The sequence below is a fragment of the Pyxicephalus adspersus genome, chromosome 9 (genome assembly GCF_032062135.1).
Source record: "Pyxicephalus adspersus chromosome 9, UCB_Pads_2.0, whole genome shotgun sequence".
NCBI lineage: Eukaryota > Metazoa > Chordata > Amphibia > Anura > Pyxicephalidae > Pyxicephalus > Pyxicephalus adspersus.
In genome coordinates this window covers 5,843,388-5,987,566 of record NC_092866.1, presented here as the reverse complement: position 1 = coordinate 5,987,566, position 144,179 = coordinate 5,843,388, and the positions used below count along the sequence as shown (strand labels likewise).

The following is a 144,179-nucleotide window of genomic DNA, read 5'->3' as shown; positions in this document are numbered from 1 at the left end:
AAAATGTCCTGGCCCAGATACGAACCTGCAACCTAGCGCTACAAAGGCCAGAGCTAACCAGAGCTAAGCTAACCTCTGAGCCACCATGCTTTCCTTATTATCTGTCCCCAAGGCACATCAATTAGGTAGCTCGAAGGTCCACCTAATATTTACCTCTCATTAACCCTCAAACCCATGCCTGATCACCATAAATGAGACAGAAAACAAATTCATAGGTCCCATGTGCAAATCAGGGCCAGGACACTATTCGCAAGGTGTTTGTTCTTCTTATGTTTGCTTGGTTTCCTTTGGGTACTCCGGTTTTCTTCCACATCCCAAACACATGCAGTTAGGTTATTTGGCTTCCCCTCAAACTGACCTTAGACTGTGGTAATGACCTATGACTATCATAGGGACATTAGATTGTGAGCACCATTGAGGGACAGTTAATGAAAGGACTATGGACTTTGTATAGCACTGTGTAATATGTTGGCACTATATAAATACAAATAAATAAACCAATCATACCTTAATACCATTCTTTCATCAGGCTTACTAACTATGAATAAGTAACACCAATATCAAAACATAACTCTACCAATCATAACACCTTAGCCCAGGGGTGTCAAACTCAAATACACAGTGGGCCAAAATTAAAAATTTAGACAAAATCTTGGGCCAACGTTGAAATTTATTAAAAAAATTGAGGCGGGCTAAATCTTATGAGTGGCCCACTGCTGGAACTCCCTTTTCACCTAAATAACACTGCTACTACATTTCCTGGCTTTTTTTGCGTCTATAAAATAGTCCAATATGGGGCAACACATAGACAGAGAGCTCGCTGGTCTTTAGGGAGTAATGCTGGGAATTGTAGTAGTGGCAGTATTTCAATGCAGCGGCGGGCCAGCTGCAGTTCATACTGAGGATTCCTTTGGGGGCCAAAAAAAAGGACATTGAGGGCCAGATTTGGCCCTCGAGCCAGAGTTGGCATCCCTGCCTTAGTCTGAAACTGTCCTCCTCTAGGTAACCTCTTCCAAGGCTTCCCATTGGGCTACATCAGCACTGCCCCACCATAAATCTTTGCCCTCAGCCGCATGCTAAAGGCTCGACAATGAAATAATACTTGCAGCCCTCTGACACCACAATGACACCACAAAAGTCGCTCTGACCACAAGAACCTCTTAAAGGACTCCTTTTTACGCCATCATCTAGGAGACAACACACTGAAGATGGGTTTCCTCCTCTGACCAATGATATTACTAATATTTCCCTTGAGGACCTCAACCACCAAGTCTTCCAAACCTTTTGCCATCTGCTATCAACCCATAAGCTCCAGTTGAGTGGGCTAGATGGAAAAGCGTGCTCCTCCTACATGAACATCAAAATGACCTCACTTCCTCTCTCTCCTCCTATTTAACCCCACTCCCCTTCTCTCCACCAATTACCTGTCCCACCTTCTCCCCCACTTTACTTAACCTGTCCCCTACTACTCTTCTTTGCACCTGATCATGCCGACTCTCCCCTACTCCATTCAATCAGCTCCAGGCCTTACTATATGGAATGTGAAAATAGGATACATTAGAAAATGTGAGAAATCACTGTAAGGTAAGGGTTAGTTGTCACCAATACATGTGACTACACCAAAAATTTACCCTCACCTCCCATGCCCTCAACAACTAACATTTTTTGTTTCCTATCATTTGCTGTTTCAGTAACAATAGCCACCAAGATGAATCTCCCCATTGAAACACCAATGGTATGAACAAGTAAATGAGATACATTCACCCATTTCATTACACTTTCCCTCATTTGCACACTTAATGTGGTTCATATTTACCCAACATCTGTGGTTTCTATGTATAATATAAATAAGTCTGATGTCTGGCAATGTTTACCAATTTCAGATCCATCATAAATTGATAGAAGTCATGAAAAGTATAAAAAGTAAAAGTGTGCTGCATGTGCAAGTTAAAAGGCACCTCTGCAGAAATTCCACATTCGTAGAATCAAACATTCCTCACTGAGAGTGATCACATGGAAATGGCATACCAATCCTTATTCCTATCCCCAGTCTTTAAACACTTGAACATGGAACCTGGTATTGGGTCATATGACCAGTGTCTTGGCATTAGTTGGTATGCTGCTGGGGTTTGCTCTATCACTTACCCATTATTTTTGAGCATGCTGTGTCCTTGCAATGGGATTCTTCAAAGGTGAGGTTGGGTAAGGAACAGTGTTGCAAAGTTGAGCCAATTATACAGAACCGAACAACCTGGTGCACAAGCTATCCATTGGCTTGCAGTTGATAAGGTTGACCCCTCCCCCCCCCCCAGAACAACCACATATTTAGCTTGTCAATGTGCTTTTATAAGCCCTGTATTTACAGCCTGGGTGATGTTCCTATGGACCTATTATTGTACACCGTGGGCAGCTTATACCTGCTCTATAAACCTGGCCCACAGTCTCACAGGTTTTCCAAAGCTGAAGTTTTCCCTCTGTTTTGCTGATCAATTTTTGGACCAAACAAAAGTTTTCTTGGAAGTTTTAAGGTCACTAGTGACTGAGGTTCTTTGTCACTTTTTAAAATGTGAAACTCTTTGTATAGGTTAAGGTTGCTCATGAAAGGAAGCCTTCTACTCTAAAGGTCCTTCTATTACTTGAAATTGTATTTGGTGTACAGGATCCTGTGGGAATAAATAGTTAGAAATGAAAAAGTGAAAATATAATCTTTTATTGCTAAAAAAATTATGAAAACAGGCCAACATGTTTGAGGTCGTAGATGCCTCCTTCTTCAGGGCCATAGAATGAAATATTTGACTATAGCACATAAATGTAAACCAATCACAAAGTTGTTGTCTTTCAAGTGTGACGTGTGACTATTTTTACATTTTAAACCATGCATGGATAGTACAAGTTGGTTCTTGAACCATAGAGCACAATGAGGTCAGGGTGCGAACAATTGAAAGTTACGGTGTACAGAAATTATAGAATGTATATGTTACTTTGTTAGATATGAATTGTGAAAAAGAATATGCATTTTTTTATTTAGGAGGAAAAGACAAAAACACCAAAAGGGATCTAGCGGATTGTCTGGTGGATCTGCTGATCATAAACTGTCCAAATCTGGATCAGAGCTCCACCATAAGAAAGGTCAGATCTCCTTCAGCAGCTAAACAAGATGAATATTACTGAAAATAAGAGCCAAGCAGGTAGGCCATGTCCTCTAACTAAGCATAAATGTAAAAATTTCATGTTAGCCTGGATAGTACCTTTAGGGGTCATCTGTCATGACGTGACACCACCGCCACATTCACGACACTAATCTAAAATCCTAATACACCATCAAGAGCAGGAACCGGCCTCCTAAATAGGCCTCTACTGCAAAATCCATTACGCCTCGCTATCTGCGTTATTAAACTTTTATTTTAAGTTGAAATCCTCCTTCTGATAGCCCAGCCTGCCCGTTGCATTTCTGAGTGGTTAAATCACTTCTCTCCCAATCTGCTCAAGGTACTTTCTTATTTATAAAGTGGGGAATGAGCATCTTTGCGCCCAGAGGCAACTGCACAAAACAATCACGATAAATGGATTATTAATTTTAATTTGCGCTTCTTATTACTGATCCGGGAACATTATATTACTTCTCCAGCATTTCAATATAATTTATATCTTTTAAAAAAAAGTGTCGAGTTATAATTAACATTTATTTGAATTTAACGGGTCATGTTTCAATATCTTTTAGCAAGCCTAATAATCTGGCGCCGGGGAAAAAATGGCATTCCGACATATGTCCAGCCAAAATAGAATCGCAGAAATGTGTCAATCTGTAAAAAACGGAGAGAGAGAGAGCCAGACTGGTCAGACCAGGGCGAGGAGGAAAAGAGGGAATAAAAAGAGTCAGTTGGCAGAGCTCAGTGGAGAGATAAAGTGATATGATAGACATATGACATGAATGCCACCACGTCAAGGACAGGCAATGTCAAGCGGAGAGACTGGAGAACAAGCCGCAGATGGCAAAGCCATCCGAACAGGCTATGGCCTTATTTTGGGACTGGTGTGTGGGTGAGTACTTCGAAAGTCTTTCTCCGAATTACAAGGCAATTATTTTTTAAGTGAAACCAATGAAGAAACGTTGAGATCCAAATTTTACCTCCTAGGCTGTCCAAACGTCTCTAAGGACAAGAAATGGAAAGCAACACTAACAATATATATCATGATGGCCCAGATATTAAATCTCAACCCCAGGCCAAACTAACCCCCATCGTTAACCCCTCATGCACTCTTGTGAAGGAAGAGATTCCTGCCGAAACACCTCATTTAGGACTTGGTCCTTTGATGGTGCTGGGTCTAGGTGTTAGCCATTCGTCTTCCCAAGAAACCCCCCGCACTGTTTAGTATTCTAAGGATCCAGAAGAAGAACTTCTGCAGTGACCTCCGCGGGAATGGCTGACACCTAGAAACAGCACCATCAAGTCTAGTCTAGATGGCGTGTTTTGGTGAATTTCTCTTCAATAGGAAAGGTCCCATCAGTGACTTGACTTGGCAGTTACTTGGACACCTGAAGAATGTGGACAAAGTCCTGAACTCCTAAGGTTTGTTTTAGAAAACAGATCTTGGATATAAAAAAGCAAAGATTTAGACCTATAACATTGGTCTTTATGTAGAGACCCAACAAAGGCACTTTCCTGCAGAATGCTGACAAACGGCAGACTTTGGCTATGTCATAGATCCCAGCAGGACCAGGGAATCTGTGCCCTCTTCTGTTTAACCCAACTCTTCAGCCAGCAGCAGTAGCTCTGCCCAGGAATCCTATCCACTGGCTACATCCTCTGATCTGAATGTGACTCCCTGGGAGCTGCCCTTTTACCCCAAAGGCGCTCCATCTGCTGGCCAAGGTGTTACCACTGATCTGCCTCTGCTCTCGCACTCCCTCTTGTGGTGGGTTCTGTTACCTGCTGGTCACATGACCTCTCCTATATAGGAAAGTGACTGGCAACAGGATGTTCCCTGCTTGCATCTCCTGATCTTGACACCTTGGTATATCAACCTTGGCTCTGACCTGACTACACTTGCTTGTCACCTGCCCTGACCTTGGCTTTTCTGACTATGCTTTTCGCTTTTGTACTGCGCTTTGGTCCCACTCAGTCACCAGCCCCTGCGTGTACGGGGGTCAAAATCTGGGCACTGCCTCCTAAAGTCCATAATGTGCCTGTCAAGGAGGTGGTGACTTAGAGGGTCCACCACCCCACCTGTGAGCATCTGACACGGTGACAGGCTTCTTTCTAAAGATGACTAAAGTGAATACTTTGTACACCTTTTGTCTTCTACACCTGGAATGTGTGTAACTGATTTAAACTGAAAGTTTTATTGTGCCTTAATGGAACATTAAGTTTTTTTAGTTTTTAGGCAAATGTCGTCATGTGATCATGTTAGGGAGGAGTATGATATCAATGGCAAGTGTGGAACGGCCCTTACTCTCTGCTATTGCAGAATTCCTGCACATACTTTGGTTTACACCTTCATTCCACAATGAATAATGGGTTGGCATGTTACAGTCAAAATGAAGAAGAGGGAAGAGGATGGGTTTGCTTGATCATATTCTATCCCACCATGCAACTTTAGTGGATGTCTTCTTAATTTTGCAGCAACAAATATGGGGAAGGCAACACGGAGCGGGAAGGGGTAAATTAAATGTTATGATTGTTGTAATGTTAAAAATACCTTTATTTTGTTATAGTTAAATGTAATTTAGCTAATTAGTACAACACTCCTGTTTTAACACTGAACTCTGTGCAAGCCTAAAACCAGCTCCATACCTTTTTCTTTCTACGCTGAGCTCATCTACCAAACAGTTTTACTCTAACAGTCATTATTAGTTGTCCTCAATACATCACCAAAATCAACTCCTTTGTATTGTATCTGTGTTTGTGCAGGCACAATGTTAGTACAGGTGGTACAACCCTGTATTACTATGACTCACTGAACTGCTTTGTGACTAAGTGAAAAATTAGCAGAAATTGGTATGAAATAAATAAAATAACAGCATAAAAGTACATATCAGCAACAACAGGTGATTTCAGGGGATCATTGCACTTCTTTTCACACGTTTTATTAGCACATAGACATTTGTGTGTAGACTGCACTAGGAAACGCCAACAAATAAAGCTAAGAAATTGCCAGGACTGAAAGAAAATAGCTGAAAGGAAAGAACAAGAATAGCACAGATGGAGAGGAGAGGGCTAGATGATCCTTGTAGTCCATCTGAAGGAAAAGTTGTAAATTACCTGCTACAACTTCTAATGCTTGTTGTGCAGAGATCACAGAGTGCAGGGAAGTGGGTGGACTATCTAAAAGAGAGCAAAAGAAATAAATCTGGGGATCAGCTTGAACCTTCTTGGAAAGAAAAATCTTGGCCATACACCATTATACCCTCCCAAGCTTCTATATTGGTCACAGTGCCCATCACTTTAGTAACTTTGTAAGTGGGAGTGACAAGGGTCAAACTTTTCATCATGAGGTTATCAAATTTAAAAGCATATTATTATTATTATTATTATTATTAAACGGGATTTATATAGTGCCAACAAATTATGCAGCGCTGTACATTAAATAGGGATTGCAAATGACAGACTAATGCAGACAGTGATACAGGAGGAGAAGACCCTGCCCAGAAGAGCTTACAATCTAGTAGGTGGGGGAACTGACATTTACCAGCCGTAAGAGTTCTTTCCCAAATCTCTAATATCAACAGCAATAGTCCTGAATATTTCACACAAAATACAGAATAATGTCAATTATTTGCTTTTTTTTACAAAAAGATCTTAAACATACCGTACAGTAAAATCCACATAATCCTTGGAATTTTACATGACATATTTTGGAGGACGGTGCTTTCTTTATACATTTATTGCCTAATCCTTTCCTTGTATGTAAAATACAAAAGATGAACTTTGCCAAAAACACAAGCTCCTTTTTTACCTGACAAAATATGACTTATCATCATATATCCATTTTATTGTTTGAACCAAGTTATTGATAACAGTGACCTGACATTCACCAAACTTTATCTGCTGGATAATCTTCCAGGTCTACTGTATGAGTTGCTGAGATATGAATGAGAATTTTTGGTGAAATCCAATCCACTGCTTTATAAATAGACAACTATTGAGTTCTTGTTTAAGGGGAACTAAACCCATTTTAAACACACGGGTTCCCATTCCATCAGCACCTTGATTGGTCAGGCCAGGGTGATGTGACTGCCATCAGGCTCATGGAGGTTCATTCGGTCTGGCCAATCACAGGGGAAGCAGGGATCTGGCAGATATCCCCACATCCAACTCGATATCTCGAGCAAAGAGGTAAGGTAATGGGACGGGCAGGTAAGCGAATGGGACAGGTGCAATAAAGCCCTAACTGATTGCAAATTTTAGTTTTGCTTTAAATTTACCAAAATTCTGACTGCAAAATTTGTCCTCCGCATCAGTGAATTTTCTAGCTAACCAAATGATAATATACATTTTTTTGGTCTTCCCCTTACTGACACCTCTCTATATTGTTTTAATTATTCAACATGGCGCATTATTTATGTTGATTTTATATCGACATGAAATTTATCATTTAATAAACACAACTGTGATTGGTGGTCTTTAACCAAATCCACCCAAGATTGAGCCTTACTCCCCCCCACCTATAATTCTGTTTACACAGCTCGGTCTAAGCTCTAAACATCTGCGTGTCTCCCCCCTTCTGCTTTATTACATGCCATTTGTGCTGCGCTATAAACACATTTCCATATCCAACATCAAACAATACCTGCGACCTTTCCCGCCGTTGCTGGGGAGATAATTCAGCCTCTTTGTTGTGACAAAGTAATATCCCTGGTGCCGGGTCAGCGGGACCTGCTCATCAGCGCCTGGCTTCCTACATAATTATTAAAATGACTAAGATGCTTTCTGTAACAGCTGATAAACATAACATAAAGAGTCCTATAAACAGGCCCCGGAATCAACGTGCTTTTTTATCATTACACAAATAAGATTTATTATGGTGTTATCCCTTTCCGATGTGTTCAAATGTATCAAGCCATCTGCTGAAGGTGAAAGGATCACCTATACAAAATTACCAGGTTTTGTGGTTGGGTAATACAGCCGGTTAGTTTGTATTGATTTAAATGGAAATGAATTTAAAGAGATGCGATATTCGTTTTATTGTATCGTTTTCTTAAAGCAAGGAAGAGGTGTGCAAACTGCACACCTGTGCAAGGGCCTTCTGGGGGTTAGGGGCAAATGTATGGTATACATGGGCCAGGTGCCCTTACTTTTTTCGTGAATTGGCATGTATTGGCCCACTCTTATTTTGCAAAGAATTCTTTGGTGGTCCGCGGGGGGGGGGGGGCCACCGGCCAGTGCCATGGACTATGTCTCCCATATAGAATTGCAGGCTCAGGGCAGTGGGTTGGTTGTCTTCCTGAACACAATCTGTCCACTCTCCCATTCTGGTATCATGATGTCACTCTGGGGAAAGTTTCTTCCCCTTTGATTGACACAGGGGTATAGTAGGGTGGGCATGTTTATATGGATAGTACCGTGCCCCCTCTTCTTTTTTTACAACTACACCCTGGAGGTGGAATCTGGGGGGTGTTCAATGTCTGATCCCAGTTTTATTTTGGACCGTGAAAAAAAGGGTCTCTATCCATCTCTATTCATCCGTCTGCCTATCTATCTATCTATCTATCTATCCATCTATTATCTCAGCCTTTCTTGAACTTAACATGTGGTAACTCCACTACTTGAGAATCTTTACCCTTGGGATTTGCTACAAGAATCATATGTCTGATTTTGTTTTTTAGCACAGCAACTGGACGCTATAGACAGAATGAACCATTGACTCGAACCCTTTTGGGTCATTCCTTTGTGAGGATACATGCATATGTTGGATCAAGACTTAAACTGGTCATGCACCTGCCTATTTCTAAAGCGTAGTCCCAGGGTTTTAATTCATTTCCCCAAAATAGGATTTTGCAGGTTATAAGGGTCCGTCTCTTATAATTGTGATATACTCCCTGAAGAAGCGGGTTCTTCCTGCAAAACGTGTTGGGAATTTAATCTATATTATCTATTCTATCTTTGGAAAGTGGACCATATCCTTGAAATCATGTACTTTACTTTTTGTTCTATGTTGAAGAATTAATGATTGATGGAAATTGTTTGGGTTTTAATGTAGTGCTAATAAACTTTCTGTATTTTTATTTACAAATCCTACGTGACACTGAACTTTGTGCCACTGCCTACTATAGGTTTAACCTCATAGATAAATAACCATTGGCCCTCAGTCTGTGCTATCATGATACCTATGGAGGTGGCAAGTCCATATTGGGGATTTTTCACATTTTATTTAACATGGGGGTATCCCTTGAAATAACATTTAGGTATTTAGACAACTCCTTCCATAATTACTATATCTACATCTCACAGTACATTAGTGTGATGGTCAGTAGGAAGAATGTCTTTTACATTGCTGGCCATTGGGAAGAGCATCACCCTTACATGTATCCAAAAAGATCTCTTTTTTTTTTTAGAGCTGCCCACTCCACTGAAACAGCCCTTACTAAAGTGACCAATGACCTCATCAGAGCTAAGTCTCAAGGCAACTTTTCCCTGCTCCTTCTCCTTGATCTTTCCGGTCTTCCTCGCCCTATTCGGCTTGCTCCTACTTTCTGCTCATTTAAAAGAGCGCTCAAAACCCATTTTTTCAAACTTGCCTACCCGTCTTCTTCTGTCAATTGAAACTACCACTACTTCCCACCACTGCATATCTCACATCCTCTGTGTGTGAAATTCCCCCACCTACTAGATTGTAAGCTCTTTGGGGCAGGGTCCTCTCCTCCTGTATCACTGTCTGTATTAGTCTGTCATTTGCAATCCCTACTTATTGTACAGCGCTGCGTAATATGTTGGTGCTATATAAATCCTGTTTATTAATAATAATAATAATAATCATTGGTGCTCATTGCTCATAGAACCTATACCTATAGAGGAACCCTAGTGTTCTACAAAACCCTGGTTCAGAAACACTGATCTATCTAAAGTATTTTTTTTGCCGGTATTAGATGACCATAATGAAAGAATGAAATGTAAACCCAATCATTAAAATCTAATGTGAGCTGTAATATGTTTCAAATTTATGTTCAAGCATTTTAAATCTGCAGCTTTCATTGCAAAATTGCTTGGCTATGGAGATCCCTGCTTAGGCACTTCTTGTTAAAGGGTGGCAATGTTCTGCCCGTCTCCAAGTTGCGCTCTTGCCGCACAGACTTCTGATGTCTACAAATGCCCCTTTTAATAGACATTACATAGGCATGGTTCACTGTTGTCACCTTTGCAATACAGGCTGGGAGAAGAGCCATGCATTGCTGAATGCGTATAGATAGAAAGCAGCTGCAAAGAGGTTGCATGAGGTCAGCCTCACTGAAACGAAACAAAAGATGAGAAAAAGGTGACATCAAATATTTTATTTAAAGTATGGCAATCATTTGTAACACAAAGTGTTTTTGCAAATTGAATAATATCCAGGTATAGTTTAGTTCTACATTCAGTTTTGGCAAACATAGCGGAAGCTGGGAGTTCACCGAAGCAATCAGGTAGGTAAGAATGATTACACTGCATCACAAAAATAAAAATATTGTCTGCTACTTGGTCTAATCCATGTGTCCTATACTAAATCAAGTGCACTGAATCCAAATCTGAAGTCCTATTCTGCCTAGGACGTTAGGTTCTTAACTTAATTACGTATATAGAGGTGATTAGCTACATTCTTTTGTTCCGGAGTTACTATGTAATCTCTATAGTTCGATGACATTACAAAAATGTAGTTTTATGTTGCAACAACATATACAATTACACATAATTCACCTTGTGAGTTCACTGTGTGAGTTCCTTGTTCACTTGCACACAAGTACATTTCTGAAGTTTTTTAGGCACTTGCTCCTGTCTCCCGTTGCAGAAACCAGCAGACGCCTATCATGTTAGGGTTGCACCGGCCTTGATATCTTTTTTCCATAACAGAAATGTCCTGGTGGAACCTCTCCCCTTGTTCATCACTCACATCACCCAAACTTTGTGGGAAGAAGTCCAGATGGGAAAGTAAGAAATGAATTTTATGTGACATTCGGCAGTTGATAGTGTGCTGTTAGCATGTTGTTCACGAGTTCAGCATGGTTTTCAGCTCGCTGGTTGCACAGAAAGTTTTGTGTAACTAGCACAAATGAATCCCAAGCAGCAAGTTCAAGTGGGTTGAGTCTGTCTCTGAATGTGGCATCACGTAATTAATTGCGGATCTTGGGACAAACAAAAATTCCTGCTTTCAGTTTAGCATCTGTTATACCTTTTCCAAACTGTCCTTCAGATACTGAAAACTCATACCATCACGATCCGATGCAACAACAACGTTTTTCATTAATCCAAGTTTAGTATGAAGTGGCGGAATGTAAACTTTCTGTGGATCAATGAGTGATTTATGCTTTACGTTGTACAGTGTGTTCAGGTCTGGGTGGCCATTCTTTCACTTTGTAATGGTTCCTGTCATCACAACTGTTCCACAGGCACAGAAAGAACATATATTTTGTATTGCAGGCCAAGAAGGAGTGCCACCACCTTCAGGTCACCACAAACGTTCCACTTGTGTTCTGAATAGTTATTCAATTTCAAAATGACTTCCATGCATTCATATGTCTCTTTCATTCCCTCATTCCATATTCGGCATAAGCAAGAGGAAGAGAAGTTTTTTCGTTACCTTTATGCAGCAATACAGCTTTCAAACTTCCTTTGCTCGAGTCTATGAACAATCTCCACTGCTCTTGTATGGCAACCTACCTTCATCAGACCACTCACATCGGTACAGAAGCAAATGTCGTTTTCCAGCTTGTAATAACCTGCAAACTTTGTGTGATGATCACGAAAATGTGAAGTTGTCGTTCCTTTTTGTAGCAAATTCCAATCCTTTAATCTGGAGGCTAACAGTTCAGATTTCGCTTTTGACAAAGACAGGGCCCTTACTAGATCATCTAAATATGATTGGCTTAAAAAATCTGACTTACACTCTTCAAATTGGGGTTGATAATATTCATTAACATCAACATCACCCTCCTGTTCCCAATCCAACACGTCACTGTCAGTAACAACAGATGTAGAAGGGACTGGCACTGGCTTGAGAGCAGATTCACAATCAGGATAGACGATTTTTGTCTTCCTTGAAAACCCAGTAATTTTACTCATACAGAAGTAGCAGTCCGAGTGATGTCTTTTGGCTTACGCCAAACCATAGGCACAGCAAAAGGCATTTTATTGCTTTTCCCATTCAACCATTGTGTTAGGCAACGTAACACACCTGACAGCAGATATGAGGTGCCCAGCTTTTATCCTGATCTCCAATGTCACATCCAAAGTAATACTTGTAAGCAAATCTCACCCTCTTGGTTAGGGTCTTGCGTTGATCACACGGGGTATATTTGCCACAAATGTAGCATAAATTGTCCGGTTTATTAACACAACTGCCCCTACTCATCTTTAGCTCAAAACAGACTCACTATGGCCTAGCTGTACTATCCAATAAGAAGAGACAAGCCCATGGTCTTTCCCAGACATACCCAGCTGCTGCTGGAACATGCATGCCACCAGGGGGCGTGATTCAGCTGAGGTGGCAGCAGGCAAAGTGGTAGCTGCTACTGGTATAATGTTCCCATGTAAAAATACATTACCCAATTACTGACCATTTGAACAGCTATAGCATGCCTATAAACTAAAAATCTGTACGTGATAGACAAATTGTGAGTTCAGATTTGGAATCAGCACACTCGATATCATGTAAATCACGTGTAATTCCCGATAGCAAAATCGTTGTTGTGCAGGGACATCACCTGTGTTTTAGGCTTCTACTGACTACCCAAAACAGAAGTTATCTTTGGGTGGTGTCACCCTTTAGGCAGCTTTCACTAAAAGTGAAAAAAACAACTTTAGACCAACGAACCCCAATGTCATCAGCGGTCATCCGGCGGTGTTTCCGTCTCAGCTCCCAACGCGCCCTCGTACTGGAGTGGAATTAAAACACCTGGGCTTATTAGATGACTAAACATCCACTCTAATTACTGAGCCGTGATGACCTCATCGAGATGTGGTCACCTGGGGATAATTAAGGATACACTTAGTAACGTGGCAATGAGGTACTTCCTTCTTACGGCAGGAATAGAAGGAAAGCTTCACATCAAGGACTTTCATCGAGTCCTTGGAGCAGCAAAAAGGTGGCGTATGATAACGCCCTGGTCTGCTCTTAAAGAGAACTGCTCAGGTTGGAATCTATGGAGGCGGCCATTGCTGTGCAATGCAACTGATGTCATTATTACTGTACAGACAGGGCCGGTTTTAGGGTGGGGCAAACTGGGAAATTGCCCTGAACCCCTACCAGCTCCATGCCCCCAATTGGCTTAATTGCCGAAGGTGCAGGGAGCTAGAATGTTGTACATTTGGGACCCCTTTTTCATATCTCCCTGGTTATATACAAAATTTGTCCAATTTTTTGAGAATCCCTCGGGGTCAGCCGCACACATTAGTCGCAATGTTGAGCACATTTTGGTGAATCTGATTTTGCCCCAAATTGGCCCATTTCATTTTCAACGTTTTTAGCCCTCAAAGGGTGCATTTTGATTCATGTGCCATGATTTATTAAAGCTCCCCAAGGCTGGAGATAATACATATCAGTGAAGTTGGGTGATCCAGCAAACCTGGGATGGATCTGGTGCAGAATTAAAAACATTTGCTAACAAATACCGTGTTTCCCCGAAAATAAGACACTGTCTTATATTTTTTTGGGCTTCCAAAAACACACTAGGTCTTATTTTCAGGGTAGGTCTTATATACTTTTTTTAATGAAAAAAAACACTTACCATATTCCCAAATTCCCCTTACAAATTCCCCTTCTGATCACTCTGTGCTTTTTTTCCACTGTTCGGCAGTTAGGACATGGAACAGCAGGTGGCGCTGTGCCGGCTTCTTTCGCTTTGCTTTACAGACAGGAGAAAACACGATGCTGGCAGAGGAGAGAAGAGAGACATGCTGCAGCCAGAGACACACGCAGGATCGCGTATCAGGTGAGTATATTATTTTAATTTTTTTTTTTTAACACATTTTTAAGGGCTCACTAGAACTAGCCTGGTTACATGCACTTCAGCTTCTGACAGGCGAAGTGCATGTAATATCACTCCGCCTGTGACAGGAGCCGGAACTACAAGGAAAGCATCGGCTTGTGCGGCTGTGTGTTAGCCTGCTGTGTGTACGCCCGCTGTCTCCCGCTTGGTGAGTACTGTTTTAATTTATGTTTGCTTTTATTTATTTATTTATTTATTTTTTTCTACTAGGTCTTATTTTCGGGGTAGGTCTTATATTAGGGCAGGTTGGGGGAAAAGTGCTAGGTCTTATTTTCGGGGTAGGTCTTATTTTCGGGGAAACACGGTAGTTAATGACTTTTAAGAAATTCATTCCAGGTTTGCTGGATCACCCAGCTTTACTGATGAAAGTGTATCTTCTCCAGCCATGGAGAGCTTTATTAAATCAGAGCCATTATTTAATTTTTGTATTTTAGTATTGTGTAATTAATTGTTATCTGTATGTAAAATTTAAATTGATGAGGTTTATGAGGGCAGTTTTTATTTTTTTATTTTTTTGGATGAAGAACAGGTCAACAATAATTGATAGGAGCCTCTGTAACCCAGAGGAGCCATTAGGGGCCCCATTCACACACATTGCAGTAACATGCATTGCATGCCAATCACAATCACAAGGGAACACAATGCACGGTTATCCCTAACTTGCCTTGTGGTGTGTTGCAGTGCAAACAGGTGTATGTATTCGGACATTTCGATGCATTAGGAGGCCATTTATATAACTGGGCTGCCTAATTGGAATGACTGTTAATATAAAAAAACAAGTAAAATAGTAATAGTAAAAGTAATTTGTGTCATGTGTTAAAAATGATAGCACATGTGCATAGATATACATGGGCATGTAGAAGAGGCATTGGACCAATCCAAAAAAGTACTGCATGTGCAACGGCAGGCTTGACAATTACTTGGTAAATCCAAACATGATTGTACAGAGATTGTACAGTCAGATCGTAATGTGTATGGTAAGCTCCAGGCAGAAGGCACTTGCTACCTGTGCATCCAATTCCTCGGCTTTCCCAGAGCTTTGCCGCTATAAATCAAGCGTGACCGGCTGCCCTGTTAGCTCCTCGCAGTTCAGAATGCCAATGTCTGGCCTCCTTCACATCACTATCCGCTGCCTGGTATTAGTCTGCTCCTGCATAATCTTTATTGACTTTGGTGCAGCAGTCTATTGATTTTAAAATTCTTTTACTGCCTTATGACTGAGCGGCTGGCAAGGCTCCCAGCTACCTTTAAACAGAGCAATCTATCTGCCCAATCAGCATCCCCCGTCCGCCGGTGGAAGAATTGCAGACAATCCCGGCTCTCGAGGCGAGGGCAAAACGTTTTTCTTTGAAAGCAAAACTCTCTTTTTGAATCATGATGTCACTTCAGCGAGACTTTTGTGCTGCCGATTTCCTTCATGTAGGATCGAAATGGGTTATGAATCATTCCAGAGGCCTGTTTCACATGGAAAGGTGAATGTCGCTGAGAGGCCCACCAATTAGCAGATATTGAAGGGTTCAGAAAGCCGAATGGCTCATTGGTTGATTGCTGCCACAAGAACCCCCCTCCCACCATGCCAACTAGCAGGGCATGTTTGCACCCTGACCTCATACAAGCACATTTGATCTTGTTTTTTGGTCATGCCAATCCTTGGATTTCAATATCTTCTAAACATTAAACTCTATGTAACTCATGACCCGCCAGTCCTCTACTTCTAGGGATGAGGTTCAGGTTAACTACGACTATGCGTTCAAGGTGAATCCTGCAGGCTCAAGATTTGCTGTACCAGTACCCACAATGCTCTGCATGATCTGTGAACTATGGCCAGAACGCTAAAGCTACAGATACATGATGAATGATTCCCACCCCAGCTGAATAGTCAGGCTTGTCTAGTTAAAATCTGGCTTCTGGACAGTGGTCTCTCAATGTCATTCATCAATCCACCACCCTTTTCCACACAGCAGTAACAGACATGAGCCAATGCGTTTCAGAAGCCCAGTGGCCCATCTTCATTTTGTTTTTTGGTAATTGGACAGAATACAAAATATAGTACACAAGCAAGTTCACTGCTCCTGTTGCAAAAAATGAACATTGATTTGTCCAGCATATTATAAACTTTCTTATCTACTAGCTGTGTTTGCATAGGTGTGGTGCTCTCCTCCCTCAATCTTCTCGTACATATTAAATAAAGGGTGCCTAAAGTAGAGCATTCATGTGTTATTGTTCATGGAGCTACTTTTAGATAACATTTTTGATAAAATGAAAAAAGTTATATGTATATATGTTTGGCCTAAAATCCCCGAAAAAAACTGTTCCGCCACTGGCCAGTTTTATACTATTGTATCCTCTGCAATATCTATATTCTGCCGGAGAACCCCATCTTGTGTTGTTCATCCCAAGTAAATTTGGGCTTAGCCTTACAATTTAAAACTATCTTGCTGCTGACAGACACTGCTGTACTTTTTTTTTTTTGTTTCTAGGAAATTTGGGCCTAGCAATGCAATTTAAAATGATCCCATGCTGGCCAATTTTACACTGCGGTATCATCCATGGTCTCTAAACTTACCTGTACAACATGATACTGCAAAGTCTTGTGTCACTCCTAATACATTTTTTTAAAACTAACCTATGGTATTGCCTGGCTTCTTTTTTGTTTACAGTAGTCTGTATATTAGTCCTTGGGTAGAAATTACTGATTGGGATTTATCACCAGTTTCGGGTTTTTCAAACGTTCGCCATTTAAAATAAACCTGAGCAGATTTGCCTACCTCTATTTTTCATATCCCACAGACCCCTGATCTTCAATCCCTTTGTAAATTGACCTTGATATCAGCTCAACTTTGGTTCTCTGCTTTAATTTGTTTTGTTAGAACAAAGAAAGTTTGTGTGAGTTGTAGTATTCTGCAGGCTGGAAATGGAAGTTTTTGGAGGAATGTTGTTTTGACAACTCATTTGATGTTTCTCCTAAAACCAAAGTACCCACAATCATTTAGCTGTGCCTTACCTAAATATTTACCTTGACCCTAGGATGATATCATAAAGTAGAAGAAAACAGAAAGTGGAGGTACCAAATAAAATGTCCCAAATAAAAAGTTTGCTGAAGCACTTCCATGCACTCCATCGATGGCCACATGCTATTTCTGTGGACTGGATTCCTGAAGGGGACAACAGTGGACAATACTTGGGCAATAAATGTTCAATCAGCCAGTTGTAGTCCCTGTCAGAAAATCATGTGACAGTGTGACAATGGAGGAGCACAGTTGACAAATGGGGATAATTGACTACAAACTGCGATAGCATATCTGAATAGCTATTTGGATAGCCAAAACTTCTTACAATAAACTAGTCCATGATACTAAAGTAACCCTTTCCTCTGTATGCTTACCATAACCTGGGCAGGAAGCAGCCACTAGACCAAAACCTAAGAGCACTGATCAATGACGCCTGCGTATATCCTTAGCTCTTGAACTTATTTTCTGTTTGATTCATTTTGTATATCTAGAACAGCTCTAAAAAGCAAATATAAACCGGGACCTTCTGTCTCTTGTGTCTTCATATTAGACAGAAGCCTAACTGGCCAACAGAAAGGTACGAAGTGAGATGAGGAAGACTATATATTGACCATAAATGTTGACTATAGTGACACTATTGTCCATAGTGTAAGTTGTGGTTGATATAAAAAATGTTTCTGACTCCCTAAAAAATATAGTGCATGGTATTCAATTTGGACCAATTTCCATGAATGGCCAAACCTGGATTTCAGTGCAATTTTTTTTGCAGTTTGGATTTCCAAAAGGCTTTTGGGAGAAATGGACCAAAGATTGTTTCAAAGCTCCATATCTCCTGTTATCCAAACACTAAGTTTCACCATATTAATGTTAGAATTTGGAACTGGCTCAGCTCCCTTAATCTCATCAGGCAAGGCTACCAAGAGCTTCCCAGACCATTCTGCACAAATTTGCATCATTTGCTTCTCAATAATGCACATTTGCCTGGTTCTGATTTCTTTTGATTTCAGTAGGACTTCCAGTTCAGTTCTGAATTTCGGAGGTCCAAAAGTTTATGAAAAGTTTTGGCTAAATTACAACAGTTGGTAATTTTCAGAAGTTCTATCATTTCTAACAGAAAGCTGATCTATGGACTCGAGGCCACCTTGGGTATCAGGTCCCCAACTCCAGTGCTTAGCTTTTAGATTCCCACTTAACACTTCAGATGAGGACCAGTGATCTCAGAGCTGAGATTGAAACAAGAAAAAGGAGAGCTATAAGCTAGCAACAAGCAGATAACACAGATAATAAAAAAATTGGAATTTCTGTTTATTTCTCGGGATGAAGCTTTCTAACAAGTGGCTTTGTGTTTATCCCATGGGAGCCAACTCTCCGATTGCAAGAGCTAAAAAGGAAAAATGCTTTTGAAGCAAAGGACTGAACACCAAAAATGGATGAATATATCAGACGTCTACAGAAAACAGGTATGTATGAGCTCACACTGAATCCACAGTGTTTTATGTGAGAGAAATGATATTTGTTTATCAATAAAATATGAATATAGATATTAGCCTATTTCAAAAGTTATTTAGTTCTGGTATAAGGTAAATGGTAAAGTGCACCAAACTCGAAGGTCCACATACAAATCTCCTAATATATAGGTAAATGTTGTACCTGTAAGGCCATTTAAAGCCTGTGTTAAGACCCAGAGTTCTGACGCAGGCTCAACAATTCCTGTCTGCCTGAATCAAACCATTGTATGCTGAATATCATGGTGCGGTGCCCAAAAATGATACTTTGTTTTCGTTTCGCTATTTTAAGATTTGTGTCACAGTGGTGTGCAAATCGGGTTACCCTCAGTGCAGTTTGCCCCTACCAGGTGCACAGCACCACCCACGGAGTGGCCAACCCCACGGTCTTACGCCATGGATATGAAAGAACAAATTTACAATTATACTTACCTTACCCCCATCACTGCATCAGTGGGCATGATGTCAAAAGGTTGAGCCTCCTGAAACCCAGTGCAACCAAATCTAGCAAAAATACATTCCAGCCCATTGCAAAAATCTCTTCCTACAAAGTTTCTCATGCTCATGATAGGGGTAAGGTTAGTATAATTGTAACTTTTTTTTACAGGTACTATTTTCATATAGTAGGTGATTGATTATCGGCCAATATTTCAATCCACATGGACCAAAAAGCCAATGTCCATACAGGTGTCGCATAATGTCATGGAGCCATTTGCCATGCCAGATCCACCAACTGCTAAAGACGCCTATTGCTTAAACAACAGAGAAGTCACAGATGTCCCTCCTGCCCCCTCTCTGGATCAGAAAAGGCTACTCAGTACCTGAACAGTGAATTTTCATTCCAATGTCACCCAAAATGATGACAAAAATCATTTCCAGCTGACATTGATTGATCATCTGCACAGAGCTTTACACTTCCAGGTATGTATAACCACTTACTAAAAATAAAAAACTTCCCTGGCAATGCCAGTTTCTCCAGTTTTCCCCAATAGGTTGGAGCTCTTTTTGTTTAGGCATCATCCAGGGTCACCATTTACCTCCTGGACTGAGATGTCAGCTCAGAGATGACACCGTTGTGCAAATCTTGTCTGTGAATCTCCTGGCTAAATCCTGGCCCCTACCCAGCATTGTTTGAAATAGACAGGCTCCTGCAGCAAAATACTTGTTTTCATTAGGCATATGTTATATCTCAATGCTGCTGATTTTTTGCAGACTCTGAAGCCACCACACACACTTCAGCGATGGCTGCATGGCATTTCTCAGGGCTGGTTTATAATGGTGACAAGAGAGGACCATGACCCTATAATGTGTGTTGCAGTTGCATTGCAAATGGAAATGCCAGTATGACAAGGTGGCAATGGGGAAGCAGAATTAGGAGCGTGTTGCCACCCTATGGCAGGTAAAGTCCAAACCAGGACCTCAGGGTATTATTTTAATGAAAGCAAAAACATGGATTTCAAAATGGCATTATTACCTTTAAAGCTCACATGAGCCATTGGGTTTATATATATTTACTGATCATTTCTGACCCTTTTCTGATAATGTTATCATCCCTACCCTTGCATTCCTATATACCATGTCCCCCCCCCCCCAGATGCCCCTCACATAACTCACCTTACCGACCCTCCATTCTTTGCAGACAATTCCATTTCTAGCTCAATGCAGATTTAACAGCACTGCAGTAAAATTCTCCAGGATGTGCTATTTATTTTAATCAAAGATTGGGAATAGTTTGAAGGCAGCCACTTCTGAATAACCATTAAACGGCGAGGAATTCAAATCAATAATCTAATATTTTACTAAGAAGCAGAAGGCAGTGCCATTGATTTGCTAACCAAGGCAACTCGCATTACAAAATACACTATTGCAAAAGCAACCACAATATGACCTTATTTCTGTCTGTGCACGTCTTGCTAATAATTGGCTGTAAAGCAATGGCAATTCACATTTATCGGGTGGAGGGGGGGCTATTTGCTGCAATAGGAAGGGGCTAATTTAATACACGGGGGGGGGCTGGATAAAAAAATTTAGGCTCCCTAACCTGATCTAGGTCTATACAATAAAAATAGGGGTGTCACAGGGGTGTCATTGCATACATCATCCTGGAAATACCCGCCATCAAGGCCACCCTTTGCCTTCAATACCTTCCAAGTCACTGACCTGAAATAGGCATCAGAAAAGTTCAGAAATAGTCAGAGGTTCCAAAGTCAAAAAGTACTGAATCTGAATAGTACAGTACAAAAGTACTGAATCTACTTGATCTGCATGACTGCTAGACAACTAGCATTAGCAAACTGAAAACTCAAAAATTTTGGATTTCCTATCACTTTTTATTTAAAAGCCAATGGTCATTAGTGTCAGGCTTGCTTGGCCAACAGTGGGCCCCTGTGCAAAACTGACTTGGGGATCCCTGTTGAATTGACTTTGGCTCCCCCGGTTGGTTGAGGAGGGGCCACATGTTACACCTACCAATGCCCACGCCCCCCCCCCCCCCATTTGTGCCCCTGCCAAGTGTAGTTTGACCTGAAACTATGCTGGCACCTTTAGATGGGAGCACAGGCAGCCATAGCGCAAAGAAATCCTGGAAACCTCAGGAGTTATTCTTCTCACCAAAGCCTCTCAGTCCTCAATAAATAGAGATAGTGGGGTTAAAAGAGACAAAACCTCTGTGTTCCAATTCTTAGCTAAGAGTCAGCAAACTATTTTCCTCCAAAAATGATTAATCCTGCCAATGTTTGTAAAAACATTTCATAACTCTCATCCAAACCACAGATGTGACAGGTCCCCTTCAACCTGAAGCTCATTATCCTCACCCCTGCTTGTGCCTCTGCCAGGTATTGTTTGACCTGTAACTATCCTTGCACTGTTAGATGGGAGGACTGTCAGCCATGACATAAGAAACCTCTGGAGGAATGTGTCCCTTCTCTCAATAGAGAGTCAGCCAACTATCCCCCCAAAAAAATGTATCATTCTGGCAAGCAAAGTCCACATAAACATTTCATATCTCTCACCCAACCAACAAATGTTGGAGGTCCCCTTCAACCCAACACTTATCATTACCCCTGCTTGTGCCCCCACCAGGTGTCATTTGAGCTGGAACTATGGTGGCACCATTGGATGGGAGGACACTCTCCCATAGCTCAGTGAACCTCTAGAGGAACCATAGGGTTCCATGGAATGCTGCATGAGAACGGTTATTTCAAACTGACACATTCTTCTTCAGCAAAACCTCTTGGTACCAAGTAAATTGGAATAATAGGGACAAAACCTTTGTGTCCCTATGCTTGGCAGAGAATCAGCCAACTATTTCCCCCCTAAAAAGGGAATCATTCTGCTAATAAAGTCTAGAAGTCATATCTCTCAACCAACAGATACTGTAAGGCTTCTCAACAGGTCCCCTTAAACCCAACGCTCATTAAGCTCACCCCTGCTTGAGCCTCTGCCAAGTGTCATTTGACTTTCCCAGCACCATTGGCTGGGAGGACAGTTAGCCATATCTCATGGAAACCCTGTAAACCTCCTAAGAAACCCAAAGGGTTCCGTGTAACCACGAGTTAGAATAATTGCTCTAGACTGACACATCCTACTCAGCATCTTGGTTGCTACTAAATTGAGATAATTGGGACAAAACCATGTGTCCCTACTTTCAGTTGAGAGTCAGCTAACTATTTTCCCCCTCAAAAAATGACTCATTCTGCAAAAAAAAATTCTACAAGAACATTTCATAACTCTCACACAACCAACAAATACAACTTCTCAAAAGTGACAGGTCCCCTTTAACCTGACACTCTTTATCATCACCTCTGCTTGTGCCTCCAAGTGTCGATTGACCTGAAACTATGCCGGCACCATTAGTTGAAGGTCAGTTAGCCATAGCTCAAGGAACCCATGTAAACCTCAAGAGGAACCCTAGGTTTGAAAATGGTTTCTCCAACCTGGCACATCATTCTCAGCAAAACCTCTTGGTCCCTAATAAATAGAGATAATAGGGGTAAAACCTCTGTCTCCCTATTCTCAGCTGACAGTAGCCAACTATTTTCCCTAAAACAATTAATCATTCTGCCAAAGTCTGCAAGAATTTTTGATAAATTTTGACAGGTCATCTTCAACCCAACACTCATTACCATCACCCCTGCTCGTGCCTTCGCCACGTTTTATTTGACCTAGAACTATCCCAGCACCATTACATGGGAGGACAGTCAGCCATAGCTTAAGGAACCCCTGAAAACCTCTGGAGGAATCCTAGTGTTGCATGGATCCCTGGATGAGAATAGTTGCCCTAACCTGGCACATCCTTGTTCAGCAAAGCCTCTTGGTCTTAACTAGAGAAATTTGGGACAAAACCACTGTGACCCTACTCTCAAAAATGTAATCATTCGGCCAAACAAAGTCTACAAGAACTTTTTTGAACCCTCACGCAACCAACAAATGTGACAGGTTCCCTTCAACCCAACACCCAATATCATCACCCCTGATTGTGCCAGGTGTTAATTGACCTAGAACTATCCCAGGTCCATTAGATGGGAGGACAGTCAGTCATTGCTCAAGGAACCTCTTAAGGAACATTGGGTGAGAATGGTTTCTCCAACATGGCACATCCTTCTTGGTCCCTATCAGATAAAAACATTTATATCCCTACTCTCAGCTGAGAGTCAACCAACTATTTCCCAAAAAAAATCTTTCTGCAAAAGTCTACAAAAACATTTCATAACTCTCACCCAACCTATAATAATGACAGGTCCCCTTCAACCCCGACTCTCCATCTCATCTTTGTCATTCAGTCCGCCTCGTTCACCTATACAAACAGCTAAAGCAAGCCCTCAACGTTCCGAAGCCATAACCGTGATTGATGGCCGAGCTATTGCAATATATTTAAATCTATCTCCTCCATAGCACTCGGATACAAAGACGAGCTAGCCTACCCTTGCTCTAATTATAATTTAGTCTTTGAAACAAAAAAAAAATAGCTTTTTTTTCCCCCCCTTACTTTCCGAGTCTACATTATTAATTGGCTATTTAATTAGGAATTCACGGAGCTCCAGATATTGGGTATTAAAATAAAGAGAAAAAAAAAATCTGACAGCGCTTAAAGGAATGAAAAAAAATTCTATCTTCTCCCTCCTGTCTTTTTGTATCCTATGAAGGTCAGAATAAGATGTGGTTGTTTTGGCAGTGAAGTGTTGAATTATGCCACCCTAGACAAGCTTTTAACCTATTGCGCCTTCGTTTGACTCGCAAGCTCGACGCTTTTCTTTTTTTTTTTTCCTTTTTTTATAACAGATCTCTATTCAAGAAGATTCAATCACCGTAATGAATTTAAGGCCAGCAACAATCTTTTTCTGCAGTGAAAGAATTTCTAAAAGATTATAGAATTTGTAAAACGCACGGCGCTCCGACTTAAACGGCTGTGTGGGTGAATCAATTATTTCAGGGCTCAGACTAGTCATAATATTTAGTACATATCATAGTGTTTCAGGTACAATAAGAAAGTGCTGCTTTTTCTCTTTTTTTTTCTGTAAATGGTGCGGCACGATGTGAGCAGCTGCTTCAGTCAATCTGTAATATCTGGTTAGGAGGAGTATTAAGCCAATAAGAGAAAAATCTATGTGTAAGTCAAACTGGTAGGTCTCGGGATGAGACGTGCTGATGAAACGGATGGCAGCGTTTAAGGATGCTCATTTCGCGGCCTGTGGAGGTTCTTTAAAGGGTTCTGCTGTTTCACTTTCTGGAGGGATTTATGTTTTCGGGGCAAGCTGGGTTACCCTAATTTTAGCTCAGTATTAGTACATTTGCATAGTAGCTCCTCAGGCAATTGGTGTATTTAGGTCATATTAGTCGCACATGGACTTTAGCAAAAGCCCACCCCCGCGGAGTTAAGGCCTTCCCCTTTGAAGAAAAAGTAATATTATTTTGCAATTGTTTTTTTCAGGTCATATGAATTGTAGGGTCAGAAAAAACAACACTTCTGTGGAGTCAAGGCTGTTCACTTTGAAGAAAGAATACCATTTATTTGCAATAGGTGTATTCAGATTATATATAGGTTGTGGAGGGACTTTAGCAAAAAGCCACCTTCGTGGAGTTAAGGTCCCCCCTGTAAAGAAAAATTACTATTTGCATTTGGTGTATTCAGGTCACATGCTTTGCAGAGGATTTTTAGAAAAAAAAAAACACCCCCGCAGAGTCAAGGCCCTCCCCTTTGAAGAAAAAGTACCATTTATTTGCATTTGGTATATTCAGGTCACATGAGTTGCAGAGGGACTTTCGCAGGAACCCACCCCTGCGGAGTCAAGGCTATCTCTTTTGAAGGAAAAGTACAATTTATTTGCAATTGGTATATTCAGGTCATACAAGTTACAGAGGGAGTTAAGCAATAACCCACCCCTGCGGAGTCAAGGCCATCCTCTTTGAAGAAAAAGTACCAATTATTTGCATTTGGTATATTCAGGTCACATGAGTTGCAGAGGGACTTTCGCAAGAACCCACTCCTGTGGAGTCAAGGCCATCCCCTTTGAAGGGAAAGTACCATTTATTTGCATTTGGTGTTTTTAGGTCACATGAGTTGCAGAGGGACTTCAGATAAAACCCACCCCCACGGAGTCAAGGCCACCCCCTTTGGGAAAGTACCAATTATTTTAGGTTAATGCACAACAATTCTATGGTTTTGCAGGCCATTATTGTAATTTGCATTATGACGTTAACAGCAGATTTCAATTGTAAGGTTCTTACCTTCACAGCAACCCACCACCCATGCAGTAAAGTCCCCTTTTTAGCAAGTCTTTACTTTGTGTTATCACTATGTTAACCTTGAAGCTCAAATTCCACAATTTTTGTCACCTTGTATACAGTTGGGAAGACTTTTTTCTTGGACCCCATTAGAAAGCTTTTTCATCACTTCCTGTCCCTATTTAAAGGGGGGTGAGGTGGTCACAGGAAAGCTCAGACAGCAATAAAATGGCTTGATTTGCATTAGGTGCATTGAGTGTAGCAAACAAAAAACGTGCTGGGACTGCCATAATTTTTTTTAATTTAGTTTATTTTACTTTTATATTTATTTTATATTTTTAATACATTCCATCTATAGTAGAAGCCAGATTACTTTAATGTATTACATTGTAACGCATTTTGCTTCATTTAATTGCAGCACGACCACACCTGGTATTGCATTGGATCACATTGACTTGTTGCAACCTAACCCAGCTGGCATTAATATGCTCCTCCTCCTCCCCATCTCCCCGCCCCTGAGTATCCACAAGGAGAAAAGTTTAGTCTGGGGTTTTCTTTTAATCCAGCCACAAGCTGCCTCCATATTTTCTGGTTAAAGCTTGTTGTGAGTAATCTTATAGCAGAAGCTTAGTACAATAAAGTCTATTGATTGATAGATTGATTTTTAACAAGACGTCTCAAAGCCTAGTAATTCCTGCTGCCTTTTAATGCCCTTGAATTCTTGTGTAAAATCCTTTATGAATCAGACCTTTTGTTTTACTATATGAGATTTTTACACAAGCGTATGAAACTTTATATAAATGCTAATATGACTATTCATAATAATGCCTAACCATGGAAATTCCTCTCTTTTAATTACATGGGGGATATTTTGGATAATGTCAGCTGTTAAGGCCGTCCGTAACCCTTTCCCTGTCACTGAGAAGTAATTATTTTTTTCTTCCCTCCCTTTCAATATGTATTGCTTCAATGTGCATTCCTAGATAATACGGTGGGGGGGGAAGGAGTTGGATCGATAATTTTCTATCATGTCAAAATAGCGGCAGAACAGTAATGTTTTGATAAAAACACAGCTTTTTTTTTTCTCTGCTGCGTGATCATATTCTTTAAAGGTTATTCGGGCAGACGGGTGAATGAGGCAGCTGGCAGGGGCCTCCAATATTTTGGGGCTCTTTGGTACTATTCATCTTGGGTAAAAAGTTAAAGGTTGTGTCAGCAGTGCAAGATGTGGATCAGTGGACAAGAAGCATGCTCATAGGAGAAGAAAGCAGAGAGATGGAAAGATGGAGTCATCACTGTGCTGCTTCTTCATTCTCTGTCCAGTAACAGGCTGGGGATCCCTGGCTGACCTGGGTTCATAGGAGGTGGGTTGATTGGTGCTGGCTGCGGAAAATACCACAGGTTATAAATCCAGCCAAGTGTTATTTATGAATATGTTGATACTCCACATATTAAATGAATTGCCCTGTATATATTTTAGAGAAGCACAACTTTTGTTTCTCTCCTGATTTGTAAAAATTGTATGGTATTATCCTATTTATAAAGGGCGCACCTACATTGTCTGATATGTAGAGGGGCACACCTACACTACTTGATCTATAGAGCGTAACCCTACACTGCCCGATAAATAAAGGGGTGCACCTACACTACCTGACCTATAGAGGGCGAACCTACACTGCCTGGTATATAGAGGGGTACACCTACACTGCCTTACCAATAGAGGGGCACACCTACACTACCTGACCTATAGAGGGCGGGCCTTCACTGCCTGGTATTTAGAGAGCACACCTACACTGCCTTACCAATAGAGCGTGCACCTATACTGCCTGATATATAGAGCGTGAACCTACACTGCCTGATAAATAAAGCGGTGCACCTACACTACCTAACCTATAGAGGGCAAACCTTCACTGTCTGGTATTTAGAGAGCACACCTACATTGCCTTATGAATTGAGCGTGCACCTACACTGCCTGATATAAAGAAAGCACACTTACACTGCCTGATAAATAGAGGGGTGCACCTACACTACCTGATCTATAGAGGGTAAACCCACACTACCCGGTATATAGAGAGCACACCTACACTGCCTGATATATGGAGGGGTACACCTACACTACGTGACCTATAGAGGGCGAATCTACTCTACCTGGTATATAGAGAGCGCACTTACACTGCCTGATATATAGAGGGGTACACCTACACTACCTGACCTATAGAGGGCGAACCTACACTGCCTGGTATAAAGAGAGCACACCTACACTTCCTGATACATAGAGGGGCACACCTACACTACCTGACCTAAAGAGTGAGAACCCACGCTGCCTGATACATAGAGAGGTGCACCTACATACCTGATATATTTAGGGTTCACTTACACTGCCTTACCTGTAGTGGGTGCACCTACACTACCTGATATATAGAGGGTGTATCTTCACTGCCTGATGTATAGATGGCTCACCTATACTGTCTGGTTTGTAGGGGGTGCACCAAGATTATCTGATAAATAGAAGGTGGCCCAACACCGTCTAACTTGTAGGGGCGCACCTACACTGCCCAACACATAGAGGATGTAAAGTACACAAATGGTGCCGAGTACAAAGACAGCCAAGTAATTTTTTTTTAGGACTAACACATTAAAAGACCTGTATAATTGCTGCAGCCATATTTTTTTTATTATTTATTACAGTCATGACTAAAAAAATACCTTTTTCTACATTTTCAGGTAAATATAAAATATTAAATAATAAAATGATGCATTCTTCTATTCAACCAGTAGGTGGAGTTCCAGTCCCCCTTTTCACATATGATGCATTGTATTACTCTCAGCTGTGCTGAAGGAAGTCAGTTGATTACAGAACTGCAATGATGAACCACAAGAATGGCTCTTCCCTCATCACATGGCCAGAGTAGGAGGTGTCAAAGAGACAAAAGAAGCCTCAAAGTATCAGTGTTTGCACTAAACCTCTTCATAGCTGATCCTTAGTGCTCTGGGAATCCTTTGTTATGTAATACATGTCCATTTGTAAAACAAAGATGATATATTAGAACAAATAAAATATAAAACAGCCAGCCAGGTTATTAGGTTATACCATGAAAACTAAAATTATAAATGTGATAGTTGTTCATTCGTGCATATAGAGAAAGAGGAGCTGTGTAAGAAAGTAGAGAAAAGGTGGGGAGAGTGAAAACTCAGGAAAGACATAAAATGGTTTAAAGTGTATAAATTTAGGGAAAAAAATACCGTAATCCGAATTGACCTAAATCAATAAATTAAAAAAGGAGGGAGGGAGGGTGAAAAGGAGGAGAGGGAAAGATTGAGAGAGAAGAAGATAGGTGGGAGAAACACAAAATGTTATCTAGTATTTGTGTAATAGCCAAAAAAGCAACAAACACAAAATGTTTATGTATTTATATAAAAAAAAAGTTGTGTTACTATATTTAGAAAGAGAGATGAAGGGAGGAGGGAGAGATAGAGAGAGAAAAATAGGAAAGAGAGAGAAAATAAATAGAACGAGACAAAAGGATAAAAGAGAGAGAGAATGGATGGGGAGAGAAAAAGAATGGAGGATAGATGGAGAAAAAGAGAGAAATGTTGGGGGGGGGGGGGGGATAAGGGTAAAGAAGAAGTATAGGAGGGAAAACTGATAGAGAAAAAGAAAGGCCTGAAAAATAAAGAGGTAGAGAAATGTAAAAGAAGAAAGAGAAAGACAGAGAGAGAGAATGGAAAGAGAAACACGAAAAGGTAAGATATAAAATGAAAAAGGAGTAAGAGAGAGAATGAATAAATGAAGAAAAAGTTAGAGGGAGATAACGAGAGAGAAAGAGAGAGAGATGAAAAAGAAAAAGATGGAGGCAGCTAAAAGGAGAAAGAGAAGTCATTTCTTGATGTAAAAGGAGAGAAAAAGGTAAAGGGGGGAAGAAGGATAAAGAAGAGGAAAGAGAAAAAAAAGAAAGAAGTGGAAAAAAGAGAGAGGGAGATAGGCTAGAGAAAAAGAAGGAAATGAAAACTAAAAAGGTAGACGGAGATAAAAGGATAAAGGAGAAAGAGAGAGAAAGAATGGAGAAAAAGAAAGACAAAGGGACCATAAAAGATCAAGAAAGAGATGAAGAGAAAAAGATAGACTCAAACAAGAGAGAGAGGGTCTGATTTTTTAAAGCTCTCCAATGCTGGGGAGGATACACTTTCGGCATCGGTAAAACTGGGTGATCCAGCAAACCTGTAATGGATCTGGTCCATGATTCAAAACATTTGCTAACAAATAGTAAATGACTTAAGAAATCCATTTCAGGTTTGCTGGATCACCCAGTCTTACCAATGAAAATGTATCCTCCCCAGCACTGGAGAGCTTTAATAAATAAATATTGATATAAAATAAAAAAAAAAAAATAAAAATCACCCACACAGAGAATGAATGGATAGATGGGGGAAAAGAGAGAAAAAAGTAGGAGATAAAATAATAAAGGGGAGTAAGAGAGAGAACTCAAAACTCATATTCTAGATTACCTAAAAACAATGTATCAAATATTTATTTCTCCAACAAAGTTTGTTTATATAGAGAGAGAGAAGGGAGAGAGAAGGAGAGAGAGAGGAGAGAAGAGAGAGAGAGAGAGAGAGTGAGGAAGAGAGAGAGATAGGAGAGAAGAGGAGAGAGAGAGGAGAGAAGAGAGAGAGAGAGAGAGAGAGAGAGAGAGTGAGGAAGAGAGAGAGATAGGAGAGAAGAGGAGAGAGAGAGGAGAGAAGAGAGAGAGAGAGAGAGAGAGAGAGAGAGTGAGGAAGAGAGAGAGTGAGGAAGAGAGAGAGAGAGTGAGGAAGAGAGAGAGATAGGAGAGAAGAGGAGAGAGGGAGAGAGGGAGGGAGAGAGAGAGAGAGAGAGAGAGGGAGAGAAATAGAGAGGGAGAGAGAGTGAGGAAGAGAGAGAGAGAGGAGAGAAGAGAGAGAGAGACACACAGAGGGAGAGAGAGAGAAAGTAGGACAGGAAAACTAAAAAGGTAGAGAGAGAGAGAGATACAAAAGAAAAAGATGGACGCAGATAAAAGGATAAAGGAAAAGGATAAATTTAGAAGAAAAATAAATTAATTTATTCATGTAAAACGAGAGAAAAAAGTAAAGGGGGAAGAAGGATAAACAAGAAAAAAAGACAGATAAAAGGAGAAAGGAAAAAGAATAAAAAGAAATCCTATTCCAGGTTTGCTGGATCACCCAGGTTCACTGATGAAAGAGTATCCTCTCCAGCCTTGGAGAGCTTTAATAAATCAGAGCCAGACAGAGAATGAATAGATGGATGGAGAGAGAGAGAAAGAGAGAGAGAGGAGAGGAGAGAGAGAGAAAGAGAGAGAGAGAGAGAAAGAATGGAGAAAGGGAGAGAGGGGGGAGAGAGAGAGAGAGAGAGAGAGAGAGAGAGAAAGTAGGACAGGAAAACTAAAAAGGTAGACGGAGATAAAAGGATAAAGGAGAAAGAAAGATAAAGAATGATTAGAAAATCTATTCCAGGTTTGCTGGATCACCCAGGTTCACTGATGAAGGTGTATCTTCTCCAGCCTTGGAGAGCTTTGGAGAGTCGAAGAACTGATTTACTTGGAGAGAATCCCCAATCAAATCACAGAGCATTAGTCTGCAGACCCACAGGTATCAGAATTTCCAATTAGCAATATCCTCGGTTGGTTTCCCTTTAAGGCGGGCCTGTATTGGGGGGACTCAGGCTAATTGGGGTAGATCCTGTACCGTTGCGGGCGGGGGCAGCTGTCACCTGTGTAAGTGGCGATGATGCGGAGGTAATGCCGAGCGGAGCCGCAGCTGCTATCACAGCGTATTATCAGTGAGGCGGAGGCATCACGCTGGATGTACAGGGAGCGATCAGTGCCTGTAGTAGAGTGATGGACAGCTCCCGATAACCCCGGGGGCACAGGTGCCTCCTTATCACATTCACTTTAATCCACTTTGTCACTGAACACACGGCTAGAGAAGAATTTTAAAAAGTGCCGGCAGCCGGAACGTCGAGATATCTGATGGGATAAACTGTATTCCGCCTGTCTGAGGGAATGACAGCGGGGATGCTATGTTTTATTCACAGGAAACCGGTCATGAGAGAGACATGGATACTGACAATGACAACTTCTGAAAATGCTACTTGCCTGGCTGTACCATGCTGAGCCTCTGGCTTCATTTACTAGCTTGGAATCTGTGCAGATCGGGACTTCTAATTGTCTCTCACTTACCTGATTAAACCTTAAAAGAAATATTGTCTAAATACAAACAGCATGAGGATTGGTAATTGAATCTTGGTGTCCTTTGTGTATTCCCTCTCCTTATCTGGAATAACCCATCATCATGAATCTATAATTTGGCTCTGTGTAGGAGCTTCCTGTAATACAGACCAGACACTACTGCTTTCTCTCCTTGTGCAGGGTGACTGGTCCTGTCTCCGCCCCCTCCTGTAGTTTCCTGCAGGAAGCCTGTATTGGGTGGGGCTTTAAGGCTCCTCCCACAGCTCTGCTCTCTGCACAGGCTATGTACAGCACAGTGATGATGTCACTGCTACTTTTACAAGGTAATATTTGGATTTGCAAAAGTATTTGGTGCACACAAAATGTGTTTGCAACTTTTGAAGGATATAATTAAAAAGTGTGTTGAACTGGACTTTAGCTATCAACTAGAGGGAACAAAATGCAATTCAGCAACTGCAAAAGCAAGTGAACCTGTCATTTATAATGAATTATAAAATAAAAAGCTTTGCACACCATTATCGTGTTTCGGCAAAACATTATCTTCTGTGCTCCTCTCTGATCCAAGTTCACTAATAGACTTATGGGGAAAACCCTGCACCTGGAGGTATGCTGCTGGCTCCTCTAGGGCGGGGTCTTACTGGACACAGGGTGATAATGAATGTGCCTGGCTTAGTGGGTGGGGCTTAGCTGGGAAGACACGCCTTTAATAAGGGACACTAGGATCAGAGAGGCACGCAGAAGAAAGTTTTCTGGATAATAAAAGTAATCATCATGCACTGTCTACTTTTATAAAGAACTTTCCAAAGTTACAACTCAGCGACAGTTTCACTGGCAAGCAGAACTAACCCATGTGGTACTCTCCTGTCCCCGTTCTGTCTCATGCGCTGCCATCTTCCTCCTTCCTCTCCTTCCACATTCTGCCACTTTGATTGGCTGGGCCAAGATGGCATTACCCCCATATATGAGCATGGGAGTTTATTTAGCACACCTGGTCCAGGATTGAAACCCTTAATCAACTAATAACAAGTGAGTCATTCCAGGTTTGTTGGACCACCCAGGTTCTCCCATTACAGTCTGTCTTCTCTAGTCTTGGAAAGCATTAATAAATCAGCCTCAGCGTTGCAAAATGAGGGCCAGGATGGGTAAAAAGAGCCATAAAACCTGGAGAAAGCACCAAAACCACCTTAAAGAGGAATTAAACCCGAAGGTGCCTAAAACAAAAAAAAATCCACTTACCTTCAATACCGCAGGGCCAGTCCGATCCATCCGGAGGTCTCTACTGTTGGGTCCTGCGTCGTCCCGGCATCCGTCCGCGAGCCAGAGCGCCAGGTGGCGCTATATTCGTCTCGTCATCCTCCATATCCATATCCAGACCCATATTCGGGATCATCATGCTACATCACCCGACCCAGGCGCGAGATCGGGGGACGTAGGATAGTAAAAAACTTCCTTCTTTCTGCCCATGCCTGGTATGCTCGGAGCACCCAAGAGCCTCCCGAGATGCATGACGTAGGTATCCCAGGAGGCTTTGCGCTCCTATTCATTCTTGATCGCCGCCCTAGGCAGTCGAGAGTTAGGGGGCGGTAAAAAAAAATGAACAGAATTTTTACCTTACATAAAGAGGTTCTCTACACTTTCGGTAAGCTTTAAATTTCCCCATTGGCTACATATAATTTTGGCAGAACTGAAATTTTGGGGAATTGAACACTCTATCATCCCTATGATGGTCCATTCTTGGAATCTGTGGAATGCTGGAAAGGCGGTTCCGTGCCAGGATAATGCAACAGCTTTGCACATTCTATTGCGCATTATTGGCCGCCTAAATTGCCGATGAAAGAAGACGAAAAGAGAGAAGGATGGCAATGGTGGTGACCGAGTGTGCGCACATTGAAATAACTTTGCCATAACCTATAAGCATGCCGTGCCGATGTGTGTAATTTCCCAAAGCTTGTGCAATAATTCTCCGCCAAATTCCTTGTTTTACTTTCCAAGCTTTTCTTGAATCGTCTGACATTGTTTCATCGAGAGAGGTAAGGTCCAAATGTTGGTAACCTGTTCTCGAGGTACAATTCACAGCGGATTGGCACAGGGGAAACCATTCTCCATCTTCTCTAATAATTTCTAATAAATCAATCAGAGAGTGGCGGAAGCGGCGATAAGTGGTGTCCGTGTGTGGGCTGCGTGTTAAGCCCCAGTCAAGGCTATTATTAGTTTAAGCAGAGCATTCATTCCGAGCAGCCGTAATAACAGTATCGCTTCACATCTACAGAGAGGGAATAATGATATATTATGTCGTTTGTACAACATTACAATGGATACATCTAAAGGCAGCGTGACTCGGAGAGTTTAGTAAATGCACGCTAGATTGGGGGGAGGCAAAACATTGCGGTGAATAATACGGGAAGCTGGGATTACATTCGTAAGAAAACGCCGAAGACGAGCGCAATTCCAAAAATTCGACTTTGCAGTGTCTATGGTGATCTTGCCTGGTCAACCTGGTCAACCAGTGTGCACCAGTCACAATTTTTGAGCTGCGTTTGACCACAGTTGGGGTTTTGGGGGGGTTTCTGTGACTTTCCAAGAGTGGCCGGTCCTCTTCACTTACCCCGATCCGTCCACAAACCGACCCAGCTGGTCCTGCGGCTTCCTTCTCCTTTCCAGGGCTCGCCATTCCATTCAATGGTGCCATCTTTTTTCTCCGGGGTTCTTCCTGACATCTCCCGATCTCACGTTGGACAGGAGCAAGATCAAGTGACGTGTCTTCCTCTAAATGTGTTAATCACACTGCATATGCGTGACAACAAACACTTCCGCTTGCCCAATCTCAGAATGCCCAGGAATTCTGGATCACCCAGGTTTACCTATGATAGTCTATCTTCTCCAGGACTATCTCAAGCCCAATGGTTCTGATTTATTACAGACTGGAGAAGATAGCCTATGATGGGTGAAATCATTCGCTGTTAGCTGGCATATGTTTTCAATCCCGGACCATATCCATTCCAGGTTCACTGTATCAACCATGTTTGCCCATCATACTCTATCTTGGCCTGTCTGTAATAAATCAGACCCAATGGGCCTGATTTATTAAAATTATGTATAATAAAAATGGGTTAAACTGGGTGATTAAGCAAACCTGGACTGAATATGGTCTGGGATTTAAATAATTTGCCAGGTTTTTTTTTTTTAGGAAATCCATACCAGGTTGCTGGATCACCCAGGTTCACACATCATAGTCTATCTTTCCAGCCCATAATAAATCAGAACAATGGGTCTGATTTATTAAAGCTTTCCAAGACTGGAGAAGATAGAACATGGGTGAACCTGGGAAATCCTGCAACTGCTGTAGAAAAGAATCTGGTCCCCTACCCTGCCAGAAAGTGCTGTGTAAATCTTAGAAATGGATTAATCAAAGTAATATATAACAGCCTCCAATATTTTACCAATGGGCCTGATTTATTAAAGCTCTCCAAGGCTGTAGAAGATAGACTATCATGGGTGAACCAGGGAAATCCGGCAAACCTGGAATGGACCTGGTTTGGGATTTGCCAACTAATAGCAAATGGTTTTTAGAAAATCAATTCCAGGTATGCTGGATCACCCAGGTTCTCCTATGATATTCTATCTTCTCCAGTCTTGGAGAGCTTTATTAAATCTGGCCCGATGAATAAAAGATGGCAGGATTACCAATCTGGACCGGAACCGAAGAAAATGAAAAGAAAATGATAATTGTAACATTATAGAAGTTTGTATCTGATAGATTCATCATGTGGAATGTAAAAATTCTAATCCAAAGCCCCCCCCCCCCCCCCCCCCCCGTCTCCCCCACCCCTCCATTGAGTCCTTTGAGTGAATTTAAATCATTTTTTTTTTCATTGAAATTGTTGTATGGCTTCCATGGCGGTGATAGCGCGTTCAAGGACACCGAGGTCTCTGCATATAATTACCGACTAATAGAAGTGTATTAAAAAATGCACAGCAAATAATAATCACACCAGCACTTGGTACGTTCGGAAAGGGATTAGCAAACAATAGTGCGCGGATTAAACGGGCGGGAGGAAAAACATTTCAAACGTTTTTGTCTTCATTAACGTGTCCGAGAATCTGGGCTGAGAAACCAAAGATTTCCAATTCACCTGCAAAAAAAAAAAAAATAATAATAAAGTGCAAAAGTGCACAGAGATCACAATGCCATGTCCAGAAGGATGGGACCATATGTATTCAGGCATCACTCACCACATACTTCCTGGGGTGGGATAGTCATTTACAGATTCTGAAATCTTTACCGTTCTTGTCCCAGCTGCAGATTCCTATTTGGATAGAATGTTGCAATCTGATCATTAGAGACTAAGGAAGTGCTTCCATTGCTTGCAGCAGACTGATGACATCATCTCAGCCTAAACAAAGTCACCAAGTTGGAGAATAAAGATGGTTTACAATGATAAATTATTTTTTTTTTTTTGGAAAATGTTTTCTGTTGCTGTACTGTGGTGTTCACAGTGGGAGGAAGGGGCAGCTGTGTGAAAAAGTAAGTACACCCACCTGCTTACAGCAAACTGATGACATCATTGCAGCCAGTGCAAAGTCACTGGGGTATAAAATGGCTTATAAATGATACAATTAACAATATCTCTTATTATATTCTATCTTCCCCAGTCCTGGAGAGCTGAATTAAATCCTAAATAAAAAATAAATTAAGAAATAATAATATATCATAATATAATAATTTCTGTTGCTGCACCGCAGGGTTCACAAAGCGAAGAATGGGGAAATTGTGTGAAAAGTAAGTACACCCCATGGAATTTGCAAACGTCCTGCAACTCAAGGAATGATTTTGAATGAAGTGTAACCAAAATTTCTGAGACTGGTGGACAGTTAAGTGCAAGTCATTACCCCCTGAGGGGGCATTACCAGCTTCCAAAGCTAGGGGGCAGTAATACAAATGCTTGACCATGCAATTATGTTGAAGAATAGGGTGTACTTACTTTTGCACATGACACAATGTCACCCATCCCACGAGGATTTCTGAGTCACTTTTTTACTTGTTGGCTAATTTTTCTTTTTTTTAAAGATCTTCACTTTAAAGAGACCCTGTCACTGCATATAAAAGCACAAAACACTCAAATATTTGAAACAATTACTTGGAGCGTTTGTGTTTTAACCTGCTTGGGGGAATTCTGTAGTACAGCTTCATCCTCGTATGTCATTTGAAATCAGCATTCTGCTTCCACTGATTGGGCTGGTGATGCCCTTTAAATCTGCCCTTCTGCCTCACCTTCATTACATCTGCCCCCAACCTTCCCTGCATTAAATCTGCCCCCAGCCCCCTCTTCAGTAAATCTGCCCACCACCCTTTACATTCTTCCCTTCAATAAATGTGCCTTCCAGCTCATTGAATCTGCCTTCCAGCCTCCCATTTAATAAATCCGCCCTCCAGCATCCACTATAATAATTCTGCCCTCCAACCTTCTCTTCATTAAATCTGCCCTCCGGCCTTTTTTTAATTACATCTGCTCTCCTGCCCACCTTACAATAAATTTGCCCTCCAGCCTCCCTCCATTCTTGCCCCCAGACCCCTCTTTATTAGATCTGCCATTTAGTCTCCCCTTCATTAAATCTGCCCTCCAGCCTCCTCTTCAATAAATCTGCCCCCAGCCCCCCCTTCGTTAAATCTGCCCCCAACTTTCCCTACATGAAATCTGCCCTCCAGCCCCCTCTTTATTAAACCTGCCCACCACCCTTTACATTCTTCCCTTCAATAAATGTGCCTTCCAGCTCATTGAATCGGCCCTCCAGCCTTCCATTTATTATATCCGCCCTCCATCACCCACTTCAATAAATCTGCCCTCTAACCTTCTCTTCATTAAATCTGGCCACCCTTCGATAAGTTTGCCCTCCAGCCTCCCCTTCATTCTTGCACAGTTGTACCAGCTCCTCTCCTGAAATTGCCTACACTGATTTCACTGCACACTGTGAGCTTCTCACAATGTGCATTGGAAACTGCAGCAAGTCAGACAGACCCCGCCTCATTTTCTGGCTGCAGGACATCCAGCATCATCCCTCCCCACCCTGACTGTCCTTGTCCCACCCCTTCCATCCATTGGATTTTATTTCTTCCAATCACAGAAGCTCAGCATCACATGTGAGCATTTCCTCCTATCCAGATGGTTTGTACTGCCCCCTGTTGGCTTCTCCCACCACCTTTCACTGCATAGAGAAGCACAGAGACCTAGCGACGATATCTCCATAATTAGATAAGTGATAAAATCATTCGGATTCCAATGACGGAAGCAGCCTAAACTCCGGCATCTGTCAGTCTGGGTCTCGGTGATCCGCGGCTCAGAATACCAACCCAGACAAATCGGGCAGAAATCCAATAAAGGGCACTTAGTGGGTGGCGTGCAGAGAGAGCGACAAACACGAACACAACCAACTGTTTTATGACTCTGACACAGACTGTTAAGCGACAATGTTGAGTGAAAGCGATGAGACCGCCATCCACAGAGAAACCTTTAAGTTAATTCCGCTGTGAATTATGGGCCGTCTTCCACCGCGAGCCGTTCTGTTAAATCCGTTTAATTTATAGGTTGGGCCTCATGGCGGGAATCTATTAGCCGTTTATCTATGCGCCTCCTAATAGGAAACGCCGTACAATTGGTAGGGAGCCGGCGACAAATTGCTCTCTCACACCCGGCATCATTGAGTTAAGTACAGGAATAACTTTGGCTGTCATTCCGGCATTTTGTCGCCGGCGTCTCGGTCCTTTATCTGCCGCCATCGCGGGACGGTCCAATGAAAAAAAAGTTAGCCAGTTCTGTTACAAATGAGCCAATCGCTGACAGGTCAGACAATTTACCTTCGGACGCTCGGTGCTAATTGGTGCTATCATTTTTCCGGTTAATACCTGGTGGGAAATGGATTTCGCCGGCCGTAATGGAGTTGGGAGGCCGCCGTGAGCAAATCGATTCCGAAGAGTAGTGAATACACCGATGGTGGTGATATATTGGGGGCTGCTATAGATTATGTTTGTCCATCCAGTTCTAAGATTTAAAAAGGTTCTTCCCTACGGCAGTTACAGGTCTTGCTCCTCCCCCCCAGGTGCGGTGATTGGACAGTGAAAAGAGAAGCAGCTGACTAATGAGCTCATCTCTATGTCACTCTGCTTTCTCTTCACTGCAGCACACCTGATTGGCTTTTGTCTCGCCTGATCCTTCCTCCTTTTTAGCTCTGCTGTAATATAGGCTGTAGGATGATACATTGGGTCTGATTTATTAAAGCTCTCCAAGACCGGAGAACATAGACAATCAAGAGAGAACCTGGGGGATCCAGCAAACCTGGAATAGATTTCCTAAAGATAATTTGCTATTAGTTGGCAAATGCTTTCAATCCTGGAAAAGGGCCATTCCAGGTTTGCGGGATCACCCAGGTTCTCCCATGATAATGTCTTTTCTCCAAGATTGGATAACTTTAATAAATCAGGCTCAATGTATGAATGTGAATCAGGGCAGATTTGGTGGGAGAAGGGCAAACTAAATAATTGCCCCCTCTTTTCCCAATTGATGAATGGCAGGGGGTACAGGAAGCTGGGATGCTTTGCACTTGGGCCTCTGATTCTTTCTTTTTCTCCACCTAAGACTAAGGGCAGAGAAGCCTTCCTATTGGCTCTGTGGCATGATGATGTCACAGCAAGGCATGGCTACAATAGCAGCCAGCAGCAGCCCCTGAGTACAGAAGTGCCGGCCCCCACTTATGGAAGGGGCAGCTCTGAGGGTTACATTGTAAATAGATGGAAAGGAGCGAGACATGGCTGAGTGGGGATTTAAAGTCCTAATTCTAGTTCAGGCACTTCCTCTTATACAGTGACAACAATCTATCCCACTTTCCTAATTGCACTCCTGTGTAGTCACCCAAGCTTACAGTGAACACAACAACAACAAGTTTCCACTATTGCCACCATCAGCCATCTGTGCAATGAATGTGGGAAGAAGCTGCAAGAGATGCAGAAGCATTGAGATGCACAAAAGAAAACAGAAAAAAAGTAAAATATCTTGGAAAAAGTACAATTAGTGATCTTGTAAGGAAGCTTAAGTATGGCTGAAAAAAAAAAAGGTACTTTGTATATAAGACATGATTATAATAAAGGAGCCAATCACAGTGCCCGGTTTGTTAATGCAGAACGCAGGATCCAAGTGTTGTGATTGGCTCTTTTATATTATAACCCCTTCTTTTATACAAAGTAACTTTTTTTTTCTTCTTAGCCCTCCCAGAGCGTTTATAAGATCACAAGGCGATGTGTATTTTTTTTTTCTTGGTAATACCCACAGTGTCCATCTGCAAATCTTCTATTACCTCCTAAATTAATATAAATTCTATCAGCTGGCATTGTACCTGACTTAAATGGCACTGAAAGACATTACTATTCCCTAATCACAGGGGGCTATTAAATCTTCATCCGTTCCTCTCCCATCATTGTGAAAATAAAACAGGAATCGTTCAGGGTTTTTAATAACTGGGGCAGTGTATTATGATGGATATAATTATAGAGAAATCGATGCCAGGCAGATGTGGGCAAAGACGCCCTGGTATCACTTTCTCCATTGGCCAGGTGAATGGGACGATTCAATTTGAAATGGAATGTGTGAAATTGCCAAATATTTTTTTTTAGGTCTTTTTATCATTTTCAGGGAAACTTTATATCTGAAGCTATTTTTTTTTTTTTTCGTGTATGTATCTGCAGAAGCAGGTGTTTTCGGATTAAGGTTTAAAGTGAAACGCCAACGTTATTATAGCTATGGATAGAATGGGGGTAGAAGGAGAAGATTGGTTGGGCTTTGATTGTTGTAAGGTGCAGGGAGAATAGGAAGGTCATGCCCAATTTTTAGGTTTATTATAAGAGTCTAAGGGTGACTAGCCAACACGTTTTGGGGCAAGATGGTTTGACCTTCATCAGGGCTTCTTCTATTGGTTCGACTGATATATTGGACTTGTAGGGTGGATAAAAGGTTAATAAAAGGTAAAATAATAATAACATTCTCACCAAAAGAAGAGGCAATACTTTTTTTTTTATGGCCAGGGTGTGGAGTTTTCTGTTCTACAACTCACCAGATGTCAAATACAACCCTGCCACATGCCGTGGTTCCTTCTGCTGGCTGTTAAGACATGGTGCCTATGGAAGAGACCAAGCCATGCTGTGGGGGAGTTGTACATGGTTTCCACACACCTAGAATACATTGCAAAGCCAGGGGGCAGCAAATTGTTGGCTTTTCAACATCTGAGCCACCTGGTATAAGTTGCTCCACCTACTCTCTGCGATGACAGGGTCTCTTTCCTCTATAAAATCCTCTATAATGTCAAATATTCCTTTCAACAATAAGAAACTCTAAAGTTCCAAAACATGTTGGCTTGTTGTCCTTAGACTTCTGTGGCACGCTTGTTGTAGAGTTCCTGCACCTTCCATGCAGGGCTGACTTATAACTGAGCAACGTTCATGCTCCTTGCTAATTAAGAGTTTTAGCTTTGGCAGGAGATAAGACCTCTGCAGAGAGACTGCTGCTTTCACACAGGACTCAACAGCATGGCAGAGGACAGCCATTACTACTACTGTCTCTTTAAATATTGCATTCTCTTACCCCCTTCTTCTCCACCCCCCTTTCACGGTAACGACCTTGCCGTTCTGCTAGACTCTCCATTTATCGCTGTTTTACAGATGAGAGGTAAAATGATTGCTCTTCTGAAGATTATACATTGTTAAACATCTATTCAACTTTCTTTGCTAAGTTTCCACTACAATTTTCTTATAATAATTTATGACATCTTGCCAAAAAAGTCAATATTGCGAGTCAGGTAAAATCCATAAAACATTCTCACAGAGAGCGCTAATGTTACACTCCCAGCGCGGCGGTCTGAAGCCGCACTGCGTTTGTCTGACCCGCTGTAAAAGTCCTTGACTCCCCCGGGGCGCTCACACAGGAGATATTCAGGCCTCGTCTCCCTAGAAGTCCTATCGATCAACTCCTGCCCGGTTCTAGATCTTGTCGGTGAAACATTTGTAAATTGGCGGAGATAAGAAACATGACGGAACTAAGACACTGCATGCCGACTTTAAAAGACACTGGGGGGACACTATGTGACTGTTCTGAAAGAACTGAAGGGACATTTGACAAATATTCCAAAGGAACTGAAGGGACAGCACATTCCTGCTCTGAAAGGAACTAAAGGGACACTATGTGACTGTTCCGAAAGACATGAAGGGACACAATATGGCTGCTCTGGAGGAAATATAGGGCACTACATGGCTGTTCAGAAGGAACTCTAAAGGAAATACATGGCTGTTCCAAAAAAGAACTAAAAGAACACTACACAACTATTGTGAAGGAACCGAGGGATCACCAAATGTTTGCTCCGCTGGAACTGAAGGGACACTGTGTGCCTGCTCTGAAGGAACTGAAGGAAGTGTTCTCAAGGAACTGAAATGAGCTATATGGCTGTACCGAAAGAAATTATTGGGCTCTACACGATTCCGAAGGAATTGAAGGGACACTACATAGCTGTTCTGGAAAAAATCAAAGGACACTACATGCTTGTTGTGAAGGAGCTAAAGGGGCACTACATGACTATTCCAAAAGAAATGAAAGGAGACTGTATGGTTATTCTGAAGGTACTAAAGCGGCACCACATTGCTGTCCTGATGGGACCCTACATGGCTGTTTAGGCAAACTGAGGAGATACCACACAGCTGCTATGAAGGAACTGACGGGACACTACATGCCTGCTCCGAAAGAACTAAAGGGACTAATCTCAAGGAACTATAATGGAGCTACATGGCTGCTCCCAAAGAACTGAATGGGCACTACACAACTATTCTGAAGGGACTGTAGGGCCACTACAAGGCTGTTTTGGAGAGTGGCTATTTCAAAATATCTAAAGGGACACTCTATGGCTATTCTGAAGTACCTAAAAGGGCACTACATTGCTGTCTTGAAGGAACTAAGGGGACTCTGCAAGCTTGTTCTGAAGGAACTAAAGGGATGCTATATGGCTGTCCTGCAAAAGCCAAGGTTACATCACATGTGTTATCACTCCGCTCGCAGATCATCTGCTCATCATGCTTCAACATCACCTGCATCCCTGTAGCTGTGAATTTTACACCATTCTCGGCATCCCCTGCACAGAAACTGGCTGTGCACAGCTGAAGGGGATTCTGGAGTAGATGCTGCAGCCAGTCTACTGATTGTTCAGTCCTGTCCTGCCGATGGCTCTTGGGTCTGTTTAAACCTCTCCAGTTCCAGGTTGCAGGATCCTCAGTGCACTTCCTGCCTCTCTGCCAGCTAGTCGTTTGTTTGGATTCTCTGTGTTTGACCTCAGCCTGTTACCTGACTCTGCTTTGTCCACTGCCTGCCCTTACCTTAGCTTGTTACCTGACTTCACCTGGCCAGCCGCCTGCCCTGACCTCGGCCAGTCCAGCTACCTTGACTCTCTGTTTTTCGGCTTCATCACCATTCCCAAGTGGAAGTCTTCTGATCCCTGTCACCCCCTGATGTGGAGAGCCTGGGGTCTGCGATCTGGTGATCCTCTTGCAGCAAAGTAGTCCGGTGGCTACTAGGGTCACTGGCCCGTCACTCCCTTCGGGGTGTGCTGGTGAATTTCGGGCGTTACCTAGATTTTGCGCCCTAGGTAATCCCGTGTCACCTGCCGGGGGGAGGAAACCCGTAACAACATCCCTGCTCTCAAAGAATTCAAGGGACCCCATATATCAGCTACAAAGGAGCTAAGGAGACACTACATGGTTCTGAAGAAACAAAAGGGGCACTACATGACTATTGCCAAGGAACTGAAGGGGCACCACATACTGTAACTATTCTAAAAGAACCATAGGGATGCTGTATGGTTATTTTAATGGAACGTAAGGGACACCACATTTCACCACAATGGTTTTTCCAAAGGAACTATACCAGAACTATATGGCTGTCTCCAATAAAATGAATGGACACAACTATTATGAAGGCACCAAAGGGTCACCACATGCCCGCTATGGTGGAACTAAAAGGACACTACATGGCAGTTGCTAAGGAAATGAATGAGTACTTTGAAGAAACTAAAAAGGGCACCTCGTTGCCGTCCTGCAGGAACTGAGAGGATCCTACATGGCTGTTCTAAAGGAACTGAATGGAAACTATAGTATGTGAGGGACTGATGGAGTCACTCCGTGGTCTTTCTGAAAGAACTAAAGGGTCACCACATACCAACTGTTATAAAGGTACTAAAGAGACACCACATGGCTGTTCCAAAGAAATTGATGAGCACACTAAATGGAAATGTTAGGCTGACACAGTATGCACCTAACTTCATAAAGATATACTGTACATAGGTTCAAATATTTAAGGGATCTTGATAAGGACGAAATTGCCATGGCTAGATGATTGGGGCAGAGCGGCTCCAAAATGGCAGGTCTTTCGGTATGAAGTGTTTAGGACGTAACAAAAGTGGTGCAACACAGGACAACCGTTGAACCAGCAACAAGGTCTAGGTGTCCAAGGTTCATTGATGTTCATGAGGGTTTGAAGACTGGCCCATCTGTTCCAATGCCTTAGAAGAGCTATTGTAGCACAAAGTGATAAAAAACCTAACGCTGGCCATGCTGCATAGCTAGTGAAGGTGCCCATGCTGACCCTTCTCCACCTTCAAAAGTACATAGGTGAGAACCATAGAGCAACTGAACAAGAAGGTTGCCGGGTCTGATGATAATTTACTTTTGGATCATGTGGATGGTTGGATGCATGTGCACCTTCTTGGAGTATACGGTATATGGCAGCAGGATGCATTATGGGAAGAAGGCAGACCTGGGGGGAGCAGTGTGACTCTAATGCCAACGCCTTGGTGCCAAATACCATTCAACATCTTCAGAGGATTTGTGGTGTTCATGTCCTAAGTGATACCAGGGGATCTACACAATATTAGGCAGGTAGTTTAATGTTTTGGATCTATGGCTTACTTTAAAAAAAACAACTATTACTGTTATATATTTAAATATAAAAATTCACAGCTATATATTTTATCTGCCAAGCCTAAAAGTCATTATTTTGCAATTACAACCCTTGCTACATCCCTATGCCCCCAGCAATTCAGAGTACCCCTATACCCACCCCCTTTCATGACCCTGCCTAGCCGCTCTGCTTTATTTTAATGTTACTATTATTTTTTTTCTCAATAAATGCCTTTTGTCAGTCCTGGCAGACCAATCCATCCTATCCTAAGAGCTGTTTTTTTTTTTTTTATTAAATTTGCAAGGTACAAAACTGTGACTGACAAATATTCTCTCTATACTTATCCGAATGCATAAATAATAGATCTCTATCTGCTTCGCTAAAGATTAGACAAGAGGTCAGGTTTGAAATGCAAGTCATTTTCATAGCGCTTTTTGCTCCCAGATCTTTAGGAGAAACATTTAAATGTATTCAGAAAGCATTTTTTTTAAAGCTTCATTTAATAGGTACCTGGGATGTTAACATTATTTGTCAGGGGGAAGGCAGAATTCTCAGCGGGGAAATGGGTCTTATTAAACTTTGAAGCCAAATCTGTTACACTGTCATCTAGTGTGCTTGCTCCTTATTTATTTATTTTTTTGGTCAACTGCCTAACCTCAGCCTTCCAGCTCCCGATATGTTCATAACAGAATCAAACAACATATCTCAATCATATTTTAATTTGGTTAAAAATAACAATTCTTATACGATTGCCAAGAAGTTTTAGGAAACTGTGGTATATATTATTACCATATGAGCATTCACAGTGCTGTAAAAAAAAAAAAACAAATGAAAAGTAGCATGGTCTGCAATTTAGTCATATGGAAGCTTCAAAATAATTTTCAAAATTAAACATGCTACAGAGGAATCATACAAGGGGATCCGTGTCTTATATCTTATATCTGTTTGGGGTTTGCTTCTGTTTCAAACATACAGTTTTGGAATGTTTTTGTTAATGTGGAATTCTAATTCATTAAAAAAGGACCAGCTGGCTTTGTGCATACTTTTTTTTTTAATGGACAATATTTTAAAGCTGATAACCATTCATGAACTATAACTACCCCCAACTTCTTCTCCTTCTGTTTCTTCTTCTTTTTCTTCTTCTCCTCCTTCTTTCTCTTTTTCTTCTCTTTCCTTCCCTTTTTCCCCTCCTAGTTCCTCTTCCCCTTCTTCTTCTTCTTCTTCATCTCCTTCTTTTTCTCCTCCTTTTTCTTTGCCTTCTTTTTCTTCTCTTTTTTTTTCATGCTTCCCCCCCTTTTTTCTCCTCCTTTATCTTCTTTTTCTTACTCAACACCTTCTTCTTTATCTTGTTTTTCTTCTTTTTCATCTCCTTCTTCTTCTTGTCCTTCTTTTTCTCTTTCGTATCCTTCTCCTCCTCCCTCTACTCCTTCTTCATCTCCTTCTTCTTCATCTTCTTCTTGTTCTCCTCCTCCTTCTCCTCCTCCATCTTCTTTCTTCATCTCCTTCTTCTTCTTCTCCTCCTCCTTTTTCTTTGCCTTCTTTTTCTTCTTCTCTTTCTTCTCCTCCTTCATCTTCTTTTTCTCACTCAACACCTTCTTCTTTATCTTGTTTTTTTTTCTTTTTCATCTCCTTCTTCTTCTCACTCTTCTTTTTCTCTTTCTTATCCTTCTCCTTCTACTCCTTCTTCTTCTCCTTCCCCCTCTCCTCCTCCTTCTTCTTTGCATTATTTTCCTTCTTCTCTTTCTTCTCCTTCTTCCTCTTCGTCTACTTCATCTTGTTTTTCTTCTCCTTCATCTCCTGATTCCTCTCCTCCTTCTCCTTGTTCTTCTGCTTCTTATCCTTCTCCTCCTCCTTCTACTACTTCTTCATCTCCTTCTTCTTCTCCTCCTCCTGCATCTTCTCTTTCTTCATTACCTTCTCCTTCTCCTCCTCCTTCTTCTCCTTTGTCTTGTTTTTCTTCTTGTTCATCTCCTTCTTCTACTCCTCCTTCTCGTTGTTCTTCTGCTTCTCATCCTTCTACTACTTCTTCATCTTCTTCTTAGTCATCCCCTTCACCTTCTCCTTCTTCTTCATTTCCTTCTTCTTTGCCTTTCTTCTCTTTCTTCTCATTCTTCTTTTCCTTCTTTAGGTTCCCTTAGTGACATTGGTGTCGATGCCCAGTTTTGGATGGGTTGCTGGTCATTAGGCCTCATTCCACAAATGTGTAAAAACCCAATGCCAATCTTTCTATGCACATGTGTAAGATCAAGCACTGGGTCATTTACATTTCTGAAACGGCCCATGATGATATGGCGTCCAAGAATGGACACTGATCAGACCCTGCCACCAGCATCATGTGTAGAGCCCCACAACCTCCTGAGATGTCCCAATGTCTGATCCTGCACATGTGGATCAATCTGTCTCACTGTGACAAGAACATGGTAGTGACGAGGGAACCAAGATAAAAAATAAAAGCAAGTGCTTTTATCAATTTAAGGGCACAAACAACGTTATAACCCAAAATATATTTTTGATGATGGCTCAGCTTCTGTTATTTGAATCTAACCATTATTTACCTTGAAATATAACTTTTGGTGATCATTTTTTCTTTTTGTCTTTTGTTTAAAAATCCCAGATTGCCAAGGATATATGATTTTGTCTTCTTAAGCATTGGAACATATATGATTTTTATTATCTATGATACCATTTCCCCTCTCTTACACTTTTCTTTATGTATGATAAATAAAACAATAGAGTGATCACAGTCAGGTCTCTCATCAGCGTCTTGCATAGAAGGCTTCAGACAAATGAGCCCGGGAATCAAAGCAGGATTAGCTGTCTGGCCATGTATCACCCTGGATGTATTGAACAAAGATGGAAGCCCATAAAAGTGGCATTGTGCGCTCCACAAGGGCCGTGCGGGTCTGATCATGACTAATCGAGCTTTGTTTTTCATTTATTTTTATTCAATCTCACTTTCGACTTTAGGCGTGTGACATTTTTGCTACACTCAGGAAATTTGAATAAATGGGAAATTTTATAAAGAATCTCATTCTGTTTTTTTTTTTCCTCAGCATCTTTGTTCTTCAGAATATGGCTTTTGTCTGAGGTGTCATGGTAGTGCGTACACAGGAAAAATCTGCTTTATTTAATAAGAAAGGAGTAAAGTGGTCCACAGGAGCCAATAAGAATTTCAGATTGCACAATGTGCTGCACACAAATGCAGCATGACCTGGTAAATCATGCATTGAGTTGCATTGCAGCCCATCATTGAGTGGTAGGAGATCCCGGTGTAACTGGGCCAATTGGTAACAATCCTTAATTGGAACATTGCATTGGTGTGGTGAAGCTTGTCACAATGTTACATCATTCTATAAATGTAATTCTGGCATTTTATAACTGGCAGCTGCAGTTCATCAATGTTTTTTCCTAATAAACTGACCACCGTGTGGCGCTGTCCTATTGCTGTGCCGGCATCCCCATCCAGCCTGGGAAAATCAATGCAAAAATGCTTCCCAGGCGTAATCTATTCTGTGCAGGGAGAGAAAAAAAAGGGCCATATGTTTGACTAAATATTGATAGAAATTATCTGAAAACAAATATTGCTAATGAACGTGTTTATTTTTATGTTAATGGGGTTTTCATTCAAAATGAGGTACAGAATGATTTTAAAGCAAACTCGTGCTGAGGGAAAACACAGCTATCATGCTGATCCAATATCTTCAGTACTCTTTGAGTCAATGAAGCTGGACAAGTATACAGATTGGGGGGTTCTGAATTCTTCACTGGCTGCGTGCTTGTTCAGGGACAGTAAATGCGATGAGGAGTATTGGCAGAATAAAGGGGGTCGATTCCTAATTGTTAAAGTGCCCTAAGATCTAACTGCTGCAATACATATGCATGGATGGGTGTTCATATTGCACATTTGCATGCATTGCATTGGGGCAGCCCATTTGCTTATCCAGCACACTGGAAGAGTGCAAATATCAGACCTGTGCTACTTTCAGTGAGCACTGTAGTGCATTACCATGTGTTGCAGTGTAGGGTGCTGAAGAAGGTGTGTCGGGGTGCTATTAAGAATTTAGGTCCTTGACCCCATTCTGGAAACTTCCATGAATGTTTGCGAAGCCAGTTGCAGCCTCTTTCAGCATCCTATGTGATAAGATGGCCACATGTTATCAGAATTTGGAAACAACAAGTACCCATATTAATTCTTTTTTTTGGATCAGAGTTTTGAAAACGGTAAGGCTGGATGACCAGGAAAAAAAGGGCAGCGAGTATGTGACCTTCTTTCCTGTACCTTACCAACCACATGCCTCTCTTCAATACTGGGGTTCCAGTGTTGCGGGACAGATTACTATCCAGGCAGGTAGCCTGTGTGGTCGGAAAAAGGAAGGCAATGAGTGTGCTACCCCCTGTACCATACCAACCACATACCTTCCCTAAACATTGAGACTTCCCAAATGAAATCCCATTGAAAAGAGAATGACCAGACCAGGGGTCTGCTGTCTATGTACCATTGGAAACATTGTATTCACTTGTTGTCCCAGGGACCCAATGAAAGATAAATGGGAATTTCCCAAAGTTAAAGGAATTCCCCTTCTAGACAGTTGTCCTCGAAACAGGTTGAGGATGATCAAAATTGCTAAATTCCATTCAGCTGAAATTTAGTTTTGGTGTCTTGGTGTAATACTTGAGGGGTAATGGGCAAATAGACATTGGGGCCATGTACCGATGCAAAAAATAAAAAATACCATTCAACACAGGGAGGGGTTATTTCATGTGGCTTTGAGGGCCACACTTGGGGGATGCTTTACAGATATATGTGGCGATTCCCCCTGCGTGAGATCCCTCTTTCAATTTTAACAAGACCTTTATCCAGGCAAGAAGGTTGGGTGGCCAGAAAAAGGAAGGCAGCGAGTGTGTGACCCACCTTTTCCTGTACCATACCAACCACATACCTTCCCTCAACATTGGGGCTTTCCAGTGTTCAAGGTACAGGAACCATTCACCACATCCAATTCGAAGGTTTGTTGGGGAGGATAGGTTTATGGTAAATCAGGAAGCCCCCTTTAATAGGACAATGACCATTTCCCAGGAGTAAAATGTAGACAGGCAGAGGGGTTTTCCAGCAAACAGTATTGTATTATTAATGTTATCTCACAACACAATGCAAATCAAACAATAGGTCTTACATCAGAATAGAGGTCCGTATACTTTTGCGCCATGAAAATCACAGCTAGTGCGTAATGAGCGTAATATAATGCCCTAAGTATCAATCTGATAGGTGAACAGTTCGCATACGTGTGACCACAGTACTCGACGTGTTTCACCCGGTGAAGGCTTCCTCAGGGGTTGCAAATACAAGTAATGTAATATTCCATGCTACACTGGCTCATGTAAAAATTGATAATCCCCACCAGAGATATGACGAAGGGAATTTTTATGTAATGGCTGTGACCTGATGGAAAGGAAGTAGGAATGAGTAGACAGACGCCAGGAAGGAGAGAAATGCATCCGCAGCCTCTCCAGATTAGTATCATTTCCTAGGAGTATAAATTCAGTGGCACAGCAGTACCCCTTACCTATTCCAACAAATGTAGGAAATGGAAGCATAAACATACACAAACCCAAAAGTAGACCCAACATCAATTATGTCCAATGATGCCCATTGCCCATCAGGATAACCCTATGCCTGGCTATATACCCATGGAAGACCTATTGCTCCATTTCCATACAGGATGATGCCTACTTTATTTTAATATGCGTGCCCAGGATTTACCACCAAGCTGAAAGTCATCGGATGTCACGTTTAGCACCAACCACGACAGCCTCTCCTTTGCTGGCAGATCCGGATTATGGCGTTCGCCATATTGTCCTACAAAAAGGAGGTCCTAGGTGTTCCAGAATAAAAGTAAATTTTTTGCACACTTCCTCGATAGGCGCCTCCGCGCTCCTGAATTATCTTATAACAGATCAAACATCTCCATATCTTGCAGTTACCATAGAAACTTTAGAAGATTAAAATACATTTTAAGACACTTGGATGTGTTGGTGTTTTGTTTTGCCTTTAATAAAGTCATCAGTCATGTGGAATTAGCAGTTTTTTGACAGCCTGTGTTAAGTGAGGAAACACAGACATCCAATAACCGAGATCTTCTTCCTTATTATAATGGAGGCTGGCGGCAAACGGCTCGAATAGAAAATTAGCTTCAAGGGAACCTGAGGGAAGGGGAAGCCTAGGTTATCAGAGGGTCGGGGGCTGACATCTCCATGCTTACCCACCAGCATGCTTCAAAGTGAAGCTTCAAAAGTTTGACAACTTGGGTTCTTGTTTTGGGTCAGCTAGGTGAGCCAGGTTCAGAAGAACACCTTTGGATTTACCTTCAGGTCCCATTTAGATCTGTCTGTTCTTGTGCATCTCACCACAATGCATGGTAGTGCATTACAATGCCTTGAGTTGTGCTGCAACACACGTGTATTGCTTTAGTATTGCAATATGCTGATTCTTGTTGAGGACTGCACTGGAAAGGTCTGAATGAGCCCTTTCAGTGTTTTGTATATATTTTATTTTTTTTTATTATTCTCTTTTTCACCTTTTACATTTTTATGTAATTTATGTAATAACGCATATCAACTGTCATCCTTACTATTTCCACCAGATGGAGCTCCAGGCTCCTTTCAGATGTTTATCAGGCTGACCTTTACTGCTTTGTTGGGAAAATAAAAAGAAACTAAATATTTGAAGCTCAGATTACACGCACAGCTAAGTGAGTCACACAAATGATTTACAGAGTGTCTGAAAGCTAACAACCTCTTTTCTTCTTTCTCAATAGATACCCCATATTGCTGTGTGACACTGGTAGGTGTATACTGTGTTAAAGGCTTATATGTAAAGGAACAATTTTATTTATTGTAGAAACACTTGACAAAAACAATATCTGCATTTTCTGTCTTGAATGTCCCTTTTAAAACAATGTAATTCATATATCTTTAAGTCACTATAGTTCCATGTTTCCTTAAGCAACTGGGTTTCAACTGGAGCCCATAGAAGATTTCATTTCTGGAGGCCACAGACTGTTGGTGCTGGCATTTCCATGTTGACCATTGGGCTGGAAGTTAGCTCCTCCTACAAATCGTATGTCTTTATTGTGCGATGGCGCCACCACTGTTTGCACCTTGGAGAAACCTTTACCAACTCATGTTAAATTTTTATCTGAAGCAACCATATTTTTTGTGGTTGCATGGTGCAACATTTTTTACTATTGGCAATTTTTTCCCAGATAAGATTTCATTTTTAAAATACGCCAACACTGGTGTGATGCAAGGGTCAGATTTGGACTGTTTGGTGTCCATAGGTGGTGGACATGTGATCATGAATAGTTAGATTATCAGCTTTTTCTGTAGTAAATTCTATTAATGGCCCTTCCATCCTGTAATGCAATTTGTTACGATATTACCTGATGACCAGGTTCTGATTGTTAGTCGTACTGAACATCTGACCATTTGGTGGCCATAGATGTGGATATGTGGTCATGGAGATATTTAGATGGTCAGCTTCTTGTATAGTAAATTCTATCAATACCCCTATAATCCCATAAAGTAATTTGGTACTATATTGACCGATGAGCACATTCTGATTGTTGACCTCATTAAACAGCTGACCGTTTGGTATCCCTAAATGATAAACATGAGGTCATGAAGATATTTAGATGGTCAATTTCTTTTATAGTAAATTCTATCAATGGGCCTTCCATCCTATAATGCAAATTGTTACAATATTATCTGATGACCAGGTTCTGATCGTTGAGCACACTAAACATTTGGTGTCCATAGATGGTGGACATGAGGTTTTTTAAGATATTTAGAGGATTATTCCTTTGTATAGTAAATTCTATCAATGGTCTGCCAATGCTGTAATGCAATTTGGCACAATTGGTTCTGATTAATGAGCGCACTGAACAGTTGACCATTTGGTGTCCATAGATTGTGGACATGAGGTCATAAAGATATTTAGATAGTCATCTCCTTGTATAGTAAATTCTATCAATGGCCCTTTATTCCTGTAATGCAATTTGTTACAATATTACCTGATCACCAGGTTCTGATCGCTAAGTGATAAGATAAGCTAAGAACAACTGGCCATTTGGTGTCCCTGGATGGTGGACATGAGGTCATGAAGATATTTAGAGGGTCAGCCTTTTGTACAAAACATTCCTCCAATGGCCCTTCCTTCCTGTAAAGGAATTTGTTATTGTGTTATCTGATGACCAAGTCTTATCAATGAGCGCACTAAACAGCTGTCCATAGATGGTGGTCATGAAGATATTTGGATGGTCAGCTTCTTGTATAGTAAATTTTATTAACGGTCGATCCTTCAAGCTCGTAATGCAATTTGTTACAATATTAACCAATGATCACGTTCTGATTGCTGACCGCACTGAACAGCTGACCATTTGTTGTCCAAGGATGGTTGACTTGTGGTTATGAAGATTTTTAGATGGTCAGCCTTTTGTATAGTAAATTATGTCAATGGGCCTTCCATCCTATTATGCAATTTGGTATTATATTATCTGATGATCAGGTTTGGATCATTGACAGCACTGAACAGCTGACCATCTGGTGTCCATAGATGGTGGACATGTTGTCATAAAGATATTTGGATGGTCAGCTTCTTGTATGGTAAATTTTTTTAATGGTCAATCCTTCAAGCTCGTAATGCAATTTTTTACAATATTAACCAATGATCACTTTCTGATTGTTGACCGCACTGAACAGCTGACCATTTGTTGTCCAAGGATGGTTGACTTGAGGTCATGAGGATATTTAGATGGTCAGTCAGATATTTAGATGGTATAGTAAATTCTATCAATGAACTTTCAATCATGTGATGCCTTTTTGGTACAATATACACTGAACAATCTTTTGTTTCCATCATCCTTGGATGGTTTTCATCCCAATATTCCTCCACAAACAAGTCCCGTCCAGACCCAGGCTTGCTCGCTCTGTCTGCCTTGGAAACTTAGGTGTTCTAACAAGCTATTAAATGAAGGATTAACACTGATGTAATAAATGCAATTATAGTAGTTTCTCTACCGCCGAGTTTAACAAGGGGGACCTGTAATGAGAAGCGGAATTCAATAACGATAAGGGTTTAGATCCCCCCGTAGGATGTTTTTGACTTCAGGCAGGTAGTCCTATTAACGTGCGCAGTAAATTTACGGCAGATTAACAGACATACGAGGAATATTGCGCTGCATGTCACTACGCCTCAGCACCCTCCGAATATAATGGCCCAAATTGTGCATTGTGCAGAGAGAGATTATATCACAGGATCGCTTTCCCGGCACAGACGTAATAAACTTTCTTTTACATGTAAGGAAGAAGGCTTGTGTGCTTCAATAGAGCCGAATTAGGGACTCAGTGCGGAGAGCACAGGCTGCTACTAAAAAAAAATACCAGCTGCCTGGCTGTTATATTTGTATAATGGATTCGGAACAGCAAAGCCTAACTCCAATTTAGAAAAAAAAATATTGTACAGATCTGGTTTGAACAAAATGGTTGCAATACTTACCATCAGCTCAACACTGACTATTTCTCCACTAGATGTCACTATTTTACATGGTTGAATGACACCCAGTGTCATGAAGTCCACTTCCTGTCCAGGCGGTCATAGACACACCCCCTAGGGAAGAATTATCACAGTGGTCTGGAATCACATTATTGCTATGGAACAGTACCAGACCATCAATACATGAGGGACATTTGTGCAAGGATAGGGTCAGACTGTTGCCAGTTCAGAGAAGACGGTTAGTCTTTAGTGCTACAGTAGCTACTCAGTCAAATCCTACTGAACTCCATTATTCAAATAGATGCTCCCCCTCATTCACATCAATATGCATTGAAAGACTATGATTCTGTTGTTCCTTTACTGGTGGTCCTTCCTTGGACCAGTTTTGGTAGGCACTACCCATTAAAGCCTGGTATCACCCAGGACTGCCATCAAGAAGGTGACAAGTTCTACTTTTCTACTGGACTCCAATCAAGCGCTTAACTTTTACAATGCTGGAACTTTTAGATGTGGGGAAAAAGAACCTAGTATGGGGGCCAGAAATTTCTGATGGCAGCCCTGCATTACCATTTCAGAGATGCCCTGTTTCCTGATCCAGCCATCAAATTTTAGCCTTTGCAGAGCAATTCCAACACAATACCTTCAAGAACTGCCAGCTCACCTGCTGCCCAGTGTATACCACCCTATCATTGTACTCAGACCATTAATCTTCTTGCCTTCTATCACAGTCTTTCTCAACCTTTTTATTCCTTAGCAACCCTAGAAAAAAATTTCCAGGTTATGTGGAATCCTTGAAATAATTTTCAGGTCTTGAGGAATCCTTGAAATAATTTTCAGGTCTCGGGGAACTCCTACTATATCAAACAATATGGAAAAAAGCCTTCTAAACTGGTGACCAGTAGAAAGAATGAATACCTTAGAGGCAACTGGAAACTTCATCATACGATGGGCTCTACCAAGTGAGTATGGAATTCCTAGCAACCTCTGGAGGAACTATTAGTGTCCACTAAACTCTGATTTCATCTCATCCAGATGGCTCCACCAAATGGCGTTGGCCCCAATGCAGACATCACCAAATGGGAGACCAATCAGCCACAGATCAAAGAACTTTTAACAATCACTGGAGGAACCCTGGTGGAACAAGGGATGAAAATAGAAGTATATTATCTCTCAATTCCTCTAAGGGGTCCTCCTCTCGAACTTGCTGGGCCCATGGGTGGACAAAGTGTCCCACTGAACAAGACCCATGGAGGATCCTAAGCCAGAAGGGACCCCCCCAGGAGCTTGCACAGTCCTACATCTGCCTGCACGCCCACCCTTCTACCTTTGGTGTTCGGTCATGCACCCTCAGAACCTGTTTCCCTCCCTTGAGGCTGGGCTAGAGAAGTGGTCTATGGCAGGTGAATTTATTCTCCCAGCATTCCCTGCACATGTTGTTTCTTCTTCTTGGGACTGTTCATGCTTTAGCTCATGATTATGGGGTTTCAGGGGGCCTACTAATCAGCTCTGCCCAGGAGCCCCCTATTGACTTCGTCCACCATTGGCCAAGGACCTACCTTTATTAACCGCTCCACCTCATACCTCCAAAGTAACCTTGAAGGAGACAGCCAGCCAAATAATCTGACACGTCTGAGGTGGATGTATAATTTAAGTCGCTGCAGTTAGCGCCGTATTTAAATAACGTTATCAGCAGAATATTATGACTAATTAAGATCTCACTACGCCGGCAAACATTTCTCCGGCAAAATAAATAAATAAATAAATAAATAAATAGTCTTTAAAAAGTTTTTTTTTTTTTTTTCGGGGGCATTTTAAGTAATCACTTCACCTGGCTGTCTTCTCTGTGATTTTCCACCAGTTCCAAGGAGCGGCTTAAAAAAAAAAAAAAAATATGTATATTTCATGTGAGTGTGGAAGGATCAATTAAAGAATTAAAGTTAATGCGCTTCATTTTCATCTCCCATAATGAATATATTATCCCAATGAACCAATCTGTTTTCCAGAGAAAGGCATTCATTATATTAGCAATCACAGTGTATATACACAAAATTCAAATTTATGAGTTTCAACATGCAGGCGGTAAGTGGAGCGCTGGATTTTGAGGGCATTACTCAACTCCCAAATGATTCACTATTGAAATGGAGCACTTTTTTGTTTTCTCTCCTTAAAGAGGCACGGCTGTCAAACAAAGAGAAGTCGCATTTCGAGTGGCTGATGGAATACCTGGGAAGTCATTTCTTTTTTTCCCAAAGCGTCGGAGGTTCTCGGTTCCGCCGAGTGATTGAGTGATTCTCAACCAAAGTCCCTCCAGAGGTTGTTGGGAATTTCTTGAGCAATGAACAGTTTGTACCTCTCAGGTCAGACTAAGTGACACCAATGGACTTCAGTAATGGTGACATTCTTCCCAATGACCACCATGATAATATTCGTAATAATAATATATTTTAGTAATTATAGAAGGGGTTCCCCAAGACCTGAACGTTATTTCAAGGATTTGTTCAGAGGTTGCTAGGAGTTCCTTGAGCAATGAGCAATTTGTGCCTCTCGAGTTAGACTAAGTGACACCAATGATCTTTTTTACTATCTATATAAAAAGTCTTTCCAATGGCCAGCAATGTAAAAGACATTTTTTACAATGACCACCACAATAATGAACTGTGATCTGTGAATATAGTAAATATAGAGGAGTACCCCAAGACCTGAAAGTTATATCAAGGGTTCCCCCATATTAGAGAGTCCAGAAACACTGCTTTAGGATTCCATTTTGTAAGGCTGCGGCCAGTTCACTCGGAGACCCCAACTCTGTCTCCAGCAAATAAGGAGTGCCCTGGGATGTCCACTTTGCCAAATCAGAATTTTATTAGAATAATGGAAAGTTCCTCCTGCTTCCAGGTTGGAAGTGTTAGATTTAGCATAACTCTGGGAGTGTTGGTGCAGGAGTGTGTTGGTCCTCAGCAAAGAGTATTCTGGAGAGAGATAAGTATCCAAATATGAGGATCATTTGATGTATTGGAGGGTTAGTGTAGGCTTTTAGAGTGGGTGGGTGTGGGGGGATTAGTGTGTTTCTGGTAGGCAAAGTGTTGGGGTTAGAGAGTGTTCACACAAAGGTTAGTATTAGGAATACAAGAGATTTAGTGTTAGGGATACAGCATAGGTTAATGATATAGGGAAGATTAGTGTTAGGGACACATCATAGGTTGGTGTTATAGAAAGATTAGTTAGGGATACAGCATAGGTTAGTGGTATAGGGAAGATTAGTGTTAGGGATACAGAAATGGTTGGTGTTATAAAGATTAGTGTTAGGGATACAGCATAGGTTAGTGTTATAAGGAACATTAGTGTTAGGGATACAGCATAGGTTAGTGTTATAGGGAAGATTAGTGTGGTTATAGGAAGGGTGAGTGTTAGGGCTTCAACATGTGAGCTACTAATAGAGTCATAGGGAAGGAGTGTCATGAAAGTTAGTGTTAGGGTTATATGGATTCTTAATGTTCAGGTTACAGGAGATTTAGTGTTATAGGGAGTTTTGAGTTAAGGATACAAGATGGGGTAGTGTTAGGGTTATAGTCACATTTAGTTCTGGGGCTTCAAGAAGCATATTCGTGTTAGGGTTACAAGAAGAAATAATGTTATAGGTGAAGGGGTGAACAAAGAGCGCAATAAGTGTTGATGTTAGGGTTATAAGGAGGGTTAGTATTAGGATTTCAAGAAGGATTAGTGTTAAGGTTACATGAAGGGATAATGGTAGGGTATAGGAAAAGTTCGAATAATGGGGGACCCAGGGTAAAGGCAAACTCTCTGAGCTGGAACTTCTGCACCCCAACTACTTTATCAGCTATCCTTCATTCTTGTATTTTAATATGTTATCAGTCACAGGGCCAGCCACCATATTTCTTAGGCCTATCCCATCCTCCACAAGTTACATTGTAGCCAGTTAATTTAAAGGGGGTGCCCTTCTTAAAGGGGCACATTCATGGCTGACATCCTTATCCTGGCATTAACCCCTAGTACAGTGATTCTCAACCAGGGTTCCTCCAGAGGTTGTAGGGGTTCCTTAAGCAATGAGCAGTTTGTGCTTCTCGGATCAGACTAAGTGACACCAATGATCTGTATGGATGACATTCTTCCCAATGGCAAGCAGTGAAAGACAAATTCTTCCCATTGACCTATGGATATAATAATTATACCTGGGGTTTCCTAGGACCTGAAATCTATTTTATGTTAAAAAGTCGAGATTGACCCAGAACAAGTATATCCAACACATATGGATATTTTTCGGTATAGTTTGTTCTGCGTCCATTAGAGCTTTACGAGTGTTTAGGAAGCCCAGGCGCTCTCTTATTACCAAGACTAATATTTCGGGTGCCATTATAAGGAAAACAAAAGAAAATCGACCCATAAAATGTTTTACACCTTGCAATGAATCCGTGATCGCACTGGCAATGCCGCGCCGCCAGGAATTTGCATTTTTATAACCCTGTTACTTAAAAGAAATTGGTGGCGGGGAATGCCTGGCCTCGGTGTTCAGCGGGTCCTTTAATCCCAGCCGGAGCTTTTTTATGCCTGAGAGCACCTTATGATGCTGTAACTAACCTCAAACCTCCAGCAGCAGGAGGGAGCAGACCTCCACATCCAGCAATGTCATGCTTTACAGGCTCACTCTCTGCATCAGCATGAATGAAGAGCACAAGGAAGAAGAGGGGGAAAAAAAACCCTGGTTGCCTTGGAAACACTGGAGTCTTGGTAATTATTACTGTAACTGTGTCTGCACACCCCATCTATAACAGAAATGAATAATAAATTCTAATCAGTGACTGGCAGCTTTCTGTTCTCTGCCTGTGCTCTCTGCTGCAACCTACTGGTCCACCCAGGGAAATGCAGGTAACACAGTTTTGACTTCCCAAATAAAAGTAGATGGGTTTAAAATATTTCACTAAGTAGTTACATAGTTGCAAAATATTGCTACATATAAATTATAGAGATTCAAAATTTGATTAAAAAATCCCCACCTGGGTGTCTTCAATTTACATAGTTACATAGTAGGTTCGGTTGAAAAAAGACATAAGTCCATCAAGTTCAACCACTAGGGAAATAAACATATCCCAGATATAAAGCCCTATAAGACCCTATAAGACATTCTGAGCAGGGTCCTCTCCTCCTCCTGTGTCATTGTTTGTATCTGTCTGCCATTTGTAACTGCTATTTAATATACAGCACTGTGTAATATGTTGGCGCTATATAAATACTGTTTAATAATATAAATAAAAAAACAATATGTCTTATAAATAGTGTTGAGTGAACCCGAACTGTAAAGTTCAGGTCCGTACCGAATTTTACGATTTTGGGTACCCGAACCCAAACTTTGAGCCGAAGTTCGGCCGAACCCGGCGAACCCGAACTTTCAGGTATTCGCTCATCCCCACCACTAACCATTATTAAACCCGAACTGTAAATTCCGGGCCCGTACCGAACTTTACGATTTTGGGTACCCGGACCCGAACCCAAACTTTGAGCCGAAGTTCGGGCGAAGGCCAGGGTGACAACACAAGAGGATAGCTGACAGAGGATAGTTGGGTAAGCCCTTGTAGCCAGGATAAGCTAGTGTTAGGTAAGCCCTTGTAGCCAGGGCTAGCTGGGGTTAGGTAGGTGCTTGTAGCCAGGGCTAGCTGGGGTTAGGTAGGTGCTTGTAGCCAGGACTAGCTTAGGTTAAGTAAGCCCTTGTAGCCAGGGCTAGCTAGGGTTAGGTAGGCGCTTGTAGCCAGGACTAGCTAGGGTTAGGTAAGCTTGCTTGTAGCCAGGGCTAGCTAGGGTTAAGGCACACAGACGTCTTCACAGTAATGCACTACAAACCTTCGGTATGGATAGGCGCTTACATTATTAATAAGTTTAAAAATACATTTATATTAAATACATATATATCATATAAATACATATACATAATATATATCAATCTAGGCACAATTCAGTGAATGCCTCTGCTTTAAGTTTATGTAAAGCCCCAGCGGTTTCATTGTATCCGGAGAACCCATTCCACCACACTGGACCAAGGTAGAAAGCATTTCATGGTCACTGTATCTTTAACAAGCTAACAAGAACATAATCTATTTATGCCGTAGCCCCTAATTTATTGATCATCAATCATATATACATCACAGGAACAGCGGCTGCCCTCTTTGGCATTTGCTCCCCGTTCGATCTCCTCCAAATATTCGAAGCGTACCTGTAGAAAGCCGCTAAGTGCTCGAGTCGAGATTATCGAAGTGTTAAAGGTCGGCCTCTCGTCAAAGAGGGAATCAAACGTTTGCCAAAACATTTCCTGATGGAGACCTAATTGGACTTATGTTATTGAAAAACAAAAATGCTTTTTTTTTTTTGCAGGCTTTCTGGGTTATTTTACAGCTTTTATTGCTCGACTGCCGGAGCGGCATTTTTCTCAAGCGCCAGCAGCAGGTGATGAGTTTTCTGGGAAAAAAGTGGGGTGTGCCTCGAGAAAACAAATAAAAACACATATAAACTCTGTTGAGTGTTCACCAACGGCTCTGGTTCGGTAAATATTGACTCTATAAGGTTTCGCTGTTTTCATTATTGCGGTGTTGTTAATAAAAAAAATTAGAACACTGAAGAGAACCAGTCATGGCTGGGCTTATGTGAAAATCAAAATACTCAACATTTGAAGCTTTTTTGCCAGTTTGGATGCAGTTGATAAAGGATTAGTAGGACCCTTATTGGGTTTTTATAGCTTGAGAAGTAGAATAAAGTTGTGGGGGAATGGATCTCAGGAAGCAGTAGGTATTCCCAGGTCTTCCAGGAGTGGTGGCTAAAGGTCAGCTCTTTGCATTAGTATGGAGAGACTCATGGTAAGACTCATATCATAAAAAGCCAACACATTTCAGGTTTCAAAGGTCCCCTTCCTCAGGGCCTAATACCTTTGAACAAAGTGTGGGCCGAACCGATAAAACTGGATCGATTCAGAGGGGTGATTAACAACCAGATACCACTGGAGTGATGCTGATTACCCATCAGGGTGATCAGTCCACTGTGTTCAACAGTACTGAGCCCTGATGAAGGACAACCCAAACCCTGAATAAACTTTATATGGCTCTGTGTCTGTTTCAGTCAGATATTTGATTTATTTCTGAAGTCTTTGGTGCTTGGTACTAGAAGTGCAACCATTGGCAGGTGGACATGGGGAACTTCTGTACCGGGCCCCAATCAATAGAGCTTGACTTTTGCCATGATGGAACTCTTGGACATAAGGGCAAAGCAGCCCAGAAATTTCTGATGGTGGCCATGGGTACTAGGTGACATCCCTCAAACTTATGTACCTGCACTGGAGGTAGCAGCACTCGCAGGAGATGAGCACTACAGTCACTGGAGTTGGATGGAAGTTCTTGCCCAACTCCGATCCTTGAGGGCTGGGATCCGCACAATTTTTTTTAATTTATCTAACATACATTTGCAAATCCCTGCATCCTTCTGGATATAAATCTAATTATAAAAGACTTGTTACATTACAATGACAGAACCAGGCTTACATTTTACCAAAAGCTCTATGCTTTTCTTTGCCGTTCTTTACAGGCAACTTCATTTTTTTTTTTGGCTGAATTGGCACAAATTCTCACAGACACCCTTTAAAATTTGACGCAAGCTTCCTCAGAAGAATAGAGACAAACTCAATGTTAAAGTGGAATTAAACCCCATGATAGCCACATACCAGGGTGTCCCCATCCTCTTCCTTCTTCACTTCTTTGACCATTTTGATTGCCCGGTATGATGTAATCCTTGGGATTGTGTGGGATTTTAATAATTCTCAGCATAGACAAGAGAAGCAAGGATTGCTTGACTGTCAAGGCACCATCATTCATATGTTGCCATGTGGATAAGCATGGAGAACCCATAGGGTACTGAAAGTCACCATCACCCCAAACATGCATTGACGCATCCAGAAATGGGCCCACATACTGTAGGTGAATAGGCCCTTCAGGCTGGACATGGTTCACATTAAACAAGGAGGCAAGCAAGAATTCACAGAATCTTTCACTTACATTCACTGTAAAAACTTTATTTTTTTATACACTGAACATTGTGAAAAATAGAATTCAAACAATTCACAAGAATGTTTTCTTTGGAAAAAAGATACTAATAAAAAATACAATTTTTCCTCTGATATGCATCTTGGTGAACATCTAAAACACAGTACTGTGTGTGCAACGTTACAGAAAAGAGGGATTTCAACATCATAAAATGTGGAGAGATCAGATAAAATCCTTAAGTCATAAGATTGTTACAGGAAGTGTCATGGGGTGAGGTATGCTTGTGCCAATATTCTAAAATAATTTTGTCAGTGTCATGGTGATCCCATGGCTTCAATATTAAATTGTATCTAAGCCCAAGAATAAAACAATTATTGGTTGCAGCTTAGCAGTCTTTAGATGCAGTGGCTGCCTCAACAGGTATATTTGCATTGAAGAGACATAACAAATAATTTCAATGGTCAGAGAGGGAGCAGAGTTTATTTTGGGATTGGATACACTTTATGTGAATTACTGATTGGGTCTAGTAAGCAGGATCAACAATTGGAGCTTTACCATTGATATAGGTCAGCAACTAATGATTATTTGAGGTGCAGCCAGGGCACTAACATTTTCATGACAAGTTTTCTTTAATGAGACGGAAGGTGATGGAATGGAGAAAGCAACGCTCATCCTAGGCAATAGTACTCATTGGTAGAGCGCACAATGGGAAGGCTGAACTGATCCCATGGCTTTGCTAATCAATGTGACTACCTACAAAGTGACTACAAAAAGACTGAAATACAAAGTGAGGTCAAGGTGAAGGAATTTTCAAGCATAAGTTCCTGCCCCTTCCTACCATAAGGAACAAATCTGCTGAGTCTTCTGCCTAAGAATTTAAAGAGTGTGCACAGATATTGGACAGCTGTCCATGGCAATAACCCAATAAGCAGTACGAAGGATTTATTATCTCACTGTTGTGTTGTTTTGGGGTAAAAGAATCAAAACCCAAAAATGTGTCAGAGCTGTGCAGTGTTTTACTATTACCAATGAGTAACTGTGACTGCTATTGAAGCTGGAGACACTAGTTTGCTAATTTCCTATAACAAGCAGCCTAAAAAAATTGGGTATCTGATCTGCTGTGAGACCTGGGTGTCATTGATAATCTGGTGACCAGAGTCAAAACTGTTTACGTAGAGCCCCATACCCATTCTATGCTTTGCCAATACAGGTAAAAAACAGGTTTCCTTCATTGCTGTCTCCCTAGAAGTTTATTTCCACCTTTACATTGCTGATCAGCAGGGCTCAGCCAGGAGCTATGTGTAAGCTCTGAGATTGTACAGAGCTAAGGACATTTCAATCTGCCATGTGATAGTGTATGGCCAATCGCCAGTGCTGTCACATGAACAGAGTAGAGGGAGACATATGTTCCCTATACTTATAAGTTGGAGTATTTTTAACCCTACAGACAGCTGATATACGAAGAAGAGCATACACTGAGCGAAGGAGGCAAACCTGTTTTTTGCTCAGCATGGACAGGGTTCACATGCCCTTGTATAAACCTTTAAAAAGTCTATACTTGGGCTGCCATAGCTGACCACTTTGTGACATTGCTAGCTTTCTGACTCAGTGTCACTGATGCAAACAAAGTCACAACTCTAGATCAAAATGCTTGATCAGGAAAATTAAGCACTGGGTCAGCTAGGCAACCAGCTGCTTCAAGAGAGGTCAGTAACTGAGCACAGATTTCCTACATTCAAACTGCAGCAGCAAAGCAGTAAAAGCCAAATCCACTGGCTCCCATTCTTCCTTTTAGGATCCTGCAACCGGGAGCATTTGTCAAACTGCAGTAGATCAGACAAGAGAGCAAATGTTCTAAGACTGTGTGCACACAGGTTTCAGCTTGTAAAGAAGCAGCATGAACAGCTAGCATAGCTTCAAGCAGTTTCAGGTTTTAAATGATTGCTGAGCCTAATAACAATAATACCCAAAGTATACACATGAAGGGTTGCAAATGCAATGTCCCATCATGCAGGGTTGTTCCTACTTTTCAGTCCTGGATTAGAAGACATCGGGGCCAAAGGTCTCATAAAGCCAGTAGTCATATCATGGTCATGTCTTCCTATGCTGCTGGCCACTCCAAAGACAAAGCATTGGACTCATTTTTTGTAAATAGCTGGAAAAGTGGAGTCTTGGGTCTTCAGTGAAGTACAGTGGGACTTTAAACAATCCAAGAATAGATTTGTCTCAAGCCTACGTGTCAAGAGGGACGGCTAACTGCGGTATGGCTATTGTGCCCAAAGTTAGGCTTTAAACACAAAACAATTCAATGCATCTATTTATTAACTCATCATAAAATATATATTTTTCTTAGGAAATTACCTGATATAAGTCTCTTGCATTCCATGCACTGCAAAAAGAGAGAAGAAAAAAGAAGCTCAAGAAGCCAATCTTACTCTCTTCCTTTGCATAGACAGCCTATTTTGGACAATTTCTGTTTTTAACATCCTCACACTGGAACTCAAGTTTTGTTTTAAGCTGCTGGTAGCGTTCTGTACACATGGCTATAACACAAGCTGAAGCCTGCAGGATTCAGATCTAGAAGATTCTGCACCAGGCTGATGGTGGTCAATGGGGGACCCATTTGTGGCTGGAGCACAGAATATCAACACTATTGCTCTGCACGCAATCATACAATACATGAATGAACGGCACTATAGGGACGAGAAGGGAGCTAGGAAATATCAGTTTGGTCATTGCAATGGGCTACAAACTTAATGTACCAGTTAAAAATAATAAAAAGCTTTGGAAGCTTGTAAAAGTTTTTTGACACTTTGACTCTGAACCTAATATATTTAAAAGACCCTATCGGCAGATAATGCATTTCTACAACTATGCTCTGATACGTTTACAGGTGCATTTAATGTATATTATGCATGGTATTGACCTGCAAAATCCTCTCTTGGTGTAATCATCCAAAGGTTCAGAGACAGCTGCTGGGTGCCACCATCTTGGATGTGATGTCGGCAACCTCAGCAGACTCAGAGCTGTCACTTGATAGTATTCCCCTTTCACTTCCTATCCCCCTCCAGCTACATATATAGCTATGAGAGCATTCAGAAAGGGTGGCAGAGAATTATGTATTACTTTTCTGACAGCAGGCAGAGATGTATACCAACACACTGAGGACTTCCTGTCCCATTGAATCATAAATCTGTTTCCTTTTGTAGCTTCAAATGTCAGCAAGGAATATGCATTGTACAGCAAAAGCTACAAAGTATCAAGTACTTCCTTGTGTGGGTATGGTTGCTTTTACAACACCACATTTCATTAGGAACTCTTTAAAGGAGATGTAAACCCAAGCTGAATTATATTCTTCTGCCAAAGCACTGTGTATCCTAAATAGTTGCCATTTTTTTGCTTGCTTTTGCAAAATGCTTTGAAACATTTGCATTTAGCCTCCATGGGAAGCCCTTGTGACACCACAAAAGCAGATTTGGGAGACAGGAAGAGAGCAGGAACCTTGGAAAATGGAAATGATATAAAACATGTTAAAGCTCATATGAGGATTTGATAGTTACATAAATAAGTCAGGTTGACAAGAAGACACAAGTCCATCAAGTTCAACCATTAGGGAAATAAAAATATTCCCTTGTATAAAACGCTATGGACATTGATTCAGAGAAAGGCCAAAAAAACCTGGGTTCAATTTGCTTCAACAGGAGTAAAAAGTTCCTTCTTGACTCCATGAGACAATCGGATGTTTCCTAATGATCGGGCTTACATCTACTTTAACTTTTCTTTCAGTGTATAAGCCATATAGAATAAGACCTGCCAAAGAAAAGGATTTCTTGTAATTTTTTTCCCTGATGCAGTGAAATGCAGCAGGTACATCAAATAAGAAACAGTATAATGCCAGCTTGCTGAAACAAAATTTAGATCAGATGCTCAACCAGAGTTCTGCAGGGGTTCCTTGATCAATGAGCAATTTGTGCTGCTCAGATCAGTGACAGCACGGTGGCTCAGTGGTTAGCACTCTGAACTTTGCAGCGCTAGGTCTCAGGTTCAAATCTCAGCCAGGACACTATCTGCATGGAGTTTGCAGGTTCTACCTGTGTTTGCATGGGTTACCTTCAGGTACTCCCGTTTCCTCCTACATTCTAAAAACACGCAGTTAAGTTATTTGGCTTGCCCCAAAAACTGACCGTATTAAACATATGACTATGGAAGGGACATTAGATTGTGAGTTCCTTTGAGAGACAACTAGTGACATGACTAGGGACTTTTTACAGCCCTGCGTAATATGTCAGTGCTATATAAATACTGTGCAATTGTAATAAGTGACACCAATGATCTTTTTGGCTATCTGTAAGGGTGACGTTCTTCCCACTGACTAGACTAATATACTGTGAGCTGTGGTTTATTGTAGGGGTTTCCTGAAATACCTGAAACTTATTTCCAGGGTTCCCACATGTTAAACAGAGAATGGTTGATTTAGACAGACAGCTATGAATGACTGCACACTGCATGTGGTTGGATATAAGAAGCTTGCACATGCTGAGCTGAGGATGGCGTTTGGTAAAGTGATGAGCTGTGGTTCCTGACTAAGACGATCCATGCTTCACGGATATCCCTGTGTGAGCTGCCCTGGAAAATGGCACTACCAGATTGATTACTCCTGAGTTGTCTCTGCTTTAAACAGTTGCTCATATTTCTAATGCAGGTTTCTTCACTGGGGTCTATCAATGTTATTAAGATGGAAAATGATTTGAAGGTAAAGATTGTATTCACCAGTTTTAGACCCCCTTCCTGGATTTCCCTCAAAACCAGAATTTCCCAATGCGACATAATTGAGGCTCTGTAACCCAGCAGAGTGTGATTTTCAATGAAGATGATCAATACTTAAAACTGAACTCCGGGTATTTTGAATTTTTAATGCAAGTCAGATACAATCCAGGCTGTATAGGATTATACAATGCCATCAGATGTGAAACATGAACAGGATGACATGATCCATTTGATTCTGCTGCTTGCCTGAAGGTAGATCTGTGATCCAATGGCACAAAACAGAAAGTGTAATGCATCCTGGATCTAGGGAAAGATTAATGAATCTATGTGGAGGTGGCAAAGGGTTCTGGAATTTTCTGGATTCCAGCACTACGTACTGCTCAAACCGGCCAGTGGCAGTGCCCTGCAGATCCCACTAGAAGCCTCAAGCTCAGTGTCTCATTTTTTCCACCAAAATCACAGCATTTACCCTTCCATTGACCACTAAATGTACCTTTTCTACTCCTGACCATTGATTGCGATTGCGCTTCTGCTGACTTTTTTGTTGCTATGTCAGTATGGTATTGATTGTGTCTCTGGAGGCGTGTTTCTGGTTGTCAGTATGGTATTGTGTCTCTGCGGGCATTTTTCTGGTTATTGGTTTGGTATTGTGTCTCTGCAGGCATGTTTCTGGTTATCAGTATGGTATTGTGTCTCTGCGGTCATGTTTCTGGTTATCAGTATGGTATTGTTTCTCTGCTGGCATGTTTCTGGTTATCAGTATGGTTTTGTGTCTCTGTGGGCATGCTTCTGGTTATCAGTATGGTATTGTGTCTCTGCAGGCATGTTTCTTGATATCAGTATGGTACTGTGTCTCTGTGGACAGATTTTTCCTTATTCAGGTTTGCGGAATCACCCAGGTTATCCCATGATATTCAACATCCCTTTGCCAAAACAAGAAATTAACCCTTGAAGCAGGGAGGGGGACCTACTGAAGGGTATAAAACATTCCATCCTCAGAGTTCAGCTTTAAGTGTAAATCTTTCATGATGAGTGTACAGACAGTGTACAGACATCTTTCACCTTCTATTAGACCAACGTAATAATGACATGGTGCAGATTGATTTTAACTGGAGAAAAGAAAAGAAATGCATGAGTAAAGCTTTTGCTAGTAGCAACCAACCAGGTCCTGGATTTCTATCAGGAATCCCATTGGTTGCTCTGAGAATGAACCCCACATTTATCCTTTTTAAGTATCCAGTTTTATTGACCAGAGAAACAAAAGTTACAGCAATCACCTTAATTTCAGCAATTGCAGAATGACATTTAGGTATGCACAAACCCAAAGACATAAATGTATTACATTACAGCGTGCCAGTGTTCAAATGTGGTGGCTGGATTCATTTTTATTTTTGGGGCACATACATGTTATGGAAGTACAGAAATATAGCTGCTAATCTCGTCCAAAATCCGGCATCCTTGTACCTTCCCTTGTGTTATACAGGGGAATCACAGACAATTATCAGCCTTCTATCTTCTGAGAACTACAGGACAAATCCTCCTTATTAAGGAGATGAAGGGAGGAGGAGGTGTTTGTATTTAATGTACAGCGCTGCATAATATGTTAGTGCTATATAAATCCTGTTCATCAATAATAATAATAATAATCAGGGAAGCAGCCTAGGGTAATGATGTTGAAAAAAAAAATAATGCAGCCACTACATCTAAGGACTAATACGCCGCAATATATTGCATTTTTGTTCCTTGGGTTTACACTTTGATCCAATCGTAATGCAGTGACATGGAGCAGAACACGATTTTCTCTCCGACCCCTCCAAGACAAAGGGAAAAAAGGTGCAGACTGTACCTCTGAAAATAATGGAAATCATTGCATATTTATTTAAAGAGAAAAAAATAGACTTACAGGTTATCAAAATGGTTGCAAATTAATTTTTTTTGTTTTGTCACTAAAAGTGACCTGGCACAGACCGAACAAGTAAACATCATCCAGACCTGCATTGGTGGGTTGTGTTCCGCAGTAGCTGGGAACACGGGGAGGACACAAACAGTATCACTTGTTCTGTTGCATCCTGGCAGCTTTGAACTTTGAGACTCTCTTTACCCCTTCTTCAGGGAACTCCTCTGCCTTTTTTTCCTGGATGGTGGGCAGAGCCGGGTGGGCGATGCTGGTCATGGGCACAGATATAGAGAACGACTCTTTCTCTATGACTGTTCCTGAAAATGCCTGTGTAGATATATATAAAAAAAAAAAAAAACAGCACCATAGCATTAGTAATTAAAGAACATTACAGTCGCCAGACTGTACAAATATCTTCCCATGCATTTAATTCATGCAATACCCTTGCTATGTGTAGATATCCAAAAGCACCAAGAATGCTGCTGGGTGCCACCATCTTTAATGTGATGTCAGAAGCCCCAGAAAACTCAATGGTATCAATCGAAAGGACAGGTGGCTTATCCAATTAAGAGGCATTAGGACCCCAGTTGTGACCCCCTGATATCACCAAGGGGCACATGTTTGGTATATGTGATGCTAGTGAGGTCTGAGAAGGGAATAGATTGAGACTTGAGAAATGCTGTGAGTATGGGGAAATTAATGGGGAAATAAATTGTAATTGCTTTTTAGAAGTCATTTTACCCTGTGCAAACTGCTGGGGTCCAGTGGTCCCACAATGAGAAAGTTACATGTTGCCCTATAATTGCAGGTTGGGCAGAAGGGCTCTATAGCCCTTAAATGTTAAACTTAAATGTTTAAGTTGGTAACATCCCAATACGCAAGAGAAGATCCTCAATCATTTACGGTCTGGAAGGGACATAGTACCACGATTTCTCCTGCTGACCTTCCCATTACAGTAGCAGAGATCTGGAAGTCAGTAAGAAGAACCCCTAAAGGCTGTCAGTCCAAGAAGAACTGTGAGGACTCAGTAAAGATTTCTTAAGATTTTCCCCAAGAAGCAGAAAAGGTTTGTACACATTTTACTCATCTCCCCTCTCACCTCTGATAGTCCGGACACAGGTGACAGCTTTTTATGCATTCGATCGTCCTCCTCACTCTGGTCACTAAAGATGCTGTCTTCCATGCTGATGTTCCTTTGGTAGCCTCTTTTGTCCTCTAGCTCATGGGAACTATTCTCGCTGGTATCGCTGCACACGCTGTTTTCGCGGCTGCGGCACTTCATGATGGATTTACGCGGGACGTACTCTCCGTTCACCAGGTCCACGAACACTCTGTAAAGCACATACTTCCATTACAATCAGGAAAGTATCAGATATTCTAATCTCTCACACAGTACAAAGAAATGGCTGGCTCACACAGTACAAGGAAATTACAGTATCATAAACACATCATGAGCACTAGGATAAGAAGGTACACAATGTACTGGACTATGTACTTTTTTAGGCTTTATCCAATACAAAAGCCCATTACTACCCTCTGAATTAAGGGGAACTAAATTACTTGCCACAATCACCAGCTAAAAAGTTGGCAATGTGCAAAACAATAAGAGAAAATATACCTAAGTGGAACTAGAGTCTGCTGCCTCCCTTTCAGCAATGCAATATCTGAATACCCTACCAACACTCAATCTTGTTTTGGGTTTTGTGGTTTTGCATCCTCAGCCATTCTCCCTCAGTTAGGCATACCAATTAACTTGCTCCTCTGTTAGACCTTTGTTATGTTTCAGTGTCCAACGCTTTCCTGGGGGGAAAACACTGCTTCCCACAGGGCAAAGTTTGGGCCTGTTGATCGGCCACATAGATCCAAGCACTGTCATGTGATCAGGACACAAGCTTCCACATATTCAGAATCCTTGCTCGGTTAAAGAATGAGGCCACCAGAACAGATAAATACTATACAGTATTGGGTGGGTCTCTTAAAAAAGAAAGCTTCCTAAATTGTATATATATATTCCAGCTTTCTAGTTAGTATCATACAGTATTTATATAGGCCAACATATTACGCAGTGCTTTACAAAGTCCATAGTCATGTCACTAGCTGTCCCTCAAGGAAGCTCACAATCTAATGTCCCTGCCACAGTCATATGTCATTAATACAGTCTAAGGTCATTTTTTTGGGGGTGGGGGCAATTAACCTTACTGCATGTTTTTGGAATGTGGGAGGAAACCGGAGTACCCGGTGAAAACCCACGTAGACACGGGGAGAACCTGCAAACTCCATGCTGATAGTGTCCTGGCCGAGATTTGAACCTGAGACCCAGCGCTGCATAGGCCAGAGTGCTAACCACTGTGCTGCCCAGTTCTAATGTGGACAAGCATGGATTTAAGTGTACCTGTATATATCTGCTGGACTCTTTATAACCGGCAGTTCCGGGGCAGAATGACCGTTCCCATTACTGTTTTTTCTTTTCCTTTTGGCTTCTTCTTTCTTTTCGCTAAATTTCAAAGTAGTATTTTTTCCAGTGTTTATTCTTACCTAGAAAAAAAAGGGGGCAAATAACGATGTTAACAAAAACTGATATATATGAATAAAAGTCTGCACAAAATATTTACAAAGTGTTGGGCAGGACTTTTCCTCTTGTCAATTTCAGTGCATTATGGGAGAATAAAAGAGATCGCAACCAGCTGCTGTGGTCATGAACAATTTGTCTGTTTAATAAGCTGGACTATTGCAGCCTAAAGCAACAGATTCACTTTAGAGCCTGGTCCCTTTTTTACTCCCTATTGCTCCCTTCAACCAATACCTCTAATTTGTGGGTACAGAAGAGCTTAACATTGGCCCAACGCTGTCACATGAGTTAGATCTGTGTAAACTCAGAATGGAAATCTGAAGCTTGGGAATGAAATAAACCCGTTGCTGAATGGTCAAAGAAAATGTGAATTTTAATCTGAACCTACAGCAGATATAAAAGACACAAATTATTGCAGCTCTGTATTCATACATCAATACATGTATTTATTACAGGCAGGAAATGTACCTAAATGTAACCTTTATTAGGCTCCTGCTGGCTCTGTACAGAAAAGCTCGGACTAGGAGGGAAAGAAGCAACAGGAGCAAAAAATGTTTTTTGGTTTTTTTTGGGGGGGGGGGGGGCGCAATCTATTAGGTCCCAGCTGTCCATTCAAACCAGGACGGCATCTCCATATTCCTTTGCAAGCCCTTCCGACCCAAAAACAGCTTTTGCATTTTCTTCTTGGTAATGGAATGAAAAGCAGTTGTGTTAAGCAAAGAATGTCTGGGTACCCATGTGCAAATATTTAATGGTGGATCTGTGAATGGGGTTATTGAACTTCAAGTACCAGTGTGCCCTACTAGAACACACATAGCCGTCATCCAAACGAAAATGACAGATCCCTGGCTACTCACCCTTTTTGGTTCAACCGTATGGGAAAAGTAGATGGTGGCGATGGAATTTTTACACCTTGCAGAATGGTCTTCCTCATCACTATGATGTGACGCAGACCCGTTCACACAGCCGGAGTTCAGCAATTCTGTTTTTGTTTGACCGGCAGAAGTGAGATGATCTTGTTCCACGTTAAGGTCGGTCTTCTGGTTCTCCTTGTTTTCTTCATGACAAGAATCACTTCTGAGGGGAGGAACTTCTATTACCCTGTATAAATAAAGGATAAACTCTAAACTATAAGTTGTGGACGCTATATTAGTTTTTTTATGTTTATCATCTGCCTTTCCTTGTTCCTCCTCCCTATTCATTAACATACCAATTACATTTCATGTAATGTGCTTCTCCCTGCAACACAGACAGACTATGGCTGGTAGGAAGGGCCTGCAGGTTGCTGCTCATTGCATTCTGAACCTAATATAGTACACCTTGCAAGAACCCCCAACCCTAATGCAATCAGTGAGCTAGCTCTTATGCAAATCTAAAAAGCTCGATAGACAGATGTCAGTCTAAAGGACTGTGTGTACCTAGGTAGGTAGCCTTTTGCACCCAGACTGCCTTGGGTAAAGCTTAAATATAATAACGACCTTAAAGACTTCCATGTGGTTTATGGATCCACCCCGACAGGTACCGCTTATCATACTCCCCCCTCCCCATAGAACAGAACAATACTGTATGTACAGCACTCGTTTGTTCATCTTTCAGTATTCTATCCCTAGAAACAATCATGAGAGATCATTTCCAAGACAATAATTGATTGTGTGAGCATGTGAGCGTCTTTTTTTTCTCCAGCCAGGAGATGGGCAGCTTTTAATGTACATTGTAAAATGTACTGGGATCAGGAGATCAACACTTCCAGAATCATTTTCTTTTTCTAAAAAAAATTCAGTGAACCCGTTATGGAGTAGAATTTGGCGACAGACGAGAAATTTTTTGACAGGGTCTTCTACATGAGAAGATGAAAAACGACTTTCAATACTCTCAGCTTGGCCAAAGCAACAAGCACAAAAAAAGATAAAGTATAAATGACTCTTACCCTGCAAGCTCTCCTTGCAGCTCCTCCTGTTTCTCCAGCTCCTCCAGTCTGGCCCAGAGTGCCTTGTTGTCAATAAAAGGGTCTTTGGACTCTTCCCGAAAATCAGAGCCAGTGTCGGCCTTTGGTTTTGAGTGAGGTTTGTGTGCTGTGCGGCGTTTTCCTGCATGAAATACCACCAATGTTACCAATGATTAGTTGGCTGAGATCACACGAGCGTTACAATAAATAAATAAATCCCAATAAATGTCAATGTTATTATTAAACAGTATTTATATAGTGCCGACATATTACACAGCGCTTTAAAAAAAAGTCCATAGTCATGTCACTAGCTGTCCCTCAAAGGAGCTCACAATCTAATGCCCCCATCATAGTCTGATGTATTTAACACAGTCTAAGGTCGATTTTTTTGGGGGGAAGACAATTAACCTAACAGCATGCTTTTGAATTGTGGGAGGAAAATGGAGTACCAAGAGGAAACCCACGCAAACACAGAGAGAACCTGCAAACTCCATGCATATAGTGCCTTGGCCAAGAATCGAACTGGGGACCTAGCGCTGCAAGAGTGCTACCTCTGAGCCACCGTGCTGCCCATTCATTTTTCAAAACCAAAAATGGGCTCAAATCATTAAGATTTACCACAAGGATGAGGCTCTTTATTTTGACCATGTGACTGTAATGTTCTCCAGCGATAGTTGCATGGCGTTATTGGGTACAGGTTTCCTAATGGTGACAACACTGGACAGTTTGCTTTGAAAACAGGTTGAGTTTTCATCAGAAGCCCATGTGACCAGGAGACAGCAGGAGGTCAATTTGGAGACAAGGACAGAGCCCTGCCATTATGGCAGGATTGCCAGTAATTATTATAACAAAAAAAGGCAAATTTAAAAACATTTAAAAAAAAAAAAGACTACTGAATCAACATCAGCTGAGTCTTAGATGAGATTTTAGTGATTGGGTTTACAAATACTTCTGATCTATGGCAGCAATCAACTGTTTTAGGAGGAAGAGTCTAATCTCCGATGCCTTGGCAATCAAAAACTGTCATTTTTAAAAAGATTTTTAAAATGATGCTATTGTATTTTTTATGTTTAAAATATAAAAGTGATCAGCTTTCAGTATAATCTTTATAATCCTATCAAGAAAATGTAAATTAACACCTTGGTTCTATGTATGGGCTATAAATTATATATATATATATATATATATATATATATATATATATATATATATATATATATATATACACACACACACACACACACACATATATATATATACATACACACACCAGGGGCAAAAACAACGTTTTTTGAATGTTTTTAAACAAGTGAGATGGTAAGTGTAATGGTCACTACAATTCAGTGTTAAATTATATGGGCATTGCATTCATATTGAAAATGTTATAAATATTTAGAAAATGTGAAATGATTAAATTGGTGTTCTAAAAGTCCATGGGTGTTTTTTATGAAGGAATTCTGTAGATTAAAATTGGACTAATAAAATTTGCTATAAAAAAGAGTGAACAGTCTTCACAATGCTCTGTTCACCCTTACACCTTATAATTAATTTTTTGGAGAACAAATACTCTTGTTTCGGACCATGACTGTGACTACACAAATTAAGTATCATAGACATTTGGATTCTCTAATAGTGTTTGTGAAACGCGTTGGGTCAAAAAAAAGACTAAGAAAGTGGACCACATATACCTACCCCATCTATAAGTATCATCACTTTTATATATGAATTCTACCATCTATTGATGTAATTCAGAGATGTCACTTAGTTCATCATTTGAAGAATAAATTACCTATGTTTGCAAGTTTTATGTTACCAATGTATTGTTGCAATTGCCCAATTAAAAGGCCCCCACTACTAAACGAACCTTAAAAAAAATGAGTTTTCTCCTGTTCATTATGTCTATTTAGGGGTTTGGACTGATGATACTACTCTCCCACATTTTCCAATAGTGTGTCTGGTTTTAGGGCAAAAACATTAGGCACCTTTATTTGCTGCAAGGACTGGGGACTGATAATGATATTACAGCAAAGTATATAATTGCTTTAGTAGGCATGCCACCAGTGATCACATTTTCTGCTGCCAATTTGACTGAACAGTAAAAAAAAAAAAAAAAAAAGTCATATTCAACCAACAGAGTGAGTGGACCTAAGCAGGAAGTTACTGGCATAACCATATCTAAAAAACACAATTTTATTTCAAATTTATATATCACATATAACAAAAAACTATCAATCTATATTCAAAATACTGACGCGTTTCGTGGTAACCATGGCTTCTTCAGGGGATTTGATAGCAGAGCAAGTATATAAATGTTAAAAAGGCAAAATGGTGTTAAAATCCAGATGCATAAAGGACAGTGGCAGTGGGTGGCAGGCCCTGTATTGTGACCCAACTTTTCAGTAACCACTCAAAACAGTCAGGTGGTTACTGAAAAGTGCCAGGAGGTGCTCCCAGCTAAAATGAGCTGGGGAGAACACTGAATGACCTCCAGTTCCAAAAGATTTAGGCTGCGTGGGAAGAAATTGTAGGCAGGTGGCAGCCCCTGTACTGTGACCCAACTCTTCAGTGACCACCCAAAAACAACCAGGTGGTTACTGAAAAGTGCCGGGTGGTGCGCCTGGTCAAAAGGGGCCGGAGAGAACACTAAATGTTATAGCATTGAAATGTTATAGCATTGAAGTGTAAAGTTGTAAAGCTGTCTAGACGCAGGTCAATTCTTTTTCTTATCTGCACTTTTGGCATTACCTCATCACATGCACGGATCCAAGACTTTTAGAGAGCTCCGCTGACTCTTTGAAACGCTCTTCCGTCCTATTCGACTTGCTCCTACTTTTAAGAGCCCTTAAATCCCATCTTTTCAAACTCACCTACCGGTCTTTTGTTTCCTAAACCCTCACTACACACCCACCATTCCATATCCTCCTCCTACCGTGTGCTACTTCCCTCACCTCTTGGACTGTAAGCTCTTCAGGGCAGGGTCTCCTCCTCCTCCTGTGTCACTGTCCGTATCTGTCTGTCATTTGCAACCCCTATTTTTTCTACGGCGCTGTGTAATATATTGGCGCTATATAAATACTGTTTAATATTAATCAGAATTAGGCTTCCGTGGCTCTGCCAAAATGAAAGCGTGATTTTAGGAGGAAAGAATATCATATAATGTTCTATTCTGCTTTAGTGTCACGGCAGGTTTTGCTACACTTGTCGTGTGACCAGCTACAAAATTAGCCCTTGACTTGTACTCTTTAAAGAAAGCTTAACAAAACAGGATTTTATTTAAATATCCTTTCTCTGGTTCTGAAGTAGCGAAATACAAAATGACTATGAACAGCGATGAGACAGTGACATGATCAGAGTTTAACAGGTTGGGAGGGGGAATTGAAATCCCTTTATTTTTTACTGCTGTTTTTTTTTTTTTTTTCACTGCCCTGATTATGCAACTCGTTTGTGTCTATTGCCATCCGAAATCTTTACTCTCATTACAAGTATCCTGCTCTGGTAATAGAAGATGCAACACAGAATCTTCTTTCAGCTCTGCTATGAATTTTAATCCCTCTTAAAACAATCGGCCTTGATGGCAGAGAGGAGAAGATCAATGCAGTAAACAGAGCGGGCTGACATCAGAGCCAGCCAGGGAGGGGAGGGAGAAGAGGCGCAGATTACACATGTAGCGCACAGATTCAGATAAGATGTAATGCATACATATCTCATGTAAATTAAGGAGTAACTCCGAATACACGGATACTGCTCTCCAGGAACCATTGTGTAGGAGCCAATATACCTACAGTTAATTTGGATAACTATATTGGAGCAGCTTGTTTTTTAGTGTGAACCTACCATTTGTAATTATGAGCAGCTAAATCTGATCTAGTTTGCCTTACATCTGTATAGATACACACCTGTAGAGATCGGTCCCCGAGTGCACTTTTCTCCACTGCACGTGAAGCCTTAGTCAAGGAGTGACTCTGCCTGGGACTAGAAAGTGAATGAGTAGCAAGTCGCTGATCAGGTAAATACTATACTTTCTTCTTTTATCCATAGGTTTCCTTTGCTTAAACGGACAGCCCTGTGCAAGGAATACAACTAAATTGGTTCAGTGATGCCCCTTCCTTACCTATTCCAAATTCTGCCATTCCCCTTCCTCACCTATTCCAAATTCTTCCATACCCCTTCTGTTCCAAAACCTCAAATGCCCCTTCTATTCCAAATCATGCCATGCCGCTTCCTCTCCCATTCCAAATCCTGCCATGCCGCTTCCTCTCCAATTTTAAATCCTGTCATGCCCCTTCCTCTCCTATTCCAAATCCTGCCATGCCCGTTCTTCTCCCATTTCAAATCCTGTCATACCCCTTCCTCTCCTATTACAAATTTCGCCATTCCCCTTCCTCACCTATTCCAAATTCTTCCATACCCCTTCTGTTCCAAAACCTCTAATGCCTCTTCTATTCCAAATCCTGCCATGCCCATTCCTCTCCTATTCCAAATCCTGCCATGCCCCTTCCTCTCCTATTCCAAACCCTGCCATGCCCCTTCCTCTCCTATTCCAAACCCTGGTGTGCCTCTTGCTTGCCCAGTGTTCTCCCCAGCTCCTTCTACCTGGGTGCATCACCCAGCTGTTTTTGGGTGGTTACTTGAGAATAGGGTCACAATACAGGGGCCAGCACCTGCCTACAGCTTCTTTCCACCCAGGTCCAAGATTCAGAGAGGTGCAGTAGTGCTCACCATAACCTGTTGACAAACGTGCAAGCACTGCAATTGTGTATCCTTCCAAAGTCCTAGCCTAAAAAAAGAATTTCCATGTGCACATAGAAAGAAATATCCTGTTTACAAACAAAGCCACATGGTCATCATATCCTAGAAAGAAATGGCGAACTCATGGTGGTCAAGCTGATTGATCACCAATCACTACTCCGCTGAGGCAGCTGTCACAGGCCTTGCAGGCAAGGAACAATCAATGTGATATTCCAAAATAAAATGCACATGACTCCTCATGTGTCATTGTTTGCATCTGTCATTTGCAACCCCTATTTAATGTACAGTGGTGCATATTATGTTGGCGCTATATAAATACTGTTTAATAATGAATGTTCAACTACAGGCTACAGATGGAAAATGGTTAAATAAGATCCCAAATGTTCAGGGGATTCCAAACAATGATTGGCCAGCATGTGCTCCTTCTCAATGTCGAGATTTTACGAACCAAGAAAACTCAAAACAAAAGATGCCAGTTGAACCCCGTGGCCTTGTGTTGAGCAGATGAGAATAACAAAGCGATAAACAGTAAACAGCAGAAGGAGGCGCGTGCTAAGGTAATTGGAGTAATTTTAAAAAGAGAGCAGGACGTACCTTTCATAGAAATCGTTTCTTCACTGACTTCTTCTTTGATGTCAAAGTATTCGCTGGATTCCTGAGGCAACAGACAGAGGCATCGGTTAAAAGGGAATCCCGGATCATGCCACATTTTGTTTAAATAATACGACAACATAAAAATATTTTATAAATTAAAAGTGAATTTATCCTTTTCCAACCCAGTTCCCTGCAATCAACAAGGTCACAGCGGTTCTACTCAGTGCTCTAAAGCCTCAGGGTAAAATCTTTTAAAATCCTCAGACTTGTATTGGTATTGTGGCTTTTGGTTATATATCAATAAGTTTAATGTGAGCCAGTCTAGGGGTGGATGTAATTTACACTAAACTGTTTTAAAGCCTAACTCCAGCCAGCCCTTTTTTTAAATGGTAGACAGGGAAATAAAGTGTTTGAGCCTCTGCTGTAGGACAAGGAACTAAAGAAAATGTTTTCAATGTGCAAATACAAAAATAGATATATAATGGATTGTTGAAGGGTTCAAATGCCTTCCTGTCCTGTGACAGCCAAGAAAAGGAAAGCAATCTCCACCTATGGTAATCAGAGACAGATATGAAAACCTGCTGGAGCGCTAATATTTACTTATTTTTACTTTACAAGAAACCTAAGGGAAGGAAGTATAAAGTTGTTGATGAACTTTCATTTTAGAACATCAGTTCCATGGCTGTCATGCTACTCCATCAATGTCAGTACTTTCTAGTCTTGAAATAATATTGAAAATATGGAGTTCTGACTTCCGATTACCCCAACCTGCTTGTTCAGTGCTTGCTCTGCAGCCAGAGATTGCCAGGCAATGTCCAAATTTTTAGCACAAGGTCATCAAAAGAAGTTCCTGTATTTCTCCTAGAAATTTCTTTTAATTAATTACTGGTCTGTGTGTGTTCACAGGCCAACAACTGCAGCTATTAAATAGGTGCGATAACATGAAATTCTGATTCATGCATGTACTGAAACCTTTATAGGTTACCAATTAGAAATTTGAAGGAGGACTGCATACACATAAAGCTATAAATTGCCCACAGACACAGCTGCGAAGAGCTGATGTAGCTGCTTTATAAACTCCAGCTGGATTAGCGATGCACCATAGCTATTGACCAGCACAAGTTTTGCATCTACAACTGGACTTTCAGAAGCTGCAAATAGTGTGTAAGAATGTGGGATCCAATGTAAATGCTTGCGGGATCTTTTGTGAAGGCCGGTTATGAAATGCTTCTTGGTTAAAATAGGGTAGCAGTAAACTGTCAGTTGGCAATTGATATTGCAAAACCATGTGAGCATGCCCTTAAGTAGATTTCTATGGATTCCCATAAACTGCACCTCTTACATATGTACAGGCAAATCTGCATTATGCATTTGTTTTTTTTTTAACAAATTCAAGATAACCATGACCCAAGGTGACCCAAGGTAACCCAAATAAAAGTACTCTGAAGGTGAAATGCCAGATGTGGCAATTCTGCAACTACATTTATTATTAATATTACACAGTATTTATATAGCGCCATCATATTACACAGCGCTGTACAAAGTCCACAGTCGTGTCACTAACTGTCCCTCAAAGAAGCTCACAATCTAATGTCCCTACTATAGTCATATGTCATTAATGTAGTCTAGGGTCAATTTTTTAGGGGGAAGCCAATCAACCTAACTGCATGTTTGTGGGATGTGGGAGGAAACTGGAGTACCCGGAGGAAACCCACGTAGACACGCAAACTCCATGCAGATAGTGTCCTGGCTGGGATTCGAACCTAGGACCTAGCACTGCAAAGGCCGGAGTGCTAACCCCTGAGCCACCGTGCTGCCCACTCTCACATTTCCCATCCTACCTAAATTATATTATATCAGATTGGACCAGAAATAAATGTCCTTCCCATACACAGCAGATTACACAGGGATGGTGGCAATAAACCTCAAGGTAAATCACCAAAGCAACACAGAATTAAGTTATAATGCATTTTGTTCAGCATCACCCGATGGCAGTGGGGGTAAGGGAATGTCTTCCTGTTTCAGCTAATCAGTGTTGTAGTTCACATTCTACAATTTCCAAAATAAAATTGCCAAAAAAAAGATCTCTATACTCAATAGGAATGATGATTGATAAAGCAGACCCTAAGTTCCACTTAAAAATGCATGGAAGTGGGTCATTATTGCAGAAAGGGACAGAATATGTCCCGTATGCAATATTCCCTACTACCTGCCTGATCACTCTGGGAAACCCAATTTCCCCTACACGTGCCAGGAATGAATGAACTCCTGCTTGGGACTTTAATCATTCTGGCCCGGCCAAGCAAGAAAATCATCTCCAGGTAGAAAAGAAGGAAGAGGATGGCAGAGCCATGTGAAGAAATGGGTACAGGTGAGTAAAGTGGGTTTGGATCCACTTTAACTAAACAATGTTGGGTCAGCTGATATCTCTGATTTGTAATGGTTGTTAGCAATTGAATGCAGCATTCGTTTGGTTCTTCCATCCTTTGGCATCACCTCTCCTCAATAATAAAATGGCCAGTTAAGAATTGGTTTCCAATTAATAACATGGGATTGGACGTGTTGGGTTGTGTGGAGCACTACGCAACCGGGCAGCTCATCAATACTGAGGGGTCTGCAGGAACACCTTGGACATCCCTCAATGCCACACATGCCCCCACCACCTTATCTCCACATCCCAGGTTCCCTCACCTTGCTCAGTTTCTCCAGATCCTTCGTGAGCTCCACTCTGGATTCAAAATTCTTCATGACCTCTTCAAGGTCTTCCAGTGCTTTCCTGACATCTAAAATAAAACAAACACAAGGGTTATAAAAAGAATACCTGAAAACTTTAGGAAATGTACATCTACAGCTCCCCCTTTCATTCTGCACATTATACATATCAAGAAAGTAATAATGCATTTTATTAAGATATTTTGTATGTAGAAATGGAAATTGCCACTGCTGTCCCTATTTCATATAGACCAGTATTTCTCACTCGTACCATTTTTATGATGAGGGAACCATTGAAATAATTCTCAGGTCTGCAGTGTATTTGGCATGCCATACTTTACTTACCTTTCATTTTGTCCCACATGACCCATAACTGCTAGAAGAGCTTCCAGAAACTCCAACATAAACTCCAACGGTAAAGCATGCTAGCCTGGCGATTTACTTCCTGCTGTATTGTGAAAGTCAAGCGTTGTGAGATTAGAAGACAAAGTCACCAGCACTCCGAAATAAAGGATTCTTGATTTATTATAAAAGCATGGTCACATGTTGCAAAGTCAACTTTCAGGGTGGCGCAGGGTCCCTTCCTCAAGACAAGTGACAAGAAAGGGACTCTGAATGGCACCAAAATGTTGTCTTTTCAACATCTTGTAATCCTTGTTTTTATATAAAGCAAGAATCCTGTACTGAAGTGCTAGTGACTTTCTCTCCTCCATTCATCAGTTCGGCACGGTGACATTTGTGGTTGCATCTTCATCATCTTCCTCTGTTATGTGGTCTGTTTGCTGTAAGGAATTGAGGGATGCAAGATGTCTCCCCAACATTGTTAGACTGACTGCAGTGTCCCTTTAAGAAGCATCTTATTTTATTTTTTTACTACATTGTCACATAGCGACTCCAGTGAAAAAAATACATAAAGAAAATTGAGCCCAACTTGTACAACAAACGCAATAGAAAGTACATACAAACCAGATTAACCGGCATCCTTTATTGGATAGAGTTGGGAGTTTGGTTCTAACTTATTGAAAAATGCAGCCTGCTCCCCAGACAGATGATAATGTTTCACTTTGGAAATAAATTTCAATTGTGTATTTGCAGATTTGTGTAAACACCACACTTTTCTCTTCTCCAGAAGGGGAAAAAAAATACACAGCATGCAGTAATCTTTTTAGCAAACTGAAAGCTGAATTCCTTCCCGCGAAATAATCAGCAATGTAGGCGCTTTCCCCAGCCGTCTATTTGATTTTAATGCTGGGGATAGAAGCTGTTTTTCTGTGAATTATGTGTGTTTTAAATGGAAGAACTTCAAAGTTTGCATCTGTTTCTGTTCCTAACTATGGAACGTGCTGCGTAAGGAGATTTACGGAGAGGGACTCAAGCAGGTGCAAAAGACCCCACACCGTGTCATTATCATTAGCACAAAGGTGACTTTAAACCGGGCCTAACTTTCAACGTTAACAGGTAACTTTTTTCCTACCAAGTTTTTATATTACATAGTCAAGTTTGTTGACCCCTTTATGAGACAATTGGAGAACCCATTCCAATAGCAGCTGCATTAATACAGAGTTGGGCACCCAATGCAGCTGCAACCCTTTGCCCTGAGCTGCTCTGTAACTCTTATACATCAGTAAGCTGGGATATCCTGTTGTGAACGCAGCAGGGCTCGAAGCAGAAACTCCTAGACGACTTAAGGCTTCAGCTTGCCAGTCCCGGGAGCAGCTATTAAACTTGTTGGCAACCCGAGTCTCATTCATTGTGCTGTGGAGGGGAGTCACACTAACTGCGCACATCTCTCCTTCGGCAATCTGCAGAGCCCGGGCTTCTCATGCGCTGTGTTTTCTTTCCTGTCTGCTGCACTAATTCCAGCCATTATTCCACCCTATTAAGGTCACTGTCCCCACATACACTGGGAGACGGACGTGTCAAAGTGGATAAGCAACGCGGATGCCACCAGACACTGCCTATCTGCCTGCGACCATTAATTGCTCCTTGTGTAAATGAGTCATTTGCATTTATTTATACAATAAAAGAGACACACGTTCCCAACATAAAATGCAGGATTAATGCCATATTAAAGTGTTTAAGAACACACACAAGAGGGTCTTCTGTTCATCCGATATGAAGCGCGGAGACACGCCATTATCTTTTTTTAAAGCAACAAAGGAAAGTGTATGTCCAATAAGCTGGCTGGCTGTCTGGCTTGCCTAAAGGGTCAGTCCATTCACCATAATATTTCAGCTTTTTCATTGTACTAGGTTTAGTCTTTTGCGGCTTCTTTAAAACTTTGGGATAGCAGGAGCAAGATCTATCAAACAGAGCTCCTGTCCCTTTTTCAATTCACTTGTAGTTTGTAATAATTCCTGCCCTGCTTGGAGCATTCCTGCTCTTTCTCTTCCATCTACCAGGAATGATGTGGCCATTGAGGGCAAGCAGATATCTCACCACGGGCATCCTGGGAAAGTCTTTGATGATTTAATTTAGGGTTGTCCCCAGCCCCTTTTAGCTGGGCAAACCACCTGGAAGTTTTCATTGACCACCCAACTTTTTTCAGGTGGTTACTTAATAGTTGGGTCACAATTCAGGGGCTGCCACCGCCTACAGCTTCTACCCACCAAACTTAGGAAACTTTCTGGATTAAACACTATTCAACTCCTCAGTAGCTAAGCTGACCCTTGAAGTTTATATAAACCCTAAATAAACCCTAACAATAAATGTACACATCTCTGAATTTATACATCAATGAATTTGACCTTTGCTGCAGGTGAAAGTCACCATAATTTAAAGCCACATACCAAAAAGATACACCTGCAGTTTATGAATTTCTCATTCACTGCTTTATAAATATGGCCCTTGGTCTTCCAAATCATTGTACTGCATATGGAACCTGCGATTTCTCCCTTTAGGAATTGGTTACATCTTCATGCTTCCGATCTCCTGCAGCCTCTTACTTAACTAAATACACTCCAATGATACATGCCTGGCATTGTTCAGGGCGAGTTTCCTTATGGTAACAACAGGGGACATAGACAATTTCTAAAAGTCTGTGCGCAAGTCCTTTTTGCTCAATGGACACAAATTCCAGCAATTGCTCTTCGAAATCTTTCAGAAACCCTTCCTAGACGAGTGGAGGCTGCAACAGCTGCAGTATTCTCCCCAGAATGTTTCTCAAGTTGGGTGGGAAGAAGCTGTAGGTGGCTGACCAGCCCTATACCATGACCCAACTTTTTCAGGAACAACCTAAAAACAGCTAGGTAGTTACTGAAAAATGCTAAGAGGTGCTCCCACCTAAAAAAAAATTGGGGAGAACAAAGCAAAGGGTTTATAAAGGGGCACAGCTCCCTTTTGATGGCCATGGTTTTGGAATGGAGTGCTCAGCGAAACTATATAGGTGTCAAGGTCAAGGCATTCAAATTTTTTGGCCATGTGGTGCATTTTGCATCTTGAACGCACTTTATTCCTAACAATGGGAGAGCAGCAATATGCAAATATTAACTTCTGGAAGTTTAAATAAATGTGTTTAGTGATACAGCAGGACTTTGCAATATTGTTTTGTACTCTTCCACTCTTCTATTCAGCCAGCATAGAGGAGAGAAAAGCCCTGTGCAAGCCACTAATCACCAAGGTTGTAACTTACACAGTGGTATCCGTGTTCTCCCCAGACCTTTTTAGCTGGGCGCACCACCTGGAACTTTTCAGTAACCACCTAGAGTTTTTGTGTGGTTACTCAGGAATTAGGTCGCCATACAGGGGCTGCCACCTGCCTACAATTTCTTCCCACCCAGCTTTAAAACATTTCTGGCTATAAAATCAATGTGAGGAGTCCTGAGCTGCAAGGGAGCAAAGGAATTGTGAGCCCTGGCTAAAAGGGACTAATATTACACAGTATTTATATAGCGCCAACATATTACGCAGTGCTGTACAAAGTCCATAGTCATGTCACTAGCTGTCCCTCAAAGGAGCTCACAATTTAATGTCCCTACCATAGTCATATGTCATTACCACAGTCTAAGGTCAATTTTGTGGGAAGCCAATTAACCTAACTGCATGTTTTTGGAATGTGGTAGAAAACCGGAGTACCCGGAGGAAACCCATGCAGACACGGGGAGAACCTTCAAACTCCATGCTGATAGTGTTCTGACTGAGATTCCAACCTGGGACCGGCGCTGCAAAGGCAAGAGTGCTAACCTCTGAGCCACTGTGTAAACCTGTTGCTTTGCCTTGAATGGACAAAACACTGGTTTGCTATAAATCAAGGCCATCGTCTGCCTCCAGGATCACCTATCTCCTTGCAAGACTACAGGTATGAAGGAGACAGAAGGTTATTAGTATTATTTATTATTATTACACAGTATTTATATAGCGCCAACATATTACGCAGCACTGTACAAAGTCCATAGTCTTCTCACTAGCTGTCCCTCAAAGGAGCTCACAATCTAATGTCCCTACCATAGGCATATGTCATTATTACAGTCTAAGGTCAATTTTGGGGGGAAGTTATTTAACCTAACTGCATGTTTTTGGAGTTTGGAGGTTTCTGACTTTTGATACAAGTCGATATTTGCATATTTCCGGGCACATAGAAAACCATTACCGCCGAGCAACCAACCCATTTGTATTTGCCTGTTCACGCGCAATGAATTACCATTACCCACAGACAGCTGTTGCTGCTACAGATACGAATGGGTTACATTGAAGGAGAAAGAAATAGGAGGGGGGCGAGTTATATAAAAAAAAAAAAAAAAAAGAGAAGAGATGGCATTAACAAAATGAAAATTACGGTGTAAACAGTTCATAAAATCTCACAGCCCTGATGTCGCTCTAGATCATTAAATTCCTGCAACAATTAGACCTTTTCTCACGGCAGCAAATTGGAGCGGTTGCCATGGCAAATCTGAGCCCTTAAGTCATATATCTTTGATTGCAGAAAGGTCAAACTCAGACAGCCTAATAACTCAAGGAGCTGTTTGACAGATTTCATCCGAGCATGGTCACATAACAGCACAAAACTGTGTCGGCAGTTGTTAAAAGCGGAGGGTCAGGGAAAAGGTTGAGGTTGTGGAATGTTTTTGCTTGACTGAGCCCAGCCAGATAATGTGTCTAACCAGCTTTAGATCTAAAGAACATTATTTTAGGTAGGAGGTCAAATCAATAACTTTTTTTTTCTCCTCTCCCAAAGACGACTGGAAAATATTAAAACATGGACGGCGCTTTTTTTTTTTTTTTTTTTTACAAGTCGGGCTTGCTTGTAATATTCGGAAGGGGAGGGCGGCGGGACTGTAATGTTATCGGAGGGAGCCTTGACGGTGTCTTGTGAAATTCATGGCTTGCGGTCGGAGGATGATGAAGGGACAATGACATTAAATCATTGGGCTGGGGCTTTTTAGGCACATTTTATCTTTGCCTGTAGTTAAAAGAAAAAGGTGACACGGTATATTCTAGGAGGGGGAAAATGTTATTTGGCCTCCAAGGTACTGCAACTGCAAGGGAAGGAGGATGTTGGGGATTTGTTGATCGACGATCTGAGAGCTACAAGTTGAGTCTTTTTAGGGCAATTTTATCAACTTTTTTTTAACATGGGGGAACCCTTAAAATAAGTTTCACGGCTTTAGGACCTTCTTCTATAATCACTACTCCCCAAGTTCTTATATATTACCATGGTGGTCTTACATTGCTGGCCATTCGGAAGAATGTCACCCTTACAGAAAGCCAAAGAGGCTCAAAGAGCCCCCAGCAACCTCAGGAGCAGTGGTCACCTTTTTGGACCTACGGACCACTAAACTTGTGGGCTGCGGACCGCACATGCGCGGGGAGCCATGTGTCACTCAAAGAGGAAGAAACTTACCACATAGTAATGTCATGATGCCAGAACCCGACCACTCTCCCATCACAGATCTGAGCCTGCAATGGAAGATTGGGCAGGTTGTGTCCAGAGACACAACCCAGCCACCGGCCTGAGCCTGCAATCTGTACCCAGGACATGATATGCGGCTCTGTCCAGTGTGTCCCCTCCAGTGGGGTTATTCTTCTGACCCCGCTGGGGGGCACACTGGCCAGAGCTGCGGATAACCAAAATTTTCTCACGGACCACCGCTTGGCGACTTCTACTCTGGAGGAACCGATTGAAAAACTCCGATTTAAAAAATAAGGTCAAAAAGTTTTATAAATTATTAAGTTCAGTCACAAATATTGCCTAGGAATCCTTATAAACCAGATTGAGAAACCTTGTTTGGGGGCAAAGTTAGGATTCTAGAAAAAAATAAATTTTTCTTTCTCATGTTATTTGTTTGTATTTTGTATTTAACATATCATGGGCTTTTCGGAGCTATACCATAAACAAGTTCCAGAACTAAACAAAACAGATGTGGAATGAATGATAAAGAGTATATAGAAAACTTTATAATTTATTCCACTTATTTTTTTAAGTCAAACTCTGAATATTACACAAAACACATGATTAAAATCATCCTTTAAAACAAATCTTGCGCTTCCCCCAACTCTAACCCCTTCCATGGGCACAAACACAGTGATCTCCCCAGACCCTTTTAGCTGGGTGCACCACCCCACCCAGCTGTTTGTGGATGGTTACTGAAAAGTTGGGTGACTTTACAGGGGCTACCACCCACCTACAATTTCTTCCCACCCATTTTAAAAAAAATTCCTGGGTTGAACACCAAAACATGTAAGCTTGCTCAATGTAAATCTCTGCAAACTGCATGCTTGTAGAAAGATTTTTGTTAGCCTAGGAACCCCTAGAAACCTGGTTAAGAAACCTTGTTTGGGGGCAAAGTTAGGATTCTAGAAAAAGTCAATTTTACTTTGTATTATTTGTTCCACCAATTTTACAGATCATGGGCCATTCATTCTAAGCTTTACCATAAACATGTTCCAGAACTAAACAAAATATATAGGGAATTGCTGACAATGACTGATAGAGTATATAGAAAACTTAATTCCAAGTATTTTAAGTCAAACGCTGAACATTACACAAAGCACATGATTAAAAACATCTTATACAACAAATCTAGCTTGCTATTATTTCATATACATGGACGCAGCATCGGGATTCATGCATGTAAAGGACCTTCTCATACAACTTGCAATTGATTTGAATGGGACTGAACTGAACGTTGCTGTAACTTTGGCTTTTGCTGGAATATAGCAAGGCTTTTTTGGTATGAGACTGCTATCTATCCCCCGAAGATGCGGCATCATCAGCGAAACGCGTCAGAAATATTTGACATTGCTCAGCAGTTCTATATCAATCTAAGATTTTTTTTGTACAAGATGATTTTATTCATGTGTTTTGTGTAATGTTTAGAATTTTACTTGAAAGAATTATTGTTTGGAATAAAGTTTGCTATATACTCTTTATCAATCATTGCCAGCAATTTCCTATCAGTTTCTGTTTTCTTTTGTACCCTCTGAAGCACGGTGGCTCAGCCAAGACACTATTTGCATGTAGTTTGTAGGTTCTCTCCGTGTTTGTGTGGGTTTCCTCTGGGTACTCTGGTGTCCTCCCACACACTTAGACGCACATTACCGGGCAAAATATTTGCAAGTGATTACAGACACAGGAAGCATTGCATGGTTGTAAGGGAAGTTTTCGGTGGTCAAGTTTTCCTGAGTTGTAGGCATTTTAAGTACACCAGCCATGAATGTATGAGTGATACCATTGTTGGCAACGCATGATGCCTAGACCCAATACAGAAAACGTGGATTAAGCATGGTTTTAAGGAGTTAGAATTTCTTATCTTTATATTTGCTGTTGAGAAACATCTATTCTCCAACCTGAAAAGGTTCTCGTTTGGATCACTAACACATGCATAAATGTAATTAAAAAAACTAAACGGGGCTTATTTCCAGGTGTCTTCGGGATGGTCATACCATTAATCCTTCTAACATTTCCTTTCTCTAGTAAATCCAAAAGATCTGTATAGAGCTCCACCACTCCTGCAGCATTCCCTCACGAGTCCAGGACAGGGGATCGGCTGTTGATGGTGATGCTAGGATAAGAGGAAGTAGATTAAACGACCCTGGGTGAATCCCGATTTAACCTGGAAGAAGACGTCGAATCAGGGAGCAAACCAGAAGAGGTGGTGAGCATTAGAGTGCCTTTTTATTTTATTTTAAGGAAGTTCTGGAGGTTGGAGTCTTTGTTTTTGCAGAAGCTGGGCTTCAAGGTAAATATGGATATTAGAAATGCTTCAGAACAGCTCGGGGAAAAAAAAGTTGACCAATAGTTTGAGTTTTTTGCTCAAGGTGCAACCCCCAACTCCTACCCCTTCCATGGGTACAAACACAGTGATCTCCCCAGACCCTTTTAGCTGGGTGCACCACCCCACCCAGCTGTTGGGTCACATTACAGGGGCTACCACCCACCTACAATTTCTTCCCACCCATTTAAAAAAAAAAATCCTGGGTTGAACAGTGAAACATGTAGGCTTGCTCTATAAAAAAATCTCTACAAACGGCATGCTTGTAAAAAGATTTTTGTTGGCCATGTTCAGTGTTCTCTCCAGTCTCTTTTAGCTGGGCGCACCACCCAAAACTTTTCAGTAACTATGTGTTACAATACAGAGGCTGCCATCTATCTACAGCTTCTACCCCCTAAGCTCAAAAAAACGTTTGGGGGGGAATTACTGCATACCCTCTTCCTCCGCCCATGACAAGAACGATGACCCTATCTTTCCATGCAAAAAGATGCTCTTGGAATGGACTGGTGATATTTCATACACATGGATCTACCTGGACACGAACATAAGCAAATGCAGAAGACAATTTAGGATGAGTGTAATTCTAACTTTATCCTTTAACATTAATATTATTATTATTTTTATTGATATTACTAATAATAAACAGGATTTATATAGTGGCAACATATTACACAATGCTGTACATTAAAAAGGGGTTGCAAATGACAGATACAGACAGTGACATGAATGCTTCATCTGTTTGAGAAAGGGCTCCAGCCAATAAAAGAGGTCCTTCCATTTTAGGGATCACAGTACTTACAGATATTGTAACTCCTATCCCCCCCAGTCTATGGTGAGGCATTGGAAGCAGAAGCAGCAGATAAGTTCATCTCTCAGTCACTCTGCTTTCTACACCTTGCACATGAGCACGGCAGCACACCAGACAACATCAGTACTTCATTTTCTCACACCCCAGCCCTGCTGTAAAGTGCCAGAGACCATCAGCAGGTCAAACTTATGTACTTCCACTGCTTGCATTAAAAATAAAAATACCATATTAATCATCACATAGCTGTTAAATGTGTATTTTTTAAAGTTTTAAAATGCAAAATTTTAAAGCTAACAAAAGTTCTATCTTTACTGCCTTTAAACAATGTGGTTTACGATAATTCATCCGTCATTTTAAAGCGAGCGCATACCAACAGCCAATGACCTTGTGACATTTATTATATATGCATCAGGATAAGAGGGACGCTATGTGCGGCATTGTCTGCCGATCAATAAAATTAGAAGCTGTAGTAATTTACATAGTTTACCCCGACCAACCCCCCCTTTCAGATCTTTCAAAAAATATCAATACTTAAGCAGCGGATGCCTTGGCCCCTTCTAAAATGGGAGGTTATTAAAAATGCAGTTTTGTGGCCACACATTGCAGCTGTCAGCTGCCGCATATTGCAGTTGTTAACCTCTACAATACCAAGGAGGAACGACAGTAAGGGGAGCGACCAGCAAACGCCCGGGTTAAGTGCCCGGGAGCTGTCGCAGTGTGGGTGACAAATGAGGTGCTTTGGTAGAGCCATGGTGGCGGCTAATTAGCAAAACGTGAAAAGGAGAGATAAAAAAAAAAAATGTTAGAATGCATTGTTATCTCTTCCCGATCCAGCGCTGAAAGCCATTTAAGAGTCATCTGTGATTCTTCAGATCAAACCACAAGTGTTTGGCACAGCTGGGAATTCTTACAAGCTTCGAGAGTGGATATTAGAGCGGGAAGGTTTAGCTAAGCGTCCAAAGAGCGCTCGACATGGATTACGGAGAACGCCTTCAATTAGCTTGCACGCTTGCCCGAAACCACCTATCCCCCTTTGAGCTGAACACTGTGGAGACAAAAGTGTTAAAGGCCTACTAATTAGAAATTGTTGGCTGCTTTATGGAAGAGAATTCTTCTTGCATTTGGGCGATCCTATAAAATATTTAGAAGGTATTTAGATACATTTCAGTACAGATAACTTTCAATGTAGAAGCCCAAATAAAATGACAATGGGTACTTTTAGGTGTCCCCCTTTGCCATTTACAACGTTCATCCTTGCCATGTGACCCAGATAGCTTTGGCCAAGGTGGTGACAAAAATGATTCTTGTATAACAATGCAGAAACAATAAATAAGAGGAAATGGAAAGGAAAAATTATGATAGTTTGTGTATAGTTTGGTTTTATGGAAAATCTTTGCCAAAAGTAAGAAATGGACCCTTAAAGCAGTTTCACTTTTAAAAATTAACGATCAGACGGTCATTAATCTAAAATAATGTCTGAAATAATCCTTCCTACCTGCCTGATTACTCACAGGTATCTGTCAAAAAGAGCTGAGCTGCAAATCCGCACCTTCAGCTTTGGTTGTCAGGATAGCCGGCAATCCTGGCTTCCCCTGCGTGTGCTGGGAATATTTAAACTCCTGAGGGCCTATGTGGGAGTTACGTCAACCCAGCCAATCAAGATGGCTCAAGATCATCTTCTGGAAGAGAAGAAAGAAGAATATAGCGGCCCTGCGAGGGAAAATAGAAAGGTGAGTATTGCGGGTTTAGTTTTGTTTTAAAGCAAACCTGTGCTTTATTAATTCAGGGCAAAATCACAAGTTGCTTCCATTCCTGGTAGTATATACTTACCTTTCATTTATGCCATTGCAATTTCCTTGCCATTTCCCAGAGTCCTCAGGGTATACAGAAAGTCATCAATAGAGGGCAAGCAAAAGGTCATCAGGGTATATAGGGAGCCATCAATAAACGGTCATGAAGAAGTCCTCGGGGTATTCAGGAACCCATCAATAGACAGCCAGCAAAGGGTCATCAGGGTATATAGGTGGCGATCAATAGCCAGCCAGCAAGAAGTTCTCAGGGTATATAGAAACCCATCAACAGACGGCCAGCAAGAAGTATCAACGGAAAAAAAGGAGCCATCAATATCTGGCCAGCAAGAAGTCCTTATGGTGGTATATAGGGGCCGATCAATATCTGGTCAGCAGGTAGTTGTCAGGGTATATAGAGGCCGATCAAAAGGTGGACAGCAGGAAGTCCTCAGGGTATATAGGGAGCCATCAATAGAAGGCCAGCAGGTAGTCGTCAGGGTACATAGGGACTCATCAAAAGGTGGCCAGCAGGAAGTCCCGAGGGGAAATAGGGAGCCATCAATGGACGGCTAGCAAGAGGTCCTCAGGGTATATAGGAAGCCATCAATAGATGGCCCAGCAAGAAGTCCTCAGGGGATATAGGGGCCGATCAATATCCAGCCAGCAGGTAGTAGTCAGGGTATATAGGGGGCCATCAATATCCAGGTCAGAAGGTAATCGTCAGGGTATATAGGGACTCATCAAAAGGCGGCCAGCAGGAATTTGCGAGGGTATATAGGGAGCCATCAATGGACAGCTAGCAAGAGGTCCTCATGGTATACAGGGAGCCATCAATAGACGCCCAGCAAGAAGTCCTCAGGGTTTATAGGGAGCCATCATTAGAGGTCCAGCAAGAAGTCCTCTGGGTATATAGGGAGCAATCAATAGACGGCCAGCAAGAAGTCCTTAGGGTATGTCGGTAGCCATCAATTAACAGCCAGCAAGCATACCCCAGGGTACATGAACACCCAACAAGATATGGTAAATTACTGTACTACCGAACCACTTGGAGGTAAGACTTGTCTCCACCCTTCTCCACTCTATGCCATCCACAGAACTGTCCCCCCACCCCCACCAAACTTTAAACCTAGATGGCCTGGAAAAGAAAGGCCCTTGAGCTTTTAAAATTTTCAGGGGCCTAGCTGTACTATTCCTGTGGAGGAGCAGATTTGCAGGATGCAGGCGCCAGCCTCCATGGGGGGAGATTAGTTTTAGGAAAAAAAAGGTGGTATTACTTTCATATATGCATAGAAAGAATATTGTGCCCAGAGTTGGACTTTAATATTAGGTGTTCGGTATGCTGTAAATGGATGGAAAACTTCATGACATTTAAGCTTGTTCAATAAGCTACACAGAAAGTGCAGTAAACAATCACAATTGATTTTTCTCTGGTTAGACTACAATAAACACAAAGTTGATGGCTATACATTAGCTTGTTGTATTTGAGACTCCGGCACTGCTTCTCGTGCTGAAAAATTCCTTTATAGAGCACTGATGAGCGTTAATGTGGACCTTATATTAATCACTAAACTCACATAAATCAACAGGTAAATCCATATCAAAAGGTGTTTTCAGTCTATTTAAATCTGCAGCTTTCATATAATAAATTGGAATACCTTTCAGGTCCTAGAGAACCCCTTCTATAATTGCTATATCCATATATCACAGTACATTAGTGTGGTGGTCAGTGGGAAGAATTCCTCTTACATTGCCGGCCATTGGAAAGAATGTCACGCTTACAGATAGCCAAAAAGACTATTGGTATCAGTTAAACTGACCTGGGAGGCACAAGCTGCTTATCGCTCAAGGAATCCCTAGCAACCTCTGGAGGAACCCTGGTTGGGAAATGCTGGTTTAAAAACTCCTATGTGCAAAATTCTGCTATTTCAGATCAGTGTCCCTTTAAAACACAATTCCAAGTGACAACAATTGGTGAAAAGTTTATGATATGCACCAAAATTGAAGATGTGTAAATTTAGATAAAAAAAAGTTCCATCAATTTCAGTTCCCTGCATCCACAGTGCTCCGCCTATGAGGAGCTGCTGGATTTTATAAAGTCTGCGCTACGTAATCTAGAACTATTACTGCTTGATGTACTCACATTTTATAACATCATCTATACGGGTCCTTGATAAATTTATGCACAGTGCTTTAAAGATCAGATGGGTGTATGGACTGCTTTAGTCTTAAAGCTGACCTCCAGCCTTGCACAGTAGTTCTAATTCCTCTCCTGGACTGAATTTGCTTATTGTGATTTCCCTGCACACTGTGAGTTTCACGCTTTGTACATTTAAAGATTCAGAAAAGCACAAAGGGCCAGCCTCTGAGGATCTCCAGCATCATCTAGCCCCACCCTTTCCAGCCTGACCCCTGATCCTGATTTCAGATCTTTCGAACGTTGAAGCAGCATTATGTATGGGCATTTAATGGGCAATTTTAACACACTTTGGCCCTCACAGCACATCCATTGCAAGATTCCACAAAACCCCTCCAAAATGCCAACACCGCTCATACAATGTAATACCAATTATCACTTCTGATTAGGAAGTATCTCACAATCCACAGAACATCTCTGAACTTTACATAGTAGGTTAGGTTAAAAAAAGACATAAGTCCATCAAGTTCAACCATTAGGGAAATAAACATATCCCAGATATAAAACCCTATAAGATATAGTTGGTCCAGAGGAAGGCAAAAAAAAAAATCCCTGGTACAATTTGCTTCAACAAATCCCGATTCCATGAGGCAATCTGATGTTCCCTGGTTTAGCAGTCTCTGTTATTTTTACTTTAAAGCCTTAATACCCAGTAATATTCTGTGCTTCTAGAAATCAGCCAGCTTTTTCTTAAAGCAATCTATAGTATTTGCTGAAAGTACTTCCTGAGGGAGTCGATTCCACATTTTCACGGACAGCGAAGAATCCCTTCCTTATCAGGAGCTTAAACTTTTCCTCCAGACACAAAGAGCGCCCCCTTGTTCTTTGTAATGATTTACTTGTGAATATGATTGGTTAAAAAAAACAACATACAGCTAGATTATCATACATATCAGGCATTTCAACAAACTTTATTCCTCCAGAATGTAAAAGGTTTAAGTGGGCATGTTTTGCTTATTTTCCAGGGTTATTCATAAGGAAGTATTCATATTAAGGTTAACCTCAGTGAATGTGAAGTGTTGCCATGTTTACCCCAGAAATGATGGGTGGGAAGAAGCTGTAGGCAGGTGTCTGTATTGTGAACCAACTTTTCAGTAACCACCCAAAAACAGGCGGGTGGTTATGAAAAGTGCCAGGCGGTGCACCCAGCTAAAAGGGCCCAAGGAGAACACTGCAGTGCAGATGCTGCTTCACAAAGGTAACTGCTGATCAGTGGCTGTTTGCAGCATCTTGCCCTATAGAGGAGTCACAGGGTCATTTAGGGGCATTGATAAATTCAATGTTGGTTTGAAAAACAACTAATTTTAACTTCTAATTTCCATTTTTTCTGTTGGTGCTCCAGAGATCTAAAGAACACAATTTCAAAAACTTATATAAAGTGGTATATTAAGAAAAAAAATGATGCTGAACAACTTTTTCAAGAATAGAAAACTCCAAAAAGCAGCTACGTGTAACCGTTGTCTGGGGCATATGCTCTGCACATCGAGTGTTTCCCGGTATCGGGGAACAGATGCCGAACAGACACGCGATCACAGCCGTGAGGGTTTGGCTGTTCAAGAAAGACAATTCCATAGAACAGGCTTCCTGGTGCATTTTTCTATAATGATTAACGTGACTTTGTGATATTTTGTCTGTTGTAGGAGTAAAAGGGGGAGGGGGAGGGGGAGGTGGTGGATGAGCTGGGTCCAGATCTGAAGTTCTGATGTTAATTTAGTATCCTATAAAAGGGATACGTCCGCTATAAATGGCCGTCTTGCACTGACCAATTTGTAGTAGATTGACATTTGGTGCACACATCATGGTGCGTTTTTTTTTTTTTTGCACTGGGGATAATTTAATTAACATTTTTGTACATGTGAAGTAATGTGTAAGTATAACACTTCCATGTATTTATTACCTCTCACAAAGTTGCAGTTCTCCACCTGACAAAGCATTCTTTTTTTCTCCAGGTCATAGCCATCTTTGTTCAGCCTTTATTATCCAAGTTCACCATCCTCCTCCTAATTGAAGATGTCTACTCAGAGATGACACCATCATGTAAATCCTGAGCTGTGTTCCCAATTGTCTGACACAGATTGCCACCTTTTGCATTGAAGTCTGATTATCGGAGGAGAGAAGACCGAGGAAAAACTTCTAGTGCAGCAAATTGATGACCTCATCCAGACAAAAAAAAAAAAATTGCTGAACTAGAGCTCTTGAATATTTTTTATTTTATCCTATTTCTAAGAAAATATACTAGTACCCCACATTGAACTGTAGGTGGCGATCAGCAACAGAACTGACGGCTAATTGGTGAAAAAAAAGCAGTGCTGTGAAGCACAACACTGCCACCAGCTGTATAAGGGATGGCACTGCACCTCAGCAGTGAAATAGCCAATCATTTTGCAGTATTTTAAACGGTAGTGCTTTATAAAAATTGGACTACACATACTATTTTATTTATATTTCACTTTCAAGAGAAACCCTCTGGCTCACGGAAACATTTCTTAATAAGCGCAGAAAGCTCTGCTTTTTAGTCTAACAACTCCAAACGTGAGACGGAAAGGTAAATAGAGCAACCTAACTGCCCCTTCCTAATATTATTAAAATTGTTAAAGGACAAGCCTATGTTTTGTACATTTCTCAACCATACTTCCCATTTTCCTCAACATACAAAGTGTAGCCCCATCCAATCATCTACCTACCCCGGCAGAGGTAAAAGCTTCCTGCAAGCCCAGCAAGAATTAGTACCGGATTTTCTGTGCCTACTCACTAAATTCCTATGGGACATTACTCCTGCAGTACATTTACACCCCTCACTTAAAACAGAACTTTGGGTTAGGCAGGGCAATATTGCAGAAAAGGACAGGTGATGTCCCTTATGCAAAAATAATTGAAACCTGCCTGATTGCTCAATGGAACAGTCAAAAACGCTGAGCTGCACATGCCCAGCGTTGGTTTCCAAGACACCTGGCAATTCCGGCTTACCCTGCGTCATTCTGGCCCTGGCCAATGGCTTAGTGGTTAGCACTGTGGGCTTTGCAACTCTGGGTCCCAGGTTCCAAACTCGGCCAGGAGACTGCATGGAGTTTGCAGGTACTCTCTGTGTGGGGTTTCCTCCAGGTACTCCGGTTACCTCCCACATTCCAAAAACATGCAGTTAAGTTAATTAGCTTCCCCCAAAATTGATCTGTAATAATGACGTATGACTATGGTGGGGACATAAGATTGTGAGCCCCTTTGTGGAACAGCCAGTGACATGACTATGTACTATGGCTTTCTAAAGCGCTGCTTAATGTCGCTGCTTGATATATAAATAATGGATAATAATAAAAATAATGATCACAATTAGGAAGAAAAGAGGGAAGAAGATGGCGGTGCCCTGCAAAAGAATAGGGAGTATAACGGGGTTTACCTCCGCTTTAAATCCATGGGAGGTGCATGGAGAGCCCAGCACTGTGCATTAGGCATCAGACAACGTGGAAGGCCACCAATGTTTAGCTTGAGTATTTTTGGAAAGGGTGTGTTTTTTTTTTTGTTTTTTTTTTTAATGTGACCTTGCCCTTTAAAAATGTTTCTTTTTATAAAAAATTATGGATCAAAACTTTTTTTTTGCCCCCCCCCCCCCCCCAATAATTTTTTTTTGTTCAAGACACCTAATCAGTGTTTGGAGAGCTCCTAAAATTTTCCAATCACAAAAAGCAACCACCCTCTCCCGACTATATATACATACAGACCGTTAACGCCTGATTTCAAGAGATTCTTTCTCTGGCGGCTCTTAATTGCCTGTTTTGTCGCCGCTGCCTTCTCTGACGTTTATTAACCTCGCCAAATGATTCTCATTCTGGTGCCTTAAATCAATCAATGAGCTGCGGCCCGAGATTCCTTATTTCAATAATCCTGGTAATTTGCTCTTTCAGAGAAGGTTCTCTCCTCCGTCTCCTCCAACCAATGATTTCTTTTCTTATGCTAAATAGTTTGGAATATATTTTTTTTTTTGTTGCCAAGATATTTATGCTGCAATGCAGTCTGAGCTTATCCACCAAAAATAGACATATCAAAAAGTTCTTTAAAAGAACTTTAATGACTTAATGTGCGGAATGCAGATCATGAAAAAAGTTCTGGAAGGGCGACAAGAAAAAAAAAAGTAATTATGGTACTTTTTTTTATTTTACAGCACCGAATTTAGCAAATGGGTTCCAAACAGACCTGAGCGTGCCAGAGGATGTGGGAAACAAAAAGCAATCAGGAGAGATATGAATGAAAACAAAAACATTACGGGCATTTCATTGGCTTTGGTTACCTGCAAACTGACTTTTACATCATCAGATTATCATGAAAGGTTATCTTCTTGAAAGGTGAACTTGGGCTAGAGCTACGTACACACGTCAGATTTTTATCGCCCGATAATCGGCCAATTATCGGGCGAAAATCTGCCGTGTGTACAGTTGGTGTCGTCCTGCCGGATCCACGGACGATGGACGACAGCCGATCGTAATGAAAGTGAAGGGGAGAGCGCGCAGCAGGGTGCCAATCGTAATGAAAGTGAAGGGGAGAGCGCGCAGCAGGGTGCCGCTCCGTCGCTCTCCCCCTCCCCTCTCCATAGAGCATGAACGGTGCTGTATGCATCGTGCAGTCCCTTGTCGTTGGAAAGGATCGTGAAAGATCCTTTCCAACGACAAAAATTGGCAGTGTGTACGCAGCTTTAGTTCTTCATTTTTAAACTAGACAAAGGCTATGTTCACGATGGCCGTGAGGTTATGGTGTGTTTATCGCTTCCTACTGCCAGGGATATGCTGCCTCCGATGCTTATCAGGAATCAGTGCGGTCCCCAACCCATTTTAGCTGGGTGGCAGTTTTTAGTGACCCAGCTGTTCGGTTCGGTGGTAACTGAAAAGTTGGGTCACGATACAAGAACCACCACCCGCCTACAGCTTCTTCCCACCCAACATAAAAAAAAATCCAGGCAAAATACTAGAAATGAATAGGGGCCGCATTGAGCTCTACTAGTATCGCTTAATGCTGCCAGCTGTCAAATGTGCAGTTCAGAACCGAGCGGCAAAGTGAGCCGCTTGGAATTGTTCAACCTCAAAGCAGCTCTAACCTGCCCTTAATTTGCTCTGTTAACTATATGCATGAGAGTATCACTTCCAGGTATATATAAATCTCTCATAGGGATCACACAGCTTTCCCTGACAATGCCTTCATCTATATTCCTCTCCGGGAGGACGGCGTCACCAGGAATCACCCAGGGTCGCCATATACTTCTTTTACTAAGATGTATGGCCAGAAATGACAAAGCCTGGTGCCTGTGGTGAATACAAAAATCTAGAAAGGTTGCAGCTTCTTACTTTGTAACTTACAACAAAGTTACAGTGTTGCAGTCTGATCACTGGGAGGGAAGTAGAATGTCTTCCTCCTGCCTGCAGCATGTGTTATCCCTGGCCACTTTTAGCCGGGCACACAACCCGGGACTTTTCAGCCACCACCCGGCTGTCACAATACAGGGGGCACCACCCACCTACAGCTTTTTCCCACCCAGAATACTAAGCATACTTATATCATCACCCAATTTTAGGGAAATTTTAGCATCCTAACATTGGAAATCAATGTCTCTCTGCCGTTCAGAGGTTTTGCCGGTTTGTCTGTAATTCAAATTCCTTTTCCAACATCTGAAAGTTGTAAGCTCTTCAGGGCAGGGTCCCCTCCTCCTGTGTCACTGTCTGTATCTGTCATTTGCAACCCGTATTTAATCTACAGCGCTGCATAATATGCTGGAACTATACAAATCCTGTTTATTATTAATAATATTAATAATAATAATAATAATAATAATAATAATAATAAAAGTAACACAGCTCAACAAAAAATTTTTTTTTCCACTTTCCAAGGATTTTTCTATATATTTAGTATATTTCAGGTCTGCTGAATCCAGAAATGACATCAGCCAATTAGTTGAATACAGGATTTGGAATAAACAATTTTACCTATTAATAGGTATATTATTATCAATCTTTTTTACATCAATGTTTTGCATTTTATATAATACATGTAGCATTATTTTCATGAAACTTTCATTTGCTTACTTTTTATTCATACATTTTCTTTTTTTTTTACAAAAATATGAGTTCTTCAAGAAGAAGTTGTTCAAATGACCCTAATGTATTTTGCTACATTTGTGAAAAAAAGAAACTTTACAGAATTTGTGAAACAAGCCTATCTTGCATATGTTGGTGTTAAACTGGGGGACCAAGATAAGTATTGGTCTCCCCATATGGTATGCAAAACTTGTGCAGAGTGTCTACGTCCGGTGGAAAAATGGAAAACTGAAACGTTTGAAATTTGGTGTAGCTAGGGTATGGCGAGAGCCCAAAAATCATCTTAATGATTGTTATTTTTTTGCTGTGAATGTGAAAGGTTTCAATCATTACAAGAAAAACAAATTGGAGTACCCCGATTTGGAATCGGCAAGACGACCTGTGCCGCATGGTGCTGATGTTCCCATAGCAGTGTTCAGTCCCTGATATTCCTGTATCCGACATGGAGGATATACAGGGAGTGTAATCCAGGAGTTAGCAGTGGAAGTGAATATGAAGTGTTTCATCAAACCAGCAGTTCTCCCAAGAAGAGCTCAATGATTTAATACGTGACCTATGTCTGGCAAAACAAGCATCTGAACTTTTAGAATCCAGGATAAAAGAAAAGAAATGAGAGGTGGCACTCCGACCATATTTCAGTGAAGATGGAGACTTTGTGTTGTAACATCCCTGGACTACTAGACCATATGGGAGTACCAGAATACCGAGCAGAAGACTGGCGGCTTTTCATAGACCGTTCCACTCGAAGTTTGAAATCTGTTTTACTGCATAATGGCAACTGTTATGCATCAATTCCAATCGGTCACTCAGCAAAACTTAAAGAAGAATATGAAAATATCCAAATGGTTTTACAAGAGCTTTGCTATCATGAACACCAATGGTCCATATGTGTTGATTTAAAAATAGTGAACTTTCTACTTGGACAACAAAGTGGATACACAAAGTAGCCATGTTTCAGCTGATTGTGGGATAGTAGAGCAAAGCAGGATCACTGGAAGAAAGTGACATGGCCTCCAAGGGAAAACATGAAAAAAGGTGCAGCGAACGTCATTAACGAGCCAATGGTTGGAAAAAAAAAAAATCATTCTCCCTCCACTACACATAACATAAAGTTGGGATTAATAAAGCAATTTGTTAGAGCTCTGAACAAAGAACAACAAGGACAGTGATTGCTTCAAATACATTTGTAGATTCTGCCCTGGACTGAGTACTGAAAAATTAAAAGCAGGAATCTTTGATGGACCCAGATTCAGAAACTGATAAATGATTCAAATTTCACAAGTTACATGACTGATACTGAAGCTTCCGCTTGGCACAGCAATGTCATGGTTGGCAAGAACTTCTTGGGTAACCATAAAGCACAAAATTATGAAGAACTGGTAGAAAACTTGCTCTTAAACTTTAAAAATTTGGGTGCTACTATGAGCATAATAGTACACTATCTCCATAGCCATTTGCAAAAATGGCCAGGAAAACAGTTCCATCAAGATATAAAGGTGATGGAAGAAAGGTATCAGGGCAGATAGGATAGACACATGATGGCAGACTACTGCTGGAGCCTTCAATGTGATTGTCCTGATCATCAGCATAAAAGGAAATCATACAAATTGAGTTTTTCAATGACTTCTTTGTGGTTAGTTTTGTAAATATACTGGTATTGAAATTAGGTATTTCAAAAATTTTACCTTTGTATATGTAGGCATATCTAGTATAATTTTGCTTAATTTTCATGTTTCATTAGTTTTCTATGAGGTTATTATTTCAAAAACTAGAGCCTATCTAGCAAAACCAATATCATATTTGGAATCTGTGCATCAATCATAACCTAAAATGACTAATCAGTTTGGCAAGAAAATGTTTGTTGACCAGTGTAATAATTATGCTTTGTATATTCAGAATACTAAACGAACCTTTCGCTGCAGTCTCTGACCTTGTGACTTGCAACAGAGCTTCAACGTTGCAGTCTGATCGCTGGGGGAGAGGAGAATGAGAAAAAGTTTCCTCCTGTTTGCAGCAGACTATAACATCTCATGCTAGCCAAAGTTAGAGTTTAGGGACTTTTTTTAATAATAAAAAAAATGCGGAATAAACTCCAGGCTCTTTTTTCTTCTTTATTTTAACATTGGGTCATCATGTCACGCACTCCCCTGGTAACCCTAACATACAATGACAATGGTGGACCTTGCCTGTGCAATCAGTCCAATGCTCTCTCTCCTCTCCCTTCCTATTGTGTTACTTCCACCACCTCTTAGATTGTAAGCTCTTCGGGTCAGGGTCCTTTCCTCCTCCTGCGTCATTGTCTCTATCTGTCTGTCATTTGTACAGAGCTGCGTAATATGTTGGCGCTATATAAATCCTGTTAAAAATAATATTATTAGTAGTAAAATAAAATACTATCTGTGATATCCAACTGTCCACCAGAGGGAGCACCAACATACCTGTATATAATTGTGGATCAGAAAACAAATATAAACTAGTTACACCAAACAATCACTTTCAGGAAAATGCTGCAATAATACAAAATGTGTTTTTGGAAAAAAAAACAAAACCAAATGAGGCTGCATTTTCCCTTTAAGGTCTGGAAGCCAACGGAGCTGCTAGCCTGGAAATCTGAACCATTACACTACAAATAACTTGACGATGGCCTAAAATGTCAGCGGCGTGCTGCATGTGACAAGCTGACACCGGCACGCATCCTCTCTGTCACAGCGGTATTCTGGCGGAGGGAGCAGTTACACCTGAAAGGTTAGCGTTGTAACTTGACTTGTCAGTCGGCCCCACGCGCTTGAGCTCGACGTTTTGATACACAGCTGGCTGGGCTCCCCGGCGACTCATCCTTTTTTTATTCTCCGAGGAAGGATAGAGACAAAACACTCTGATTTTATGCCTCGCTGCAGCGAACGGCCGCTTCTGGGTGGATTTAAACAAGAACTCTGCAGAGGAAGGGTTGCAGATAAAGTGGAACTGAAGTTCCAATTGAGAAAATTGTGAGCAGAAAAGTTGTTTTGTTGCAATAAAAGATGCATTCCTGCCTGTTTGCAGCACAGTGGCTCAGTGGTTAGCACTTTGACCTTTGCAGCTCTAGGTCCCAGGTTCAAATCTTGGCCAGGGCACTATCTGCATGGAGTTTGCAGGTTCTCCCTGTGTATGTGTGGGTTTCCTCTCACATTCAGTTAGATTAATTGGCTCCCCCCCCCCCCCAAAAAATTGACATGACTATGGACTTTGTACAGCGCTGAGTAATGTGTCGGCGCTATATAATTAGCATGTAATAATAATAATAAAAATAATGTACGCTTCCCAGAATCATGCACCAAGTTACACTATATGTAAGGGTGACATTCTTCCCAATGGTCAACAATGTAAGAGAAATTCTCCCCATTGACCACCAGGGCTAATATACTGTGAGCTGTGGATATAGTAATTTTAGTAGAAGTTCCCCAAGACCTGAAAGTTAGTTCATGGCTTCCCCCATGTGAAAATGATTGAGAAACATTGCTCTAACCTATTTCTTTCTATAGGATGAGTTGGAACAAATGTAAAAGTCACATGTTGATGACATACCTGGAAAGGGTTCTAGTCTCCCCATTCTGCTCTCTTGTAAAAATATTAGAAGCATGAAGAATGCATTGCCAAACTTACAGTTTAGATTTTGGGCTGTCAATATGATCCTCCCTTGAGGATCCCCCCGAGGCATTTGATGCCTTCCCTCCAGACACATCTCCCTATCACATCCTATTATACTGGAGCGTGAACACAATCTATCTTGTTTTCAGAATGTCATAACCCATTAAAAAAAGGAAATGTACCCCGGAGTCTACCTGATGAATAAATAAACGGTAAGTATTGCAAGGAAAAACTTAGGAGAAGGATAAGGGGATCCGCTCCTTCTCCTGTGTCGCTGTCTGTATCTGGTATTACAAAAAAACAATTAACTTTATTATCATATTGTATTTTTATAGTGCCGACATATTACGCAGCGCTGTACCTCAAAGGAGCTCACAATCTAATGTCCCTACCATACCCATATGTCATTAATATATGTCACAGTCTAAGGTCAATTTTGGAAGGGAAGCCAATTACCATAACTCCATGTTTTTGGAATGTGGGGAAAACAGGAGAGAGGAAACCCAGGAGAACCTGCAAACTCGATGCAGATAATGTCCTGGCCAAGATTTGAACCTGGGACCCAGCGCTGCAAAGGGAATGCTAACCACTGAGCCGCCATGCGGCCAGTAGGGAAGGGGGTATTTTAGGGCAAACTATCAAATCAGAAGGCTATGCCATTTTGCCAGGGAACTTGAATTACAAATAGCGCCCTAACTGGGTATTTACCCGTTTGGTGTCCAGATTGAACAGCATTTTTCAAGTATAATTCAATGTATAATAAAATAATTTCATACCCAAGAAATTCCATTTTCCGATATGCAGAAACTTTGGAACTTCTTCACTAAAGTCAGGTTAGAAAAGCTCTGACAGTGAGAGGTTAATGTCAGGTCAGCAAAGCTTTTCCTCATCTCCCCTGTGAAACTAATAACAAATCTAATCAAACATCAGCACAGAGCCATGTACTTATATTAAAGACACTGGCAGGCACCGTTCTTCCTTACCGAGCCTCCACAATAAATCTATAAACCCCCTGGACAGGGACAGGCATTCTCCAACTCTGAAGGCAGACACACTCTCCAGCTAATTCACTTTTAGTTATGGGTTGGGTAGCCCACAATCTTAAAAAACTTAAAGGGAACCTGTCATTTGCTTGCTCAGAAGCTAATATTGGTATCTGTTCGGTAAGACACTGGCACTGAGAGTGAAGCAGGGGTGCGTGTCCTGGATGACCATGCTGCAACTGCACGCAGACACACAAAGGCAGTGTTGATAGCCAAGACAGGGTAACACACCATTGATGTCACTGTTTAGGGGTGACTATTATATGCCTGGAGGAAGTCAAATGCTTTTCATACCGGGTATATTCTGATAGCTCAGGTAAAGCAATGGATTAGCAGCGCATGCAAGAGAAGACGGGTAGTGGGAAGTGAGAGTTTGCCTCCAAAAATGTAATTCTGTACTTGGCACAGAAGCCCAAAATAAATATGCTAAATTCATGCTGTCTTGTCCGTATACTTGCAGTTCCCCTTGTCGCCTGCTGATGGCACTGTTGTTTAGCACGCCTTGCATGTGCTTCCATTGGCAACCAGCAGATGGCTTGCTGTAGAGTTACCTCCTGGTTTAGTACACCTGTGGCTCCTAACCGGTAGGCCTAAATATTCCCGCTTCACATGCCTCCCTCTACCATAACATTGGACCTGAACCCTTGTGCTGGAATCCTTGCTGGTGCTCCGGCCACTTTCCCTCTTAAATCCTGTCCTCGCCCTGCTCCTGTCATTCTTGTCCATTGTATATAGTTCAGAATTCTCCGCCTCCCCCAAAAAACAGCTTTAGGCGGGTGGCTGCCCATGTAGTGTGACCTAACTTTTCAGTAACCACCTAAAAACAGCCGGATGGTCACAAAAAAGTGCTAGGTGGTGCACCCAGCTAAAAGGGTCTGGGGACACTGTAGTATTTTTTATATTATTATTATTATTATTATTATTATTATTAAACAGGATTTATATAGCGCCAACATATTACGCAACGCTGTACATTAAATAGGGTATAGCTTATTATCTCTGTGTGTTGCACAATATTTGATATTCACAGTTTGCTGTGCTGTGATTGCATTCACCTATAATAAACACACACCCGACTTGTGCTGCCAATGCTGGTCCCCCACTTGTTCCTGCTGGAAACAATCCTGACATCTCCCATCGAAAAAGCTGCAAATCCTGCTGACATGAAGCGGTTAAAGAACTAAATAAAGTCAGCAGAGGAGTTTACAGACTAAGTTTGGTGAGGAGGTAAATTGTATATTCCCTGGTGTAGGTTGTATCCGTGCCAGCGCTGGATCCTGAATCTCACTGTAAGCATTTAGGAAGTCTGATTAACATCTCACCTAATCAAGAAGGGAAGCAGGAGAAAAGATGCAAAGTATCATTACTCCTACGTCACTACAAAATTATATATATATATCTGTATGCTACAGACAATTTCAAAGCATTATCAGTCACCCTTGTGTCCTTTCAATGCCAATTGAACACTCACCTTAAATCATCATTACAAGTACATTGTAGGGAAGTTATTAAACAGGTAAGAAAAGTCTTACAGCTTGAATCTGCAAGTAAGGATCGATGCTCTGTGTGCAGAAGCAGTGGTCCCTTTGCATAGGGGTCCAATACCCCGGCTGAATAGTTCAGCAATTAGCAAAGCTCAGGTTTCTTACTGATTGAAGATCTCCAACTCTAAATTAGCAATGCACCTGTTGGATCCTCGGCACAGAGACCTCTGCTTCCACACAGACAGCTAGGATTCAACTTTGCAACATGCTGGCAGGGGCTAAGTTTTTCCCCAGCTGCTTTCCAAAGAAAACAAACTATGATAGGACATTGCACACCTTACATTTGGATACTATGGGAATGTGATTGCAGGAAACAATTTAATATATGTGGGCTGGGGCTTTGTCTGATGACAGCTTTAGATTTTCCTAGGAAACGGTGAAACAACCCTAAGGTATATCCTAGATGAAGGATATGTTCTAAAAGCTCCAAAACACATTCATTGTTTGACATTTCATAACAAAATTTGCGGTTACTGGACTCTAAACATTTGATGTTGCACTGTTTTATTGTCTGTAGCCTAGAATTTGGCATAAAGAATTTAGCCAACCAGAACCCTGCAGAAGAGAGCCTCAGTGGCTGCAGGAGCAAGCGATAAGGTAAGTCTTTCTCCGAAATCATGATCCCCTAAACCAGAGTTTCTCAACCAGGGTTCCTCCAGAGGTTGCTAGGGGTTCCTTGAGCAATTTGCAATTTGCACCTCATGTCGGTTTAAGTGACTCCAATGATCTTTTTGGCTATCTGTAAGGGAGACATTCTTCCCAATGGCCAGCAACGTAAGAGGAATTCTTCCCACTGACCAGCACACTAATATACTGTGAGCTGTGGATATAGTAATTATAGAAGGGGGTACCCTGAAAGTTTTTTCAAGGGTTCCGCCACGTTATAAAAGAGTGCACTATGTGATCAATCTGCATTTGAGACCAACATCTCGCTTTTCTTTTTTTCCACACCAAGACCAAGAGTCCAAATCCAGCATACTTTTTATATTTTAGACAATTAGTGTTAGCCTTTAGCACAATTAAACAGACAGCGATATGATATTATCTGAGCTTTTCATTTGTTTTTCTTGTAAATACTTTTAAAGTTATGAGAGAACAGTCAAAATATTTAGCCAGACACACCCAGGACTACATTACTCCATACTAAACCCATTTATGTAACACTTAAATTGTATGCCTGGGGAAACCAAACATAAAAAATTTGCAATATATACACACACCCATTTTTTTTTTTCTTTAAAGCACAAAACAATTCTTTTTGATCAGCCAGGAAACACTACAGGCTCCTAAGGCTATGTACACACGTCAGATGATTCTCGTGCGATAAGGGCTGATATCAGGAGAATCTGGCGTGTGTACAGCGCTTGTGGTCAAGCATTCCATCATCCGTGGATCTGTCAGAACGATCATAATAAGATTTAAGTGGAGGGAGTACAGTGGGGTGCCGCTCCATCGTTCAGACCCTCCCCTCTCCATGAAGCAGAACGGCACTATATGTACAGCGCTCGTTCATGCATCGTTCAGTCTTTTGACATTGGAAAGAATCGTGAAAGTTCCTTTCCAATGACAATTATTGCACGTGGGTACTCCTTAGACGCTCATTATCCTGCTCTAGCACATGCAAAATATTTGCAAGTGATTACTGACACAGGAAATCTTGCTTGGTTTAAGGGAAGCTTTCAGTGGTAAATTTCTAGCAGATTACCAGGATTTTTTTTATTTGAAAAGTTTGCAAATGTATGTACTAAAAGCCCTTATAGTGCCCTGGAAACCCCAAAAATTTGGACAATGTTTTTTTTTTTGTACATTCCAACCAACACACCCTATCATCTCTCTATTGGCCTATTGCTGTTGGGTGCCCACATGGGCCAATTGGAAGGCCAAGAAGGCTGGTACCTCTACCAAAGCAACTGAAGAATGCAGAGAGGTATTGATTTCCAAACACTGTCCTAAGTGACCACACAAAGAATGATTGCTTTGAAGTGAAAAGCCAGTTTCTTCTATTCTCCCAATAAATCATTGGCACAGTCAGTTCACCTATTGAAAAAAAAAAATAGGTGCACTTACGTTTTTTCCTGTGGTCAACTAAACTCATGGCTTGTTTGGCTGAACATTTGGCAAACCAGTTGTCCCCGAGCAGAACATTGACTTCATTGGTTTGGACAAGTCGACCTGGCATAAAAGCCAGGGGACCGAAGGGTACCTAAGGAAGAAAGAATATCAGTAAAGCTTCAGGCTTAACAGTAGGTGTGCACCTGAAAATCACAAAAACAATAAAGCTGAACCCGGGGCATAAAAACGTCAAATGAAAATGATTCCACTTTAGCCACAAGGGAACAAATTGCTTTATGTAAAAGTTCTCCACAGATGGTTATAGCGGTGTGCATCGCCCAGCATTTCTCATTAAGCCACCTGACAGATGCCCATCCAGTGTTCTCCCCAGCTGGGCACACCACCCAGCACTTTTCAGTAACCACCCGGCTGTTTATGGGTGGTTATTGAAAAGTTGGGTCATAATACATCTGATTGCCTCATGGAATCAGGAAGGAATTTGTTTCCCTTGTTGGAGCAAATTGTATCAGGGGTTCCTGATACAAGCTATGTCCATAGGGTTTTATATCTGGGACATGTTTATTTCCCTAGTGGTTGAACTATAGGTTGGACTAATGTCTTTTTTCAACCTGACTAACTATCTAATACCTGGGGCTGCCACCCACCTACAGCTTCTTCCCACCCAGCTTAAAAAATTTCTGTGTAAAATACTGCCATTGGAAGCAGATGCTAGCTTGTTGAGAGTTGGGAAGAGCCAGGACAACTTGTGGCCAGCAGCAGGGCTAAGGGAGAAGGTGACAGGGGTGAGAATTGCATTATTTAACAAATGCATTGAATTTTCTAGTGACACTCCTTAACCTGGCTGCTTTTCCATACCACCCAGCTGACAACATTTTCTGGGCATGACACAGAAGACTGCACTTGTAACCCACTGGAAAGGTAATAATCCATTCTCTACTTTTACAGGGTGGATCAATTTAGAGACCAGTCAGGTAGTAAATAAAACTCAGGCCACCGACAGCTCTTTTATCCAGCAGGGTTGTGTAAATCTAAGTACTGGGTGGGCAGGAATACAAATTTACAATGACAGGTAAAATATTTCCTATATCTGTATAGTTAGCTGTATGCCCCGAGTTCAGCTTTGAAATGTCACAACTTTCTATTCAGAACCAAGTGGGGAAAGTAAAATGATTCTTACCATGATATCGTAGGTCAGCTTATCGGGCAGAGAGCCAAGCCTTTCCTGGAGAGCGTCATAGTCACTTTCTACCTTCTTCCTGGAGAAAACAGACAATTTTATTAAATACAGAAGAGAAATAAATTGTACTCCATCAGGAGCATGCAGAGAATCTTGAAAGAAGAACTTCAGCATTTAACAAAGTCACCCTGGTATTTTTCTTAAAAAGTAATTTTATTGAGAACTCATTGATAAATATTTCTATTGCCGGCAGATCATCAGAACTGGAGGTTCTCCTGCAAAACCTATGGGCAACTCAATGCTTTTCTTGCAAGCATGGACTTGGAATATTGCCAGCCTCCACATGTAAACAAACAGCGGGTGCTGTAAAGATGCTCAGAAGCTAACTGCACCATATTTGATGATCAACCCACAAAGCCTAAACCTAGAATGATGTCAACAGAGATTGTTTAATTTAAACTTAAACTCACTTGCTAAGCAGTACATAAACCTGCTTTATGCTTTCCAGAATGGAGTTGCAATCTGTGACCACTTCCCCATGCCAGTGAAACACTGCCTCAGGGGAGATGCTACAAGGAGCTTGTCCCCACGGCAGTCCCAAAAAGAATAAATGGGGGCACCAGTAAGCGGTACAGTACCATTCACGGACACCAGTTGTAAAGGTGTTTTAAGAACCAGAAATGCTCTACGAGTAACCAAGCAGCAAAGTGTCAGCAGCGGAGAGTCACACAGGATCCCTCTATCCCGAAGCAGGCCTGAACCTTCCCTTAATGGGATATATCTGTTCATGTTAAGTCAATACAGAAGTGTATGATGCAGGTTCTTTAGGTGCAAGTGACTGGGTGGATGGAAAGCTGTGCCCATCTAAAGCAGCGTGGGATCACTCGAGGCCTGAACCGGCCCTTATTGCTCATTGCCAAGCTATGGGTTCTCCTATCTGCCAGGGACAGTATGGCAAACAAATCCAAGCTTTGCTCTAAATGTTAGTAAATCAGAACTGCAAGCAAGCAGCATTTTTTATTTCAGAAGGAACAGGCAACGTCCCTTCAATAAAGCATACCAACCCGCCTGTTCCCAATGCACAGCTTAGTGCAGGGTGTCAGGTATCTTGGCATCCCAAAGGGCTACAGGGACAAATTTTAGCACACATGCGCAGGGGTTTGTCAGGCCGGCCTAGCCAATCAATATAGCCCAAGATCTTTAGTGGATGAAGATGGTAGCACCTGCGACAGATCAAGTACAGGTGAGGGTAATTTGTCATTAGGCAGATAAGTTTATTTATTGCAGAAGGAAATCATTTGTCCCTTGTGCAATAAAAGAATCTCATTGTAACCCCTTGGGTAAGCTTGGTGTCCAGCGAGCCTGGGATCATTATAGCGCCAACATATTACACAGCAATGTACATTAATAAAGGCTGAAAATTACAGATAGATACAAAGAGTGACACAGGAGGAGGGGAGAACCCTGCACAGAAGAACCTACAAGAGAAGAGGAAAGTAGCATACAATAGGAAAGGGAAAAGGTATGGTGGGCAAGTAGTGAGGGCTTAAGAGACAGAAGAAGACGGGTAGGTGACTTAGAAAGTTTTAACGACTTTTTTTAATGAGCTGAATAAGATGAGAAAAACCATTCCAGAGAGTCGGGGCAACTTTACAGAAGTCTTGGAGCCATGCGTGTGATGAGGTTAAGAGTGAGGAAGTCATTAGTAGGTAATTGGAGGAGGGAAGAGAATGGTTAGGGGAGTGTTTGTCTATTGGATCAGAAAGGTAAGTGGAACAAGAGCTATGGAGGGATTTGAATTTGTTTCTACAGTGAAATGAAAGCCAATGAAGAGAACCACAAGGAGAGGCAGAAGAAGAGGAGCGGTGGGAAAGATGGATGAGTCTGGCTGCAGCATTCATAATGAATTGTAGAGGAGAGAGTCGGGTTAGTTGAATACCAGAGAGGAGGAGGTTACAGTAGTCCACACGAGAGACAATAAGAGCGTGGTAAAAGGAGTTTTGGTGGTCTCTGGGGACAGGTAGGGTCGGATTTTGGAGATGTTGGCAGATGAAAGTAACAGGACCTGGAAATGTTCTCAATTGTAAAGAAGAGGGCAGAATGGAAGGCGATGCCAAAACAACGTGCCTGAAGGGAGAGATGTTAGTGTTGCTAACCAGTAATATTAGAGTGAGGTGGGAATGTGAGATTGGTGACCTACTATTTGCTTAGCCACGGCTCCTGTTCCCACTATGGGTGCCCATCAGCCTCACCGCCTATAAAGCTGATGTATTTTAATGAAGAAAAGCAACATTGGTACTCAGTTTGGGCTCACACCCTTGATTTGTGAAGCAAGATTACGTTTTGTATAATTCTGCATACACATAAAAGAATCTGCAGATGTGCCAATACATCCACCATACCCCCTATTAGTAACTTCCACACACACATTATATGCTCAATATTCATTTTCAGGTCATCACTTTCACACAACTCTAAATTAATGAGGGGGTAATGTGATTTTAAGTGCGTCGTCTTTATACAATTTGGTGAATCTTGGGTTTTATGTTGTTTTGCTAGCGAGCGCGACTTTAAGCCAAGCTATATTGTGATATTTATTAACACGACAGCTTCATCTTTTATGTTTAATGGAAACTTTGGAGATTATATTGTGTCTGTGTGCACTAAAAATAATTTCAGCGTGTTTTTAATTGAGAAAATATTTTTCGTCAACATTTGCGCGAGTTTTGTTAGCTACGCTCCAGCTAAATCAAGAATACTTTCCATATTGTATTTATTTATTGATTGTGTGGAAATATGTGGTTCAAGGGTGCACAGAGGGAATTTTACAAAGATTTTGAAGAAAAAGGGAGCACGCATTTCAGCAATTGCATGGGAAAATGCTCCCAGTCTTAGAGCTTTTTCCATATAAATACTAATTTTGAAGGATTTAAAGCCACACTAAACCTGTGTTACTCACCTGTTCCCGTTCCCTCACTGGAACCTGCCATCTTCTTTAATTTCTCTTCCTGTAGAGGATCTCTGGTCATCTTGATTGGCCGAGCTGTGACGCCGTAACTCTCACATGTCACATTTGGGGAGATGGGGCCTTTCACGGGAGTGGTGTGGGCCCTGAGAAGGGCCAAGGCGCAGAGAATAAGCAGTAACCAGATCTTCTCCAGAGCCTCGGGTGGTGAAGATGTGGCGCTGCTGGTTATTGCCAGGACAGTCCTTGGGCACACCAGGGTGAGCAGGATGATACACAGTACCAAATCACTAGGCAAAAGCAATGTCAAGGAAGGCCGGGGTCAAGGCAGGCAGCAAACAAGAGAGGTCAGGTCACAAGCCAGGGGAGCACCGCAGGCAGGAGACGCTGGAAGCAACAGGAGGCACAGATAACACAAGAATAACCAAACACGGAGAGTACCACTGGAACAGCACATGGAAACTGGCTGGGAAACAGCAGACTGGGCAACAAGGGGTTAACAAGAGCTGGAGAGAGGAAACACTGAATTACCAGCAGGTGTACAGGAACTGCTCAGCAGAGCTAGGGGCTCAGCACTAGTGAAGACACGTTGCACGAAAGCGGAGTGCTGTGTCTGAGCTAGCTAAATAGCCAGAGATGATTAAGAGGCTATTTCCCAATTGCCTGGCAGGATGGGCGAAACTGATAAAACTTGGGAGCGCAGGCACGCCCAGAGTCAGAACTGCTCGCTCTTCTGCTCGCACAGGAGAGAGGGGCCTGCACTTTAGTAAGGAAGAGGCAAGTGTGACACCACACAGGAGGTCATTCATTCCTGCCACGTGCAGGGGAAACCAGGAGTGCCGGGTATCCTGGGAACCAAAGCCAACCCTGCTCATGTTAGGCTCAGCTTTTGCCAGAAATCCAGAGCAATTAGGTAGGTCAGAGAGATTTTTGCAGAAGGGACATTGTCTGTCTCTTTCTGCAATAATGATTTGCCTGGTCATGGATTATTAAAAGTGGATTCTCTATTTTGTTAGTTTCGGAGGCAACCCAATATATAATCAAACCTTATACAATGTTTATTTTACCAATTTGCTAACTGGAAATTCAAGGCACATAATTTCAAACTTACAAGCAACACAAAAAAACTCCATAGACAAAAAGATCAAAGTATACTATAAGAATTGTCCTATTTTCATTTCCACTCATGAGGAAGCAATATGTGAAATGCATCGAGAAATGAAAATGGGACAATTTATTATAATACTTTTATCAAAATTGACAAAAACAAAAACTATATACTGTAATATTTTAACTTTAGATTTTTTTCTTGTTTTAAATATACAATAAATTATGCTTTATGATTAATTAATGCCTATAAGTTTGAAATTATGACCCTTGAATACTCCCCGCCTCTGTACTGCCATGCAAAGCCCATTGCCCTGATCCAAGCACTAGGATGGCCCTAGTGAGAAGTAATGCAAATATCAAAATGTCTTAATGGAGGTCAGTCTGGAGGAGTCCATGATTCTAGGCAGGTTGCATTTGCATGCAGAGCAACCTAAGAAAATACCACAGGCACTGCTGAGCTTTTTTGAAGGAAAAGCCTGAGATCCAATAAATGAAAGAGGTAGACAAGGTCATGTCAAGCTGGGTGAGAAAGGGTTATATGATCCTGGATATCCTCCAAGAAGGACATGAAGTGAGCTCTGATTTGCTGCAGCTTTTAAAGAACACTGTGAGCAGCGCACTATGTGCAAGCAATTGCAGGAGAGAAGCCTGTTCAACCATGTAAGACTAAAGCCAATGCTAAAATTCAGTTTTAACACCTTTCCCCCAGCAAAAAATCCAAACACAATGCCCATTGCTGGAGATGAATGTGCTACTTCCCCCACTTCTTAGATTGTAAGTTCTTCTGGATAGGGTCCTCCCCTCCTCCTGTGTCACTGTCTGTATCTGTCTGTCATTTGCAGCCCCTATTTAATGTACAGTGCTGTGTAATATGTTGGCGCTATATTGCTTTTTAATAATATTGAATAAATAAACATTGTCCCTTTCTGAGCTACCAAGCTGCTTCTCTTGGAGTGGAGAAAGTTTAAAACTGTCAGATTGCCCTTGCTCCTGCTAGAGAGAACATTTGCTTTGGTTTGGTTTTGGTTGTTATTAAAAGGTGAACAAAGGGAAAATACAAAGTTTTGAGAAGTTACCAGGACAGGGGGGAAGCCTCCCAATAGGGACAATTGGTCCAGTGAGGACCATTTGAAAGGAAAAGTCCTTCATATTTTGGAGATTTCTACAAATAGGTCACTAAATAGGTCACAAGGGTCCTAACCTTTTCCTATGTTATCTATATTATAAGAGTGGTTAAATCTGCAATTAATATTTTTCTTAGCTTGTCCTAATCCTGAGACTGAACTACCGGCATTTGTAGAAATCTCAGGAAGAAAAAAAAAAAAAAAAAAAAAAAAGATCATCTAGAACTCCTAACATTAAAGATTACACCAGGCCCCAGGTGAAGAAACGAATATCTACATAAAATAGTAGCAATTCATATATGTGATTCTCAGCGACAGATCTACCGATGCGTTTTTAAATAAAATATAATTAAAATGATACGGATTAAACATTCATGAACACAAAAGGTTTCTCTGGCTGCAGGCACGAGGCCCTCGATTAAGAGGAATTTATGCTGAAGAATTAGGATAAGATATGTACATAGTGTTTTGGCTTTTATATTTTACTTGGGAAATATGTTTATTTTTGTTTTTTTACAGAAAAAGGTTAATTTATAATTGACAACTTCCACTAGTAGCTAAAAAAAGTCTCATCAAACAGCAGTCACAAATGAAATAAATAAAATTGGCTTCGGAATTCCCAACTTATACAAAGGATATATGTGATATGTAAAAAAAAAATTATAATATATGAGTTATATATCTATATATCTATCAGAGTTCTCCCCAGCCCCTTTTAGCTGGGCACACCACCCAGCACTTTTCACTAACCACCCAGCTGATTTTGGGTGGTTACTGAAGAGTTGGGTCACAAGACAGGGGCTGCCACCCACCTACAGCTTCTTCCCAAACAGCTTAAGAAAAAATTCTAGGTTTAACACTGTATATATGGTATTGTCCCACAAATTTTTATTTTTGAGCTGGGTGGGAATAAGCTGTAGGTGGAGTGGTTACTGAAAAGTGCTGGGTGGTGCACCCAGCTTAAAGGGGCTGGGGAGAAAATCAATTCATGCATACATAAACTTACATGAATCTGCAATCATGTGGCAAGCCAAGGTCTGGGGTCTTCTATATCGTGTTCAGTAATGCAGATCTGTTTTGTTCTCATATCATTACCTCCTAACCTGGATGCTGCCTACTGACTATTAGGAAAGTGGATACAGGCCGGTTCCCGACCCAGGTGGCTGCAACAGGATTGTTGGTTGACCAGTTGCAGATTACTATTCCACACTACCAGTAGTAGTGCCATGAAGGGTCAAGTGAAGATGGAATCCAGCAGATTGATTTTTGGGTGGTTAGTGAAAAGCTGGGTTACAATACAAGGACTACAATCCACCTACAGCTTCCTCCCATCCAGCTTAAAAAAATGTCTGGGGAGGATACGGAGATCCAAATATTCTTGTGTGTGAATGGCTTGGAGCTTGTTTTTTCTGAAGTAGTACTTTACATGGACTTTTGCTAACCAAGAGCATGCCCGTCTGCAACCTGGCCTAGGCCAACAGCAAAGTAAAACCATCAAGTGCGTAGTTAAAAGATTAGGTAAATCTAGCTTCATTTCCATCTCCAGAGTCACCAAGGCTTGCGATGGGAATGGTATTCTGCTTTGTAAGGGAAACCACCACTTTGGCAATGAACAAGGGACCCTATTGGAACATTTCTCCTGTACTGCTGAATATTGGAATTTTCCCTCACTTTAAACTCCAATGACAAAAGTCAGTAGAGATGAAGAAGCGGCTTGATCAAGGTACAAAATGTTGGTTCATCAACATCAGTTTATTGTGGAAAAAAAAACAACTACATATAACACAGTGTTCTCCCCAGCCCCTTTAGCTGGGTGCACAACCTGGCACTTTTCAGTAACCACGCGGCTGCTTTAGGGAGGTTACTGATAAATTGGGTCACAATACAGGGCCACTTACCTGCTTACAGCTTCTTACCCCCAGCTTTAAAAATATTTTGCAGAGAACCCTTGTGAGTTTTAAAGATGTATTTATCTGCTTGAGCATAGTTAAGCTTTAAGAAAAACAGAAGTTCCAGAGATGATATTAATCATTATTTCACACTTACCAGTGCTGAATTTTTTCTTGGCAGCCACTGACCACCTGTCATGAAAAACAGATAAAGGTTTTTGAGTAAAATGCTACAAGAACATGGCAGTCTATCAGATACATATTTAGGAAAAAAGCCTAAATCACTGGTAATAACACGGTTGTTCCTCCCTCACCTCACATTATCTTGGCATCACCTTCAATTCTGCCCTCTCATTTACCCCCCATATTCAGAACATTTCCAGGTCCTGTCACTTTCACCTATGCAACATCTCCAAAATCCCCCCCTACCTGTCCCCTGAGACCACCAAACTCCTTGTACATGCTCTTATCATCTCTCATCTGGACTACTGTAACATCCTCCTCTCTGGTATTCCACTAACCCGACTCTCTCCTCTACAATCTATTATGAATGCTGCAGCCAGACTCATCCATCCTTCCCTCCGCTCCTCTTCTGCTGCATCTCTTTGTAGTTCTCTCCAATGCCTTCCATTCCACCTTGGAATTAAACTCAAGCTTCTGTGCTTTGCCTTCAAATCCCTCCACAGTTCTTGTCCCACTTACCTTTCAGACCTGATAGAAAAATACTCCTCTAGCGGCTCTCTCCGCTCCTCCAATGACCTACTAATGACTTCCTTACTCATAACCTCCTCACACGCACGGCTCCAAGACTTTTCTAGAGCTGCTCCAACTCTCTGGAATGGTCTTCCTCGTCCTATTAGGCTTGCTCCTACTTTCTGCTCATTAAAAAGAGACCTTATATATATTTTCAACCTCACCTACCCATCTTCTTCTGTCTCTTAACCCTTACTACTTCCCACCATTCCATACCTCCCTTCCTATTTTGTGATACTTCCCCACCTCATAGATTGTAAGCTCTTCGAGGCAGGGTCCTCTCCTCCTCCTGTATCACTGTCTGTATCTGTCATTTGCAACCCCTATGTAATGTACAGCACCGTGTAATATGTTGGCGCTATATAAACATCGTTTGATAATAATAATAAATCAGGTCAACAATTTTTTTTATGCCATCACAAAAGTCAGTTATACTTTGTTTTTCAATCAAAGCAAACTTTATCAGTTCCCCCAATGATAAAAACAAAGGATTTTTTTTTTGTTTGGAGTTCGATTTTACCACAGTTCATAAAATGTGAAGTTTTGTTAAAAGACGGAGATCTTAATGGGAAAGTGCAGCCATACTTGCTGGCAATACTTGCAGAACGCAGATAATGTATTTTTTATGATCTAGTAAATAAGGGCAGCTGAAGTAAAACATCATAAAAGGTTAACTCTGTTATTAAAAAACAAAAATAAAAGGGAATTCCATAAATATTAACAACAGCCGACCTATTAGAGTGACATACGGCCTAATTATCTCTTTACAGAGGACATTTCAGATAAACACTTCTAAACAAATGAACATAATATTTGCTGCAAAGTGAAATGGGATCGGTGGCTGCAGACGTATGAGAGGGGGCGGCTCGGGTTGGTTTAACGAAGTTTAACCCATGCGGAGCCAAAAGGGAATGCAAAAATCTCTCTCGGAAAACAGAGCCGAGATGGTGATACATTCTGATGATGCCTTTTGTTTTAAAAGCTTTGGCATTCCTAGCTGACCCAACCTAACCTCCTAGGCAACATACAAACCTAAAAGGTTAAGGTCGTAAAAGGTGAATCAAACATAAAGTGCTCTTTAGGTACAGATGGTTGGTGAACTATATCATCCGACGTCCTTTTTAAGTGAACCCGGGCCGTTCAACTGCACATACTCCCTGCACATATCCCTGCCATTCTGCTTAACCACCAGGAGAAAGGTTCATGAAAAGTATTAAAATTCACCATAATACCAAGGTGACAGTGTTGGGACACCAGTGTCGTCCTGTGGGAGGAAGGTGTGTGGTTCATATTTCGGCATACCCAAAACTGGGCAAATTCTGAAGCATGCGGCTTTGCAGGAGCAGCTCACCCTATGTTGCACAAGGGAGCAATTGAGTTATCTGGGAGAAAGAAGACTGAAGAAGTATTTCCTCCTGCCTGCAGCAGACTGATGATCTCATCTCAGCCTGGATTATTGAGCGACAATGGAGTTTTTGCAACAAACCTTTTTTTTAAAAAAAAACAAATGCTGCTTTTGTAAATTTTGTTATAACTACTGACAGGTCTACTTTAACAGCCAAACATGACTCAGATATACTCCAGTCCCAAGTTGCATCACTGAGCGGCGCCATATTTTTCTCTCTTCTCTTCCTAGCTGCAATCTTTGGTCATCTTGATTGGCCAGGCTGGAATGACTGAACTCCCGGAGCTTTATAAGTCCCAGCAAGGGAGCAACCAAGTGATCACTGGGGAAGAGGAGACTGACGGAATATTCCGCCTGCCTGCAGCAGACTGATGACATCATCTAAGCCTAGGCAAAGTCACTAGACTATAGAGCAACAATGGCATTTTTGCAATAATGCTGCTGTTGTAAATTATAACTACTGACAGGTCTACTTTAACAGCTTTAAAGCTAAACTTGACCCTGATATACTTCCCCTGTCCCAAGTTCCATCACTGAGCGCCACCATCTTTTTCCTTCTTCTCTTCCTAGTCGCAGTTTTCGGTCATTTTGATCGGCCAGGGCGGGATGACATATCTCCCGGAGCTCGAACAGTCCCAGCAACAGCAGGGGAATTCCAGTTTGCCGGGGATCCTGGCAACCAATGTTGAGCTGCCCATGCTCCTCTTTATTAATATATCATTCACAAGAAGCATGCTGATAGAAGGGGAGAGGACAGGAGTGGGAAGTTTGCTACTTTTATTGTCTCCATCCTTGTCCAATCACCAGGCTAGGATTGAGAAAAGGATATATAAGCATTTCTAAAAGCAAGTGGTCCAATGAAAAGGTTTTGCACATTTTAGGATTGGATGGACCGAAATGCCAATCCTTTGCAAGGTAATACAGCTGCATTATATGTATTTAATCATCTTAGAAGAAACAGCACAAGGAGCCAATCAGTTGTGCAGTACATAGTAGAAGGATGAGATAGGTAAAGAGCTCATCAGGCTGCTACTTTTACTTCCAACACCCCATTACTACTGCAGCAGAAAAAAATGGGGTCTTCTATGCTGCCAGGCTGTGCCGGAGAGGGCCGTTTCCTTTGGTAGAAAGAACATCTCCCATGCTATTTGTGTGGAGTTCAGCTTTAAGCACAGCAAACTTTACAGTCTTTAAAAAAAAAAAGAAGTTGTTTGGGGTACGGAGCGCTCCATATGCGACAAAAGGATGCAGCCCCACGCGCACGCGATAAATTTGCATTGATCTTTAAAGCTGCCATTTGACTCCGGCGGCAAACGATGCTCCGGTGCCCATTTCACGTCAGATGCAGAAGATTTACGGGCGCCTGGCACAACATCTGCCAACACATTTGTACTTGCATCCAAAAAGGTACACAATGCTTCTCCGTCTAAACAAACAGTCTCCCCGCTTCTGCGACTCCAGTGCTTGAATAATGCCAGGAGCCTCCGGGAGGGGCCACAAAGTCAGCCTCTATCAGCCTGATTACCAGTCTCCCCGCTCGTGAAATATGTCCGCACTCCGCATTGATAAAGAGATATGGTAATACAACCTTGAAATGAAAGACTGAAACGTTTACCTGTACTGGACGTGGAATCCATTCATCACATGATCACAGCCTGACGATCAATACATCCCATCATCTATTGATAAGTGTGCTGTTCATTTTACATTTATTTGTGGTGACATACAGTAGGAAAAGGTGGGGGGGGTTATCAAAGATCGCCTTACATTGGACCTTTTAGGCACGCCAACTATTACTGCAGATAGGGACAGGAGATGTCACCTGGACGTTCCGGCTTTTGTAGTCAGAGCTGAGCTACGCATGCGCAATTGACAATTCTGGCTTCCCTTGCATGTGCATTAGGTCATCCTGGCACAGCCAATCAGGATGCCCAGATATTGTCTTTAGATAAGGAAGATGGTGGCGCCCTGTGCTGGATGTGCTTTAATACAAATCATTTCTGTTAACCAGCCAACTTCAGATTCCAATAAGTTACTTTGCCTAGGCACAGATGACATCATCAGCATTAAAACATTCCCTCAATCTCCTCTTCCCCAATAATCTTTTTTTTTATTTATTTTTTTACCCTGGAACTTTCTAGCAAAGCGAAGGCAGTAGAAGGCACCGTCAAAAACTGCACCAGCACTGGAATGTACCCATTATACTACTGGGTATGGGGGGCATAAAAACTCGCTCACCTTCCTCCCAGCACTGGTTTTAGTTAGTGGCACAATACCATCAGATCCAAGGCAAGGAGGCTGAACTCTTCCTTAGGGCAGGTTCAGACCTGCTTCGGCATTGAGCGATCGCATGAGGTTCTCTTTCCCTAGCAGCAAACGCATGTGAATATATTCTTACCTAGCATTCACATAGCGTTCACACTGGCCTATTAATTTCACAAAACCCCAAAGCTGGCACCTTGGCAGCCACTCAAGCCCTTGCATTACAGTGCTGGTCAAAAAGAACCACCATCTGCACATGTGCAAGCTGGTGGTAGTGAGCGTTATGGTACTTACTGCTGCCCTTATTTATTCTCAATGGTACTGCTGCAGAAGAAGCTACATGTAGTATCTCCCCAGAGGCGCCATTGTGATCTGACGGTACATTATAACAGGTTCACACCTGCTTCTACATCAGGCGATTCTGCGCGGGATCCTGCAGCTGACACCTTGCCAGCAGCTCGCACCCTCACATGGAAGCAAGGCGACTCAGTGCTTAGCACTCTACACCAGGGGTCGGCAAACTCCGGCCTTTAGGTCAGATACGGCCTAGCTGGTAGTTGGTTCCAACCGAACGACCCCTCGCCGATCCGGCCTAATGCCGGCCAGCAACCCGGGGGGCTGGCGGATCAGCCAGGGGGCGTTAGGAACAACCGGAGCCAGAGCCGCTGGAATTTCTGAGCTCCAATGCCGCCTCCTAGCTGTTGCTTCTCTATTTACCACTGTTGGCGTTGATACTTCTGTGATAAATAGGGAAAGCTCCCTAAAGGGAAATCCCTCTCCTCCGCAATGCATACGGAGAAGAGAGATTTCACTTCAGGGGGCGTTCCCTGGTAGTGAGCGGAGCCATTAGGACAGGGCTCAGAATCCAGCCTAGTGTGCTGCCGCCCACCCATGACATGGCCTACTGGCCATGAAAGTTTGCCGAACCCTGGTCTACACTGTCACTCTACACACTGTCTTTGCTAGGTCCCAGGTTGGAATCTCGGCCAGGACACTATCTGCATGGAGTTTGCAGATTCTCCCTGTGTTTGTGTGGGTTTCCTCAGAGTACTTCGGTTTCCTCCCACATTCCAAAAACATGCAGTTAGGTTATTTTGGCTTTCCCCAAATTGACCACAGAATGACATACAGCATACAGTGCAATCCTGCTCTATGGAGAGAGTAGAGGGTGAACGAGCGAGAGCCACCCTGCTGCGTTCTCTCTCCTTCACTTGCATTGCGGTCATTCGTCTTTCGCCGTTCGTGGACCTGCCAGGACAGATCCGTGAACAACGGACAAGGAGCGCTGTACACACATCAGATTATTGGCTTAGTCTCCCATTGTGATTGGACATCACAATATAACTTTGTTAAAATACAACATGATACACTATAACAAAGTTGATAATATCTATATAATGTTGTAACTTTGAAGCAAGGCAAAAGGCTTCGGCAGATATTGGCAGATGGTGGATTATGAGGATCTATTGTGCACCTTATGAAACCCGGGAGGATCAGTGACGCGGGCAGAGGATCAGAAAACATTACACCTACATGGGAATGATCTTCTCCACATCTTAATTCAGCGACGGGGTCCCTTTAATCTGTGTGTGAAGATTAGACGGGCACCTTAACGGTTCAGCACAGACATCACACGCTATTCTTCCACCAACACATACATACACTGCACATGCACACAGTAATAAACGTTAGCCCGCTCATGCGTGCAGCCGGCGGAGGCGAGAGCAGCACATTCATTAACCTCAACATGATAATCCTTTTCACCGCTGCATATTAACTAGTTACATATTCATAATCATTTACATTATTTAAAGGGCCGTCTAGGAGATATGCGAGACTATATCCATTAACGGCGGTGATAAAGGTTACAGAAGATATTTTACTTAATGTTTCCAAGAAGCTACTTTAATTAGTGAATATGCAAATGAAGCAGATTTTTTTTTTTTTGACGGATAGGGCCAATGCCACCGTTTCATATGTTCTTTTTGCGAGCCGTACTGACGCAAGTAAAACACAGATTGCATCTCGGGGCCCTCGGCTGCATGGGCCGTTTAATAAAAAGCGGTGGGGTTCTGGCCGCTGCTCTTTATCTTGCCGCCGTTAGACAGATCTTTGGCTGCTGGATCTTGGGAGCAATCGAAAGCTCCGGTCTTAATTTAATAAGGTAAAGGGCAACGTGCAAAGGGCACTAACCCAAACCAACCAATCAGGATTCATCTTTTGCTGTTTAAACTGCTCTAAACGGATGAAGGATGATCTGATTGGTTACTGGGGACACTTGGCGCAATGGCTCTGCTCTTTATGTTGGAACTCGGAACATATTTGTCTGCAAAATACAGTAGCTGGCACTGGAAATATTTCCCCACACGTCAACTGTTAACAATAAGATCTTTTGTTTAAGCTGGCGGATCTTTTAATATATAAATGAACTGGTCTCCTGAACTGGATATCCGGGAGAAATGTTGCTTTTAAAGAGAATCTATCATCAGGATACAAAAACTGCTGATGAAGACTGTAAGGTTTATAGCTGAACTCGGCAAAAATATTTTTTCCCCTCTACCCACTGCAAGAGTTAAAACCCATTCAGTCCACGGTCAGCCTTTGTAGACCATGGGGGAACCTTAAATCAACTTTCAGGTCTTTAAGGAACCCTGGCTACAATTACTATATACACAGCTCACAGTTTATTAGTGTGGTGGACAGTAGAAGAATTCCTCTTACATTGTTGGCCAGTGGGAAGAATGTCACTTTTACATATAGCCAAAAAGATAATTGGTGTCACTTAGTCTGAGCCTAGTGGCACAAATTGTGCAGAAAATTCTTAGGAACTCTGGTTTAGGTGATGATGGTTTCAGAGAAAGACTTAAGCTGCATACACACTTCCAACTTTTATCGTTGGAAATGAACAACGAACGAACGACGAACGACCGATTGGCCAAAAATCGTTCGTAAAAAAAGTAACCAACGACGCCGACGAACGAGGATAGTCGTTGGAAATGAACGACCGGACCGGCGGATCAGATTGGACGACGATCGTTGACCATCTATCGTGTGTACGGTCGTTCAGTGATCGTCCATGGTCCGAGCATGCGCGGTGAACGAACGTTCGCTCACTTCCTGTGGTGCACGTCACTTCCTGTATCGTTCAAACGATCGCATCTATCGTGTGTACAATATCTGCGAACGATCGTGCCGTTATCTGTATGTACAGGATCAGTGCCATACGATCGTTCGCAGATATCGTGCAGGATCGTTCGTTTACCAACGATAAAAATTGGAAGTGTGTACGCAGCTTTACTTTATCCCTTGCTCCTGCCGTCCCCTGGGCTCTCTTCCGCTGCATGACGCCCTGGATTGTAAGCACCATCCCATACAGCGCAACACTCAGACTTGTACTGCACGGGGTGACCTCGTTGGTCACACCAGAAGGGCAGCGAAATTTCTACCATGGCTGTGTGGGACCGATCTAGGAAAAGCAGGAAAGTGCTGCAGGAGGGGGTCACTGCTGAATGCCGAGACACTGAAAAAGCAACTAGTACACATAGGCTGATTATTACTTCTAACCTAAAAAACTGATCTGAAGTGATCCTGAGAGGAATCAGATTTGCTGCTAAATATCAATCAAAAGCACAAAGAGATGAGTATATCAGATCTGTTATCTGAATACTTATTATCTAACAAGGGCAGAATATCATACGTGTGTGGTGTTTTGAGGCATCTAACCAACAGGAAAATTTTTTGGATCCAGTGATCTCCCCTGCTCCTTTTATCTGGGCGCACCACCCGGTACCTTACAGTGACCAGTGTTCTTGGGTGATTAACAAAACGCTAGATCACAATACCGGGGCCTTCACCCGCCTACAGCTTTTTCCAGCCAGCTTAAAAAAAATCCTGCAAGATTGTGTGTACTAAGTCCTACTCAAAGCGTACCTAAACTCAGAAATGTCACTTTACATAAAAGGGTAGACAAAAAAAATTCTGTTTGTTTAGGTTTTTTTTTTTTTTTTTTATTAAAAAAAAATAAAAAATAAAAAAAGGGTGCAGCACCACTACCTATTTTTCAATCGCCTCGATGATCGAGAATGAATGGGAGCGCAAAGCCTCTCAGGATATCTATGTCAGGCATACCGGGAGACTCTTGGGTGCATCTCGGGCATGCACGAAAGGAGTCCTTTTGCACAAAGAGTAAAATTTGCCAATCTCACGCATGCGTGATCTCGCGCCTTGGTTGGGTGACGTAGGATGAAGAACAGGATGGCGGTGCCCAGAGCCTCGGCTCAGGGACGACGCTGGACCTCAGACTGCCCTGTGGGATTGAAGGTAAATGGTTTTTTTTCTTTTGCACTTTTGGGTTTAGTTCCTCTTTAATTATTTCTGCTGGTGGATGAGACCCACTTTTTTTTTTTTTTTTTGTTTTATGACAGATGCGTCAGTGCTCACCCCCTGCACTGCATCACCAAGACTGAAAAAAAAAAAAAGAAGACATCCCTTTGGGTATCAGAACTACTCATAAGGTGGCTACATTGGTTTTCCATTTTGATTCTTCCCTCACCTGGTAAGTAATAACCTTAGGCGGCTATGCTCACCCCTCCGCTGTATCCATAAAGGAAGCCATGGTGGTCACAACTGCCTGGACATGAAGCATTTCTGCCTTTCCTCATCTCATAGGGAATATTTTTGGACAATAAAGATTTAGAAAACGGGAACACACAACGTACAAAATAACATTTAAAAAAATTGAAAGTTTTACAAAAGCTCACGAATGGCCAACAGTGTCACAGATAGGGTTACAAACTTCCCCAAAACCATTTGCATCAAGATAAGGGTAACGGGTAACTTTTATTCGACACGTTTCACAACACTTAAGGTTGCTTCCTCAGGAACGACCGTGACATTTGGATACAGTGTGCAAATTTTGAATCCCTTATTCTCAAGAGAAAATGGTTATAAAACTAAGCCACACGTCACATCCACCAGGCGTGAACACCAGCGCCCGGCCATCTCCCTGCACATCAACACTATCTGATAGGGAACAGATCAGCGGGAAAACACTACAATCTCCAATAAATGTATTCAAATGTTGTGGGGAAGAAGAAAGCACCTTCCAGCATGTGGAATCAGGAAGCACAACCAGGGTACTCAGCCAAAGTTTGTTGTGGGTAGACGTGGAGGGGTAAGGGGATCAGGATTAAAAATGCTATCATTGTTTTAGTTTCCAGATCAGCTCACAGGAAGTTACAAGGACAATGCATTACAGGATAAATATGCACAGCTCGGTGCACATTCTAAAGCTTGCAAAAAAAGCCCCTACTTTTGTTATATTGCTTATAATAGCATGTCTCCTGTGCAATAAAAATCCTTCTAGTGACCAATTTATTAAGCTTCACGTTTATTCCCCTATAAAACATGAGGATAGGGGAGTACAGCTATAAAATAAGCAACGCTTGGTCCATGCAAATTGGTCACCTGCATTGTTACCCCGCCACATGCACTTCCAATAGCTGTGCTTAGCCATACACCAGGCATGTCCAAAGTCCGGCCCGGGGGCTAAATGCGGCCCTTGGTTAGATTTCCACCGGCCCACAACCCCTGTCATCACAGGGAACCCCCTATGTCATTATAGTGGGCGTGAGCTGCGCAGGACCCGCGCAGACCACGCCCACACTAACCCTGGTTAGTTGTCGGCCCCCACACATTTTCACCTCACCAAATCTGGCCCTCTTTGCAAAAAGTTTGGACACCCCTGTCATACACCATCGTTGCCATGGTCAATGACAGCCAACACTGGAGTGCAAGTTAATATGAAAAGTCTTCTGAAAAAGCTGCAGATCAGCAGCAATTAGACTTTTCTAGAGCTGCCCCAATTCTCTGGAATGGTCTTCCTCGTCCTATTCGTCTTGCTCTTACTTCTGCACATTTTAAAGAGCACTCAAAACCCATTTTTCAAACTCACCTACCCGTTTTCTTTTGTTTCCTTTACCCTCACTACTCACCCACCATTCCATATCCCCTCCCATTGTGTGATACTTCCCCTACCTCCTAGATTGTAAGCTTTTCAGGGCAGGGTCCTCTCCTCCTTCTGTGTCACTGTCTGTATCTGTCTGTCATTTGCAACCCCTTTTTAATGTACAGCGCTGTGTAATATGTTGGCACTATAAAAATCATGTTTAATAATAATTACAACAATGGAAGTGAACATATAGCAATTGTTTATGATATGCAAACTATATATCAGCTTTTCTCAACCCCTTTCAAATAACTTTCAGGTCTTCAGGGAACCTACGGCTTTAACTACTATATCCACAACTCACAGTTTATTAGTGTGGTGGTCAGTAGGAAGAATTCCTAAAAACGTTGCTGTTCATTCGGAACAATGTCAGCCTTACATTGGTGTCACTTAGTCTGACCTGTGAGGCACAAATTGCTCAGCAACCTCTGGAGGAAACCTGGTTGAGAAACACTGCTATATATTATCCATTTCAGGTTTTACACCTACGATAAAAGTCTGTTGTATCTGTCATGTCTTCTAAACGAAAGGTTTTACAATCTGCTTGTTACCAGAAGTGCAACACAGAACAATAAAGCCAAACCCAAGTTGTACCATGGACACTTTGCATGCAGAGTAATAAATAAGGTTGTAAATAAACATTGCCAGCACAATCTTTGTCCCATCTACATGCAGAGATGGTGTGAGTGACCCATCAGCCTATGGAAGTCAGACAAGGTCTACTGACAGTTCTGCAAATTGTCCTCTAGATGGCACTGCAGCAAACAAACAGCTCCATGTGCCCAGTGAATGAAGACCCTGTGTTAGGAGACATGATGCAAGCTGCTATTTGTAGAGCCAAGGGCAAATATTAGCTTGCGCAAGCTGCAGAGAAAGGGGAAAGGATGATGCAAGACCCCAGGGGTCACATAGGCAGGAGATAGAATTACAACAAACATTCATTCAGGATTTGGAGTATACAAAGCAGACATAATCCCAACTTTTGGATACTGAAAAGGAGATGCAAATTACAAACCATCAAATTTTTCAAATTTCAAATATCGGCAAATATACAAGCTAAAAATCCTAAAATTAGGCCATATCAGTCAGCTGCAGGCAGGAGAAAGCACTTTCTTGGTCTCCTCTAACCATGTGATCACACTGCAACATTGTAACTTTGTAGCAAATCACACAGATGATCTGTGATCACCAGAATTTATTATTTTTATTAATAATAATAAACAGGAGGTATATAGCGCCAACATATTACGCAGCACTGTACATTAACTATATGAATGTTTTAACTTTGAGCAGGTTTCTTCAGTGGGTGAATCACAACCCTAGCTGAGCAGGCATAAGAGACGAAGCAGCTCCGCTGGACAGGTAAGATTCTGTGAACGTAATGCCAGTGGCAATGCCGATTTGTTTCCTCCACAATTTGAAATTGTTTGAATGTTCGGTTTTCCCACGATTAGGTTCCTTGTATAGGAACTTCCTGTTATAGGGTGACAACAACAACAATAGAGGTCACTGTGCTGCACTACTTCCTTGAAGAGGAGAACAAGCAGGGCTGAAGGTTCACCCATAACCCAGGCAAACACACCCCAGGTAGAAAACCCCATGGGGTAAGGTGTAGAGCAAATTGCACTGCAGGTAAACAATGTTGCACACGACTGCAACAGCTGCAACTGCATTGCCAGGAGCAACTTGTTACCTTTAGGAGCCATGCTGCAGCCATGAACAAAAGATAGTTTTCAAAGTTTTCATTTAGTTAAATGGGAGCAGTTGGGACCACAGTTGACCCTGCAGGTCTGAAATGGCCCCAAGAGTAAAGATCCCCCGGTACTTTTAGGAAGTCTATTGCAGTGATCTCCCCACCCCCTTTCAGCTAGGCACACCGCCTGGCACTTTTCAGTAACCACCCGGCTGTTTACTGAGGAGTTGGGTCATAATACGGGGGCCACCACCCACCTACAATTTCGTAGATTGGATACTGTATTGAATGAAAAAAAATTTTTATTCCAAATAAAAGGAAAAAAACCCCACCTGGGACCTCTAATGAGCTTACCCAGTGCCAAGCAGTAGGGTAACAACCGGCTCCCAATTGTACTTTTGCATTGTCACATGCAGTCCTTGGTGGATGCTGCGCTGACATGAGCGTGAGCCACCATTGTTACCATCAGCCGGTCCACGGCAAGTGGGTGAAGGAGGTCAGATAAAGAATTCTTTAAGAAGCACACACGGAGCTGCAGCTGGATCGGGTTATCCCATGCGGCTCATGATGGCACCTTGCCAGCCGCTTTCTCACTCACACCACAGTGCTGGACCCTATAGAACTGTCATTTGCAGATTTGACAGTAGGTGGCGGTAGGTGGTGCCAATACCGCCCATTGCGCCCCCATTCATTCTCTATGGGGCTGTTGCAGGGAGAAGCTACTTGTAGCGCTCCTGAGAGGCAGCAGTTCCTGGCATGAGGAAGCAGTAACTGCACAGTAACCTCATCACCAATCTGAACGCAGACTAAACTAAATAATAATTTGAAGCAAGCAAATACCCATTCCCAGTGTTCACACCCCGACCCCTAAATACGCTCGCACCTGACAATTGTAAAACGTTCTTTTCCTCTCTGATAATCCTCCCCCGGTGTCTTGTTCAGCCGGTCTGACGCCGAATCCGTGTTTCCACTTGCGCAGAAAATAAAACGTGTTCCGGTAATGATGTATTAGCATTTCTCAAGTCGTGTCTAAATCTAATCTGTGAATTAATTTTATCTCCTGGCTGATACAGCGACGGTGAGAGCGGAATAATTAAACTGTCTCTTCAATGTGTGGAAATAGAACCTGGCTGCCTGCGTATCAGGAGAGGGGAACCATCCAAACACGGACTCTAATTTTACCTTTTTATGTTAAATATATTGTGAGTCATGTACAGGTGTGCAGATGCTGCGCCGTGCATAGGGGAGGGGGGTGCACAACTGTACAGAGAAAATTACCTACAGGATAGGCCACATGAACAACTTTATTCTGTTTATTTTTTCAGTGCAACACTAAACAGTCACTTGCAGCTTGTTCTGTTATAAAGCTGAGACGGTTACATTTGTTTCAGCTTTTATATCATCTGCAGCAGGGTTCACATCCTCATATCACCTGCATGTGACACGGACATTTCCTGTTACAGCTTTAGAGGGTCACCTGACTGCTCTAGTACGCTGCACAGCAGGAGGGTTTAGAGGACAGCCAGACGGTGTTTGAAGAATGAGAAGCAGCAAAAGCAAGCTCCATGTTTTTTTCTAGAATGGTTTTGTTTAAATCTGGCTGCCAGCCCCCCCTGACGTTTAACCTGCCCTCCGGCCTCTGCCTTTCCCTTTGCTTCGCCTTCCGCCCCCCGCCCCCTCTTCCATTCTACCTGCTCTCAGCCCCCTTCCATTCAATTCGCCTTCCACCCTTCCCCCCTCCTTCTGATCTACCTGCCCTTCAGCCCCCTCCCTTCCAACCTGCCCTATGGGCCACCTCCCTTCACATCAAACCTGCCCTCCGGCCCCCTCCCTTCCCTTCAAGCCTGCCCTCCAGCCCCCTCCCATCCCTTTACCCCTGCGGTCCGCCCCCCTCCCATCAATTAAACCTGCCCTCCGCATCCATGTATCAGGGCTTTTTGATGTTTGCATTCTGACTCCCAAGACCCAAACCATCACTTGCACCAGAGCTAAGTCACCGGGGTGCTGATCCTTTGGCCCCTCCTATCAGCCATGCTCAGGCTGTATTGTATAGAGAAGCACAGAGATCCAGTGCTGACATCCGGGCTCCCTTTCATTTCTCAGGGCCGGTCCGCTGGTGACAACACATGCGGAAACGGCTTCCTCTAATCATCGCCTGGTGACGAGCTGACAAAACATATGAGCACTATTGGCAAAGTATTGTCCCCCCATAACAGGAAGCACCTCACCATGGATCTGGCAGGATCCCCAGGTATCATTTTACCAGCTGCAGATTGGAAAAGCCTGAAAACCACTTTTGAAATGACAACATGTTGAGAACAATAGCACCGGCGTGATCTCACATGGAGGTGACAACAGATCTGAGGTTCTTGTTTTGTATATGAAGCCCCCACGTGTGTGCTGGAATTAAACACTCGCAGGCTGCACCCAGCACATTAAATCCAGGGCTCCCCCCCCCTTCTATAATCTGATCTCCGTATTCTTGGAGCGATTAGCCTACTTGTTACAAATCTGCTCAGCCCGAGTGATTACAGGGAGAGCGAGATTATTGATGGCCCCGGGCCCTCCAACTGGTTCTGTCTTTCTCATGGTGTCTCGGCGTGTCAGCCATAGAAAAAGGAAGCGTTGGCGAGCGATTGTCAGAACTTCTGCCTTTGGTATCAGTGAATGGGAAGTGAAAGCAGAGCCAGCGGTGTCACCAGACAACAGCCTGCACAATCCAAAGCGTCCGGTGGCTCCGTGCCGACACTGATCACTGCCAAATCTAAAGGGCGCAGTTCCAGCCCACACATCTATCATCAACCTAAAAACGCCTGGAGTCTCGGGATCCAATCCCAAGTAGGACAACATCCGCATGGAGTTTGGAGGTTTCCTCCCACATCCCAAAAGAATACGGAATGGCCAATTGGTTCCCCTGAAAAATGGCCTTGAGACGTTAGAGTGCAAGCTTCTCAGACGAATAGTTAGTGCCAGGACTTTATACTTTGTACAATGCTGCATGTTATGTTGGTGCTATATAAATGCAGGATGATGATAATAAATGGATGAGGGGGTTTGCTGAAGTTTTGTGTATTATAAACTATTGGTTTTTATGCAGAGTTCACTTTTCCTGACTCCCCCCCATCAGTGCTGTTGATCTCCAGCACAACCAAGCTCTAAAGTGGCTGCACCATGCCTGTGTGATGAATGTCAGCGTGACAACACAGAAGGGTGTCCCCAAAACAAACATTGCACCTTGGATACTGGAGATCCCTAACCCTGAATGAGTTCCCAGCTATATATATTTATTTATGTGTATTGCCCGGCCCATGGGCACCTCTCCCCTCATGCTAGATTCAAACGGATCTGCCATGGTCTCTCTTTATTTTTGGCTAGGGTGACAACATACCCGCACAATTGAGAGGCAGTTGTCACCCCAGGGTTCTCACTGTTATTATAATAAACAATAAAGTTAGAAAATGACAATAGGATGGTGAAAGCGATGTGAGATGTTAGTGATCGGCCCGTGTAAGGGGTCAGTGAAAGGTTCGGGGTAGAGCAATGTGATAAGGAAGGGATAAGAGGAAGTCACATGATCCCTGGACCAGGAAGTACTGCAAGGTTCTTTCCAGGTGGACGTGTGTGCAGCTGGAGGGGATGTCAACAAAGAGAACCTGTCACTTTGACTTACATGGGTAAAGTGTAACTCGGATTTAAAGTGACAACGTCCATCACCCAAAAAAATCCTAATAGGGGGCATTGACAAGCTTTGACAAACCCAGGGGTTCCAGTGTTGGGAATCAGGGTACCCCGGGCACGGCATGCTGGGACTAGCACTACCCCAGGCACGGCATGCTGGGAATGGCGCTACCCCGGGCGCGGCATGCAGGGAATGGCGCTACCCCGCGCGCGGCATGCAGGGAATGGCGCTACCCCGCGCGCGGCATGCAGGGAATGGCGCTACCCCACGCGCGGCATGCAGGGAATGGCGCTACCCCACGCGCGGCATGCAGGGAATGGCGCTACCCCACGGCAGGGAATGGCGCTACCCCGGGCACGGCATGCTGGGAATGGCGCTACCCCGGGCACGGCATGCAGGGAATGGCGCTACCCCGGGCACGGCATGCAGGGAATGGCGCTACCCTGGGCACGGCATGCAGGGAATAGCGATACTCCGGGCATCCCATGCTGGGAATAGTTATACTCCGGGCACGGCAAGCAGGGAATAGCGATACTCCGGGCATTGCATGCTCAGAATAGCGGTACACCGGGCATTGCATGCTGGGAATAGCGGTACACCGGGCACTGCATGGTGGGAATAGCGGTACACCGGACATTGCATGCTGGGAATAGCGGTACACCGGACATTGCATGCTGGGAATAGTGGTACACCGGACATTGCATGCTGGGAATAGTGGTACACCGGACATTGCATGCTGGTTACAGTAGTACCCTGGGCACACTAGGAATGGCAGGACTCTAGCCATTGGGAATAACTGTACTCTGGACACAGCATGCTGGGGCCCATGGCCACCCATGCATTGAATGCTGGGAGTTGTAGTCCACCGGTCAGGGCGTGCTGTGTCCTGCTAACCACCTGTACCACGTGCTATCCACTCAGCATGACCCCGCCTCCCCCGGGTTACCTTGTTCTGCTCCTCCTGCAGTCGGGTCACTTCTCTAGAGCTGAACGGTCTGCCCCCCTCCTTGAGACGCTCCATGTTCCGCCCACCCCGGGCTCCTCACACTCTCCGGACGGAGGCCTTTGACGTCATCATCGCGCGATATCTAGCGCGGAAAGCATGAAAGGTCCCACGTGGAGACAGGGGGCGGGGTATCTGCGTAGCAACGCTGCCTGGCAACCGTACACAGTATGACACGCCCACTCCAGCCAGCCTGAAGTTCCCACTGCACGCTTTCTTCCGCTTACTATAAACCACGCCCCTCTGTCACCATGCACAAACCGCATGCCACGCCCCTCTTTTACCATGTACACCCAATATACCTTGACCCTTTGTCTCCATACTGTATACACTCCACACGCCACGCCCATATGTCACCTTGTACCCCATAGACCACGCCCCTCTCTCAACTTGTATAATAATAGTTGTACACCCCATATATTGCTCTATACATCGTACACCCAGTGTATCACAATGCACTTCCCTTTACACACCCTGCCCAACCCTTTGTAAACACCTATTACATCCTGTACACTAGCGGTCTCCAAGCAGTGGTCCGTGGTCCACAGAAAAATTTGGACAATATTTGCAATTTTTATGTTTTATTAAAAATAAAACAAAAATATTCTAATAAATTCTTATTATCTGAATGACAATTTACACCTTTATATTGCACTAAATTCACAAACTGTACTGGAGACGGAAAAATAAGGGAGGCGTGACGTCAGTGTAGTGTCAAGTTTTGTGAGGCGACCGTTACCGAGCCGTACGCTTCAGTATTGTTTCCACCATTACAACTGTCACACCCCTCCGCCAATACCGATTCTCTTCCCATTGTTTTATTTTATATTTTTATTTCCCCGATGTTCTTTTAGTATGACCTTACCTGTGTATTTTATTTGTTATATTTAATGGCATCAAATAGTTTGACTTTGATAACTATCAATTCTTGTTTGGTCTTAGATTGGAATGAAATAAACCCATAATGAGTAAGAAAAAGCAAACAAATATTTGGCATTTCTTTAGTAATAACAAAGATAATACAACTAATGATATTAGTAACAATAGTAATACTTCACTTACCAGTGAGCCGATCAATGAGTCAGAGCCGCCACAGTCATCGTCAGCACCATTAGGAAGATCATTATTTTACAAATGTATTTATCTTTTTTTTAAAAAATTATATTAATGGCCCGCTGGATTTAAACATATGAATTTAGTGGTCAGTGATGTGTGAAAGGTTGGCGACCGCTGCTCCACACCCAACACTCCCCAATGCAAATCTCATATATCACCCTTTACACCTCTGTACACTCCGTATATCTCCCTTTACACCCTTTGTGATGGCTCTGGGTTAAAGGCAGCTAATGGGTCAGTGATTTGGTTCCATTGTCCAATCTGGCCCTGTTTTTTTAAAGGCATCACAAGTGACCCTGGCTGTGACTCAATGGGCAAGGAGCTGACAAGCTGGAGGCTTGAACCCCATTACAACCCGACAGATAGTCATGTTGGAGCAATAAATGGCTAGGAGTATGGTTGGCTGGGAATCAGTCACCTGAGCATTGTGTCCTCCAGGACAGCATCTGTTACAACCTTATTCACACAGGTTAAGAAGACTGTGTAGGGGCTGGAGAAGTTGGTAAGGACAGGTTTGTGGTCTATCAGCAGATGGAAGGGTAATGCTAATGATATTTGTAAAAGAATGTCACCTTGTGGAGGTTGGAAAGACAATAGCTCCAGGGCCAGCCAACATGGAGAAAAATAATGGCAGTACAGATGATGAACCATGAGGGTGGAACCATACGGTTGGGTTGGAGAAGGACGATGGTACTAAGGTAGAAGAGTTGGAAAAGATATGGGGGTTCACTAACAGCTGTACATAGGTTGATATTCCACGAAGGGCAGAGAAAAGGGTAATTGGTAAGGCCACAGAAAGACTGGGTCAGAGGTACAGGCAAGGTTGGTTAGACAACAGTTCCATAGTTGTGGTCCTACAACGTAACACTAACAGAATAAGGAGCAGTGGTAAAGAAATGGAAAGTTGGGGAAATGTAAAATTGGGTCAACCACAATTAAGGAAACCCTACTCTGTATAGAACCCACACACATTACCAACATCTACAAACCCCAACATCACCCCTCTATAAACCCCCTGAATTCCTGATAATGATGTGGATAGGGTGACACCTTATGATATGGACTTTGTTATGTTGTTATTTCGAGGCATCATAGTAGTACAGGAAACACAAAAAACTGCAACATTCACCAATTGGCTCAAAGTGACTAAGACAGTTTTTTGTTATCTTTTTTTGCTATCTATGGGCTCTATTTATAAATTTTTCCCCAGTCAAATCCTCTGAATGTTCGCTAATGGTGAATTTCATGTTCACGTTTGTCTACAGGTTTCCAATTAAAACAATGGTTCTGTCACATAGTAGTAATACGGTATGTTGAGAGTGCACAGCTGTCACAAAAAGAAGGAATCACATTTTGTGAACAAATTGAAGAGGTCCAGTTTCTTTTCAGTTCTAGTCTTAGGGCACAACAAGAAGACAAAGGAAAACTCCCTAAAGTGGGAATCCCCAGTATGTTGTAACCCCAAGAGGTATTTCCATTCAAAGACTGATTATCCCCTCCTTCAGCATGGTAAATTTTTGAATTTCTCACCACTTCCTCTACCAGCAGCAGTGGACTCCAGGACAAATAAAGAGAATAAGACTTCCAAGTGGACATACAGATACATAGAGGGGAAACTCTAACCAATATTAAAAAAGAATGGCTTCAGGTTTCCTTTAAAGCTGATCTGAATTTCTGAATATTGAAGGCGATAGAGTGACACCTAATCATATGGACTTTGGATGTTCTTTTTTTGCGGTATCATCATGGTACCATCCAAGTTAGACAACACAACTCTGTCTAATGGACAAATAATACTCTCATTGATAATCTCCATTGTGTAACCCCACCCATAAATATAAAAACATTGGTGAAACAGAGAGTTTTCCTGTCCCCAAAATTTAAAATCAAATCAAGCAAATTTGGTGTCGCCATTTTGGCACAATGCATTGTCACTGGGGAAGATGAAATGATGGCTGTTTTTGTTGGCTTGAAGAGTGCAGTAGGACTTAAATTGACGTTTGGGGTTCCAGAAGATCTTTCCTTGATCTGGTCTAATGTCAATCAACAGCATCAAGTAAAGTATAAATATAAAAGTACACAAATAACAATACACAAAAAATTACAAAACAAAGAGAACTGGGGCAGATAAAATCTTGTCATCAGACTGATGTCAATCGTTTGGAATATAAGTTTGTAGCGTTGTCACTCAGGGGAACAGACATGATGATAAAACACCATGCCACCTCAATCCCAGGCGGTACCCACACTCCTTTTATTTATAGTGCCCCATATATAATATTTGAAGGGTTTTCAGCCTTCGTTAATGTGCTTGTCATAAGAATACTTCATCGCATCAATCTCACAAAGCACCCCACACTCCAGGGTATTAGGGGTATACAGGAAACAGCGCACCGCCACCCCCTGTCAGGGGGGCTTATCAACACACCTGCAGATCTGATCTAATTATCTGCACAATTAATGTGGCCATTTGTGAAAAGTCCCCCCTGACCACAAAAAGATGAAGCTAAATGCCAGGCAAACTGCTAAAAACACATATAAAAAATATATAAATGGGAGCTGATTTACCTGCCAGGGGTAGTACCCTTTTCTGAGATTTACACAGCTCTGTTACCTAGCACAAAAGACCTGATTTCATTCTGCTGCGGCTGAGTAACACTTACAGGTCATGGCAATGCTGGGATGAGGTCTTCTGGCACCCAAGGTGAAGATGCCTTCCTCTTCACATCGTTCCTGAGCCATTCAGTTTGGTACTACAAAAATTAACACAACTGTAAATTATTAAACAAGGTATGATGATATAATGGTGAAAGTGTTAAATTATTGAATATGGTGAATTTAGTATAGTATATTCTTTAGTATATTCACATTCTTTTTAAAATTGTCCTTGTAGGTTTTTTAAATTCCCAATTTGCACTACGGATAAGCTTTATTCCCAATATTCATACTTTCATCGTTTGCTAATTCCTTGAACATATGTTCAAATTTATGTGGATTTCAAAGGGTTGGGAAGGTATGATGAATGGGAGATGGTCGTTGGGCTGATGTTGTTGTCAGCGGTGGATCATGATAAGGAGGAGTGTATAGAGTCACACCAATGCTAAAGTCTGATAGAGACGGAGTTCCCATTATAGCATTGCATTGATCTTCGGCCCAGAGAAGTTCAGCTCTGGTTGTGACCATTACTAGGATAGGATATCTTTACAGCAATTTTGGAAACACTGGGGATCTCTTGGACCTATGTCTGAGGAATACATGGGCAACCTTAGACTGTATCTGAGAGATCAGGGGGTAACTATGACCAGTGGCTTTGAGATCGGAGGGTAACCTGGACCAATGACTAAAAAATAAGTGGGCAACTTTAACCTGTGTCTGAGGAGTCCATGGGTAACCTAAGACCATATCTGAAGGATCAAGGGGCAACTAAGGCCAGTGTTCGTGGAAACAGATACCTAGATAACTTGAACCAATGTCTAAGTTTTCAGTGGGCAATATGGAACAGTCTCTGAGGAATCCATGGACAACCTTAGAGTGTATTTGAGAGATCAGGGGGCAACTAAGACCAGTGTCTGTGAGATTTGAGGGTAACACAGACCAGCAATTAGGGGAAACTTGGACCTGTGTCTTAGAAATCTGTAGGCAACCTGGAATCATATCTGAAGGATCAATGGGCAACTTGAAAATGTATCATAAGAATCCCTGGGCAACCTGGGACTATATATGAAGGGTCAGGGGGCAACTAAGACTAGCGGTTATGGGATCAGAAGGTAACTTGGATCAATGTCTGAAGAATCAGTGGGCAACTTGGATCTGTGTCTTAGGAATCCTTGGGCAACCTGGGACTTTATATGAATAGTCAGGGTGCAACTACGACCAGTGTCTGTGGAATCAGAAGAAACTTGCACTAATGTATGAAGGATCAGTGGGCAACGAAGACTAGTGGTTGTGGGATCAGAGGGCAACTTGTACCGATGTCTAAAGTATCAGTGGGTAACTTGTGTGTGAGGGATCAGTGGGCAACTTGGAACTGTGTCTTAAAAATTCTTGGGCAACCTAGGACTTTATACCGTGTTTCCCCGAAAATAAGACACTGTCTTATATTTTTTTTTGGCTCCCAAAAACACACTAGGTCTTATTTTCGGGGTAGGTCTTAAAAATAAAAAAAAAACTTACCTTTCGGAAGACGCGAGCCCGAGTTCTGGCTTCTGACAGGCGGAGCGCATGTAGTATTACTCCGCCTGTGACAGAAGCCGGAACTAGAAAGAAAGCATCGGCTTGTGCGGCTCCGGAGTGTGCACTGCCGCATGCTTTCTTTCAGTGTCCCGCTGCCTTCACAGGGAAAGAACACGACTCGGTGAGTACTGTCCTCCGGTTTTTAATTTATGTATGCTTTTCTTTTTCTCCTCTGACCTGCTGTATGTAGTTAAGGGGGATCTTGAGCAGGGGTGGGCTGGCTGTTACGGACCCCCGCGTGCGCGGGGGGGGACGGGGGGGCGGGCGCTAGGGCTTGCGTGCGGATTATTAAATTTTAGATTAGGATTTTAAATTTTAGATGGGGGTATTAAGCTTTAGATTTTTTAGGCTGAATTACAGTTTTGGGTGGGTTTTTTTCTGAACTGGACAGATTTACACTAGGTCCTATTTTCTGGGTAGGTCTTATATTAGGGCAGGTTTAGAAAATAGTGCTGGGTCTTACTTTCGGGGTAGGTCTTATTTTCGGGGAAACACGGTATTATGGATAATGGGGCAACTAAGACTGTCTGTGAGATTTGAGGGTTACTTGGACCACTGTCTGAAGGAACAGGGGGCAACTAAGACCAGTGTCTATAGAATCAGGGGGTGGCTTGGACCAATGTCTAAAGGGTCAGTTGGCAACTTGGAACTGTGTCTGAGGAATCCATGGGTAACCTAAGACCACATCTGAGGGATCAGGGGGCAACTAAGACCAGTGTCTGTGAGATTTGAGGGTAACTTTAGTTTGTAGGATCTGGTTTGTGGGATTTGAAGTTGTGGGATCTGAGAACCAATAGACCAATGTCTGAAGGATCAATGGGTATCTAGATAACTTGAACCAATATCAATGTTTTCAGTGGGCAATATGGAACAGTGTCTGAGGAATCCATGGGCAACCTTATATTGTATCTGAGAGACCAGGGGGCAACTAAGTAACAGGGTAACATGGATCACTGTTTGAGGAATCAGGATCAACTTGGACCTGTGTCTTAGGAATCTGTGGGCAACTTGAAAATGTATCATAAGAATCCCTGGGCAACCTGGGACTATAAATGAAGGGTCAGGGGGCAACTAAGACTAGTGGTTATGGGATCAGAGGGTAACTTGGACCAATGTCTGAAGAATCAGTGGGCAACTTGGATCTGTGTCTTAGGAATCCTTGGGCAACCTGGGACTATAGATGAAAGGGTCAGGGGGCAACTAAGACCAGTGTCTGTGGAATCAGAGTGTAACTTGGGCTAATGTATGAAGGATCAGTGGGCAACAAAGACTAGTGGTTGTGGGATCAGAGGGTAGCTTGTACCAATGTCTAAAGTATCACTTGGATAACTTGGAACTGTGTCTTAGAAATTCTTGGGCAACCTAGGACTTTATATGATGAATAATGGGGCAACTAAGACTGTCTGTGAGATTTGAGGGTTACTTGGACCACTGTCTGAAGGATCAGTGTGCAACTTAAACCTGTGTCTTAGTAATCTGTGGGCCACCTAGGACCATATCTGAAGGAACAGGGGGCAACTAAGACCAGTGTCTATAGAATCAGAGGGTGGCTTGGACCAACGTCTAAAGGGTCAGTTGGCAACTTGGAACTGTGTCTGAGGAATCCATGGGTAACCTAAGACCACATCTCAGGGATCAGGGGGCAACTAAGACCAGTGTCTGTGAGAACAGTGGGTAACTTTAGTCAATGTCTGAAGGATCAATGGGCAACTTGGAAATGTGTCTTAGGAATCCCTGGGCAACCTAGGACTATACATGAAGGGTCAGGGGGCAACTAAGACTAGTGGTTGTGGGATTAGAGGGTAACTTGCACCAATGTCTGAAGGATCAGTGGGAAACTTGTGTTTTAGAGATCAGTGGGCAACTTGGAAATGTGTCTGAGGAACCAGGGGTCAGCTTGGCCCCTTGGCTTTAGAAACCAGGGGACAAACTGGAACTGTGTGTAAGACATGAGAAGGAAATTTGTACCACCACAACAAATGTAAATCTTCCCCAATTGATTCACAGACATCAATAAAACTAGATCAAGGTTCTAGCACAAAGCTTAAAATTTAATTTTTTTGCAATTACTGGAATGCCTATAAGCAATATGTACATCTGTTATTTTCTAGGGGTCACCAGTTACAAAAGAAGTCGTTTATATCCACCCCACCTACACACCCAACACAGGTCTCCCCCCTTTATATTTCGATCTTGCTGTATTCGGGTGACACAAACAAAAAAGAAATATTTCACAGCGGGTGGGCGCAATACAAAGGTGAGGATAAAGGAGTCTATAAAACATAAAACAACACCATGGAAACAGAAAGTAATCATATAATTAAGCAAGGATCATAATAATAATTGTGTTTTTGATGTCTGAGACAAGCTCATAATAAAGTCACTTTTATCTCGGGTGGTGTACTATTGATGTAATAAAGAAAATCTAAAACAAATAAATATATATATATATACTTCATACAAAATCAACTAATAGAATAAGTGTACAGCTTGGTATCTCCACAGCACAAAAGAATTTAAAGATAACTTCCACCATCTCATAGTCTAAATAATTATGGAGTCTCCCAACAATTCAAAACACCATTTTTTGCAATAGAAAAACTCTTATACTTTCTGGTAGTCCATGTCTGCTAACTACCGCTGTGGCACAGAAGCCATTGTTGAGTTTTCAACACTTCAACACACACACAGGAATGTTTATATTTCCCAGTGACCTTGGTGTGACTTCAACTCAACTTTTGGAATGAACTAGAACACCAGCTGTAAGCCAGATCTTCAAATTCAACATCTCTACTTGACCTTGCAAATATTCTATTGGCTCAATGAGCTAAAATTCCCACAGTGATTCTCTAAAATCTTAAGGAAAGCCTTCCTAGAAGATTTATCAAAGCACCTTTATTAGCTAATTCCTTAAAAAGAAATAAAGACATGTCTGGATGGGTTTGGTGTAAGGGACTTTGAGCAAATTTGCACAGACATACTCCAAATTCTTGTTTAAAGGCCTTCCCAGAAGATTTATCTAAGCATTCATTCTCTACTGCTTTTGTGGGACGTCCCCTTATTGTTCCAGACTGACTGTACCCCTTTATACAAAACCAGCTCCAATGAGAACATGGCTTGATGAGTTTGGTGTGAAGGACCTTAAGTGACCTGTACAGAGTCCTACTGGACACCATTGGGATGAACTCAAACTTCCACTAGGTTCTAAGTTTTCCCAACCAACAACAGTATGTGACCTCCTAAATGCTCCTATGGCTCAATGGGAATAAAATGGATTTCCAAATGATAACCAGGTCTTCTTATCCAACATCAGTATGTCACCTTACCAAAGATCTTTTGGTTCAATGAGCACAAATCTCCACAGGGATTCTCCATACTAACACACACCTTCAGTCTCTAATGTCCTTCCGTGGGAATTTCTTTTTCTGTTCCAGCATGGCTGTCCCATTGTGTACAAAACTAGTTCCATAAAGAAATGTTTTGATGGGTTTCATGTGAAGGAACTCGAGTGACGTGCACAGACCCTTAACCATACTCAACACCTTTGAGATGAATTGGAACTCCGATTGCTAGCCAACATCAATACCTTTGGCTCACATATATTCTTTTGGCTCAATGGGCACAAGCTCTTACCCCAAGATTTATCCAAGCACCTTAATTACTTTTTGCCTTTATTTAAGATCCCCTTACTATTCCAGCACAACTGTGCCCTTATGTACACAGCCATGTCAATGAGAACATGGTTTGATGGGTTTGGTTTGAAGGACCTTGGGTGAACTCTACGGAGCCCTGACTTCAACCCTACTCAACACCTTTGAGATGAATTGTAACTCCAATTGATCCCCAAATCAACAGTATGTGACCTCCAAAATGCTATTGGACTCAATGGACACAAATTCGCTCGGACATACTGGTCAGTATCTTATGGAAAGTCTTCCTGGAAGAGAGAACTCTGTTACAGCCACAAATGTTGGGACAACTTTATATTAATGGAATGGGATACCCAACAAGCTAGGTGTGATGGTCTGGTCGGGTGTCTATGAATCTTTGACCATCAATGTATACATACATACACATAAGTTCATATGTAGATACAAATATAATACATTATTTCCATAACTCTAATCACATTTTATATGTAAAACCAGAAAAAAAGGAATGCCTTCAAGGTCCATTTTAATTAATCTAAATGTGTCTATTAAGAAAAAAAATCTTCCCGGCCATGAAAGGGTTATCTTTCCTAAAGCGCTCGGCTACCTGACTTGTATATTTATGCGACTATTGTTAGAAATCACTAATTTGGTTTGATTAGCTCAGTCATTAATATTCTGTCCATAATTTAACATGCTTCAATAAAATACCCTAAAGTTGTATAGTGATTAGATTTCAGGAATATGTGTTTTGCAATTAAGTTCGTCTTGATTTTGATATGCAGATTAAGAAATGGTGGTCTCATTTAAGGAAAAAAAAAAATTGCCCTTATTAACTCGGCGGCATACTCGGCAGATTAGCGGAGAGAGATGGAAAAAAAAAATCACATTTTCTTTCTGTATGTGCTAGTTAAATGTATTTCAATCAAGCCTATGTGGGTAAATCAGATGCGATTAGTATTAAGTTCAGAGTCATCCTATGCAAATGAATAATGTGTCACCTAACATTGCAAAAATGTGATTAATAGTTTATCAGTTAATTAAAAATGATGTTTCCAGTTGTCCTCCTCCTTTTCTCCTTTATGAAGGAATCCAGCAGAGGTATTATATGAGTTAATCATAAATGCTAATTATTATTTTTTTTTTTTGTCCTTTTGTGCTTAAATCAGTTCTATAGTTAGAAAAAAATTGAATTTTTTATATTACAATAGCTTGATATGTGAGCTTAGAATGCATTTTATTTAAAAGGTCAGGAAAGCCAAAATCAATGTCGTATTGAGGGTTGAATTATGTGATAACTTTTATTTTG

The 144,179-nt window shown here is 41.9% G+C and overlaps 1 protein-coding gene across 3 annotated transcripts; it reads right to left on the bottom strand.

Moving 5' to 3' along the window:
• Positions 1 to 68,827: 68,827 nt before the first annotated feature.
• Positions 68,828 to 133,945, bottom strand: URI1 (URI1 prefoldin like chaperone). Of its 3 annotated transcripts, none has more exons than XM_072422416.1 (11): positions 133,815 to 133,945; positions 117,227 to 117,261; positions 109,982 to 110,060; positions 108,799 to 108,934; positions 81,418 to 81,509; positions 78,727 to 78,787; positions 73,366 to 73,525; positions 72,296 to 72,539; positions 71,262 to 71,404; positions 69,969 to 70,200; positions 68,828 to 69,196 (listed from the first exon to the last, which is right to left on the bottom strand). In XM_072422416.1, the coding sequence occupies exons 1-11, from the start codon at positions 133,887 to 133,889 to the stop codon at positions 69,023 to 69,025; spliced, it is 1,431 nt and encodes a 476-aa protein (XP_072278517.1). In that variant the 5' UTR covers positions 133,890 to 133,945; the 3' UTR covers positions 68,828 to 69,022. The 3 variants fall into 3 exon arrangements, with proteins under 3 accessions (XP_072278517.1, XP_072278518.1, XP_072278516.1); XM_072422417.1 differs by having other exon boundaries at positions 109,982 to 110,056; positions 133,815 to 133,904; XM_072422415.1 differs by lacking the exon at positions 133,815 to 133,945 and adding an exon at positions 130,073 to 130,219.
• Positions 133,946 to 144,179: the final 10,234 nt, after the last annotated feature.

Bases quoted from the DNA above. Each gene is read 5' to 3' on its own strand.
- URI1 (XM_072422415.1), bottom strand. From the start codon at position 130,204: ATGCTAATACATCATTACCGGAACACGTTTTATTTTCTGCGCAAGTGG. The intron at 117,262-130,072 runs GTGCGAGCGTAT...TTTTCATGACAG, and splicing joins GAACGTTTTACAATTGTCAG to GTGGTCAGTGGCTGCCAAGA. The intron at 69,197-69,968 runs GTGAGAGGGGAG...ATATCTACACAG, and splicing joins CTGTGTCCGGACTATCAGAG to GCATTTTCAGGAACAGTCAT.